The following is a 144,179-nucleotide window of genomic DNA, read 5'->3' on the forward strand; positions in this document are numbered from 1 at the left end:
CCTTCTCCAATTTCATTATCTCCTATATGATGTTTATAATGTACATTTTTATTTCCTGCGTGCAGTACCTTACACTTTTCTCTATTAAATGTCATTTGCCATGTGTCTGCCCAGCTCTGAATCTTGTCTAGATCATTTTGAATGACCTTTGCTGCTGCAACAGTGTTTGCCACTCCTCCTACTTTTGTGTCGTCTGCAAATTTAACAAGTTTGCTTACTATACCAGAATCTAAATCGCTAATGTAGATAAGGAATAGCAGAGGACCTAATACTGATCCCTGTGGTACACCGCTGGTTACCACACTCCATTCTGAGGTTTTTCCTCTAATCAGTACTTTCTGTTTTCTACATGTTAACCACTCTCTAATCCATGTACATGAGTTTCCTTGAATCCCAACTGTGTTCCGTTTGAGAATTAACTTTTAGCTTTCTGGAAATCTAAATAAAGCATGTCATATGTTTTGCAATTATCCATTATCGATATTGCATCCTCAAAAAAATCAAGCAAGTTAGTTAGACAAGATCTCCCTTTCCTAAAACCATGTTGACTGTCTCCCAGGACCCTGTTACCATATAGGTAATTTTCCATTTTGGATCTTATTATAGTTTCCATAAGTTTGCATATAATAGAAGTCAGGCTTACTGGTCTGTAGTTACCTGGTTCAGTTTTGTTTCCCTTTTTGTGGATCGGTATTACGTTTGCAATTTTCCAGTCTGTCGGTACCACCCCTGTGTCAAGAGACTGCTGCATGATCTTGGTTAGCGGTTTGTAAATTACTTCTTTCATTTCTTTGAGTACTACTGGGAGGATCTCATCTGGCCCAGGGGATTTGTTTATTTTAAGAGCTCCTAGTCCCTTTAACACTTCTGCCTCAGTTATGCTAAAGTTATTTAAAACTGGATAGGAACTGGATGACATGTGGAGCATGTTGTCAGTATCTTCCTTTGTAAAAACTTGTGAAAAGTAATCATTGAATATATTTGCTATTTTTTTTTTTTCTTCATCTACGATTTTGCCATTTGTATCTCTTAAACATTTAATCTCCTCTTTGAATGTTCGCTTGCTGTTGTAATATTGGAAAAACATTTTGGAATTGGTTTTAGCTCCCTTAGCAATGTTCATTTCTATTTCTCTCTTGGCCTTTCTAACTTCCTTTTTGACTTGCGTTTGCAGTTCTGTGTACTCTTTCTGCGTACTTTCTTTTTGGTCCTTTTTTAATGCTCTGTAAAGTGCCTTTTTTCGCTGAATATTTTTTTTAATTGATCTATTAAACCATTTTGGCAATTTAGTTTTACATTTAGATTTGTCTACTTTAGGGATATAATTGTTTTGCGCCTCTAGTACTACATTTTTGAAGAACAACCATCCTTCTTCTGTGGGTGTTTTCTCTATTTTACTCCAATCTACTTCTGTTAGTCTCTGTTTCATACCTTCATAGTTTGCTTTTCTAAAATTGTAAACCTTAGCTTTAGTCATTACTTTTGGGGATTTAAAAAACACTTCAAATGAGACCATGTTGTGGTCTGAGTTTGCCAGTGGTTCTCTGACCTCTGTTTTAGTTATTCTATCTTCGTTATTTGAAAAGACTAAATCAAGGCATGCCTCCCCTCTAGTCGGTGCCTTGACAAATTGTGTTAGGAAGCAGTCATTTGTCATTTCCACCATTTCTATTTCATCCTTCGTGCTACCCATCGGGTTTTCCCATTTTATTTGGGGGAAGTTGAAATCCCCCATTAGTATGGCTTCTCCTTTGCTACATGCATTTCTAATGTCATTGTATAACAGATTATTTTGCTCACCGTCTGAATCTGGCGGTCTATAGCATGCTCCTATTATTATGCCCTTTGAATTTTTGTCCGTTATTCTGACCCATATTGATTCGGTTTTATTTTCTTTGTCCAGGTTTAACACCTGGGCTTCAAGACTGTTTCTTATGTATAGCGCTACCCCTCCTCCTCTTCTGTCCTGCCTGTCTTTCCTATACAGTGTATACCCACAAATATTATATTCGTCCCCATCACTCTCAGACAACCACGTTTCTGTAACACCTATCACATCATAGTTACCTGTTAGTGCAGTAGCTTCAAGTTCTAGAATTTTGTTTCTGATACTTCTAGCATTTAGATAAATACATTTAATGGTTGTCTTACCTGAGTTGTTGTTCTTGTTTTGATGCGGTCTCCCTTCTGTTTTTTTGTTGATTTCTCCCCCCTTCCTTTCTAGTTTAAATGCTTCTGAACCTGCTCGAGCATCTTTTCTCCGAGTAGACTGGTTCCCTTGTTATTTAAATGCAGTCCATCCCATCTATACACATAGTCCTTGTTGTAGAATGTGGTCCAATGATCAAGATAGGTGAAGCCTTCCCGTGTGCACCACGTCTTCAGCCATGCGTTTTGATTAATTATTTCCAGCTGTCCATATGGTCCTTTGCAAGGTGCCGGTAGTATACCAGAAAATACCACAGTTTTGGTTTTCTCTTTTAATTTCCTTCCTAGCTCTCTGAATTTGTTTTGCAGGGATTTTGGTCTGTCTCTTCCAATGTTGTTTGTACCAATGTGGACGACTACTATCGGGTCATCTCCTGTTTGTTCTAGGAGCCTGTCCACGTTCTCAGTGATGTGCTTGACTGAGGCTCCCGGAAGGCAGCACACTGTTGTAGTAAGGGGGTCCAAACTGCGAATTGAACTTGCTGTGTTTCTCAATATGGAGTCCCCAACAATCATGACCTCCCTTCTTTTTGCTGTCTGGTCACCACTGTCAATGGGATCCTGGATGTTGTTCCTTTCATTCTCTTGTTGTTGGTTCTGCTCATCAAAATTCTGAAGTGACTCAAATTTGTTGGTTGTTTTGATTTCTGGTGGTTGTGTTTGACAAAGTTTCTTTTTTTCCCTGCTTCTGCCTACCTGAACCCAGCTGTTCTGACCTTCTATCTCCCTGGTGGCTTTCAGTCTGTTAGGGGTGATGCAGACTTCCATGAATTGTGGGTGTGCCAGTTCCTCAAGATCCTGTTGCTGTCTCACTTCTTCCAGCTCCATTTCTAGCATACTTACTAGTTTATGCAAATCCTGGATCGCGCAGCACTTTACGCACACTTGGTTTAGCTCCGCTGGGTTTTCTCGGATTTCCCACATCAAGCAGGTGTCACAGATTACTGGCTTGAAGACCATGTTGAGGGTTTTTTTTTTTTTTTTTTTTTTTTTTAAAGTTTTCATTTTTTCTTCAGCCGTCAACCTGCTTTCAAACTGCTTCTAAACTGCTCTGTACTTTTCCACGCCTGTACTTCTCCCACTCGCTGTCGCTGGGAAGATTGCCTTGTTTAACTGCGTTGTTCTGCTATGCTGTTGGCTCCTCCCCTTGCCTGTGTCTCAGAACGGCGCTGAATTTGAATCAGCTGCTCCGAGTTTCAGCTTGTTTGTTATCAGAAAAACACACGCGGCTGTTTGACTTTGAGCTGCTGCTGTGTTTCCCCAATGTCCTCTGTTTTCTGATTAAAGCAATTCAAGATGCAATTTCTCCTTTCTGCTTCTAAACTGCTCTGTACTTTTCCAAGCCTGTACTTCTCCCACTCGCTGTCGCTTCCACTCGCTGTCGCTGGGAAAGCAAAGAAACTAGCATGAAGACAAAGGAGCTTTCCAAACAACTCATGGATAAAGTTGTGGAAAGGCACAGATATGGGGAGGGGTAGAAAAAGATTTCATAGGCATTGGATATCCCCGGGAGCAAAGTCGAGTCGATCAATAAGAAGTAGAAGGTATATGGAACCACCCAGAATCTGTTTAGAGCAGGCCGTCCTCCCAAACTGAGCAGCCAGGTAAGAAGGGCATTCGTCAGAGAAGCCGCCAAGAGACCAATGACAACTCTGAAAGACAATAGCTGAGGTACTCCACAAATCTGGCCCATATGGAAGAGTGGCAAGAAGGAAGCAATATCTGAAAAAAAAAAACATGTAAAATTTGCAAAAAGGCATGTGGGAGAGTTTGAAAAGATGTGGCAAAAGATTATGCAGTCCGATGAAACAAAAATGGAAGTATATGGCCTAAATGCAAAGCGTTATGTCTGGCACAAACCCAAAACAGCACACCACCCAGGTAACACCATCCCTACTGTGAAGCATGGTGGTGGCAGCATCATGTTATGGGGATGCTTTTCATCGGCAGGGACTGGGAAGCTTGTCAGGGTAGAGGGCAAAATGGATGGAGTTAAATACTGGCAAAGCCTTGAGGAAAACCTGCTTCAGTCTGCAAAAGACCTACGACTCGGATGGAGATTCACCTTTCAGCAGGACAATAACCCCAAGCACACAGCCAAAGCGACACTGGAGTGGCTTAAAAACAAGAAAGTGAATATTATAGAATGGCCCAGTCAAAGCCTGGACTTGTGCAAACCTGGTAGAGACTTACCCCAAAAGACTCACAGCTGTAATTGCTGCCAAAGTTGGTTCTACCAAGTATTGACTCGGCGGTGAATACTTATCTAACCAAGACATTTCAGTTTTTTTTTAAATTATTTTTCATTAACTGTTGTTTCACAATAAAAATTCTCTTGCCTCTTCAAAGTGTTGAGTAGGTGGTGTAAATCAAAGGGAAAAAAAAATCCCATTTAAATGCATTAAGATTTGAGGTTGTAACACAACAAACTGTAAAAACGTCCAAGCGGGGGGTGAACACTTCCAATAGGCTCTGTATAATATCTTGTTTAAGGAATGCTGCAAGGTAGGAGTGAGACGATATACAATACGTATGTCGATAAAAACTCATCTCTGCTTGACAGACTTGAAAATACTTCAAATTTATAAAACAGTTGAAAATCGATTATATGTATTTACCATTAAGTAGTATAGCACTTGTTTGAGTTTAAAGACAAAGAAGTATGTCAGCTAGAGTTTCTGGGATATCAGATTTAACTTAATTAACCAAATCTCCTTACCACATTTCTGAGAAAGGAAAAAAAAATACTAAGCAATGTGTCTGATAACTATTAAAGTACAAACTTTGTTCATGTGTTTCTTTTTTTTTCTTTTTGTAAATGTAGTTGTCGCCAATTGTTTATACCTCGGTTTTCTCCCCAATTTGGAATGCTCAATTATTATTTTTATCCCGGTTCACCACTAAAACTCCCGTGCCAACTTGTGAAATGGTGGCAGACACACATGTCCTCCGAAACTTGTCCTGCCAAGCCATTGTTTTTCACGCTGCAGGTGTACTGTGAAGCCACCAGACCCATAGTGTCGGAGGCCAACACAAATCTGAGTGGCTTCTACAGCAGACCCTCAGGCTCCCTATTGGCCACAGGAGTCGTTGGTGCGCAGTGAACCGAGGATTACCCTGCCGACTTGAACCCTCCCCAACTGGGTGGCGCTCGGCCAATTGATCCGAACCAGTGATCCCCAGGCTATAGGGCTATATTTCTTTAGGAAGATCTAAATATCAAGTCTTTCAGCATTATGTTGTGATGTTATTTTTTTTTTTTTAAATGTACATTAGCATTTTTCATTGCATTATACTTAACTTTAACTCAATAGATTATTTATTATTATTATTATTATTATTATTATTATTATTATTATTATTATTATTATTATTATTATTCATTGTAATACAAATACAAATACATTGTATCACAAAGTATTTGTATTTGTCAAGTTAAGGTTGAGTATATGGTGCCTTTAACAAGTCTACACCCCCTTGAACTTTTTTCACATTTTGTTGTGTCAGTGCCTCAGAGTTTCATGCATTTAAATGAGGATTTCTTCCACTTATCTACACACCATACTCCACAGTGTTAAGGGGAAAAATGTGAGAAAAAAAATAATATTAAAAATACAAAACTGAAAGATCATATTTGGATAAGTCTCCACCCCCCTGAATTAATACTTGGTGGAAGCACCTTTGGCAGCAATTACAGCTGTAAGTCTGTTGGGATAGGTCTCTACCAACTTTGCACACCTAGATTTGACAATATTTGACCATTCTTCTTTACAAAACTGTTCAAGTTCTGACAAGATCCTTGGGAAGCGTTGATGGACAGCAATCTTCAAGTCATGCCACAAATTTTTGATTGGATTTAGGTCAGGGCTCTGACTAAGCCACTTAAGGACATTTATCTTTTATTTCCTTAGCCATTCCAATGTATCTTTGACTGTGTGCTTTGGGTCATTGACATGCTGAAAGGTGAAGCTGAAAGGTGTCCTAGTTTCATCTTTCTTGCAGAGGGCAGCAGGTTTTCCTCAAGGACTTCTCTGTACTTTGCTCCATTCATTTTCCCTTCTATCATGACAAGTGCCCCAGTCCTTGCTGGTGAGAAACATCCCCATAACATGATGCTGCCAGCATCATGCTTCACAGTAGGGATGGTGTTCTTTGGGTGATGCGATGTGTTGGGTTTGCGCCAAACATAAGATTTTGCATTTAGACCAAAAAGTTCCATTTTAGTTTCGTCAGACCACAAAACTTTTTGCCACATGGCTACAGAATCTCCTGAGTGTTTTTTTGCATACTTCAAAGGGGATTCAAAGTGGGCTTTCTTGAGTAATGGCTTCCTTCTTGCCACCCTACCATACAGCCCAGATTTGTAGAGTGCTTAGGATATTCTTGTCACATGCACACTTTGACCAGGAGACAGCTTTGTTCAGCAACATCAAGGGTAGAATGGTCAGCGGCATTTGTCAGCTGTGCTGTGACAGGCAAACAGAAGACAGAGAGCAAGTGCATGGCTTGGGGTTTAAATAGGGGTTTAGCAGATGTTATTGGTAGGAAAAACATAGGGGGGGAGGAACCCTCGCTCATTCCCCTCGAATCTCACACAAGGTAACAAATCGATCAGTATGTATTTCTCATTTATATCAAAAGATAGAACATCAATTGACCCTAAAGACACAGCACAGCATCATTTATACATTTGCCAGATTGGAGAATGTTTCAGTAGATAATGTATTCCATTAGCAGCCAAATATTCATTTTACCAATTGATTTAAAGGCACAGAAGCTTATTTTATTACAGTAATTATAACTAAAAATACACAGTAAAACCTACCACTCATGGGAGTAAGCAAAAGTGGTCGCTTGTAAGATGCGATCTCTCTTCATAGGTCTGTATAATGGTCACTTTTACGATGTACAAAAAGGCTACTATTGTTACTGAAGTTTCATGTACAATTTTAATCGTATGTTTCAAAAGGCATCCCACTACACTATCTTAGTTGTTTTTTTTTTGTTTTTTTTTTTTAATTATAGTTACATACAGTATACAGTATTGCATTTAAAACCTCTTGGCAAATTTATTAACATTTATGAGGAAATTCAGTTCTAATGCAAGTGCTTATTTTCTAGCCTGTGAAGTTATACAATCATTATCAAAAGTTCAATTTCTGGTTCCGGTTCATGTTGCATATGAAGTTAGGTAGAACAAAATCAGCAAGGACTGTTTCTCTTTAAAATGCTACAGCAGACCCTAACATCAATGTAACAGCAGAATTGCAAGATACATAATCAAAGGAAATATTTAGACTGTGAGTCTAGTTTACAATGCCATAGTCCATGCAGGAAAGAAAGATAAAATACATCTGTTCAATAAATAAGGACACTAGAATGGCAGCCTAAAAGAATGTGCATAATGTTATAAAGCAGCTGTACACAATATTAGAATAATTATTTGCATGGAACTTGTTTTGAATTACATCATGACTATTACTATTGAATTATATGAGAGGCAGGGACTTGATATACAGTCTAACTGAAAATGTGTGATTTTTTCCCAATATTGTTCATACAGTTCCTCACTGCATCAGTGAACTGTTCATTTGTTTAAAATTATTATTATTATACATTTGAACAACCAACCAACTTCTCTGGGGTAAAAAAAAAAAATAGCCATTGATAAGACTCCCAATTGTGCATTATAGAAATTATGTTTGAAAACAAATGGGCCTTTTCTAATTACTGTGTGATGTGCTATACACACTGTTACTATACATAAATTGAATGTACATCCCCATGCATTCTAAATCCTGGTTAAATAATAAAGATTTCAATTGAATTATTAAAGATAAACCAAATAAGATATTTTCTATAAAACATTATACAACTAGACTCACACAGTAGCGAATGCTAAAGGATGTCACAAATCTAGAGGCTGTTTACAAAGAAGTCAAAACCTTTCTTTGACCTGACTTATATCTTCCTAAACATTTAAAGCTGTAAATGTGACATGTTTCCAAACCCCAATTACACAGTAATATACATTAGAAAAAATTACTCCAAGTTACACATGGTATTATTAAAGTATCAAAACCAAAGCTGACATTAACAACACTATTTACATGTGTTTGCTATTTTTAGGTAAGGAAACTTTTAAGCATGTAATTCTAGGATTAAATGCTGTGCTTTTGTTTTTCGCTAAACACAAGCGCAGTTTCCATGAAGGGTGAAATAAGGCATGGATAGCCATCATAATATCAAAAAAGCAAAAAAAAGCAAAAACCATCAGCCTTTTAAGAGGGACACTATGGCTGAAAATGTGAGTAAGAAATGTACTAAAATATTCCTTGTAGGAGGTGAACAAAACAAAGTCAGTGCACAGTTCTTTACAAACATGGTTAAAGTAGCTTAAATAAAAAGAAATGTCACGTCCGTCAAAGTTTCTCATACTCTCTTTATTCCCATATACACAATAGACAGGGCTAATGGATTAATAAGAATTTTCTTCATCTGCAAACATGGTGTTTAAAACCATACACTTGACCTTGAAGCATGTGAAAGTCTCTTTGTATACAAGTGTGGTCCTCCCTACAAACACATCGTCACAACCCTCACATTATCCCCCTGCTCAGCATTCCAGCAGCAACCTCACTGTAAACAAGACAGAAGCAGATTAATAGGCTTTGTGACCAACAGCCATCACAGAAGACTAGTGTTCCCGTGGAAAGGTCTATGTAATCATTCAAGAAATCTTTCTCTCCCCCTCAAAAACAAGAACCGTGGCCATTGATATGGGTCACTAAGTATAATGCAACGAATCCCATACCAGACTAATTTGAGCTAGAAAAAAAAAAAGAAAAAGAAAAAATCCTAAATCAGTGAAAATGAACATTGGGGTCATTTAAATTAAGAAAAAAAGGCTTTTATAAAGGCTGACTGCTGCTTCTCTAGATTTTTTTACAATAGATACAAAAATTAAAATAACACACACACACACACGTATATATATATATATATATATATATATATATATATATATATATATATATATATACGGCTCAAACTGAACGCGAGCATGCAGCAATTTACTGTGGGTGCCATTATCAACTGCTGCAATGCCCATCAAAATGGTTGTCTATTCACGGTCATTATGACCTCAGCGAGCTTTTAGCTTCAGCAACGAGAGAGGCGGCTGTATTAGGAAGTGTTTGGGTATAAAAACAATAACATGATTACTGTGGCTTGCGTGGTCAAGTCGCATCAATTCCATACCCAACACTTGTGTCAATATCTATGAACTCTCTATGACGTCGGTATGTAAAGGAAACAAAAAGCTGGGATATAACAAAAAAACAAAAAATCCGAGATCCGTGTTTACTGTGTCCCACGCAGAACAAAATGGAATATCAACAGATAAGGTATATATTCACAAATAAAATACAAACAAACCCACACGTTTAGTGTTCTTTAACAATTAATTTATGACAGTGCCATAAGGAGCTGAAGTTTCAAGAAGTGTTTCAACCAGTGATACATTTAAAGTGGAACAACTTTTTGACACAGTAGATTTAGTTTATTTCAGATGATGTATAGGAACTAACCCTTAAGTGTGGTTATATCATGTCAACCCATCCCCCATCATGCCTTAATACTGTTATTATATGATTATAAAACGATTACTTTCTAAATGAACACAGTAAATTTAAAAACATCTTTCCAACAACAATAAATATCATGACGCACAAGAAAATAGTTCCAGTGAAGGCATTTGTGTAAAACTGTTTTTTTTTTAAATTATTATTTTAATAAATTATGTGTTTATTTATAAATATAAATGATTAAAATGTGTATTAAGTAAACAATTTCTGTATATAAATTAAATGTGTCTATTACATGCTGATTTACTAGTTCATTAATGAACATACATATTTAAACTCAAATTGCATAAATAAATCTGATAAAACTGTAACCTTATTGACTGCTGCACAGCCACAAGGAGCTCTGTTACAGGTGAAAGCAGCAGTGTCAGTGTGAGGAGGATGCTCTTTGTGCCTCTGCTGGGGTTATTTGAGGATAGTGTGTGGTTTTGTCTTTTCCACTTTGTCTTAATTTTTTAATCACTGCTACAAATACGTTGTTAGCATTCTTATATGTTGCATCTTTCACTAAATGTACTTTTCTGCTGTACAAGTGGTTTATTCAAAAAGGGTTCTGCTTTTATATGCTGTTCTGCTCTCAATGGGCCCGATATTCGAAAGGTTTGCACACCGCACAGATGGGTATGCGCACTACAAATGGCCATTGTGCCGAAATTGTGCCAAGTTGCCATATTCGAAACATCCTTTTGCACTTCACAATCCATTCTGCACAATCTATTCTGTGTGCATCACGCAATATGGGGGGAGTGGCCGACAATATGCGTGATCCTGGTATATTCAAAGGTATGCGCCAAGCACAAAACCAGGTTTGTGACGTGCAGAATAAGGATTGTAAAAGGATATTGTATTAGGATACTATCGGAATACTAGCCCTTCTAGACACCTTATTCAGAAAAACTGTTTTTTTCTAGACACACGAGTCATCATTTTATAATCTCTAATATATAAGACGACGACTTGTGTGCCCAACAAATACTTGGCAAAAACTGTGCACAAATATATTAGTACTTGTATGACCCCAAACTGGTTGCCGACTATGCAATATCTACCAGTATATATATATATATATATATATATATATATATATATATATATATATATATATATATATATATATATACATACAGTACTGTGCAAAAGTTTTAGGCAGGTGTGAAAAAATGCTGTAAAGTAAGAATGCTTTCAAAAATAGACATGTTAATAGTTTATATTTATCAATTAACTAAATGCAAAGTGAGTGAACAAAAGAAAAATCTAAATCAAATCCATATTTGGTGTGACCACCCTTTGCCTTCAAAACAGCATCAATTCTTCTAGGTACACTTGCACAAAGTCAGGGATTTTGTAGGCATATAGTCAGGTGTATGATTAAACAATTATACCAAACAGGTGCTAATGATCATCAATTCAAATTGAAACACAATCATTAACTTGAACAAAAACAGCTGTGTAGGAGGAATAAAACTGGGTGAGGAACAGCCAAACTCCGCTAACAAGGTGAGGTTGCTGAAGACAGCTTACTGTCAAAAGTCATACACCATGGCAAGACTGAGCACAGCAACAAGACACAAGGTAGTTATAATGCATCAGCAAGGTATCTCCCAGGCAGAAATTTCAAGGCAGACAGGGGTTTCCAGATGTGCTGTCCAAGCTCTTTTGAAGAAGCACAAAGAAACGGGCAATGTTGAGGACCGTAGATGCAGTGGTCGGCCAAGGAAACTTACTGCAGCAGATGAAAGACACATCATGCTTACTTTCCTTCGCAATCGGAAGATGTCCAGCAGTGCCATTAGCTCAGAATTGGCAGAAAACAGTGGGACCCTGGTACACCCATCTACTGTCTGGAGAAGTCTGGTCAGAAGTGGCCTTCATGGAAGGCTTGCGGCCAAAAAGCCATACCTCCGACGTGGAAACAAGGCCAAGCGACTCAACTATGCATGAAAACACAGGAACTGGGGTGCAGAAAAATGGCAGAAGGTGCTCTGGACTGATGAGTCAAAATTTGATATATTTGGCTGTAGCAGAAAGCAGTTTGTTCATCGAAGGGCTGGAGAGCAGTACATGAATGAGTGTCTGCAGGCAACAGTGAAGCATGGTGGAGGTTCCTTGCAAGTTTGGGGCTGCATTTCTGCAAATGAGTTGGGGATTTGGTCAGAATTAATGGTCTCCTCAATGCTGAGAAGTACAGGCAGATACTTATGCATCATGCAATACCATCAGAGAGGCATCTGATTGGCCCCAAATTTATTCTGCAGCATGACAACGACTCCAAACATATAGCGAAAGTCATTAAGAACTATCTTCAGCGTAAAGAACGACAAGGAGTCCTGGAAGTGATGGTGTGGCCCAACAGAGCCCTGATCTCAACATCATCGAGCCTGTCTCTGATTACATGAAGAGAGAGAAGCAACTGAGGCTGCCTAAATCCACAGAAAAACTGTGATTAGTTCTCCAAGATGTTTGGGCCAACCTACCTGCCCAGTTACTTCAAAAACTCTGTGCAAGTGTACCTAGAAGAATTGATGCTGTTTTGTAGGCAAAGGGTGGTCACACCAAATATGGATTTGATTTAGATTTTTCTTCTGTTCACTCACTTTGCATTTAGTTAATTGATAAATTATTAACATTAACATGTCGATTTTTGAAAGCATTCTTACTTTATAGCTTTTTTTCACACCTGCCTAAAAATTTTGCACAGTACTGTATATTATCCTTTATTTAACTAGGTACACATTGAGATTAAAACTTCTTTTACGAGTGAGACCTAGACCTATCAGCAAGTCAAACAGATGACAAGAAGAAATTCACAATAAAATACAGTTAAGACACAGGCAAATCACATTTAAAACAATAATCAAAATATACAAAAGTAGTCAACTATTTAAAACAATTACAACTCTCAGACACGAAATCATGCAGTTTACTCTTAAAAAGCAATAAAGATATCTGGGTCTGCAGCTTTAGTTTGGACTGGAACACATTCCAGGACTATGGGGCATAACAAGCAAAAGATCCTTTTCCAGCTTCAGTACGCACATTTGGGATTTTAAAATGCAAAAAAGAATGGTTAGTATGGTAAACTATAAGGTATTCATTTAAATAAGTATATGAATATAATTTACATTGAATAGCCTTATATACCAGAATATACCAGTGCTTCAACCTGCATGAAGCCAAAAGCCAAATTTGAAGTCTGCATGATATAGCAGCCTACCAAATCGTATATATATCACCATAGTCAATTTGCGGCAAAAGCATACAAGCAATAAGCCGCTTTTTTGTTTCCATTATATATATATATATATATATATATATATATATATATCTATATATATAAATTATGGGCATAAATTTGATGGTAAACAAACCTATTATATATAGTCAATCTTGCGGCAAAAGCATACACATGCCGCTTTTTTACAATCAATGCAATATAATTATATATATTTCCAGTCATATGCATAATATATGACGTTGTCGCTATGCACCTATCTTGATTGGCGAACTCCGTTACATTTATGTTCAAAGTCATTCGAAAGGTGCATTTATTGGATACCAATGTAAGGATCAGCAAACGTGCATGGTGATTTACGATTAGGTGAACCCGATCACACATGGCCGTGGTGCTATCATGTTCACATCAGTATTGAGTATTAAATCTTGTATTTGTAATGTACATCAATGCTACATGATGTTGGCTATAGCGATATAGTCCAGTTTACCTAAAGTTGATGGTGATGCAAACCTATATACTGCATCACCATAGTCAATTTGCGGCAAAAACATACAAGCAATAAGCCTCTTTTTTGTTTCCATTACATATACCTAGCATAACATGTTCACATCATAATGACGTTTATACCCTATTCCAATGTTCAAACTCGTCCTTCGAAAGTGCATTAAGGTGGTAATGTAAGGATACGTGCATGGTGATTTACGGGTGTAAAACCATCAGTTGTGTTTAGCAGCCGTAAAGTCTGATTTTACGTGCTGCTAAAAATTACGCATATTCAAAGAAAGGTGTTCCTCTGGTGCACTTTGCCATCATTAATCCATTAAAATTATATTGAAATGCATTCAAACCCCCTGAAGTATAGGGGTCTACCTTTTTCTTGGAGCCAGTTTTGTTGGCTATTCACAGCACATTTAGGCCCTGTCCACATTAACATTTTATAACCCAGTTAAGGGTTTAAAAGTGCTTAACTCGATTTGCATCCACATTAAACATGGTTCATAACTGAGTTCGACAACCGAGTTTGGAACCTACTCAGGAGGTAGGCTTGAACTCCATTGTCGGCATAACTAGGTTAGATAAACTGGTTTAACTGTAATCTAGACGTGAACTGTGATCGAGTCTGGTTACACAGTATCCTCCAATATCCTTTAGTGCTTTGCGGTAGTACGTTACTATAATTCCCCTGGTTACATGAGACACCAGGAAGTAAACAAATATCGCTAATCAAAAAATTTACATATTAGCAAGTTAAAGGTCTTTATTTCAACTTTAAAATTAAAGAACGCCTTATCCGGCCCAGATTGTCCCTTTTTGCAAATACCCATCTAATTTATTTGCTATGGCGTGCACATTTTTTCCCCCATATGAATTATTCCCCTTTTGATTACTTAGGGACATTGTCGTAGCTCCTGTTTTGCTCCCGTGATCAATGAAAATAAACAACATTTACAGGGGAAAAAAGAAAGAGCGTGTATACATTATAGAGATTTCTAGGGTTCAGGTAAATTGGTTTTGAACTCGGTTGTCGAATTTTTTGCTCTAATGTAGTTTAGCCTTATAAGCTTTTATTGTTTTTTTTTTCATTTCAGTCAAGTTCAAGTTGATTCAGTCTTGGTTCTGTTATTTTACTGTGCCTTGTTTCTTTAAATACATTTCAATTACTGGTATTTTATCGGTTTCAGGAAATTAATCTTCATGCCATTCTTCAACAGTTTCATTAAAAAGATCATCATTTGATTCTGGGTCTGACTTTTTTCAGTTAGTGGTAACTTACACATATTAAATGTTATACAATTAGGACAGATAAGTGGCAGAGGAATTTGAATCAAAGGTGATGTGTCTGTTGAAGGTTGTGTGGGATTCATATACGGCTGATAAAACGCAGCTAACCAATCAGAGCAGGATTTTACCAAGCAGTTTTATAATTCAAATGACAGGCAGCAAAGCTTGGAATGTTCTGAACTCTGCAGTTCATTTTAATTAACAATCTATTTTTAATATGTATTTTCAGAAAAAAAAAAATAAATAAATAAATAAAAATAAATAATAATAATACCTGTAAAACAGAATATTTTAAAAATCATTAAAATCGGTAACCACCTGATAGGTACTGTATAATGTCAAAATTGCTACATAATTGTATTACAATTGGGGCTAAACAAAAATAGGACACAGTCTTATTCAGGGAACTACAAAAGATAATGTATGGTCATGAAGTGAGAAACTTTCTGGCTTCCTTATGGATAGTAACATTGTGTCACATCCAAGAACTCTTATCTCTTCCCCAAATGTTAAGTTTGTCAACCAATTGCCCAGCCTGTACATTAATAAAATAATGAGTAGATTTTAAAAATGAGAATCCGCTCCAGAATAGTTTAAAAAAAAAAAGAAAAATCCTGTTATTAACTTTTCCATTTCATTACCCATGGTGGGTTGGTGTCACTGCCACTGCGGTGTCTCCTCTGCACCCAGGCCTTGCTCTAGGCCAGTGGTAATCAACTCTGGTCCTCGAGATCGATTCCAGTCCTGGTCTTTAGATGAACCAGGTCCTAAATTAGTTCATTGCCACTTAGCAGCTTCAATTAATTACATTAGAACCTGCTAGAAGTAAAGACCTGGGCTAGATTACATCTCGAGGGCCACAGTTGAGTATCACTGCTTTAGGGAGTAGGCCGGTCTACTTCTGTTCTGTAGGTCAATCATCACACAAGATGTTTGCTCTTGCAATGCGGAGTCAACTGCCAGCAGGAGCTGTAAAGCCCGAAAAGTCACATGCCTAAAGAGGCGACTTTTTAAGCAACTACAGTAGAACTCGCCAATAAAACGTATCTGACGTACACCAGTACATAAATTAGGGGTGCAACAATTAAATCAATGATTATCGATTAATGATCATTTGTCCTTAAATTTCCTGAGCTTTGATTACATATTGGTGAATCGATGCATCAAATTAGAACCAAGTTTGAAGTCTCCTGTTGCCGGTTTGCATTAAAAACTTTGAATGTGTGAGTGGGCTTCTTTTAGTACTCATACAGTAGATTAGCATGTTGCTAGGATACACACTTTAGGCCTCTTGATTTCTAACTTTTTTTTTTTTTTTTTTTTTTTTTTTTTTTTTTTTAATTGTTAAATCTACCGATTTACCTTCTTTTGTTTCAAAACATGTTGTGTTTGTATTATATAGCAAGATTATATAAAAAGAAGTTGAATTTAGTAAATTAGTAAGGAATTGTGAGATTAATTAAAAATGTTTTGAACCATAATTCAGATAAAAATTATTTCTGTTGAAATATAGTATTTTTTTTTATTATGTTAAAGAATATGATGAAGACAGATGCATATTCTTTTTTCAGTTAAGTCCTTTGTATTTATTTATTTTTAACAATCAGATGTGTTCTAATTTGAATATAAATTGTGCCTTTTTGTTTAACTATTATGCACAACTGTGTTTTTAATTGTTGGTTCTTGTGTTAAATAAAATAAATCTATACGATAATTGAATATGAAATTAGGGTGCTGATTGCATCACTAATATAAAACGTACCTAAGCCATGGAACCAGGAATCCAAACAAGAGATTTGCTATAAAAGCACATCGTTTAATACGTACTCTGCCATTTCCTACTCCTCAGATATTATATACAAATTCCCCGATGCACACTATAGGCATTTATTACATACAATCAAACCACTCAGGAAAAAACCTTCCAAAAATGTTCTAATTTGTTTGAAAATTGCATAATAAACCATAAATACATTTGTTAAATATAGTTTTGTCCCTTTTTCTACAAAATTATGTTTTAATGCATTGAATATATATCTGTGTTGGGGTTTCTAAAAAATCGACCACTTTTCCCCATATTCATAGAAATAAAGGTGTTGTTGGACAGAACATACCTTGCTTACCAAGGTTTTTTGTTTTACACTGTTCTTGTCAGACACTTATAGAAAAATGAACTTAAGCTGTTCAGGGAGTATCTATTCATCTATATAAGACCAACTAATTTAAAATCAAAACTGATTTGGAATACTCCACCTAGATTCCCCCATTATACAAGTCATGTACAGTTATATAATGTACTTTTAAATCAATTGTACAACTTGTAGTACCTTAGATAAAAACATTAATGACAAGTGTTTTTGTTAGAAAAAGAACATTTATTATGTAGATGAATCCATCAAATTATATTAGACAGTATTTCAACCAAGTGTTATCCTTGATATGTTACTTTATTTTATATAAAGAAAGACATACAAAACATTGTTGTTACTAAAACCTTTACTGTAATAAACCAAATATTTACAATTTGTACAAATGTTTGACCGACAAATACAAAAACGTATCACAAGATGCAAAAAAAAAAAAAAACGGATCAAATTAATCTGAGAAACCCACTGTTCTACAATTAGACAGAATAGTTGCTGAAAGACTAGGAAACACAGACTCAGGCAACAGAAAGTGTTTAGCATTCACATTCTTCCAAATATCTAGAAAGAACAAGTCCTGATCTTAATTTCTTCAGATATTCTTTGAGACCTCCTCCTGTCCATTCCACTGACATGACGACCCCCCCCCCCCCCATCCCGTCCCCCCGTCCAATTGAGCAAACCTAAGTGATGTCTCTTGTATGTCTGTATGTCTCTTCGCTGTAATCACCAATCAATCACAGTGAGCAGTTTGCACTCCCAGAAAGCTACAGGGTCCTAATCTATCTGCAGGATCTTGGCTTTGGCCCAGTAAAGACGTATAAGGTACAAAAAAGCATTTGGTATTCAGTAGATGACTTCATAAACAGTGGCCTTCTTGTCCCCGGAGCCTGTGACAATGTATTTATCATCCACAGAGATATCGCAGCTAAGCACGGAGGACGATTCCTTGGACTGGAAAAAGAAATATAAAATTATTTGTGAACCTTTAAGAAGCCATTACTTAGTGTGATCTTTAAAAAAAAAAAAAAAAAAAAAAACACTCTGCCTCTATACTCATTTGAAGTCTCGCTTTGATCCTGTTGTTAATCTCATGATAATAGGTTCAACCCCTCCGGCAGACTACACAAGTCTAAAATAAGTACTGCAGGGCAGGTTGTCTGCCAGTATTAAGGTTGCAGGTTTAATCATACCTGGTTAGAAAAAAATGCCACTGGGGACCTACATTTCCATTCAGTCTGATGGCTCCTAATGAAAAGGAGACAGGCACTGTAGGCATATTAATCTTACCAGGAGAAAACCAGCTGAGCCCCAGTGCCACTACGGGACATGAATAGATAGCTAGACTCTAAATTAAAAGTAAATTGATATTTTACTGCTGAATTGTCTCGCCAATCCAAGCTTTACAGATGATTAATTCTGAAAGTGTCTATAATACTCACGACAGATTATTTTACTGCTAAAATAAGCAGACATTAACGTGCAACAATTAGCTTTAATTACAAAAAAAACAACAAAAAAGCGTGTTCTAATTGTTTGCATCAAGAAACACTTGTGAAAATAACTGTTTATTTCCATCTCTCCTCATCGCATCAACAGTTGCATGTTTAAAAAGCCTTCTGCCATCAGCACCACAAACAAACAATTATAATAGGTCTCCTCATTTGAAAACCTTCTCAAACATCTAAAATTACAAGTCATACATATATATATGTAATGCCTTTATTTTTATATAGAGCCTTTCATAGTGGACCACCATCACAAAGCACTTTACAGAGGTAGGCTGTGAACTGTGCATTATATGTCAAGTCTCTTACAATATGACATTGATTTAGCATCTCAACCACAGGATGGAGTACAAGGAGGTTAAGTGACTTGCTCAGAGTCACACAGTGGAGTGACTCAGTCAGTGGCAGAGGTGGGATTTGAACAAGTGACCTTCTGGTTACAAGCCCTGGACTTTAACCACTGGAGCACACTGCCTCATAGTCACTCACATATTACTTGCTTATGTTTCCAACATGTTATTTCCTAGATCTAAGGCTGCTTTGCATTTCATTATACCAGACAATGTCTCTGATAAATTCAAAGCCAACAAGTAAAACAACAAGTTGACAACTCAGTGAAATCTACCTCAAACCTCCTTGTGCGTCTCATGGTAAGTGCTTATTACGCAACTACATAAACATTGTTGAGGGTCTTTAAAACACATAGTGCAAAGAAATAGACCACATTGAACATGGTAGATAACATTTTAATGTGAATCATGTTACGATTCACGTTATAGTTTCTAGTTTTGAAACAGTAAATATGCATGTTGCGTAACTGGATAATATTTACTGTAAATATAAATACTAAAAAGATTCATATAAAAACGTAAATGTTTCACGTTATTGTAAATCATTTATAAATATATTTGAAATAGAAATCAAAATATCTGAATATTTATCAATATTCAAACACATTTGAAATATTTATATTTAGAATCATATCAAATTAAATTTGAAATATTTAAATTTACAAAATCAATATTTACCCCAGGTCTGCTAACTACAGCTTTTAAACAAACAGGCCTTCCAGATAGCTCAAATTATGAAAGTCTTACCTGGAATATGCTGGCTCCATATGGTGTCCTCCAAGCATTCAGCAGGTTATCTTTCCCAGTGCTCACAAACCATTTACCTATTGGAATAAAAAAGCAGAACAAACAAGCTAATCAAAATTACTCAGTCTTATAAAAATCAACAGAAATTTAAATCACTCGCAAACCCTCGCTTCTAAAAACAAACTGATGCCTGTTTAATTACAGTGGTTTGGCAAACACTGCTGTAAGAAATATATTAATTGGCTAGATGTTTCTGTACACGGCGCTCAAGTGCTCAGAGAGACTCTAAAAACATAATGCAGGAAATTGTGTCAGCTTGCCAATTCTTACCACAGTAAGCAAACTGCAATGATAGTACACAACTCTCGTGGAGGTGCAGTTGGTACTTGTCTGGTTTGTTCACGTGCAACACTTCAACGTTACTGCTCTCCATTCCCACAGCCAGCCATTCTCCAGTTGGGCAGTACCCAAGGGAAAAGATCTAAAAGGAGACAATGCATTAACCAATTCAGCCATGTAAAATCATGTAGCTAAAACTTCTCAAAACTTTCTAGCATAACAACTTAACATCATCCAAGTCGATACTGTGTTAAGACTTTTGAGATGATTTTCAAGATGCTAGAGGTTTATTTATTAATTTCTTTCTTTATTTATTTGTGTAGAATGGGCAGAGATGTTTTTCATATAATTCTGCCTAAGGTGAAGTTTAAGAGAAAACTAGCCCTTTAACAACATAGCTGAGCCAAAGAAACAGTTAAATCTATTCTTGTCAGTTGCAAATACTGTATTCTACTGTTTCTTGCAACATAAAATACATTGCTTAGTAAAATATTTAGGCTTTCCAAATGACAAAGTTACTTCATTTGTTTGTTATTATTCCATATGCAAAAGGCCAGCAGATTTAATCTGTCTTTCCAAAAAAAGAATCATCAATACTCTTCGAACAACAATTGTACTGCCCCCTACATTGTAAGATAAGGCAAGGTAAATTACGATTAAACTCTCTGTCACTCTGATCTCTAGCTTACCTGGGAAGTAAAGTCATGTTGCTGTAGCTGCCTTCCTTCTCGGAGGTCCCAGGACCTGACTGTGTTGTCCAAGCCTCCTGTCCACAGCTTGGTGCCATCATTCGAAATATCAATACAGCTGGCTCCATCCGTGTGGCCCTGGAACTGCCTGATAAAATAAATAAGCGCTGAATAAAAAGATTTCCTGTCCAAGCTGGAGCTGAACACAGTAATGTTGTTAGTTTTGGAATCTGTTTAAAACATGTCTTCTCTCCAATGTCTGGAGATGCATTTGAATAAACAAATTCTGCTAAAACATGAAGTGCGCTTACAATATGTTAACATTTCCCAGGTGTGAAGAAAGCAAATCAGGGTACAGTTGAAAAATCAATCAATGGAATTAATGTTAAACTATTAAATGACCATAGATCATTTACAGACAAGTATGATGACCATGAGATGGAGAATGTTACCTAAAAAAAAGTATACAATATCACTTACAACTTAAGAAGTTTTGGCTAAAAGTGAAAGGTACATTGCAAATAGGGATAAAACGACAGCATGTGATTTAGCATACGGCCTATAGGCTGTTCAGAGTCCATAAGTTTAAATTTTGCTTGACCTTCAGCTCAAACACTCTAACAAGAAATGTTGTCATTTACATCAGAGCTGCATCAGAGTTGTCATTTATATCTCTTTGACAACCCTAGTCTAAGTCTGTGACAGTGACCCTATTGCCCAGAGTAATTTCTCTGAAAAACAAACATTTTCACTGCCACACCCAAAGACAGGGAGAAGATTGCTTTTCAAACTAACAGCCACAAAAAAAGAGCTTCCCTGAAAAAACACCCTAAAAAAACTTTTTGGAATTTAAGATGCAGAATTGAAAATGAACGAGGACAGTATACATGGTTAAGATGTATTTACACATAGATGCACTCAGCGTTACAGATAAGATGTGTACCTGCTGTTTTTACACATTAAAAAAAATAAAAAATAAGCACTAAAATTTTAATTTAAATGCATAAAAATATGCATAGCAAATTTGCTGCACAGCTTGTCTGCCTCCACTAAAACTTCCACTACCAACTACATCTCCCAGAATACAATCTCTTCAGTTACTGGGAAACTACACAAGAAAAACCAACCCAACAACATTATCCAATCTCTGGCTAGCCTTGTTGTCTTTGCAGGCAGTCACAGTAAGGTTGAAGCATAAACAACACAGTCCAGCTACAAATCCAACTGGAACAAATTGTCAGAGGCAACCACTAAAAAAGGTGCCTATAAATATTAAACAAACTATTTTATAACTTATTAATGCATTTCCTTATTTATTTATCTGTATGGCTTAATACTGAAGTTAACATGTTCACTGCATTTACAAATATAATGTTAAAATATAAAGCAATGTAATTAATTTGCAGAGTCAGCATGATACCTCAAAAAATGCACTGAGCCAATGAAGATTGCAGAACACATGCGTGGTTGTACAGTAGTTCAAAGTAACATTGCAGATAAAATGGAAGGCTTTTTGTTAATGCCTACTCCATTACCATTAATGATTGTACAGTACTGAATTTAGATCGAGATTACTCATGACCTCAGGGTAATGTTGCATTTTACCCCCTGAAATACATTTTACTGTGTTAAAACTAGAGGGTAAGTTACTCCCAGAACCAAAATCTTACCTAGGAGAGCTGGATGCACTAATATATGTTTTGGAACACAAGTAGCTTTTAGTCCCCAATGTATGCCTATTTTTATTATTCCTAGCTACAGAAAGAGTTGCTGTACATATTGTTACTTGGTGCAAAAAGAGTTAAAACCTTATCTAACATGTCTCCAACAGCTGTTAGCTAGAATTCAATTATCTAGACTTGTGGCATAGAGGATCTCACCTGACTAGTGTCTGGTTGTGCAGGTCCCAGACTGCGATGTTGCCGTCACTGCAGCAGGAGAAGCAGACCTTGGAATCAGGACTGATGGCCAGAGCATAGCAGGCAGGAGCCGACGATGTCAACTCTGCCTTAATGCGTGGGGTGGGAGCCGCCAGGTCCCAGATGGATAACGTGCTGGCCTCCCCGCCGACAATCAGGGTACATCCATCGGGCAGCAATTTACAGGAGCGGATGTAGTTATCTCTGTTCTGTAACAGGTTGGTCGAAACAATCAAGAGAAATTTCCATAAATCTCATTATCAGATGCCAGTCTAGTGTAATTTATTAGAGTACCCTTTTTAGTTATAAAGCATGCTGCTTCCATGGTCCTTTACCAGCAATATTGGGAATAGAAAAAATGCTACTAGTTCAAGGGCACAGTTCCATTTTGGCAGTGAAATAATAAATCATACTGTTTAATTAGCCTTCTTAAATAAACACACTCTGCAAGCTATTTTATTTGCCCTTAACCTGCTCAGACTGGTCAATTGTAGCTAGCTATCAGGAACTGAGCTTTAAAAGAGCAGATACTTCAACCACAGCAATCAAATTCAAGAACAGCATTGTTAGTTAGCTATGTAACCCTCTCAGCACCCACTGCCATTTTTTCATATAAAAAAAGAAAAAAAAGTGGAGTAATGAAGCTGAATTAAATTGTGTAGTTGACATACTGGCATTCTTTAAAATGAACCTTCCATATATGTAAGGTATAAACCACGACGGGCTGTGCGGTTTCCATGATATATAACACGACTTTATAACACAGCTACCTGTCATTTGTGGGAAGAAAAATAAAATAATTAAAACGCATTTAAATTAAGACAAAACCATAAGCTTTTATTGTGTATACATCCACAGTGTAATGCAGGGTCACAAATTTAATTTGATTTAATTAATTGTTTGCTTATAAAAAATAAATTGCACATGTTAGTTTATTGTGAATTTCTGCATCGAAAGTGCCATCTCACTAGAAACTGGAGGACTGACCACAAGCTGTGATGATGGGCGGTTTTTCAAATGACACTAAGGAAGTAAGGAGAGCAGCTGCGATGGAGACTGAAGGCAGATCTTGAATTGAGTCTGTGATCTCGTTACATGCGAGGCACACGTATTCTGGTACGTTTTCATACTTTTGGATGTCAATATATGTTTTTGTTTGTTGTCGGATACTTGACGGGTCAAACCAGACTATAAAGTACCAATCAAACCGCAGTGTCAGGGGACAGTACCTCAGTTATCTGCAGATGCTTAAAATCCAGGCCGGTAATTCGGAGGAGTGTCTGGCCTTGTCTTTACCTGCTTTTCTACGAGTTTCCCTAACTGACAGCAATACATTATTGCTTGTTTTAACTCGCTGTCAGCAGAGATGTTAAAACTTTTACTGTTAAAATATGTGTTTAGTCCAGCTCAGCGTTATAAAACTGGAGGCTGAACACTGGTCCTCAGATGAACGTCTTGCACTGGCATAAAATTATCTTATGTTGCTGAGATATTTTGGACATATTTCCATAAAATGAATGTCCACATTTTTTTTTTCTTTAAGTACATTAACCAGCCAATGCTGTAGTTTTTCTTTTTTTTTTTTCAATCTTTGTTTACTTCTTCATTTAGCTGGTCCTCATCTACTGTTATGTGTCTACTCTTGCTGGTGCACTTATTTTATTTATTTTTTTCAGAAGGACTGCTGTCTTCACTCAAAGTTGGTGTTGTACCAGTTTTGTGCAGCCCAAATATATTAAAGGAAATACGTCAAATGCCACTTTTTTTTTGCTGTGGTTGTGTAACTAATTACAAATAAAAGGTAGTTTGTCATAGAATTTAAATTGTAGTGGTACATAGTGATTTATTCAGTGTGAAGATATGTGATATATATAACCGGTACGATATATATATATAGATATATATATTATTATATATATTCATATATATATATATATATATTATATCGTCAGTACAGTCCGACAATTGGTTAGTTTCCACCAATAAAAGGTGGTTATTTTTCCAACACAACAAAATTTTATATACATATAATAATATATAATTATCTTTTAATACTCATTTTTTCTGCAGTTTCAAACTGGAATGCATTGCCAGTTGGACTTAGATCAGAGACTTTCCACTGTCATTTTAAAATTACTTGAAGCAGCCCTGTGTATGTATGTGATGATGTGTGAACTTTTAAATGTGTTTTATGTGATCGTAATTTGGCCGCTGCATCTTGGATGCCTTTGTAAACAAGCTACTTATAGCTCATATGGCCTTTTTCCAATAAAAAAAAATATATATATATATATATATATATATATATATATATATATATATATATATATATATATATATATATATAATCACACACACACACACAGTGGTCTAAATGGGCACCGACACTTCAAAAAAATACCAAATGCACTTTGACAAATTATAGATTTAAAAAAAACAAACAAAACAGTAGGGCTAGTATTCGTTGTATTTGTAAACCAACTTATAAAAGTTCTATAACAGTTATGGTGTGGCACTTCCTATTAGAGTGTTACATGTAAGGTTCTTGCTTCCGTGGATGAAGGTGGTGTAAAAACCGGAACAGAATTAAAAACAAATGAACTCGGGCAATGTGAACCATCTTCTTCGAGGGAGGGAACAAATGATGACAGCGACACTCATTCATGTAAGTGATTCTTGCAGTGGACATTTTCTTAGTTACTGGAAGAAGGAACAGTGGTTGGAGAAAATAAAAGAACATGAGTTAGTAGTGGGAAAATGTTATATTGGCTGTCGAGCATGCAAATCTGCGAGTCTAGAGAGTGGATAGAGTGCAGAGTGTCTTGTTATGGTGACAGACAAAAAGAAACATCAGTTTACAAAACCAGCATAGCGCACTAAAGCAGCTTAGAGATATGCGAAGCAGCTAAAAAGGAACAAATTGAAAAAGCAACTGCCCGTCAAGAGTCTTCATATCAGGAAAACACATGCCGTGTATTTCGCACAGTATACACACTAGCAAAACTAAACAGACAGTTTACTGATTTGCCTGTGCTTCTAAATTTACAATCAGAAAACGGGTTAGATGTTGGACGAGTACTGCAGTCTGATCATTCTTGCGCCGACATCATGGATCACATCGCAAAATCTATGAGAAAAAAGTTAGTTGAATCAATTATCAGCGAGCATCTGAAAATTGGCCTCATAATTGACGAATCAACTACAGTATGCAAAGAATTTGCATGAAAGTTGTTTTTCCAAAATCCGTCGAGGCTAGTAGCATGTTTTTTGCCTTAGTCCAACTGGCTGATAATACTGCCAGTGCAATCCTAGATACACTTCTACAAGCTTTGTACGATAATGGATTTACTCATGTTGGGACAAAAATCAGGTGTAGCCACCCTATTACTAGAAATGTTTCCTGATATCATAGTGTGGCACTGCAGTAACCACCGGCTCGAATAAGCAGTTGCAGATGTCGTGGAAGAAGCAAGTGCAACACATGAGATGAAATCACTCTTTGACAAACTGTATAGTTTGTAATCAGCTTCACCAAAAAACCAAGCAGAACTTCAAGAATGTGCCAGAGCAATGAGTATACGATTAAATGCTGTTGGACGTATACTAGGCACACACTGGGTATCCTCTAGCGCTAGATCAGTATGTGCTGTATGGCAAAATTATGCAGCTTTAGTACAACATTTTGAAAATGTGTCGAAAGACACTAGCTGAGATTCCAAACAACGGACGACATACAGGGGAATCAAAGATCGTCTCAGTGACACGTCATTTGTCTTGAACATGGGTTTACTTTTTGATGCATTAGTGGAATTAGAGGAGCTTTCTTTGGCGCTACAGAAGCAATTTACTACACTCGTGCATGCTCACAAGTTAATTGAACAAATGTGTCTGGTTTTTTAATCAATATCGAAACGTCCTGGAGAACACTTTAATTTCTCAGGAAGCAGTTCGTAGTGGAGAGCTCAAAAGGAGTAGCTTTGCACAAAGGAGAATGACAACTATAGTCTACACTCAATTTATCAACTTTCAATCAAAACGGAACAGCGAATGCTCAAAACTTGCTCCAGACATCGCGCATAGGGTCAGTCCAAACAAGATGAAGATAAAACAAAGTATCAAGACCCCTTGAAACACATGGAAGTGCTTGATAAATCTAAGTTGCCAAGTGATCCAGACATTTGCTTCGGAGACAAGTCAATCAAGCACCGTTGTGCTTTTTTTAGGATTTCTCATGCCCAGGGAGCAGTAAGTGGATTTCGAGAATAATGTCAGTGACATGTCAGATGAGGAAGACAAAGTACCTGAGAGACTCAAACAGTTAGTGGATGTGTTAAAGACGCTAATAATATCCACTGCAGAATGTGAGCGGTTGTTCAGCGCAATGAATGACATTCTAATCAATATCAGAAACTCGTTGTCAGTGGAAAACACATCCATGTAGATTTTTTAAACACTGTTGGTCCCCCACTTGAACTTTTCAAAAAACAAAGCTATGTTCGTTTTTGGCTGGGAAAGGGTCGGCGTCATGCAGACTTCACCACTTGTTGCTCAAAGCAAACTGAAAAGCAGACAAGTAAGCATGCATACACACACACCTCCAAAAATTATTGGCACCCTTGATAAAGATGAGCAAAAAAGGCTGTATAAAATAAACACAGGTAATGAGCTATATGTTATGCTCAAAAATATGGGAAAACTATATTCTTATATACCAATACAATTGCTCAGAGAAAATGTTTATTTTTAGCAATATTTTTTTGTTCTCAAAAAGATCGCTGTGAAAATTGGCACCCCTAAAGATTCTTATAAATAAAATCAAACAAAATTAAATCTGCATTAACATTCTACTTTAAGTACATCTCAGTCTTAAGGAACTGTATTGTGGCCTTCCTGTTTCACTGGGGTATAAAAATGAGGTAACACGCATGTAAAATCCATTTGTCATCCATTACCACGGGGAAAGGCAAATAACACAAATGAAAAGAAACAAATGGTTGTTGACCTCCATAAATCAGGCAATGGGTACAAAAAAATAGCTAAAAACCTACATATACCACATACCACTATTAGGGCAAATCTCCAAATCTACAATTAGATGCCACCTCCATGCCAATAGCCTATTTGGAAGGGTTTCCAGAAAAATGCCTTTATTGAGAGCAACCAACAAATATAAGTGCCTGGAGTTTGCTAAACGGCATTGGCACTTGGATTGGAACCAGGTGCTATGATCAGATGAGACGAAAATAGAGCTCTTTGGCCACGCACACTAGCGGTGGGCTTGGCGTCGAAAGAAGGATGCGTATGCAGAAAACATCCTCATACCTACTGTAAAATATGGTGGTGGATTTACCATGTAGCGAGAAAAGTTTAATAAAATAAATACATACATAACTATGTATGTATAACGAGTTCAACCTAGTAACATATGTTTGGTTTCTCCAAAAGAATACATTAAAAATATGCATTGCATATTTTGTATTTACCATGTAGCGAGAAAAGTTTAATAAAATAAATACATACATAACTATGCATGTATAACGAGTTCAACCTAGTAACATATGTTTGGTTTCTCCAAAATATACATTAAAAATATGCAGTGCATAGATAAATAAATAAATAGTTGCCTAGTATAGTTGTCCAACAAAAGAAAACAGAAGCAGCTGCCCCTTCCTTATTTGCAAATAAAGTGTCTATCCACCCAGGCCATGCTGCCGATTCCTGGTTCAGTCTCCATGGAGTGACAGCTCCAGAACTGTATGTCCAATTCACTTACCAAGCAGTCCAACTGAGACACTGGGCTCTTGTTGCCTGGCTGGCTGATGTCCCAGACCTTCACACAGCCCTTGCCACCAGTATACACGTGTCTAGTGGGATTGCTGATGGTAACTGCGCACACCACCTCTCCGTGACTCAAAGTGTTGATCTGACGGGCGTGCCGAGGGATTCCCGGACCAATCAGAGCATCGGGAGGGAAGGGCACAGGCTGCATCTGGCCGTCAGCACTCACATGAAATGAGTATGCTCTGTGTGAATGGCAAGTCAGAAACATCAGCAACTATGGAATAGTTTTTTGTATATTGTACTTGTCTAGTGTGATTTGTTTGTTGTAAGTAACTAGTTAAGCAAGATATGTCATGTCCTTCCTGGCGTACACAAATGTAAACTTTCAATAAGAGTTTATAACGTGTGCATTACAAAGCAAAAAGGAGACTTCCATTTGCATCACGTGCAATTGTACATTTATAAACAAAAAGGCATTGGTTTCCTCCATCATTAATGAGATATTATTCCCATTACACAAACTATAAGCAAGCTATTGGAAAGAGCCCATAATTACAACTGCTCACCTTGCAGATCTTTATTAAAAACTCATAGTAAATCTCAGTCTACATAAATAAAAGCACCAAAAATAAAGCAAATGCTTGTTTTCAAAGTGAAGGTTACTTACGGTTTTCCGCCAGGGATGCCTGCCAGATTTGGAGGAATTCCTCGCACGTGAGGAAGTGGGTCGAACCCAACCTAATACCAAAACAAACAAATACTGTTCCATAAATCCTAAAGCACCTCAAGAAATAAACCATCTGTCTATGGCATTTTTTTAGCCTCTATATCTTTATCCCACCCACAACCCTTCAGTTACCAAACTATTTTGATTTATACAGACGGCAAGCAAAATGCCCACTTTACAAATCAAGTTGCAGACTAGAACACAATTACAGTACCACTCATCATGGCTCTACAATGCAGCTGTGCACTGACCGGGTTGCAGCAAGAGTTAAATACACAATGTAGATGTATGTTTTTCATTTCAGAACAATTTGAAAAGTAAACATAGATATAAGAGCAAATAAAGAAGGTGTTTAAAAAACAATGTCTAGATTGATTGTCTGCCCCAAGAAATCCATTTTTATGTTTATTTTTTTAATAAATACTCCCCAGAAGGACAAGGGTTAGTCAACCGTTTGGGTACGGAGTTATGAAAAGAAAGAGAACTGGAACCAGGGGAGCAGATGATCCCGATTACCTACTGAAATCCTTGTTGCCTACTACGACAATAACAAGGTAAAGAGACAAAAGCATTACAATGTATTCTTCATAGTAATGAGATCAATCATTCTTAATGTAAAAGTCCAATAAAAACCAACAGCTAAACCACAGCCTCCATGACAACAAAAATTTATTTCAGGCAAAGATAAAAAAAAAAAAAAAAAACCTGTGGGACTTGCTGTTTTAAAAGTATTTGATATGGCTTTGGACTCCAAAGTTATAAAGCTAAATACATGCCTAAGGGAAATCCAATAAAACAGAGCAGATCACCTTGGTCATTTTAAATAAGGTTTGTTTCATTTAGGACTTTTACAACTGCTTTTAAAAGAGACTTTTTTTCTTGCACTTGAGCAAGTGTGTGTATACATATACGGGAGGGGGGGGGGGGGGGGGGGGGGGGGGGTCAAAGTGATAATCTTCAAAATAATTAACTGTTATGGGCACGAAAAAGCTTAATTTTTGTACCCTACACGCAATGCAAACCGCACTTCTACAAATGCTTACTCAATATAAAAAGGATGCTATTAATCAAGATATAAATCCAGTATTTGACTGTTCAAAATATTCAAGAATTGTTCAAGCATTAAAGAATAAATCAAAAAGGAAGCAAAAAGTGTGTGGCTTATGTTGCTGGTAACCATAAATTACCTTTTTTATTCATCTAAATTAAGACAATTTAACAGAAAAGAGTTTAGCTGAAGGTCTACTGAGAGGTAAAACCAAAAGATGACTTTTGGTTTAGTGAGCATTTATTAACTATTTTCACTCCCCCTTACAAAAAATGCATGCTTTGCAAAAACTATAAAATTACCATGGGGGAGCGTCCATAGGCTACCACTGCTGCAGCAGCTGCAGCAGCACTCATCTGAGGTGACATGTTGTGGAGACTGGCGTAAGCAGCCCCTGGATTGGTCAGATCTCCATTCATCCCAGCATGGGGCACCATACCAAACTGGCCAGGATAGGGACCTGGGACTGCCAAGGGGGCCCTCAACCCTGCAGCTGAAGAGATACAAATCACTAAAACAATTCACATTACAGTTAAGAAAATGTATCTACAATGTTAATCTCAAGGGGGGCGCTCATCATTGCATTTATTTACTCATCAAGGCAAGCTGAAGTGCACAGGTCTACCTTTGTCTTCTGGCATCTACTTCAAAACATGGATGTAAGTGGGTATTAAGCTGGGACTTAATTAGATACACCTGTTTAAGTGGAACACCACCACTTCAAAATAAACAATGCATGTTGCTCTAAAAAGGGGCCTGAAAATAAAAGCACATGGAGAACTAAATTGCCCTGTCGCCCCAAGAGCCCTTTCACTGTATGGGGTACATTAGTGAGGAACGTGTACGAATGCTTACAAAAGGCCAAACAGGGATTCGTAAACAGACTATTTGACTAACTCAAAAAATAAAATTACAAGTTTCACAAGTAGTTTGACAAAGAAAAATAATAAGTATGACTGGGTGTAAAATACTTACCAGAATGATTCGCTAGTTGCTCCATGGATGGAGGTTTGGCTAGACTGGGCCGCAGACTGGGGGTGGCACTGGTGCTTGGAGTGGACACGTCCCGTCGAGGAGTTGGTGTAGTGGATTTTAACACAGGGGCACTGGCTTTTTCATGCTGATATCAGTAAACAAATTGAGAGTTCAATTTATTCCAAACCATATTACAGCCAAGAACTGAATCTCTGTCACCAACTACAGTCAATTTCCCCAAGGCCTTAGCATTTATTTATTTATTTTTATTTTTTTTAAACCACAAGCCTGGCTTCACTGACACTACTTACCATGCTCATCTCTTTGGACTTGAGGGAAGAGGAGCTGCTTGAGGACGCTGTTGATGCTGGACTGCTGGAAGCATCCTTCTTCAGCAGGCGAGTTTTGTCCAGACCGTTCTCCCTTGGCGAGTGAACAGGAGTACCACGTGGTGAAGCAGGGTCCTGGAAGGGTAACGGCACTTACTGTATTACAAACACAGCCTAAAGAAGTAGCTTCCATCACTGGTGTCGGCCTGAATCTAAGATCAGCTTGATCTCAGAGAAGACGTTACATTTGCCAGGAGGCTAATCGCCATGAGGGTTTCAATCATTTATTTAATAAATGTGTATTTCTTTTCCAACAAGGGATATTTCAATTGACTTAGCCATTGCTAAACTCAAATCAGCACTAAGTCATTAAACGACTCTAGGCATGAATCAGTGGGCATCATTTTACTTGAATTGGATTTACCTACGTTACAAAACTTTTTAAAGAGCTTTCTTTCTGGAAATATAGCATAACTGTTTTGAGGTGCCGTTTCAGACAAAAGTGTGTCAAATACGGTGCATAAAAGGTTATGTTACTGCACTGTAACGGGGTGATGGTCCGAGCTTACCCCCACCCTCAATCACATTATTTATTCAGGAAGGTCTTCAGAATGCAGGAAACAATCATTTGGTAGTGTTCACAGGTATAAATATTTATTTTGCACTTCAGTCAAATTACAAATGACAACTGATTCTCAGAGAATAACATGTTGTACATATGACTGACATTTTCATAGACAAGAAAATAGCATTTTTTATAATTACGTCATATTTGTCAATGTCACCGTTTTCTTCAAGAGACCTTCAGAAAAAGTGAAATTTACTTCAACAGGTTTGATGCATTTTTTTTTTTTTTTTTTTTTTAACAGCGAAAATCAGTAAAATATGGCACGGCTCCATTGACTCAATAGAACATAGTTGATCAGATTCAGGTTCCAGATTATAGCATCTGTGATCAGGCTTTTATCCTCAGTTAGAGTATAGTCCAGTAGAGTCAAGATGTTGACCCATAGCTTTGTGACGTGCCTCGGCTGCTATTAGGTCACAGGTTCAAATTCCAGCTCAGAATGGCTGGAATACGAGGCATAGATGCAATAAGAATCCAGATCTCAGCACTGCATTCCATGGGCCACTTTCCTCTGGGATAGGGCAAGTTTCTGGTTTCAAAAAGGGTAGTGGTTGCTAATGCTGAAATATAGATCTCCTCTAGGACAGATTAAACTAATACTGACAAATGCTAATTTTACACAACACAATATCTACAGGGGTGTGCAATTTTTGAAAAAAAACAAAAAGACTTGGTTGTCCAAGGTACAAAATGTAGAGGACTCTACTTGCCTCCTCCCTTCACACAAAAAAATAGAATATAACTTGTAGGATTTTGGTTTTATTTAACATACACAAATAAATCAATTAGTGATTAACAGGGATGGATAGGGCAACATTCTTCCCTGCACATATATAGCGTTTTACTTCTAAATAATGTAAATATGGTAAATAGAAAACTAGGGGCCAGACCAAATCAAAGTTAGCACTTAGCGAGCAAGGATGCAAAACCATTCGCTGTAACAAAAACAAAAGAAAAATTCCAAGCAAAATCTCGCAGAACCAAAAACAAGCACTTTTTGCTCTTCAAAAAACAGCTATCGCCTGTCGACTACAAGTGGGTTGAGAAGGAGGCGTGGTTTGCCATCGTCCGACCAAATCTACTGAATTCCAGCTATAAATCACATCGCAAGACTTTCGCAGGACTGGATTTTATAGTCAACTTCGAACTTGTCGAAAGCTATCGCGTATTAAGCAAATACTAAAAAAACAAACAAAACAAAAACAAAACACACCTCTAAACATATATCTCTAAACAGATATTCGCAAGAAAAAAAAAGTGCATGCCTCAAGATGCGCCACTGACCTCATATCAAAACACTTGCACACAACACTGAATAATTTTAAATTAATAATTTATATCATCAAATATCAGGACAGGGTTTTTTCTGGCTCAAATAGAGGCTTAGGTGGTGACAAAACGCGGTCAGTCCGGCTTTGTTGTCGCAGCCAACTTAACACCCATGCCCCTTCCTAACATTCAGATTTGGCTTATATAGGTTCAGGGATGCCAGGTTGTGGCCTGGAGTAACATTATAAAACCTTTGGTAGGGCCCAGTTGAGAAATTTTGGGCTTTTTAAATCCTATTTTCTATAATTTTGCATGAGCTAATGACTAGGTGAACTGAAAAAGAATAACTGACTGGGAAATAAACATCAGATTTTTTAGACCTACCTCTGACAAAGATATCATGTCATGTTATTATGATAAATCACAAGACATGCAGGGCTCTACGTTTAGATTTTTAACTACTGGCCCCTCGGGCCACTGAGCAAGTGTTTTTACTGGCCCGGATGCAATTTTGTCTGGCCCAATATATTTATATAGATGCTTTTATTTTCAGTATGTTTCTAACTGTGTACAGTAACCAAAAAGAGCCCATGTCTCAAAAGAAAGTGGCTAAACGAAGCCAGCCTTTCAATAAATGTTACTTCAGCCACTTAACATGTATATAGCAAGTGTTCCTTGTTTTGAATTATTTACAGGTTATTGAATAAATAAAGTAACTTGACTTGGAATCATCTGATGTCAGTACGTAATGGCTAGTTGTAATTAGTAATGTTAAATAATTGTAATGTATTTTCTATTTTGGCCAGGTTACAATATTTAGATTGTTATAAATATTATTTGTTAGAATTAAACAGATGTAGAATATTTAGGTTGCTATATCATTGGTGTTATTTTATTCTGAACACACTACAGCAAAAATTATTATTTGGTGGTTTGCACAATATTATGCTACTGTTTTAATTGGAAAAGATACGCGCTGTGACGTTGCTACTCATTGAGTCGGTGTATTTTAATTCAGTAAACAAAAGAAAAAAAAATATGCATAAAAGGAAATAGGGTATAGAGCAAAGAACTCTCGTCTTGGACATTGTTTGAACACTTTGTGAACCCGACTAAACTTTACCGGCTTACACTGTTATGCTGTCTGCTTGTGCACAGGCATTTGCCTTTTACTCTTAGTAGCGTAAGGGCCCAGAGCTCGGGTAATCGAATACACAAAAAGGTTGCACCCTGTGTATTCAAATAGGAAACTAAACGGTACTTTCATATCTCAAAAGGTGGCAACCCTAGCCTGAGGTGATGGTACGAGCGTAGCTTGCAGACATTCTTTGCTATTTAAAAGTAGCGTTTCCTCCGAATCCACTCGACCACTCAGTGACAGCAGAGGCGGGAGTTCACTCGACTTGTCTCACTCTACTGCTGACCGCAGACTTAACAGAATGACGCGCGACTCTGGTCCGGGGGGAGGGACGGAGGATGACCGCATCACATGAAAATGCAATATTTGTTTCGCCCTTCTAAAAATAGGCTTGTATTGAGACGATTTAAATGCAATTTTCGGGAAGTTTTCTTGGGGGGCTCGAAATAACGCTTTGGCAGTCCGCCCAAGATTTTACATAGCAAAAAAAAAAACCATTGCAGTATATGTATTCTCCCTATTATCATAATATATGTAGTTTGAAAGCCGTGAAGTGAGAGTCCATCAAACATATAATAAATAACGAGCAATGGCACAAGAGGTACACAGCACAGACGTCACAGTAAACAAACTATGTGTAAAAACCTTCCATGACGTTTCTGAAAAACTGACTAATTACTGCAGCCCGGATCAATGCAAAAAGAATCCATGTTTTTTTTCAACCAGCTTATAATTTTCTGATGGCAGTAAAGATATTCGACCCACAAGAAGTGTGTAGTTTGGATCTGGAAGCCCTCCCATTATATTCTATTCCAGGATCTGATGCTGACTGTAAATCAGAAATGGACATATACCTACCATATGCAAAAGAAAACTGCAATAGAATGACTTTGAATGAATTTTGGATTAAAGTTGAAGAATTATTTCTCAATTTAACACGAAAGGCTAAAATTTGAATTTGTTAGTTATGAATTCTGTAGATGCTGAAAGAAGTGTTTCTTATGGCCTAGTTTTTGCAGAACGTCAACCTATGAAAGAAGGCAGGGTTAAAATGCAGGGACCTACAATTACAATAAGTCGTCGAATGTAATGGCACAAGAGGTACACTATTATCATAATATATGTTATGTTTGTTGTACCCTTAAACGAAACGCACACAAGACAACTTTAGCCTACTTTTTTGCCACAGTTCACGTTAAATGTTTAATAAAGCAATATCTATTATTTCTTTAATACATCTTTTCTACTCACGGAGAGGTTTGCTTGAAGCGGTGTCTCTTTCACTGATGGTAAAGCTTTTTAGATATATTTTCTTTTATTTGTATTAAGTTACATCTACGGACGGTACACTTTTTCTATGGGCAATTTCATGTCTCAAAGACACCACCTACATCTGTTCAAATTATTCATTTTATAAAAGGCACAGTGTTCCATTACATTGAACTTCGATCAAATGCAAGGCTAACAAACGTAAACAAACTAGAATACTAATACAGAACGTATGAATGTTTTAGCCACTTTAAAAGATATTAACAAGGGAGCACATTTTGGCCATACCGTGTCAGCATGCCAAGCGGCCCCCTCGAAACGTATAAATCTGTGTAGATAAAGTTACGTAATACCTATAAAGGTCATCTCAGAAGCATCAAGATGAAGTTTTTTTTTCTTTTATTTGCTTTGGGTTTGACAGAAGAAATAATAATAATAATAATAATAATAATAATAATAATAATAATAATAATAATAATATAATAATAATAATAATAATAATAAAAACTACACGACTGCACGTTAAAAAAAAAATCTGCAATCAACTTTTTTTTTTTTTTTTTTTTTTTTCACGGCACTGGATAATATTTAATTCGACGACTTACTGTAATTGTAGGTCCCTGCATTTTAACCCTGCCTTCTTTCATAGGTTGACGTTCTGCAAAAACTAGGCCATAAGAAACACTTCTTTCAGCATCTACAGAATTCATAACAACTAACAAATTTAAATTTTAGCCTTTCGTGTTAAATTGGGAAATAATTCTTCAGCTTTAATCCAAAATTCATTCAAAGTCATTCTATTCAGTTTTTTTTTGCATATGGTAGGTATGTGTCCATTTCTGATTTACAGTCAGCATCAAATCCTGGAATAGAATATAATGGGAGGGCTTCCAGATCCAAACTACACACTTCTTGTGGGTCGAATATCTTTACTGCCATCAGAAAGTTATAAGCTGGTTGAAAAAAAAAAACGTGGTTTCTTTTTGCATTGATCCGGGCTGCAGTAATTAGTCAGTTTTCCAGAAACGTCATGGAAGGTTTTTACACATAGTTTGTTTACTGTGACGTCTGTGCTGTGTACCTCTTGTGCCATTGCTCGGTATTTATTATATGTTTGATGGACTCTCACTTCGCGGCTTTCAAACCACTGAATCAGATCCACCAGTCCCTTTACATTGCGTTACAATTAGGGAGAGCTGAGATTTAAAAATTTGCACATCTTTAAGCAAATTTCTGGAGGTCCTTTAACACTGCAGTGTTTGGTGAATTGTGCATTTCCTTTTACAAGAAGCCTGCATAAAAAGGGATGTATTTGGAATGATAATCACCAGCAGAATACCAAGTGTCCCATCGTGTTATGCATGGCTCAGGTGGCAATTTTATGGGTAAAATACAGCCTTCTTGTTGGATTGCTTCTGTCAGATGGTCTTTAAAACATAGCTTCCTGCTTGGGCAATGTTAAACCATTTTTTTAATGGTTGCAACCAGCTTGTCTGCTTTCAGAAAATTATTTGCCCAGAGACTGCTGGCAAGGGCTATTGTGTGGGCATTACAAATCAAATATACTGAATTTGGCAGTAAACCTCGAAGAATGCCATTGTATGCCTTGATCATGTAACTGGCATTATCAGAGACAAATACAGTCACATTCTTAAAATTAACTTCAAATGTGTTAAACATTTCACAATGCCCTGTGCCACTGATAAGTAATTCAGAGTGCAGATTAATTGTATCGGCTGATATTACTTTCAGTTCGAAGGTATTCGATAGTTCTTGGAGAATAAACAAAATGTGCAAAACATACTGATCTTTTGCATTTATAGACTCACCAGCAACTACAGATACACTGTCAGAGATCTTTACCAGTTGTACAACTTTCATCTCGTGCAGCTATTCCCTTCTCAGTTGACCTGCTCTAGGAATTGCTCCCACATTTATTACGTTTGTTCAGAAATGTACGTAGTTTGGGATTATCCATTTTTTTCCAGGGGAATATTAGCACAAACAAATGCCTCTTTCAAATTGAAAATCACATCTCGTCAGCGTTCATAATTTTCGTTCCCCTTACGTTTCTTATTGGAGGATTGCACCTAAAAGCTGTCAATCTCAGCCTTTCGTTTTCTGTGTTTTTCTGATGATCAATGTCGGTCTATTGTTCGCTTAATGAACTGCTTTTTGATTGCAATGTCTTTGACTCCATGTTTAGGTGTCTCGATTTTTCTTTTAACGCATCCATTTATTCAATTACCATTTATACTCATCATAATTAGCTTTTACTTTTCTAATTAGTCAAAGCGTAATGTGTTGATTTCTTAATTGTGAATTCGATTACTATAACTGGAGTGGCTGTAGAGACATCTAGGGGATAGCAGTTGACCTACAATTGAAAAAAATAGGTTGCTTAAAATGCACGACCCTATGTATATGATATGTACCCATACTTATCCTGGCAACAGTGTTACGTTGGTTTTTGGATGTTTTATTAACCCCAATTTATTTATTTTTTTAATCAGCATTTTAATGTTCCTCATACGGAGTTTCTATGTTAAACATTTTTATTTTTTATAATCTTCATTCTTGTGCAATTACTATACAGCCTCGTGCACAACAGAGCTCTGGGCAGCACCATAAACCAGTCGGGTATGAGGATGATGGCATTGCATGGTGCAGACACAAGCCAGGGCGTGGTATGGATTTTTACAAAAATCATGAAAACAATGTGGCATACTTTCATAACAGTGACAAAATAATGCAGCACAATGCTGCAGATGTCGTAGAAACGAGGTAATTGCCAAGCGTGTGTGTGTTTTCTTTTAAACTCACGAAATATATAATATTTAATATTTTACACAATAAAAATAAAAAGCAGATAACTGTAATTATTATTAAACATTTGTATTATTATTACTACTAGTAGCAGTTGTATATAACAGCATTCATTCACTGATATTCAAAAAGAAACAGTAGTATAACACAGACTTATTTTTTTTTTTTTTTTTTTTCTGCCCTGGCTGTGTTCGTCTGCCTTGTTACTGCCCCTTCAACATGTCACAAATACCGGCTGGGGATTTGTCAACAGCTGTTTTCATGTTACTTTCGGCGGTCCCTTCTACTCCTGCGAAACTTCTCTCCACCCATTTCACGGATTGGAAATGGCTAGTTTTGGTTTCGTGATAAAGAAAATGCGATATGGGAACTAGCGATATTATCGCATAAACACTCTTTCGCAAGAGCGATCAGGGTTTGATTTGGTCCAGCCCTATGTTAGTAACACAAATCAAAAGAAAAAATAAATAAAAAAATACTACATTTACCAGGGAAAGTTTCTTGAAATGTTTCTAAATGTAAACGTCACATTTTTTTTTAAATTTATATTTTAAGTACACACATTATAGGCCGCTTATTTTAACTAAGCACTTTTTTTGGTAACTTTACCAGCTTGCTGCATTTTAAATGTCAGATTAATATATTAAGAAAGCACTGCCATTTATTTATTTGCTAATTTACAAAAAAATAAAAAAAATACTGGTAATACATTAAGCTGAAAAGATTAGTCTGTGTGTTAACAGAAGTTCTCAGGCAGCCATTTCTGGGTTTCTTTGTAACCAATAGGTGGTCAGCTTCTACCACAGCTAGCCAATCAGTAGTGATAGGGCTGGGATGCAAATACTTCCGAAATTCAGTTTTCAGAAACTTGCGTGGCTCTCTAGAAATATACCCGATTTTCTAGCAACAGAACGAACAAAGGAAAAATGAATAAATAAAAAAACTACTTGTCTGATGTCAAAGTATAATGGCACAACTTGTTGTCCCTCACGCAAATATACAAATTGCGTACCCCTGATTCAATTAAAAATATTTGTCCTGTAATATGCCTTTAACATTGATTTCTGACTACCCTAAAGATGGAGATGTCAGAAACACATTTATGAGGCAAGTTCTTTTAATAGAAAATAAATAAACAAAGAACTAACCTCATTAGAAACGTCAACTACTAAGTTGTCATCACTTTTGTCTCCATCACTGTCCTGTAAACAGAGATACTTCTTATGCAATAGCCAGTTAAAACAAAAATAGCTGGAAAAATGTATGGATTAGTTCAGCTACAAATCGCATTTTAGAAACCAAAAATACACAAATATTCTAGTCAGTGTTAATTAAAAACATTGCCCTAAAAATGAAAAGTTATCCTAACTACAGCAGCAAATCAACTCTATAACGCAGCTCTGTAAAATTCTAAATCATTTGCTTACGTAATGGCTTGAATCTTTATCTTCAACTTTTCTTTTCTTCAAGTCATTTGAAAATTCTGGTCCATTGCGACGTTTATCTGAGCTTCGCAGACTTTCGGGGACCATCAAGGAATTACTCTAGTAGAGACACAATTTAAAAGTCAGTGTTATTTAAAAACAATTTGTTCAGGGCTCCTTTATTAAAAAAAAAAAAAAAAAAAGAAATGTGAAAGGCTCTTTAGAAATGTGACACCTACATAGCTTTCCATTCCCATATAATTTAATCCATCAAGAGGCGCAGTCTTTTATTCCCCTATAATTCAGTCCATCAAAGAGGGGGTTTGTGTTATTCACTGTGAAGCCAAACTATTCAAACTCCAGGTCAGTCACTATCCACTTCTATTCAAAAATCAATATGCTTAGAAGAACAGATTCATCATCATCTCAGCTCAGAAGCAGTTTATGTATTGCAAACACATAGCTCACATTTCCAAACACAATATTTACTGTTAAATTATTGAGGAAATTAATAAGAGAAACAACAAACTAGCCTGGTTTCACAAAGAGATTATATGTCCTAATAATATTTTTGTACCAACAGTCAGTAATATAGCAGACCACTTCACAGGTCCCACATGGTTTCATAGGAAAATATACATTGTATATATTATACATAATAAAAAATCGACAGTGAAATGTGATTAAATAACTCTGCAAACAAAGCCGCTGATAAGCAAGCAAACAGAAATAAAAGGAAATCTGCAGCAATGTTCCACATGAAGACAAAGACAAACAGGGTGCGTTCTTAAAAAGATTTCACAAAATGACTCAACAAAATGATCACTGACCCTCGAAATACAAGCAATTTTTATGTTTCAGGTCACACGACAATTTAGCATGCCTTAGATTCCCATCATCGGCTAAAGCATTAAAACATGTTACAATGAGTTCTTTTAAGTGCAGGATTAGCATATCCAAGCGGGCAATTTGTTCAGTGATGTGTTAAATGCTGTGAACAATGCTGAATAAGTTGTGCAAAAACCTTCACACAAGGCTCTGCTAAACCCTCATTTGGAAGAGAAAATTGTTTAAAACAAAAAGGGAGAAAGCAGAGTACTGCCAGAACACAGTCCTGCTGCCATTTTGTTTATTAGTACTGAGCATTTACTGTATTTAAATAAATAAATATAAAGCCAATCTAAAGTGCAAAAATCATCCAGGTAAATAATGATTTAGGACCACGAGAGACAGACAACTGTTCTAAAAGCTCTATATGTATGTATAGCACATAAATAGAAATACATGCAATATTTAAGTCCTGAGGAGTGACAAACAGAACATGAATACCAACTAGTCTTGTCAGCTTCTGCCTACTTCTGGGACAGTAACAGTAAGTATACTAAGCTAGATTTCATTCATGGCTAGTCAAGCCCTAGGTTCCAGAGGTCTCACTTGCATAAACACAGACAAGACTCCCAATGAAATTGAATCTAACTCACAGCATGTATTTATTTATTATGACTAATTTTTTAAACTATCATTCTCATTATGAAAAGTCCACTATGAACAGTGCGGTACAGCTCCCTGGAACACAGACAGTAGTTCATGTGAAATATTTTATTTTAATGCTGTGAACTCCACCTTAACTCATGTCATTCATACCACGCTGACAGGCATGCATCCGTACAGTGCTACAAGATTAGCTGCATCTGGCAAAAGTTAGCTGTATCTGGCAAAGGTTATGTGATACCAAGAAAATGAAAGTACTATATTACTGAATTATTTGGATAGAATGCCATTGTACTACTTGCATCCTATAAAAGCCATTTGTGCATACTGAACCTATTTTTTGTTTGTTTTTTTCTTTAATTATTGCTATTTTACCTCTTCACACCCCAACCCTTACAGCTTATTCTTCAAGAACTGACAAACTGAATGCCAGACACCGAAAGGACTAAAGTGAATACATATTATAAAACAGAATGTTTGGATGCTGCACACGGAATGGATGAGGAGGGGTTTTAAATCGTGCATAAATAGTTTAATACATGGCAGAACTTATTTTTGTCTAAATACAGTTTGATTAATACATTTTCAAGACGCAACGTATTAAATTCGCAACAGAGCCCGAATATAGTTTTTTATTACTACTCCATTGTGCCATATTACTTGTTTTTCTCAATCATTTTCGCTAAAAGCAGAGTATGTGTGTCTATATATATATATATATATATATATATATATATATATATATATATATATATATATATATATATATGTACACACACACACACACACACACACACAGTACAGTGGAAAAGTATTTACCCGGTCTGATTTTCTGCATTTTTTTTTAGACACTGAATGTTATCAGATCTTCAACCAAAATTTAATATTAGATAAAAAGGGACCCCAAGTGAACAAATAACACAACATTTTGATACTTATTTCATTTATTTATTAAAGATAGTTGTGCAACACCCAATGCCCCCGTGTGAAAAAGTAATTGCCCCTTGAGACTCAATAACTGGTTACTCCACCTTTAGCAGCAATAACTGCAACCAAACGCTTCCTGTAGTTATTGATCAGTCTCTCATAGCGCCGTGGAGGAATTTTGGCCCACTCCTTCATGCAGAACTGCTTCAACTCAGTGACATTTGTGGGTTTTCGAGCATAAACTTCTCGTTTCATGTCCTGCCACAACATCTAAATGGAGTTTAGGTCTGGACATTGACTAGGCCATTCCAAAACTTTAAATTTCTTGTTCTTCAACCATTCTGATGTAAATTTGCTTGTGTGTTTCGGATCATTGTCTTGCTGCATGACCCAGCTGAGCTTCAGCTTCAGCTCACGGACGGATGGCCTGACATTCTCATATAGAATTCATGGTTCCTTCAAAGATGGCAAGTTGTCCAGGTCCTGATGCAGCAAAGCATCCCCCAAATCATGACACTGCCACCACCATGCTTGACCGTTGGTATGAGGTTCTTACTGTGGAATGCAGTGTTTGGTTTTCACCAGACATAACAGGGCCCAAGTTGGCCAAAAAGTTCCACTTTTGACTCATCTGTCCATAGAACATTGTTCCAGAACTCTTGAGGATCATCCAGGTGCTTTGTGGCAAACTTGAGACGGGCATTCATGTTCTTCTTAGTGAACAGTGGTTTCCACCTTGCTACTCAAAAACCCATTTTTGCTCAGTGTCTTTCTGATGGTGGAGTCATGAATACTGACCTTAGCCAAGGCGAGAGAGGCCTACAGATCCCTGGATGTTCTAGGGTTCTTTGTGACTTCCTGGACGATTTTACGCCTTGCTCTTGGAGAGATTTGGCAGGGCGGCCACTCCTGGGAAGACTCACTACTGTCCCAAACTTTCTCCATTTGGACAATATGGCTCTGACTATGGTTTGGTGGAGCCCCAGAGCCTTAGAAATGGCTTTGTAACCCTTTCCAGACTGATAGGCATCAACAACTTTTTTGGAGGTCGTCAGGAATTTCTTTTGATCGTGGCATGATGTGCCTCTACAACCTGTGAGCTCACAAATTCAGTCTGATTGTAAGGGCCAAAGTTTGTCAGATTTATATTGGGCAGGGCTGGCCCAAATCAGGCCTGATTGTTAACCAAAGTATTCAAACAGCTGACCTTAATTATCTCTTTAATTGGGTTGAATTAACTAGCAGGGCAATAACTTTTTCACACAAGAAGATTGCATGTTTGATAACCTTGCACATCAAAACAAATGAAAGAAGCACCAAACTTTGGTGTCATTGGTTTTCTCTCAGACTCCCTCTATATACTACTACAACCCACAAAAAGATCTGACCAAATTCAATGTAAAAAATGTGCAAAAATGCTGAAAATCCGACAGGGGGCAAACACTTTTTCATGGCACTAATATATTACACACACACACACACTACGTTTTTAGCCATTATTTAATCTTATTTTAGCTGTTTTGGCTAGTTATCCCCCGTCGCGGCCTAGCGCACTGCAAAGCCTACAACTAAATTTTGCCCTTCCCACGGGTCTGGCACATTCTCGGCTTCGTGTACTCTTGTTTTAACTAGCTTCAGGCATCAGTAGCTAGACAGGGCTACAATTAATTATTTTTATCCCAGCTGGGATAAAATAGTGTTCTGTTTTTATACTTCTTGTTGGAAATGTTGAAAACCTCCAGTTTAACCATGTTTGAAGAGCTATTTTTTCTCCAAAAATCATAATATACGCTAAAATTGTTTGCTTAGAAAAAAAAGTTTGTTTTTCTATGTATTATTGTGTTCGTTTTATAAGCGGGATAACACACTCCAGGGCTTGTGGGTTGTGTTGCATTAACATATGGCATTGTTAATTTGAAGGCACATGTTAATGCAACACAACCCACGCTCTGTCGTGTTATCCCTTACTTAATCCATTATGATAAAAATTTTACTAAGAACTTTAAATTGGTGACAATTTTAGTCGTCATTTTAATTTTATATATATAAAAGTAGGTATTTGGGCTGAATCCTGTGCATCTCGCATACATACATACATACATACATACATACATACAATTAGTGTGTGCGTCATTTATTATATATATATATAAGATATATATATATATATATATATATATATTAATAATATATATAAATATATATATAGATATATATAAATGTGTTTGGAAGCTTCATACTATACTGTAGGCAAGGTTAATGTAAGGCCATATCATGTTAGTCAACACACCAACGAGGTGGCATTTATCACACTCAGGCTCAAACAACAATGGAAATCAGCCATTAAAATGGGTCTTTTAAACTTAATTGGTGTGCTTTGCACATTCTCCCCCCGCTGTCGGTGTTCACAGTTCCTGACAATTACATCTGTAAATACCATCTTATTTATTACTTCCACTAAGGTCTGCAATAAAAAATCCTGTTCCCAGTTCCTCATGCTCCTTAGTCACACAAGGAGAAAAGCCAGGCCTTCCAATCCAGTGTTAACAACTTGCCAAAGTATACCCGTGAGATTTTATTTATAATATTATATATAATCTTTATCTATCCATCTATTTCTTTTCCCTGCAGACACTACTTCAATAGCTTGTGTTGATCAGGTTCAAGTGTTAACCTGAAGGTCTTTACCGCTCTCGAAAAACAGAAATCCCTCTCAATATCAGCTCAACTTGCAAATGGTTTAAAACCTTTACACTTACAAACGCCAAGAGATTGCCCACACTGTAGGACCAGGCAATTTAAAGGCTGGTATTTAAGCCCACGCCTGTGGGTACTGCAAAGCTCTTATAATCTTAATTCAAACATATATTGCACATACTCTTGTAAAACATTTACTTTAGCTGCTTACTAGGAAGTAGGACTTGAATACATTTTCTGTCTAAATCAATACATCTGAGATTGATTTTCACCAGCAAATAACCACCTCAAATGGTTGTATACAACACAAATAGGATGGACTGTATCAAATATTATCTACAAAAAAAATATGGATTACCCTCCTTGTGTGTATTCCTAAATATAATACCACAGACATATTACAACAAGTTAAAAACAATCAGTAGATACACAACAGAAGATACATAAATTAATGAGTTAATTGTGAGTGCAGGGTAAATTAAAAATTATTAAAATAATTAAATCTAGTAGGTTGCTAACTTTCTCGGTTTGATCCAATTAATGTATAATGTTGCTGAAGGTTAAAGGCTTTAAACTTCCTTAAATCTGGATTTGAAGAATGAAAGACTTAGATATCTCATAACTTCATGTCATTGCAGCCAGACTATGTGTAAAACAGGCAGTCTGGCTCTTGGGGCAACGCTCCTGCCAACAAAAATTAAAGGAAAAAGTAATCAGTGGCAAACGTGAAAGGGGAAAATAAATACCTAATAAATAAATAAATAAATAAAACAGCCAGTTATGAATGCAGAATGTGTGTGTGAACTGCACGCCCCTATGTGGATATAATGTCCATTATTTAGATACGTTTTCTCAGTTGCCATGGCAGGTGGCCCGGGGTAGCAATACTTTTCTCCAACTCATATGAGATAAAGGAAGCATGTCTGAGAAACAAGCCGGGAGGTCCTGACAGCTCATTTATCCTCAATAGCCCAACCCAGACATAATGCAGATTTTGCACCACTGAACTCGTACTGTTGACTTATTAACTTTCTATGCTGCACATTTAAACAATTAGATAATCATTAAGCTCTTGTAACAATGTGTTTGATTTGAAGCTGCACCTGGTGTAAATTGACACATTTGTGTATTTGATTCTTTAAATTAGCTTTTTGGAGAAAAAAGGCTCAATTTTAACTCAGTAGGTTGCTGTATGAGACCAACTGCTTTTACCCTCTGATCATCACCTTTGAAGGAAGTTTATTTTCCCACCCCAAGTGAAAAAGGTGGAGACAATATTTGTATTAACTCTAACGCCACAAGTGTGATTGCAGAAATGTTTACCTTGTGCACTGGAATTCTAGCCTTTCAAGTACAATACAAAGAGCTACCAGGTGAATATGTCAAGCAGCATTAGTGCCCATGTCACAAACCACACAAGCAGAATGTTTTAGGCAGAAAACGTTATTTTTCAGTTATTTGTTAGATGTGCCAACTGGATTTGATACACTACTGTGTTAGAGGAGTCCTTACTCTATACAGACTGCTAGGTGAGTCATGCTTACATGGACACCCCCCCCTCCCCTGTCCATAAGTGTAATCAATATTTGGTGGCTAAACATGTGCAAATCCACATCAACTGCCCTTTTGTAAAAGACATATGATAGGTGTGATACTACCATATCACCCTTTTTAGGACAAATGCCTGTAAGGCCCTGTGACACAATGGAGTTTAATGTGGCAGCATTTTTGAGAACATTTATATTTCTATAATCTCGCAATGTGCTGTGAAAACAGGTTGGAGAGCACACGATACATGAATACCTGACAGATGTTGACATTAAATCCTTAAGGCAAAAATGGGCATCAAATGTTTTGTAACGTGAAGCCGCCTTAAAAAAAAATACTGGCATCAGGACCAAACGGGTAGGGTTTGAAGGACTGTTTCATTTCTAATTAAATTCAGATAATTTAACCCAAAGCAAAGACTGAAAAGATTATTTGCACATGGATGATATGAAGTATAATAGCCTTTTCTGCAAGAACACATTAAAGGGGGGGGGGGGGGGGGGGGGGGGGGCTGATTGCTTGCCTACTATAACCTAATGTTATTTAAAATCACAAACCTAAAAACATCTGTACACTGCAGGTTTGCACAACACATCTTGTTTAGAATTACCCTACATTACAGTGCAAAACAACCAGATATTAAGCATTATACGTTCATTCTTCTGTTGTATATATCTTTACATATGTTGTCAATGGCCTGCAATCCACTAACAAGACCAACCGACCATATCCCAATACAGTATTTTCAAATACTCCCACCACCCGTTCAATTATAGTGACCTGCTTTAGATAGATGTGATGGGTACAGTAGGGGTAACTACAGGCAACAAATACTGCATCATTTCAAGTTACCTGCTAAACATACACTTATGTGGGAGTGATTAGTTAATTTAAGGCATTAGTAGTATATTTGCTGAAATAGATTATACATTACATTTTGACTATTTGTCTCTCTCTGAATAAGTAAACACTATGCACATATGTCGTGGTTATCTTTACTAGGATTAAGGATCTGACCAGACAGTTTGATAATGTAACTGTTTATTTACTGTCTGCAGCTAAAACAGTTGAGAAATTCAGAGTTAGCAGGAGAGCAAGTGTACTTACTGTGCTTGGTTCTTTCTCTGTTTCCGCAGTAACCAAGAAAAGCACAAACATGGTTGTTCAGTAACAAGGTGCAAGAAACAAACGAAAACAAAGAAAAAAGGAATTAGAAACACAAGCCAATTCAAGTTTTTAAGCAGATTTTATTAATAGAAATCATTGTACATTCCTAATACAGCAATTTCCTGAAAATGTTTACACTTACGGTTTAATAACAGTATAGTTACAGTTTATCATACCTATCTCCTTCCCCTTGGAAACAATAACTGAATAAAATGACTGTTCACTTAATTACTTTTTAAAAAAAAAAGTGCAATTGTTTGTCATTTCATTGCACAAAAAAATAGACTTTGCTGTTTAAATTAGCACAAAATTAGGTTCACATAACCTGCAAGTTTATAATGTAACAGATGTCTTTGCACCATAAACTCACATGTCATTATCTTTCCATTAGTACCATTTTCACATATTCTAAAGCCACAGCATGGAACAAAGAAACAAAGAAAGCATGCATGAGAAGGTAATTTTAACTACAAAATTACAAGTGATGCCCTGACCATTTCCAAAGACGATCCAATATTAGTCTTTATGAAATATTCACATTAGCCCTGAAATATCACTGATACCCATTATGTCTTATTTATTCTTTTAGCCAGGTTAAGTTCATTAATGAGAGCTGAGATTAAGCATACACAACTAGGATTTCACAAATGGTCACAGCTTTCCCTTCACATCTGGTTTATAGATTTGCTCAAGTTTAGTCAGCCTGCTGCACTTCCATTAAAAAAAAAAACAAAAACAAACAAAAAAAAACCCAATCACACACACACACACACACACACACAGCTTTCAAAAATCCAGACGCGTGCAATCTCTGCCTTTAGGAAACTTATTTCATCAGGGCTGCTGTGTCTTTTGAAAACCTGATCTGTGTTTTGGACAGAGAAAAGTAGACTCTCAGGTCCATGTAATATAAAGCAGTAACAAAAAAACAAAACAATTCTAGTGCAAACCATTGCTTGGAATCACCCCACCTTCACCCCACCCCTTTTCCTCCAAAAATATTTAAAAACTTGTAAAAAATATATTCCATGCTTTGTTTTTTCAACAGACTCACAGATTTTCAAGCAGGTGCGTAAGATTATATATATAAGTGAAGTCTAGAGGTTCAAACTGCAAAAGGTCCTAACCAAACTTGCCTGGCCTCTCACCTCTGTGGTGGTCTGAATCGTGGTGGTTTTTCTTGTCATCCTTAATTGGCAGGTGAGGGTGCCCACCAAGAGCGCTAGAAAGAGCCAGGAGGCCCGCGCTGCTGCCCAGATGGGGCAGTCCAGAAGGGTGCAATCCTGAAGGGTGGGGAGTGAGAGGCACTGGGGGGCCGTGGCCATGGGACAGATGCTGGGCCTGGAGTTGCTGCTGCTGCTGGTGGAACAAACATGGGCATAGTTTTAAAAAAAAAATAATAACTGGGGCTCTTGCATGCATAACAATCAAAATGAGGTCTATTATAGGTGTCAAATGAACAGCTGTAAAAAACACATGTTTTAGTATTCATTCATCTACATTTTAAAACATAAAACTGGTTCTGCACTAGGTTAAAGAAATCTCTGCTTGGAAGACAACCTGCTGCCTAAGGCCCAAAGTCATGAGGGGCCGAAACAAAACTACTTTCTTATAAACAGATAATGAATTTCACGCAAACTGGAAGAACTTCACTCACTGACATTCCAACTGAGGCATGTATCTCACTTATGTTCACACAAAAACAAACTGGCTGACCTAGAAATTACTCTCGCTCACTTGTGAGCGATGACACAAGTAAAATTCCAGGCTAGACAGTTTGACTTTGCTTGAATACAGCAAAGAATGTCTCTTTCGAGGGCAGCCCAGCATGAATATAAGAAAACAATGCAAGCGGCAAAGAGGGGCATTAGAAAGATTTTTACAAACCGAGTCCGTCCCTATCCCCGACCCTGGAGAACGGGTATTTTCTTTATTGGAGAGTGTCAAAAACCACCTCCGATCAACAGTAAAGCAAAAGAAAGACAACTGCCTTTGCTGTATTGGCAATTGAGAAAGTAGTAAGCAACTTTAAACTACATTTGAGTTAAGGTTACCAACCATCCATAAATTTAAGGCTAGTCAGTAAATAAAGGATTGTATAATTTTTGTTTTGCGACTTTCCAAATCAGCTTGAATGACATATACCTACACCTTACGTGATGGCAGTGAAATAAGTATCAAAGAAGAATGCCAATTAACAATACTGTGCTTAAATTAGTATACATTCTTCAACCAGGTAACTATGAAGGCCACCTGGGTAAAAAAAAGTGTTTAGTACACCTTCTAATCTGACTTTAGTAAGTGTTGTAATTCTAATTATTACACAAATCTTTTTGGCGAATCAGATCACTGAAAATTAAATGACAACCAATGAATTTAAAGAAAATAGTATGTCTAACAATTATCCGATTAAAAGCCTCCTACAGCTGCCATTCCTGCCCAATTCATGGTGGTATATGGACTTGGCATTGAGTAAAGTCTGGTGAAAGATGGATAGACCCAGCCCCTCTGAGCATCAATCACCAGTTTTAGAGCCTTAGAAATCGCTTTAATTCAGTGGTAATCTCACTGTAACTAATGGACATCATCCATCTTACAATGCTTTTACAACAGATTGTTACTGGAAATATGCTGGGCCGCCTAAAATTGAATTTACACAGTACCAAGAGACTTACTTGACGGGATCTGTCAGCTGATGAAAACTGGCACAAAAGTGCACTCTTGTCTACACCTAGCAGAGAGCCATGTTTTCCTACACTTGCCAAGTTTGCCATTAATATACTGGCTTTGCCACACAGTACTGCTGAATTAGAATTTGTTTTTTTTTTTCCTCTAAGTTGAAACTTCTAAAAACAGACTTAAGAAATTAACTGTCTACAGACATTCCGAAAAGAACTGACTACCAAGACTGCTGTTAAAAAACAGCACCAGCTTCAGCCCAAGGAAGCAAATGATCCACTCTGCAAATGTGTCCATGTGTGACCATAAGTAAATAAGACTTAATGAAATGTAAGTACACAAAACAAGCCTATTAAACAATGTATTTTATTGTTTCAATTTTTGTCAGTAAATAAGTTTCAGTAAAAAAAAAAAAAAAAAAAAAAAAAAAGACCACTATAAATCTGTCAGTAAAAACAAAAATGACAAGGTTGGCAACCCTGATTTGACTACATGACAATGTACAGGTATGTTTGTTTTATACAGATTTGTGTGGACTAGGGGACCTAGTACAGTTAGTGGACAAAAGTTTGAGCACCCTCCTATTTAGAAGTATCACTTTTTTTTTTTTTTTTAATTGGGTAACAAATCAACATATGGCATTCTTGTCCATATTCAAATGTTGCATATTTGTTCAGTAAAATCAAGAATGGCGATTATCAAGCTCCGTGGTGGGATTTGAAGTAGGCTTCAGGTTTTTCCAAATGTATTTTGAAATGTAATTGGCACACAGCCTTCAATTAAACTGTTTCTGTCAGATTCGGTCAGGTAGTTCAGTTCAGAGCAGTGCATGAAACTTTCATCATTATTAATACACTGGAATTCAGCACAACTGACAGTTTTGGATCAAAACTATACATAATCACTTAAATGAAAAGCACCTGTTGCAAATTGTAGAGCATAGATATTATTTTATTTATATATATATATATATATATATATATATATATATATATATATATATATTATAATATATATATATATACACACACATACACACACACACACACACATATATATAGATATATATATATATATATATATATATATATATATATATATATATATATATATATAAAAATAAAAAGACATAAATAAATACAACAAAAATAGGCTATTTGTTGTTATTTATACAATAAAAAGGTAGGTAGTTTGCCCTGTGGTGGGTTAATCTGGCCTCAGGGCCTGGTAGTATCAGATGTCACGTTTTAATAGGAAGACGCATGTTTACCATGACGAGTGTCTTTCAAAACTGCTCTTCTGAACCAATTATAGTGAAAAACAAGTGCATGATTTGTAATTGTGTATTTGCTACAACCACTTTTAGCAATATTTACTTCACTGACTAAGGATGAGCTTTAGACTTCCCAAAATCAAAATCATTTAACATGCAAACATCACCTTTTGCCAATTTTAGCTCAAAAGAAAATTGTGCTGAAGATCATTATGAAACTGAACTGATGTCTCTGTGAGAAAGTATTTTTAAAAAGGACAAAGAATTGTTGAAGTTCTAGATTTTACACAGAGAAAAAGAAGCCATTAAAATAGTTTTGGATACGTAATCACCTTCCTACAGTAACTCAGCTCCCTAACCTTTGTAAAACAAAAACAGAAGGACATACAACTGAAGAAAGCTGGTAGGGTTTTTTCAGTCCACTGGGCAAGCTCATTAGCCCTGGATTAAGAACTAGACACCTGCCATAAGAACTGTGCAGGCCGAGTAACAGGTCTGCTCCAACAACAATTACTATCATCGCTCAAAGAGCAAGAGCTGTGTCCAGCTTCAAGGCGGCAATGCATAAAGACCACACTGTTCAGTGCTGGCAATTACCACAGCCCTGATAAAAATAACTCCAAGAGGAAAGTGCCGCTTGTTAAAAAAAAAAAAAAAAAAAAAAAAAAAAGAAAAAAAAAACTGAAAACTACACTGTACAACTTGGCTAATTAGCCTTATTTAACTAGTTCAGCAACTTTACATAAATGCTAGCCTAGAATAACCAAGTAGTTTGTTACACTGGGGGGGGGGGGGGGGGGGGGGGGGGGGGGGGGGGGGGGGGGGGGGGGGGGGGGGTTGTTAATGCATCAGTTAGGATTGATATTTAAAAAAAAACAAACACACAACAAAAAAAAGTAGGGAAATGCAATGTTCTGGTTTTTAACCATAACTCTGCATTCCTCCCACCCCTTTACAAGCAGTGAAGGGGCAAGGCAACACAAGTAACCACAGACAGCCATCATCAGTTAAGATGAACATACAACTCTCTGCAGATAACACAAGAGACATCCATTTGCACTGCATAATGATGGAAATTTACAGAATGCATGAGTGTCCTATCTGCTAACATAGACCTAAAACACTGGAGAATACAGAACATACTTGTATTACAGCACAACATATACAGCCCAACTATGACGGTGAAACCATCCCTCCCATTAAACTGTATTCTATTGCTCATCCAATATGACACTCAATAACTCCTGGTTGATCTGTGTTGTAGGTGCTGCCCTCTCAAACTAACATGACACAGCACATTCCACCTCTCCCATGGTACTGAACATGCTCAGAACCAAAATTTCAAATCCCTATAATTCAGGAACATTTTAATGTTCTTTCACCAATCCAGAAAAAGGCACTATTTTGGGCCAGTCCCTTTCTACCCTAAAACTGTCCAAAGATACGGCCATGCCCTGCTTGAGTAATAAGGATTGCCTGGTTAGAACATAAAGTTTACAAAACGAGAGGAGGCCATTCGGCCCATCTTGCTTGTTTGGTTGTTAGTAGCTTATTGACCCCAGAATCTCATCAAGCAGCTTCTTGAAGGATCCCAGGGTGTCGGCTTCAACAACATTACAAGGGAGTTGTTTCCAAATCCTCACAATTCTCTGTAAAAAAGTGCCTCCTATTTTCTGTTCTGAATGTCCTTTTGTCTAATCTCCAATTGTGACCCCTGGTCCTTGTTTCTTTTTTCAGGTCGAAAAAGTCCCTTGGGTTACTATCGGCATGACTAAAGTCTGTGAGGAAGTTGCCTGGAGAATGAGATGTTCTGCTTTAACAATCAGCAGTCTAGTCCAGAGAAACCGTCTGTGAGGGACAGGCCATGTCCTGAAAGGCAGAGGGTCACCACACTGGCCCAGGACCATTACATCCAACTGATCCATCTGTAATTGTTTTCAGATTGCAGTGGCTACAGCATAAGACATTCCTGGAAGAAATAACTTTCGCATCAGCAGAATGACTGTAGCTCGCAGTCTGCATGAAAATGATTTGCATGCTCAGAGGCTGTTCAGGGGTAACATGTTGAGAGCGGAGAGATGAAAATTGTCATCTTCTGTGGGCTGGAAAACATCCGAGGTGGCAGCAGAGACAGTGGAGTATTTTATTCACTGATGAATGCCACTTTGCTCTTGACAGACCTGATAGAAGACAACATGTGTGGAGAAGTCGTGGTAAGAGTTATGCTGACTGTTGCTCTAGTCAAGCCAACCAGTGCGGCGGTGGAAGTGTGATGATGTGGGGAGGAATCTCCTTTAAAATAAGAATGCCTTTGGTGCAGATTGAGGCCAACCTTACTGCTCAGCGATACGTTGACAAAGGCCTTGAGGCAACAGTTTCCAATTCAATCCAAAGTGTCGATTTTCCAGCAGGACAATGCAAGACCACTCAGTGCTAGGATTACAGTTGCAGAATTTCAAGAAAACAATGTCAAGGTCTTGCCGTGGCAAGCTTTTTCTCCTGACCCGAGTCCAATAGAACATCTGTGGGAACAAATTGCCAGTGCCATCCACAGGAGACAACTGCGACCAGCCAACCTTCACCATCTGCACAGGAAGAGTGGCGGAACATCCCACAACAGGCTATCCAGTGGCTGATCAGGTCTATGCGTCAACATTGCCAGGGTTGTGTTATTGCTTTTGTGCATTATATATATAGATAGATAGATAGATAGATAGATAGATAGATATAGATATAGATATAGATATATATATATATATGAATACAGTGCCTATAGAAAGTATCCACCCCCTTGACATTTTTTCACATTTTGTTGTCAGTGCCTCAGGGTTTCATGCATTTAAATGAGGATTTTTTTCACCACAACATACTCCACACTGTTAAGGGGAATAGGTTTTAAAAATACAAAACTGAAAGATCATAATTGGATAAGTCTCCACCCCCTGAGTTATTAGTTGGTGGAAGCACCTTTGGCAGCAATTACAGCTGTGAGTCTGTTGGGATAGGTCTCTACCAATTTTACACACCTAGATTTGGCAATATTGGACCTTTCTTCTTTACAAAACTATTCAAGCTCTGTCAAGTTCCTTGTGGAGTGTTGGACAGCAATCTTCAAGTCATGTCACAAATTTTCGATTGAATTTAGGTCAGGGCTTTGACTGGGCCACTCAAGGACATTTACCTTTAAATTCCTTAGCCACTCCAGCATAGCTTTGGCTGTGTGCTTTGGGTCATTGTCATGCTGAAAGGTGAACTTCCATCCCAGTTTCATCTTTCTTGCAGAGGGCAGCAAGTTTTCCTCAAGGTCTTCTCTGTACTTTGCTCCATTCATTTTCCCTGCTATCCTGACAAGTGCCCCAGTCCCTGTTAATGAAAAACATTCTCATAACATGATGCTGCCACCACCATGTGTCACAGTAGGGATGGTGTTCTTTGGGTGATGCGCTGTGTTGGGTTTGCGCCAAACATTACGCTTTGCATTTAGGCCAAAAATTTCCATTTTAATTTAGTCAGACCACAAAACTTTTTGCCACATGGCTACAGAATCTCCCGAGTGTTTTTTTATTTATTTTTTTCCATACTTCAAAAACAGGATTCAAAGGTGGGCTTTCTTGACTAATGGCTTCCTTCTTGCCACCCTACCATACAGGCCAGATTTGTGGAGTGCTTGGGATATTGTTTTCACATGCATATTTTGACCAGTCTTGGCCATAAAAGCCTGTAGCTCTTGCAAAGTTGCCATTGGCCTCTTGGTAGCCTCTCTGATCAGTCTCCTTGCTCGGTCATCCAGTTTGTTGGGAAGGCCTGATCTAGGCAGGGTCTTGGTGGTGCCATACACTTTCCACTTCTTAATAATCATCTTGACCATGATCCAAGGGATATTCAAGGCCTTTGATATTTTTGTTTTTACACCCATCTCCTGATCTGTGCCTTTTAACAACTTTGTCCCAGAGTTCTTTTGAAAGCGTCTTGGTGCTCATGGTTGAGTCTTTGCTTAGAAATTCACCACCCAGCAGAGGGAACCTACAGGAACTGCTGAATTTATCCTGAAATCATGTGAATCACTACAATTTAACACAGATGGAGGCCACTTAATATGAAGGAGTTTGGTTTTTATATATATATATATATATATATATATATATATATATATATATATATATATATATATATATGTTGCCTTTTAGCCTGGAATTAAAATAGTGTTTTTTTTTTTTTCATTTATCTACACATCCTACCCCACAACTTCCAAGTGAAAAAAAAATATTCTAGAAAACTGCAGTTTTGAAGGTATGAGTCCTATGTACTGCAAATTGTACTAGCACGTATAGCTTTGTTAGGTATAGTATTAAAGCACGCTTACTGAATACAACACTGACCCAATATACTTTATTTTGCCATCATGCACCCAAGCATGTTGTTTTAAGCCTGTTTATAGACTTGCAAGAACAAACCAAATACTAAACTAATAAGAACAAACCCTTGAAACTTCACACAGTGCACAGAGAGAGAAGACAACATAACTTACTTTAATCTCTGGCAAATATCCTAATATTTTGTTTTCCCTCATCATTAGGGGTGTGAAGATTCATCGATTCACTGTGATATTTTTCTTGACGATACGATTATCGATCCAGTGACTCGATACCTCTGTATCGATACACTTTCTTTGTGTTTTTTTTTTTTTTTTTTTGTGTAAGTAAAATTGAATCTGCTAACATATCCATGAGCATACAATAATTTGGGTCTACACTGAAAATTAGAGAATATTATTTATTAGCACGTACTCTAGCAGCCTCCCCTACCAGTGTGTTAAGGGTGATTTTGTCAACAGCAGAGGCAGGTTATTAATGTTGATATGCTCATCGGGGTGATGGGGAAATTCGACCTGCTCTGGCCGTTTTAAAATCCAGTGTAGACTCGCCTTGTGTTCTTGATAAGTCATGCAGTGTATAAAATGTGTAAGGCTCAACCTTCAGGGCTCCAGACCTGGACTAAAATGGTTTCAAATGCAAAAAAAAAAAAAAAAAAAAAAAAAAAAAATTGTCAGTTTTTTAGGGGTTAGGCGCATTGGCGCCTGTGACACAACAAAGTAGCCTCACCCTATAAAAAGGAGTGTTTATATTTATGAATGCGCTATGACGCCCGTCTAAGGGGAAAAAAATGCCTATCACATGTTTTAATAAACTGAAGTGCGAGAAGGACGGTAACAACATTGAATACAAATGCTTGTAAGCGCAGATAGGTGCTGTATTAACATCAGCAGAATACGGTAACCCCAGTTTCATACGGAGACCAAACGTGTTTGAGTGTTGTGTATTTAGTATGTAAAATCGAAAATAGCAGAACCAACTCACAGCAATGTAAACTTGTTTTTACTGAAAAACAAAATTGTAACATGTAAATCATAAGAGCTGTCTGTTGCATGATAAGAAGCGCTGTGTTCAGAAGCGCTTACACTACCAAAATCTTCCGCAACACGTCCTGTTGGTCGCTGGTCGTGGAATATTTGTGCAAGTGTAAACGCACCTTCTGACAGTCTGTTGTATTGAGCATAGTAGTTCAATCATAACAACAACAACCACCACCACAGTTTTGAACTAATTTGCATGAACTACAAGATCCAGATCCCTGGTGTTATATTTACAGTTCAGTACCAAGACAGAAGTAGATAAGCAAGTATGACTATTAATAGGTTTTAAAAAAAAAAGTTAATGGTGAATGCAAAATTATTTTAAAACAAGTAAAATTACCTGTACTACTTACTATCATTTATCTTTGCAATTTTGACTTTACATACAGGGTGTCGTCTCCACTTTTTAAAAGGATTCGTTTTGAATAAACAATTAGCCAACCTACACTTACTAAATAGGTTGGACAGAAGGATTATAATAACACTAGTATAGCTCCACTATTAACATGCAAACAAATGGATTGGTAGGGTGTCAGCTGTACCAGTTCAAGCTCAAAACAAAATGATAATAGCAACTAATCTTTCATCGCCTATACGTTTACTGACAATATCCTTTATGAAATTTCTTTGGCGATCTTTCATGCTGCTAATGGTTCTCTAAACCGTCAAACACCTACTTCCCATCTTGGCTTAAACGCTAATGTGGTTTTAGTGCATGCACCCCTATAGTTCCTACCACTGGGTCAGGTCCCAAAACAATACAGACAGCTGCTGTCAAACTAGGCAAAGTTTACTTCGGCCACAGCTGCTGTTAGGAGGAGCAGACAAGCTCCCGCAGCCTCCTTACCCTGGGGAGACAGGTTGACACATTACATGTGCAATGAGGGGGAGCAAAGGTCTAGTAAATTGTCAACCCAATTTTACACTGCTTCAGTTTGTTAGGATGCATACAAACTCTTGCAAAATCAAGCATGTGCCAGGGCATGAAACCCATTGTACTCAAACATAATTACTGAATTCTTAAGACTGGAAATGACTAGTTAGAAAGAAAGGAAACAACGCTGCAAAATTAACAGAAATAAGGCGCCCTCAAGCAATTTAAATGTGTCTTGTTAGCTAGATTAAACAACGTATGTTACAGTAAATTACATATATACATACACATATATTATATATATATATATATATATATATATATATATATATATATATATATATATATATATATATATATATATATATATATATATATATATATATACACACACACACATACACACACACACACATTAAAAAATTATATACACATACACACACACTAATTGTATGCATGTATGTATGTATGTATGCGAGATGCACAGGATTCGTCCCAAATACCTATTTTGAGCCGGGTTTGGATTCGGCCGCATACTTAGGATTCATTAAACCGAATCCAAAATCAGCCCAGAGGCACATCCATTTTAATACAACCCGCCAATGTGTGCAGTTCTTCAAATAATTCTTCAAATAAAAGATATTGAACGTAATTCTGGTATTGAATGTAACTGTTGTATTTAATAACAAGAACACGTTTGATGGACTCGTCGCAGCTCTCAACTCCCTAAATTACTGGTGGCGCATGCACTAAACAGTCACACAGCTGCTGAATGCAAACATACCCCCGTATGCAACAGCACATTCACATCACACTTTTCATGGAGCAAAATTATGCAGTAAACCTGTAAAATATAGTAATGGTAAACCATTGTAGACTTTACTTTGTCTGTCAAACGTGTTCTAGAGATAATACAGAGATAAAAAAATAAATAAAATAATTGGTGTACAGAAATATATATTTTTTGTAACTTTACAACTGTCAGATGTGCAAGACATTGTTGAGGTAAATTAAAATTACATTATTGTAATGTGCCAATACAAGTTGAACCATTTGGGAACTGCTGTGTTTTATTAAAATAATTTGTAAACTATTTCGTAGCCTATTTGATAAGTGTTACACACATGGTGCATTTAAATCAACATGGGTTTTATTTTGCAGGGAGAGTCAGTCGTCATGGTAATTTTTCCTCACAGTTCAGATCAGGTGACACAGGTTGAAATGTCATTAAAGAAAATAGAGGATTATGGCAAAGATGCAGCTCTCCTTTCTTGTAAAGGTAAAGTAAACGGTTCTGTATTTTGACGTTTCTGTTGTTGGGGGGGGGGGGGGGGGGGTTTAGCTGTAAATTGTGTAAGTTTCAAACTGGAATCTTATTCAGGGATATACTTCCATCCAGTAATAAAAATACTATTAACTAAAAGGCTCCAAACTGTAGATTGTGCGCATCCCTTGTTCGTATCTGCCAGTCCGTTTTTCATTCAACAGTTTCCTTCAGTTTTCTCGACGATTCGGTACCCAGACAAATCTTGAGATGGATTCAGTATTCGGCCAAATCCCCAAAAAATTGGATTCGGTGCATCCCTATACATATTTCCAATGTCTTGACTTACTGTACCACTGCACAAATGCATTCTCCAGTATTGTTCATACATAATTCAAAAAGCCAAACTCAAAAAAATTAAACAGGGGTTTCTACAGATAGATTTATCTAATAAAACAAACTTCAAGGCCAAAGTTATTAAACATAAAAAATAAAAACACACCACAACAACTGAAACTATTGGAAGGACTTTACATTTCTTAATTGTTTTTCATGAGAATAGCTACATAGGTAACTGACTCAGGAAAAACCCTTTTACCAGCACCTGAACCCTACATTTATTCATGAAATTCAATAAAACCAAGTAGCAATACAAATCTGATAGACAAGGGGAATAAAAAGCCCACCCTCCCCCCCAAAAAAAAAGCCTGAATTGAAAGGGGCACACAAATGGGGCTGTATGTTTATGCAAGGTTAAGCTGCCAAAAACGTTAAGGCAGCATGAATAAAATTTAAGCCAAAAATCCACTGAAGCTGACCGATTCAGGGTGGAAAAAAAATAAGCTATTAAAAGAAAATGAAGGTCACCCTCCTAGTTTATTTCACTTAATTGACTACCAATAGCTTACCAAAGACAAACTGACAGCAGAGCTGCAGTTGAGAAACTGATGAAAAGGAAAGTTGAAGCCAAGGCCAATTCTTTTACCAGCACTAATTCCATATACACCACTCCCCTTCCCCAGATTAAATAAATAAATAAATAAATAAATAAATAAATAAATACCATCTCCAGCGGAGATGCAATTAAGCACAGATGGATTAACTGGTCCCTTTGTCCAAGCAAGTCACTGGTCTGTGCCAGCATTAATCTGTACAGCAGCATGTCTAATTTTCATTACAAAGTCTCTAAGCAAACTATAAAAAGACCAGCAGGGCATCTTTTCACAAGCAATTTACATAAATTGATAAATGAGTAATTTGAACTTGCTTAATGTCGTCAATAATGGAATATACATTTTTATGTGAAAAAATGATTTTAACTTTAACAACAGGTAAGCAGTAGGTTATTGGGTAGCGGATGCACAGTCCATTAAATTAATTTATAAGTTAATACATTGTGTGAAGGGTGTCTCTTATTGTATAACAGATGTCATCTCGCACAGTTTGGGCAAGAGAACCGTGAAGCTACACGAACGGTGCAAAATGATGACGTTTATACAATAAGAGACACACTTCACACAACATATTATCTTCATATAAATCATACACAAGGATTAGACACACATATCTTTAAAGTGAAAATAACTTATTTTCATTAAATATAACATTCAACCCCTCTCCTCGCCATTTTATTAATGGTTTGGTCCAGCATCGACCATACCTGATCTACAGTAGCTGACCTGTGCTGTATTTTCAGACTAGTTAAACGTGATGAAACTATTTATTATAAACAAACATACATCCTGTAAAGCTTGCACCACTAGTATTTAAGTGTGATGAAGTGTCGTTAGTAACTGAAGAGTTGAAACAGTCACTCCGATTTGGTGTAGGAAAGAGATTACTAGGCATCACTGTCGCAGCAGATGTCCTTTTTTTTTTTAGTGGAATTTGAAAAAGCCTTGGCTGTTCTGGGTGAAGTTTGGAAATGTACAGCTTAAAGTTTTTTACAGGACAATTTTTGAAATCTGGCTGCGAGTACACTTCTACAGTGGCTCTCAAAAGAATTCACCCCCCTTGGACTTTTCCACATTTTATTGTGTTACAACATGGAATCAAAATTGATTTAAAAAATGAGGAGTTTTTGCCACTGATCAACACATAAAAAAGTCCATAATGTCAAAGTGAAAAATAAAATCTACAAATTGTTCTAAAATTAATTACAAATATAAAACAGAAAATAGTTGATTGCATAAATATTCAACCCCTTTGCTATGACACACCTAAATAAGCTCTGGTGCAATCAATTGTCTTTAGAAGTCACATAATTAGTTGAATGGAGTCCACCTGTGTGCAATTAAGGTGTTTCACATGATTTCTGGTTAAATACACTTGTCTCTGGGAGGTCCCACAGTTGGTTAGTACATTTCCTAACAAAAACTACATCATGAAGATGAAGGAACAGTCAAAGCAAATCCGGAATAAGATCCTGAGCGCAATAAAGTCCATTATTAAGAAATGGAGAGAATATGGTACAACTGTGAATCTGTCTAGAACAGGCCGTCCTCAAAAACTGAGTATCTGGGCGAGAAGGGCACTAGTCAAGGAGGCCACCAAGAGGCCTATGGCAACTCTGAAGAAGTTAGTCTTCCACGGCTGAGCTGGGAGACCCTGTGCATACGACAATAGCCCGGGTGCTTCACAAAACTGGCCTTTACGGGAGAGTGGCAAAAAGAAAGCCATTGTTGGGTGAGTTTGCCAGAAGGCATGTGGGAGACTCTGAGACCAAGTGGAAGAAGATTCTATGGTCTGATGAGACCAAAATAGAGCTTTTTGGCCTCAACGCCAAGCGCTACGTTTGGCACAAACCTAACACCGCACATCATCCTCAGAACACCATCCCTACCGTGAAGCATGGTGGTGGCAGCATCATGCTATGGGGATGCTTCTCTGCATCAGGGCCTGAAAAGCTTGTAAAGATAGAACGCAAAATGGATGCAGCGAAGTACAGAGAAATCCTGGAGGAAGGAAGGAAGTCTGCAAGAGACCTGGGGCTTGGGAGAAGATTCATTTTCCAGTAGGACAATGACCCCAAACACAGCCAAAGCCACACGAGTGGCTTAAAAACAAAAAGGTCAATGTCCAGGAGTGGCCCAGTCAAAGCCCGGACCTCAATCCAATTCAGAATATGTGGAAAGAGTTGAAAATTGCTGTTCACCAGAGGTCCCCATCCAACTTGATGGAGCTTGAGCAATTTTGCAATTCTGCAATGCTAATGTTTAAGTGACATTCATGGCCAGTGCCATCAGTAAGCGCAACAAAGTTATTTTTACAGAGATTCGCTGTGCTTTTGTTTCCTCTTCTACAAAAGAAAAACTGTATCTCGAACCACACATTATAGAGCAAGTTAGCAGCTGTTTTTTTCACTCAAAGTTCTAGACAGATCCCGTTTCTTCAGATCTGTTCCTGAAATTAGCTTTTTATGATTTACATAATTTAAGCCACAACAAACTGCATGTTTAGCTTGTAGGTTTAGGTGTTTTTTCTTTTGGTCGCCACTCCCTCTAGTAAGCCAATATCCTCAGGTTTTAGTGTTAGAAAACAACGTACTTTGCTCTGTAGATGGTTTGGATATGATAAGTTGTCATATTTTCTCTGGAAGAGCTACTGCCCAGTTTATCCAAATTAAAGCAAAGGTCGAAGTTAATAACAGGTTTTTCCATTTTGCTATGTTTTTATTTAGAGCTTTATTTTTTAAAATACAGATAATTCTATACAATGGATGACATTTATACACAAGATAAGAAGTATAGGAATGTTTGGAAATGCTGCTCTGTGATTTGCCAATTTCTCACATGTGATTTATATTAAGACATACAAAAGGAAAAAAAAAAAACAAGTGACATCTAAAGTCAAAAAGTATTAAATGGTTAAAAAGAAGGGTGAAATCAGACAAAGTATCTTTCTTACAGTGAACGACTATAAAAATGTTCCCCTGCTTAAGCTTCCTACAAGGAAAACATTTTGTAATTTAACTGAAAGGCAACAGTATATTAGTACAAGATTAGATTCCCCCCCCCCCCCCCCCCCCCCGACTGTAAATGCTGCGACTTCTTGGCAGTGATAACGATTTTTTCACAATGGATACAGTACTGTTTTGTAACATGATAACTCATCAACATCAACCTTAAATGGCTTATTCATTCTTTTCAAAAGTGACTGGTCATCGTGCGAGTGTCTTGAGGCACACCGATTGGTTTATTAAATCTTTCCAGAACCGTCGTCATATCACAGACTCATTTCATATTCTGATTTCCACAAGTGCACCTCAATCGCTACAAAATGGCATGTACCCAAAACAGTGAAATGTACCCCTGTTTCTCTTGCTACACAAAGTTGGAAATTGTTCAAGCTCTTGAAAAAACCCTGAAAATGAGACAAGTCGCCAAACAATTGGCATTTCCACTTCTGGCGAGTTGCTTCACCATTTTATTAATTTATGTACATGTCTTGTATATTGCTGCTGCATTTTTTAACATGTGTAAGGGTGTTGTGTTAATTTAGTTTGACAGTTTATTAACATTAGTCTGTCTTACTTTAATACAGTTTTATTAACATACACTTGCTATTGCTTTTCTTTTACTTATTCAGTTAATGTAATATGTTGATGCACGTACATTATGAAAGCAATAAATATTTATTCATATTGTGTCTGGTGGCTAACTCCATCTTGAGAACATTTCAGCTATAAGAATACTTTGCTTGCTTTTATAAATAATTTTATTTAAAAAAAAAGTGAGAGAAATAGAAGTATTAGATTAATTTAGACAATACACAGAGATTACACTTCTACAGACAGAGAAAACATTTGCTGTAGTAGAAACGGAAATACTACCGAGCCTCCCAGCTAATGGTCTATTCATCAATTGTAACAAGTCTTTTTTTTTTTTTTTTTTTTTTTTTTTTTACTTGAGGAACCTATAAAGGCAGGTACACTGGCACCTGAGTTCTTACCCACAAACCCCAGCAATAAGAAATGGAAAACAGAGTAACAAGTATGATTTTTTTCAGTTAATGGGGCCTTAATAACGAGTCCTAATTGAAGTTGGAAACAAACTAAATTACCTGTACTGCTTCCTATCATTTGCCTTCTTAATTTCTACTTTACATACATAAATAGTTTGGACAGAAGGACTAATAAAACTAGTACGGCTCCATTATTAACATGCAAACTAATGCATTGCAGGGCATCAGCTGAACCAGTTTAAGCTCAAAACAAATGGTAATAGCAACTAATCTTCAAAACATGTGTATGTTTGCTGACAACATTCTAATTTTATTAAATTTCTTAGGAGAGCTTTCATGCTGCCGATAGCTCTCCAGACTATCAAACATCTACTTCTCATATTGAATTAAATGCTACTGTGGTTTTAGTGCATGCACCCCTATTATTCCTACCACTGGGTAAGGTCCCCGAACAATACTGAATGCTGCTACTAAACTGGGCATGGTCAACTTTGGCTACAGCTGCTGCTAGGAAGGGCACCTGAGTTTTTACCCACAAACCCCAGCAATAGGAAAGAGAAAGTTGTACACACTGTAGGAGGTAGACCTGGAAGGCCACGTACCCCGATGACGGCGTTCAGTTCTGCCATGGTTACTTGCTTGGCTCGCTCCACTGCTTGTGCAACTTGTTGTTGGTGCTAAAACAAATAAAAAACAGATTAGATAATTTGCATGCATAGTAAGTTTACATATCCCAATGGAAAATTTCTAAATTTCTAGAAATTTCTCAAACAAATTATAGGAAAAATTGTAGCAAAAGTTTTGCTTTTGGGGAAAAAAAGTTTCAAGAAATAGATGTCTACAAGTATTCATAAGTATTCATACCCCAACAAGGAAAATGAAATTAATAGCTAGTTGAGGCACCTTTAGCAATAACCTCTTTTAAACGATTAGGATATTTGTCAATGAGCTTTTGGCAGGATTCTTGACCATTCTTCAAATGCAAAATTGTTCCAGTTCATTCAAATTCCAAGGACTTCTCTTGTCACAGCCTTCAATTCATAGCAAAGATTCTCAAATCGGATTTAGATTGGGACTTTGACTAGGCCATTACACAACCTTGATTTTATTCTTGTTTAACCATTCTGAAGTACATTTTCATGTGTACTTTGGATTGTTGTCATGCTGGAATATCCAATTGCGCTTTAAACCAAGTTTTGTAAAAGAGGGTTTCAGATGATTGACCAATATCTTGTGGTATGCTAGGGTATGCATTTTACCATGTAGTGGAACTAAATGTCATGTGCTTTTAGAGGAAAAACAGCCCCATAGAAAGATATTACCACCTTGACAGTAAGTATGGTGTTCTTTTCTTTATACACGTACTATCAGCATGACCAAATAGCTCAATTTTTGTTTCATCACTCTGCAAAACCTCTGACCAGAACTTGTATCCACCATTCAAATGCCACTTTGCAAACTAAGCGATTGTCCTTGCAACATTTTCTTGAATGGCTTTTTCCTTGGCCTGCGACCATTGAAACCTTCGCCATGCAATACTCTATCATTGGTTGAAATGGAAACCCCAGTCCCTCTTGCAACCAGTTCACTTTGAATATCTTTGGCAGTCAATCTCGGATTGTTATTAATCTTCCTCACGTTTCTTCTACTTCTTGGTGAAACAGTATTCTTTCTTCCAAACCGAGGGAGCATTGTGACAGTATCATGAGTCGTGTACTTCTTAATAATAGAAACAATACTTGAAATTGGGATACCCAAATGCTTGAAAATCTTCTTGTATCCTTTTCTAGCTTTATGACAACAAATAATTCTCCCCAAGGTCTTCAGATAGCTCTATACTTCAACCCCCCCCCCCACCCCCCAATATTGACTTATTGGTAACGACAGCAATTGTCCTATGCCTAACCCTTTTATATTCTAAGAATATTCAACTACAATCCAGCATTTTGTAGAATTAGGTTCTGCATTATCATATCGAAATTTCTAGCTCCTCGTAAACAATACCATCATAGCATCAAAGGGTTATAAATACTTTTCAAGTAGCATTTTTGTAATTTGCAAAAAAAAAAAAAAGAAAGAAATTTCCTCATCTACAAAAGCAAAAAAACTTTTGCTACAAAATATTTCTCCTATAATTAATTGTTTGAGAAATTCCAATGGTGTATGTAAAACATTTGACTACAACTGTGTAATTTATATATAGTTATATAACACACACAAGATGATTTCTCATTTGGCATCTGTTTAGTATTTGGTTTGTTCTTACAATTAGCATCTACTAGACGTGCACAATTCTCTACGCAAAATAAAAGGAAACCCCCCCATAACACTATCATGATGTATAAGAAAACTCCTTAGGCAGGAAGATAAACTAAAGAAGCTAAATGAAATGACAAATGTTTAATTAAAACTCACTGATGAATGCCAGTTAGATGCCTTTTTTTTTTTTTTTTTACTGCTTTGTAGGTCAAATATACCTCCCAGTCCTGTTACACTAATCAGCAGGGGTCAATTGCAACGAACTTGGGAATTAAGAAAAAAAGGTCTCCACACACCAGACGCGATGCAATTTTCAAATTGGCGACGAGACACTTTCACAGAGACATGACCAGACACATCAAAAGCGACACAGAGGCGATGCAACAGGTTTGAAAACTGCCATTTAGTTTTGCACTCATTTTAATATCCATCCACAATATAGTATTTAACTAGCGTTCGTTAGCATTACAAATAGGATATAAGGTGTAATTACAAGCATTGTGACAGAATATATGGAAGTTGTATTTATTTATTTATTTATTTGTTCTAAATATAGGCCTAGGCTATAATTTGAATAAGAATGAAACTACTTTGGCAAACACTGACTTCAAATCATTTAATTTAATATTTGAAATAGTTCAGTTCCATAAATGTTGGCAAAATATTTTGAGATTCTTCAAATTTGTTTTAGGAGTTACTACAATACCACAACTTTAGTATAAAGACAATGCCGGACTAAGTTAGGATAGTGTTTTAGTATCCTCTAGGAGTAGAACCATAGTAATGTTGGGTTTGCTGCAATTGAGAACATGTTTAGTACACAGCTGGGGGCTATCTGGAGCTGCTTAGGTAATTGCAATTAGTATTAAGTTCCATACTAGTTTAGTACCATCCTCTGTACCAACCACGGGATCATCCGTTAGTACATTCATTTCATTTTGCTGCAATTGACCCCAGGAGCCTTGTATTGCGGCAATGGCATCAGATGCTCCCCACTCATGTGACGTAATACAAATCCTGATCCACCCCCCCACTACTATAATAAATTAAAAAAGGCACTATTACACATTAACAGGTGAGCAGATTTACTTACTTCTTGAGACAGAAACGGGATGACCTGTGCACAAATAGTATTCAGCCTCTTCGCAATTTCTGTCTGTCAAGAAAAAGAAAATAGTCAGTCAACAAAACAAAGCATAAAGATGTGTTATGTTAAGTAAACCATTTATTATCCCAATCAAAAGATGCTTACATGTTTGTTTTAAAAAAAATAAATAAATAAAGACACACTGAGGCATCGATTCACTGAAATTCAGAAGAGTGACACCACCCAAGAAAGTAAAGTCTAGTTATCTGTAGTCAGTGGTGCCCAGGATTACAAGCTAAATGATATTTTCCCTTTTAAAAAAAGTTATACTGTACTCCAATACTCAAAACAGCAATTTAAGGTTTGATAATGTAGGGGGTACTTTACAACTTCCATCCTCCCCGGGCATGTTAATCACAATTATAACAGTATACTTCTTTTTACTTGTGCTAACTGTAAGACACATGCAATAAACCTCTTAAAGACCTACATTAATACTTCTCAAACATTAGTTCATTAGCTACAGTGCTCAACTTTAACGGATACAGATATAAAATGCATAGAATGGTCACAGTTGTAACCAGCAGCACATGCACAGAGCTTTAAACAGATTACAGTATGTGGGTTCTCAGTATCCAGCTTTTGTGGTTCGCTGATCAAGCATAGAGTTAGGTACTTAAAAGACAGCAGATGCAATGTTCAGTGCATGTCAGATTTATGGAGCAGCACCAAAGCCACCTTCTTAATTCTGCTTCCATTACTTTACTTGACCCATGAACATCAATTCGCCTCCTCCTCCATAACATAAGGTGCACCGGTTGCCATGAACTGACGAAAGATGTATTTTTCTATTTCGCGTTGCTTATTAAAAATCTCTTAAGAGTTACTCTCCACAAGTATCTGCATTGATTCTCCATCTGTGTGAACAGCCATGGTGCACCGATTGATGGACTTCAAGTGTACTGCATTTAAAACAAGGGGGGGGGGGGGGGGGGGGGGGGGGGGCGGTGAAAGATAAACTTGCGTTGAAAGAAGCTTGGCAGGGCCTGGCTACACTAATTGAGCTTTCTATTTAGCTCTCTGGCAAGGCAGATTGCGGGCTGAACCTCCAGGAGAAAGCTCTTGCATCTGCCTGGCAGCTCTTACCAGAGCATCTCAAGTGCCCTTAATTGTTTATGTTCCTAATGCAGAGCCTCTTGAATGTTTGCATTCATTTTTAATAGCAGGCTTAAAAGCAGGGCCTATCAAAGACTGACAAAGCAATTTCATTTATCAGTTCTTGCTACAGCAATGGCCTTTTGATTTATTTGCAAATGACAAGCTTGGCAGGCCCCCGACTTAAGTGCTTTCCTCCTTTCTGAAGCATCATTAAAATTAACACAAAGAAATTCTGCTGCGTTTTGCATGATTAAGTAGTACATGTGATGCTTTCTACCTTTATTTTTATTATTGCTTTGTTGGCTGCAATATGTTTCCAATTAAAAACTAAACACTTTAATGAACCAACATTATATATCACATTTGATGTTATGTATAGTTCGTGCATAATTCATCCATATCTTACATCTTCGACAGCCTAGTAACTTAAAAGTATAAAACAAAATCTGCCTCAGTTTTATACAGATAGCTTGGGCTACAGAAGTCATACAAAACTGAGTAAGGGAAAAAAAAAAAGTTAGTACATGGGGTCCAGATTACCCAAAGAAAGGGTTACTAGAACTTGCATATAAAAATGTAGCAATTAAATAAATGGCCACAACACCGTAAGCATATACAGAAAAGCATGGTTGGGTGACAGAAAAAAGAATAGAAAACAGTATTCTTCTCTGGATTAAAAAAGACAAACTTCCTACCATAAATATTATAGAATAATAAGACTTACATTAATTCAACACAACATGAGCAAAGGGAGTGGGGGGGTTATTAAAATAAATATAAAACTTATTTCCTTTATTAAAAAAGGGAAGGATGTGTCACTGAAACTTTATAGCAGTAGCACTTCATACACGTCAAGCTTACATTCCATTCACCTAAGTGCCACTGTCAAATGTTCCTATTCCCATGCACATTAAGATTATATTTCATTGCTTAAAATGTAATTTGTTCCAACTTGTCTCCATGGCAACGCTAGCTAACCCTGCAAAGTATTTGGGTAACTGGATATCTTATCTTTCAGTAGCTCTCAAAAATCAAATGATTCTTCTAGAATAGTAGCAGCCAATCAAAATTTACTGGCCTCTCAAGTAATAGCTGTTGAAAAGTAGGCACATACATCTCAGCTTTACAGCCACATTAACTTGTAGGTGACATCACTAGAAAAAATCATCCTTTCCAAATGTATTTCAGATATTCACTGGTTATGGCAAATTCTTAAAATAATAATAAAAAAATCCTTTGGTACAGCTGGCACAAATGGTTGACTGCCACCCCCCTGCCACCCAAAAAAATGTCAGATATATCGAGCAACATGGACTGAAAGCAGCAGCAATTCAGCAGGCAGTGTAAACAATCCTCCTGCGGCTGCGAATTGTGCTGAACCTCAGCCAACTGGCAAGAGCAAAGCAGTCATCAAAGACACTGGGACTCAGTCCTTCACATCTTTAGCATGTCAGGACCCTCCTTCAAAATCAACAGGATCTTGCTGGGCTTCCAACTACTGATGTGCTCATCTTACAGTATATTAAAGTGCAAGCAGAACAAAGCCCCACAACAAGCCATTATTCTACAATAACCAATTCTACCCAATGAAAAATTGCAGACCTTTCACTTTAATTCAACTTGATCACAGAGAACACATATGGGTGAAACTGTTCGCGACGATCATTACAAACACACATTTAGGAGTTTTCCAAACTTTGGAAACTATGCCACAACCTCTGTACAGTATATGAGGATTGTTCCAGCTATGATAACCACAACAGAATTGAAACCAAATGCAGTTATAAAAAAGGTAGTTATTGATTCATTAGCACTGTGACGGACGTTACTCAGAACACAGATTGTTGTAACAGTCAATTGAAAGCTAGAATTCTGTGAATTGGCTGCTTGTAAAATTATCAAAATCAGATTTATTACCTCTGAATGAAAATTAAAAAAATTCTACAGCAAAAAAAAAAAAACACCACATAAATGTTTTTAAAAGCTGACATTTACTCTTGGCCAAAAAGATGGGGTTAGCAACTGCCTCTCCACATAAATAGCACACACACACCAACCACATAAAGTAGAGCACTTCTGGCAGAAAAAAAAAACACATTTGCCCACTGGACTAACTAGCCTCTGTTTGGTTGGCTCGATGTCTGCTGCTGGAATATAAATTCCATTTATGCTGTCTGTCACTTGTTAAGCACACTCAGCAAATGCAATGGCACTGTTCGCCATAGCTTGCTTTGCCAAAACTGCAGTCCATACTGCAGTAAACACAGCCCCCAACCCCATCAACTGCAGCCTTTCCATGACTACTTGCAAAGACGTTCCAGCCCAGGTGTTCAGCTGCACTCATCCTTGATTAATGTTGTTTACACAATTTTATTTTTGCTTAAATTGATGCGGCACCACCGGAGGAAAAGGGTCCTGGTGTGCATTTCTGGAGATCTTTAATAATCGCAGTAAAACATCGAGACTGCATATTTGTTGTGTAGAAGGTAAATTACTGATGGAAGAATATGCAATGGTGGTACAGGGACCCATCCATGCAACAGCTATGTACAGTCACCTGCTTATGACAGACGTATGCACTCTGAATTTCATTCTGGTACCTAGCGGTATCATTTTCTGCAAAGTCCACCTGTACAACAGCAGAGCAGCCATTTGTTTTTGCTGTTCAAAGTGCTTACTCATTACATCTTTGGTAAATTAATGAACAAGGAAACATGGCAAGGACTCCAAGATCTCAGGTAAGGTCAGCCAAAGTTCCACTCTTAACAACCTTTGACATTCTGGAATGGCCACTAGTTTCTTCCTGGATTGGTTGCCATGCATGTTTCACACTCTAATGAAAATGTACTGTCCAGTATCTGGAAAGTCTTGCAGATATCACACCAAACTTACACTTCATACTCCCGTCACAAACAATGTTCTCAATCAATGCTGATGACTGAACATTTTGGGTGATGGTTTGCAACATGAGATTTATATTTTCATGATAATGACAGACACGTGTCGTGGGGAGCTCTGATATTGAAGCACATATTTAGGTTGAATCTCCTGGAATGTTTTCACTGTCCCAGCCACATTTTTTTTTCTCTATATTTTAACACTCATTTGGGTTTGCCTTACTCTCTGCCTAGGCTCCTTGCAATTGGTTTCATTCTTCACTTGTCAATAGCCACAATATTCTCAGGTACCTTCGGTGAATCAGGTTCTGCTAAATGCAGAGTACAGAAGGAAGCCAAGTACATAGCTATGTAAAACAACTGATGTTCGGTGAAAATGTATTACATTTACTAAAATAAAAATGCTTTTAAAAAGACCAAATTACATTGGACTTATTTATGTTTTTATTTTTTAAAGATTCTATTGATTTTTTTTTTTTTTTTTTTTTGTATTACTATGCAGCTGCTATAACATTGTTACCTTTATTAAAAATGTGCACGGATTAATCTACCGATTAATCAACGAATGGCCATAAATTAACCGATCAAAATGTTTTCAATTGAGAGCTCCAATTATAACACTTTCCATCTCCTATCCAAGGAAGACTTTGTTATGAAGTTAAATTATCAGTTGTAAAAATAAAAAGTGCCTTGGAACAACTGTTACTAAAATAAAGACAAACTTGAATATAATGTCAGCAATAGTACAAAAATAAAAACATGGATGACTTCAGATTACTAAACAGTAGAATAGTCTTTGTGAGAAGCTCATGAGCCATGGTTTCAAATGCCCTCTCATTATCCCGATCCTGCTTTTATTGCTTTATGGCCCTCGGGGAGAAGAACTTTTGGATTGACTGCACAGTTGAGCTACAGCTACATGAACAGCATCTAAGGAGCAGGAAGTCTGTCTATGCACCTCCACCACCTTCAACAGCTCTCAGTAATCCATAGGGGCTTTCATGTGCCACACAGAAACAAAAGCTATATTTAGTTCAAGACAATTTCTACACAGCCATCATCAATACCCTGCAGCAGCAGACAGAGAGAGAGAGAGAGAGAGAGAGAGAGAGAGAGAGACAGACAAACAACATTCCTTTATAATTCAAAAATCCATACCATCATTACCCTTGCGAACTGCTAAACAAGCAGTATTGGCAATTCACTTGTACTCTGCAATATATTTACTGCAAATCCCCATGGTTCTGTTCCTAATGCCATTTTCTATTGTGTCTGGTCTTGTCAATACACTGAATGGCCATCTTTCAGATAAAGCTAGAACAAGTGACTGTTTACCCAAGGCACCGATAGGATATAAAAGTAGCCTAAACTTTGACAGCTAAGAATCCAGGGTTCCTGCCTTTATTAAGCCCTATTTAATTAACACTGTTTTCACTTCATAAAACACCAAATCTGTCAGCCACTGCTGCAAGATACAGTAACTTGCATTACACTAACAACTAAATTTCAGGTGAACTAAACCTAGTTAGTTTAAAATGTTCTACTCAATGTATCATGCAATATATTGGAAGATCAATTTACTTTAGACACCCATTTAGCAATACAAAAGTAAAATAATTTATATAAAAAAAATTGAAAAACCCACACACATTTGCAAAAAAAAAAAAAAAAAAAAAAAAAAAACTTTTGGGAATGGCTAAGGACTGACATGTTTGGACCTGCCCAAGAACCTCTGACCCCAAATTAGAGGACCTCTGTATGGTTTAAAAAAAAGCAAGGTTGATCTAATACTATATTTGCGTCAGCTACTTGATTAAAAAATATTAAGATTATTTTTCAGGTATTATCATTCAGTCAATTTTTTGTCAGATTATCGTACTTTAAGGCAATATAGTACATAATAGCTATACAGATTGAAAAAAATAAAGCCTACTCCTTTTGTTGTGATGTTGTAAGAATATGTATCCAGGTGCCTGTCAGATATTGGGGGGTTCATGTATAGAGTCTTTATGTCTAAGAATAAAGTCATGATGGGATATCAGCTGAACCTTATCAGCCAATATACAAATGCTTAAGTGCAGAGAGGTGATGTATATTAACACCAGCAGAATACAGTAACCCCAGTTTCATGCAACAGTTGTAAAAAAAACAAATAAATAAAAAAAACCTTAAAATGAGCAGTTGATTCAACAACAATGAAAAACAAATACACAAGGTTTGTGTGTTGCACACATGCATTAACAAAATGCCCTGAAAACTTAAGAAAATTGTTTTAATGTACAGCTTTAACGTATATTGTTTACCACCAGGAGTTTAGGATGATTTAATCGTGCAGCAGATCAAAGTTAGATGATCTGATAATATCTCTTCAGCCAAAGACGCAAGCATGGTAAATTAAGATGTTACCATAATAAAAAACAGTAACATAGCATGAGTTTTATACTAAAGCATGGTCAGCTGTTGCAGGGAAAACAAAGTTTATTTCTCAAACGGACCAGAAAACTGAAAACAGAACGTATATAAATATTTGGGACTGTAATTAGGAAGTGCACTGCTGAGATTATATAAGAATTATAAATTAAATGTACTGCAGCTTACTTGACCCTACGCACCACATCACACTACCTGCTACCTTGCAAGTGCCACATACCTTAAAACTAATTGAAAACCCTGAAAACATATAAACATTAGGACCACATACGTATTAACTATATGCAATCATACTGAACCCCAGAGCTACATTCATTATTATAAACATGCTGCTTTTTTTTTTTTACTTCTAACCCTCCTTTTTCTTCAAGACAAAAAAAAATCCCAACAACTAACTGTCGAGATATTTTGATACCTTAAAAAGAATTAGAGTCTAGTAGCAAGTTTTCAAAATGACGTTAGATCTCTGCTATTAATGTACCTATTGTATAATCATGTATGGAGAAAAATCTCAGGTCACCTATAGCATCCTTTTGCAATTCAATTGTATCCAATGAAAAAAGGGAGATCAAAATCTTCAATATCAGGGCCTGCAATTACTCTGTGCAACCTGAAGTGCCCCGAGGACTGGTGCCAAGGACCCTACAAAAAGATATAAATGTAATAATTGTGCAGATCCACAGATAAAATGAACTGCTTTATAATTATTATGAACAACTTTTGTTAAGAAACGAAGTTGGTGGTGCGGAGTACACAATGTCTTTTCAACTATATATTAAGTTACTTGTGCTAACTCTTGACACAAAGTAGTAACATGAATGATATTTTTGAGGTGTTGGGCAAAATAAAGACCTATATTCATTTTCTTAACCAACCGCCAGTAAAAGCAATAAAAAAAAAGTACTTAACGAATGGAGTGGTGATACTGCTGGATCATATCATGTTTGGTTGGAGTTCAGTGATCAAACTGCAACTAAAAGCATTCGTTTTGAATGATGCACTGAAAAGCTTTTACGATTAGATTACATAACTAATCAGTATCCAAGATTTGTATCTCCTTGTCCTTCAAAACCCTATATTACTAGAGCCTATAATTTGCTTTGAACCCTTTGATCTGTATAATACACTAAAGCAAGCCAGATTTATCCAACCCATTCTAATCTCCTGCCTCCCCTTTAATCACAATGCAGACTTGTTCTATATGACTGGTACCAACAATTAAATATATTATGTAGTTATCCATAACCAATTTACAGTATAGTGCATCAGTATTGCTTTTTTGCTGGTAAACCCCCCCCAAAAAAATTCTGAGATTAATTGTACTGTTTAAACCCTCTTCATATTAAATATTTAATCCCTGGTAAAAGTCCTCCTTGAATAAGATAAGATCAAAACACTATTTAATTTGTCTTCAAATGAAATCTAATAGATACAGGAATAAAATGTGATGACGGCCTATTTTATGTACTTATTGTAAGGCAGGTTCAATTGTATTAAAATATATAATAGTCTGTTTATAAAATAAGTATTTTTAAACACCACAAGACAATCATGTAATATCCTACATAGCAGAGAATTCATTTCTCAGAAATACACAGCTGACCTCTAAAATAATCAGTATGGCTCCAGAAAGATGAGGTTGTGGGGTAAACTATTACAATGGCCTTAGGGCAACAATCAATAAATGACGGTGTAAAAGACAGATCTGCAAAATAATGGCTGTCCACACAGCTGTCACAGAAAAGGGCAAAATGTTCAGGTGTAGCAGTTTATAGGTGTAGCAATTTATAGGTGCAGCAGTTTATAGGGCCTATCAGTGGGTTTTAGCAGCAGAGACTCTTTGGCTACTTGCCACAGACCAAAAGCTAATCTTACACCTAAACAATCCAGGCTTTAGACACAGGAAGCTTTATCTCCTGAATTATTCCAGGCAGCACAGACAGCAGTCACAACTGATAAAAATAAAAGGGCATTGCTGTAATGCCCGATGACAGCAACTCTTCTGTGTAGCAAGTCTATTAATGTCTGATGGTCTCATAAGCTTTGCGCAAGTAATACAAACACAGGGTAGTCCAATAAGGTCATTAATTAACTAATTAAATACCAGGAAACAACATCTTGAGCTGTGGAATTGTTAGGCCTTGCTTAAGACATTACCTGTATTTCTAGACATCCATAACATGCCACAAGAAGACACAAGGCTGAGATATGAAAACAAAATGCAGCCAAATAGCAATCTGTGATCCAACTGATCTGGTTCACAGATTAAACAAAACTTGACAACCCGTCTTTTTATGGTCAATGACTACTACTAAAAATTGTACTTCAATGTTCCTTGAATTGAAACAGATTCAAGTTGAAAATTTTAGAATGAATGATCGGTAGATTCGAGAGTAATTTCTGAATCATTTCATGAGTGCTGGGGCTGGTAACTCGACTCATCATGTCACGCAGTGTGTTTGATACTGTGAATCAAATGAAATCGATTCAAACAGAATTCTGAACTGATTCCTAGGATTCACCCTAATGAACCGTTCAAAAAGAACAAATTGTTAATGAATGCATAAACATAAAACAAAATGCAATTGTTTAACACTTACAATTGCAATATGTGACAACTATATTCATACTGTTGAAACAATTGATAACACACGTGACACCACTTTCATTTACATAATAGATATCATTAGATGAGTGAGAAAAGCCTTTTTTGTGAATTACTGGCACTTCAGAGCCTTTGCACATGTGCATTGTTACTTTGAAGTCATAATACCACTAATGTGAGGTCATATGTCTGGGACACAAGGGGATGAAACCAGTAAAAACTAGTGGGTGTGAGACAACCACAGAGACGCAGACGTGATATACCATACAGGGCATCGTGGTAACTGAAGTTCTGCGCTGGAGATGACCTTATAAACCGAAAGGAATAGAAAAAAACCTGCATGATAAAAATAGTGGAAAAAAAATAACCAAAACCGCGAAAGACAACATTTACCAGCTGGATGCTTTCAAAACATGCCAAATTTGGCTGGAAAACCGCCAATCTGGCAGCACTGATCAAGGGGGATTAGCCTAAAAGTCACATGCATTACTTAAATGTTACCTTAAGTTCAATGTATAAATAAAACATGAATTTGTATAATTTGTTTTAGAAAAATCTATATCTTAATTGGCGTTCTGCTACTTTAAGATGTAGGACTACACCACTGTATGCAAAGTTGGTTGTACTGCCAGCACATTTTACTTCAGCCATGCATAAACAAACCACAATGTTTGAAGCTATACAGCCATCCTTTTTAGATTTGTTTATTAGGAAATTATTCCACACATGTGACTTTGCTTTGCAAAATTTAGGCAAAATCTCTGTGTGCTTCTGCCTTATTTTCTTTAGTGTTAGCACTGCTCGCTTCACAAGTTGTCAGAGGGAGTGATTATCTTGCGAGATAATAGCCGACATTTTCCAGTAGACGTTTCCCTGAATCAGTTCCACCAAGAATACCTGTATTGTTGTTCAAATACTGGTTATTTTATTCCCTGATGAATATAGCTATATACCGGTAAATCTGTATTATCATGCACCCCTAGTGTTTACATTATCTTTTTTTATTTTATTTATTATTATTTGGGTTCCAGGGGCCAGGTTCCTTTTAGCCAAAGGTTCATAATAATGAAGGGCATTATAGCGAGGGTGTACTGTAGTTCTGAATTCTCTCTCACCTTCTAGATGGTGATCTGTATGGGAAAGCATGCTTTTTGAATATGATACCACAATGAATGAGCAGAATGCCTGAATAAAAGCTTTCAGGAACAGCTCTGCAAACCCACAGGAGGCCTTCACACGGAGTGAGCACTGAATCGGCCCAGGAGACAAGCTTGCCATGGAGGGGAGGGGAAAAAAAAAAAAAAAAAGTTTCACAGCAGAGTGTTTTCCTAGTAACAAAGACATTGTCAAAATGACATTTTCTTCACAGTGAATGCTAGCATTTGCTTATAAGCCATAAAAAAAAATCATTTCAGCCTGCAAGGAGCCTAGCTAATGCCCAGTTTACCCCCAGAGAGAATTCCTGTCAAATGTAATGAGAGCTGCAAAGGCCCTCTCTAACATAATGAGCACTTAGGACCCACTGGTGATCAGTCAGCGAAAAGGCATCCATCTGAGCCTGGCTACACCCTTGGGCTGAGACGTCACCAGTTAATAAGAATTATGATTACTTCATGCTGCACGCCTCCACAGGATCCGCGACACTGTCTGTTATTGCCTCAAAGACTGGACTGCATTTATGCAGGTTGCGGAGCTGCTAGAATGTATTATAGTACATATCAGAGTTTTCTTTGATCTATTGCAATTAATCTATATAGAGAACTGAAGATGGTGGGTAGCATTCCCCCTAGAACACATTAACACAAAATTTAAGAATGTTTACGTTATCCAAATCCTATTGCTGAAGTGCTTACATGCATGTTATGTTTTCCCTCAATTGAACACTTTCAGTTATTAGGTCAAAGAGCTCAAAAATCACCTAAAAACATACATACATTTACCTACAGGAGCTCTTACTATACAAATTCAAGAGGATAATATTTACAATACTCTTCCAGTTTCCAATAAAAAAAAAACTATTTATTTACAGGATTGGAAACTACAGAATGTTTCCACTGAACTAAAATTACCTACATTTAAAAATAGCACTTGAATTAAGACACTTTCCACACCGTTACAGGTGTAATGTCTCTTAAAAAACACATTAAGTTACCTTATCTTTATGTTTTGCTATCTAGCTCTAGCAGATGTAGAAATAAAGTAAGAAGCTGTTACATTTTCTGCCTTGTCCTTCGCCAGTCAGCCATGCTCTTTAATTTAATGAAACAAGAGTTCTCGGAGGAGATTCAAATGCATCAAGAACTGCATTGTACATTTGAAACTGGGCACCTCATCTAATGATAATCATTTTTAAAAAACTCATTGTTTCCAGGATCTTGATGAGAAAGTAAATGTCAACATACCCTGTCATAAGTCTATTTGGTACAAGATGACTACTCAATTTAAGATCACGGTTTAGCAATCCCAAACCACTGCTTATTCACCTCCATTCAAACCTTGCATGGTAAATACAGAAATCTGAACTTCACCCCGAGAACTGTCTTTCACTGTCCTGTTTTGTAATTTACTCCTACCATACAAAGACACACTACAGATTATCCAACAGTGGCACTGCAAGAGACCATGCTTTGGAGTGTCATCATGGAGACAGCACTGTTCCAGCCCCTTTTTGTTATTGTAATTCTCAACTGGAATATAAGAAATAAATACAATATACATGGATACAGTAAAGTTTTGAAATGTTAACATCAGTACATGTCCACATAGAATTTCCCTAATTTTCTTTCAGCTTCTGACTAGACCTTCAGCTATCAAGTGTTGGGGTTAAACTTACCTGCTTATGCATTTCAATGTTGAGCCCGTAAGACATTTCATAGTACTGTGAATAAATAATGGTGAAATTTGTCAGTTGGTATTGTTGCCTCAAACAAACACTCAAGCATTACAGAAAACAAAATTTGTGCAAAAAGATAACTTACCATAACATAGTGCCTCTGCATTTCTGTTTTTTCACTGGCAAGTTTCTCACACTCCAGCTTCAGACTAACAGAAAAAAAAGATATAAGCTCTTTAAAATACAAACACTGCTGTGTGAGATAGGAAGACAATAACCTTTACTGTTTCAGCATTACACGTACAGGCATATATAAAAGCCCTAATCAGTTACACCAAGTACTTATTTCTGCTGAACATGTATATTGTCTTACATTGATTCATTAAGGAAAACATGCTGTATCTGTTAAACTTCTAAAAGTTTTATTAAAAAGCGTGGGAGATGCATGTTACTGCATTGATCACCATGCATCACCCATTCGAGCATTGAGTAGAAACAGTTTCAGGTCAACTGGGACTTCGCAAAGGGTATAATGTGTAAGCATTTCTCATATTGAATTACATTCTTTCCAAACTTGGCAACATCTGTATTTTGACTATTGCTACAAACGATTTGTCACTGCCCAACCACTAAGGGATTAAGCAAAAATATACAACTATAAACTAACACCATTATTTTTATATATATATTATTATATATATATATATATATATAGATATATATATAGAGATATATATATATATATATATATATATATATCCAAAATATTATACTATTTGCTACCACTGGTTTTTAAATATAACAAAAGCTTATTTAAACTGGTTCCAAACGCTACCACTGGTTTCCTATCTTAACCAGTGTACCTACCGCAGACAACAACGAAATATCCTGAATGTAAGTAACACGAATTGTCGTATTTTACTTTTATTTTATTTTTATTTCATTTTTAACATGTAGCAGACAACAGATATGTAAATTACAACTGCACACACCTGTGATACTGAGCTTGTAGAAACTGAAATTCTTCTTTTATCCGATCCAAGGACTCGGGGATAGTAAATTTAAAGGGATGTCCCGCTGGCTGATGCGGCGTCTGTCAAAGGTGGGTAGAAAATTAAGAGAAAGAAAATTGGGAGGGGAGGGGGGAGGAGACGCACATCATTTGAGTTACACGAGAAACCACTGTACATAAATCCCTTGATATGCTTACACACACAGCTACATAAGATTACACAATTAAATAAAAATGTGTATTCTGCGTTATTACGAGGAAAAAATATGCGCGCTGCTTGTTCATTAAAAACGTAGATCATTGAAACAAATAAAACAGTGCTCAACGTATCACACGCATGTAAAATTAAAAGGTAAACTATGTGTAATGTGCTATAGTATTAGAAGAGATGATTTTTTTTTTTATTTTTTTTTTAACGAAACAAATTAAACAGCATCACAAGACTAATAGTGAAATACATCGCCTAGTTGCATGAACCTCACTAATAGTCTTTTTTTTTTTTTTTTTTTTAAAGTCATGGTTCAGGAAAAAAAAAAAGTAAATATTGGGAAGGAAACCGTGAAGCAGAGGGAGGAGTTCCCCGTATTCCTTTGTGTGGTTGTACACTTACGGGATGTCTGCTTTGAGGAAACATCTTCTTCGACCACGTATCTCCTCCTGCGAAGCTCGGTTCTCGGTTGTTTATATTTCAACCAGGTTCACGTGAAATTGAGAAGAACACAAGGGAAACTCAGAACTGTGACAAGACCATCCTGGATTGCAAAAAGAGGAGACACCGGAAAAAAAATCCCACTCGAGTCCTTCCAGCACACACATAAATATATCCTTTGCAGAACAAAACAAGCGTTATTTAATCGTTGCAGCTCCAAGTTGTATATTGTCGGGCCTTCCTTGGTTTTAAAGACTGTCCAGTGATAGTAGTAAAACAGATGACTACAAAAATTCACAAAGTATGCACTACAATGGAAGCAGTCCACCTTTAACTCTCTTTTGAATGCAATTTTCGCCGCACTGACGGCTCTCACCAGGGTAATCCAGTTAGTGGGATAAAAAAAAAAAAAAAAAAAAGCCACACCGAAATGCCTTTTGTATAAGTCCACAGCAATACCGACTTAAAATCTAGTGTCAATGAGCCCTAGCCACAATGCGGGTTAAATTAAAATGTTTATATAAATACAAGGAAACAAATACCCCCGATAGTATTATTAAAACAAACAAACGAAAGTACTCCGTGGTTATATCCAAGACAGAAAAAGGTTACAAAATGTTTAAAGAAAAAAAAAAAGCAAAATACATTTAATCTTAGTAAGAATAACAACACAGTTCACCCTACCCAGCACTATCCCACTACTTACAGTAACACGCGGTTTCACACTCACAGTACTAACCAGATATAGGACTGCCCCTGAAAACTAACTGGATCCAATCAAAATTGCGCATCCACGTGGGGTTATGACGTTTTTTTATAGTATCTATCCAATTGAATTGTTAGACAAGAATCCATGGTTGTCGATTACACTCAGCAACAGAGTGTGCTGACCAATAGAAACGTCGGTAATGCTGCGATTGGAGTGGAAGAGTGAGAAGGTCTGGCTGTGAGAGAGTGACAATCCTCAAATGTCAATCAAAGTAACGTGGGGCGCTTGCTCTTCTTAAAGAGACAGGCGATTAATAATACAGCTTTACCTATTTTCGAAATTGCAGACGTTAAATTTGTGTTTACACTTTAAGAATATACTATGTGATTTTTGTCATTATGTGAATTTTCTTGTTACATGAGGGATGCCTGTATCTCAAGAAAATTAAATTATTCAGTCTTCTCAGATAATAATAATAATATCTTTATTTTTATATATCACCTTTCATAGTGGACCACCATCACAAAGCACTTTACAGAGGTAGGCTGTGAACTGTGCATTATATGCAGTGTCACTTGCAATAGGACATTGATTTAACATCTCATCCGCAGGATGGAGCACAAGGAGGTTAAGTCACTTGCTCAGGGTCACACAGTGAGTCACTCAGTGGCGTGGGATCTGAACCGGTGACTTTCTGGACAAGCCCCCTGGACTTTAATCACTGGACCACACTTCCACGCCGTATGTTTAAAGAATATTACAAATAACATATATAGCATAAACAATTGAAAATAAACCCTACAAGAGAAAATGTAAATACTTTGCTATATGACTCCCTTCCTAAAGTTATGATTTCTGAATCATAATAGGAAACTAAGAAATCTGCTTGTTTTGTACCAAATCTACCATTGCTTTTATATAAGAAGGATAGGTGAATCTCAAATCCCCACACAATTATGCAAACAATTAATTATAAATAGTGCTGGGACGAACACAGGATTTTCATGTTCGGATATTCGCTAATAATTTAAATATTCGTTTGGATATTCCTTTGTTTTCAAAAAATAATAAATGGCATTATATTGCTGAGTGCAGGCAGAGACAATACAGCAGCAGGGGCAAGGGGCGTTGCCCCTGTGTGTGTGTGTTTTTAGTTTACAGCAATATGTTAAAATATGTAACATGTTAAAGTATAAAAATACCCCAGGAGTAAAGAATACGTTGTGCCTTTTTCTGTCCCACGCTTTCTAAGCAGCACAATGTGTTTTTGGCCCAGATGGCCTTTTGAACACAATGCATGCCCACACATAATCCATTTTGTTTATTTTTGCTGACTAAAACTTTTAAATAGATGCTCAAGACCCAGATAACCAGCAAGTATTGGGTTTGAATGGACATTGGTTGCGGTTGGTGAGTCAGTGATGGTTCATTGTTATTGGGCTGATGAGCTAAATGACACTGGGACGTGGTTGGCAGTATGGTGTTGGTCTAACAGTGTTTTATGTCATTGAACCAGGGTTGGCTTTCAACGCTGTTTCAGTGTTATTAGGCCAACGTCAGGCTAATGAGCAAAATTACACTGGACTGATGTTGCTGGACTTTGGTCGGTCCAATTTAACCAGTGATGATGAACCAACAGTAGCCCAGCTGATTTTGGTTATATGGGAGAGCTGCTGTGTTGATCTTGTTGTGGTTTTATATATATATATATATATATATATATATATATATATATATATATATATATATATATATATATATATATATACATACATACATACACACACACACACACACACACACACACACACACACACACACACACACCCCTCGTTATATCGCCCCTCGCTATACTACGGATTCGGATATATCGCGATCCTAGAGTTGGCTCCCCATTTTTACTGTCTAACTGCGTATGCCTTATCTGCAATATACATAGACAATTTCACTTAGAATTACTGTTCATTTTATTTTGTACTGTACAAGCAAAAATATTCACAACAATTAAAAGAAAAGCATCAATATAATACTGTTATAATATACACAGACATTGCACAATAACACAAAGCAAATTAAATATCTACTTGCTGAAGAGGTTTCTATTTTAGCCAACAAGGCGTTCACGTGTGGCAGCAATATACTAGCAAAAGTCACAAGGTAGTGACGTCAGCTCCCTAACAACAAGCCTGTTGGGAGTGGATTCTTTCAATGCAGCGGGTTTGGGCATTTAAGAAAGGACAGGAAGACTCATGAAATTAACTGTTAACCTTTAGGTGTAATTTGGTGGATGCTGTAGAGGGTGCTCCGTCACGGAGCTTCCACATTTTATAGCTGTATTCTGCTTCTCTAGCCTCCCTGGCAGCATTCAGCAGGGGCGGGATTAGCAACGCAAACTACTTCCGGAGGTGGGGGGGGGGGGTTCACTTGGCAATCTCTTTATTTGTTATTTATGCACTCAGCACTGCTTCAACCCCCTGTGTGTGTTTGTTTTTGTTTTATAGCAAACGCGTAAACCCCGTCATTCATGTTTCAACTTAACATCTTCGCTTAATATTTAAAACCTCGCTCCTTTCTGTGTTGGTCATTTCACTGCACAGCGCTGCCAAGATATTATCAACTATTTTGCTCAGGTGATTCTTCCCATCATTCAGCTTCTCTATTCAGCTGCAGAAGCTCCAACATTAATCTTTCCTGCTCCATCGAGTCACCAGCCCGGCTACAGCGCCGTTCAAAGCATAGCTTCATTACTCAAATTGGTCTGCGTTTTCATCAGAAAGACTGGCTCCAGCAACACTGCTGTACTACAACACTGTTTCACCGGCGCATCACACACCATGGTTACCACGGCTACGTTTCATCGAGTTCTACTGCAAGTGGTAAGTTGCCAAGGCGGCCAGGCAGATTCGACTGGCACTCTGAGCCTGTGCCTCAGTACTACAATCTTCTGGCTCCTCATGCTGCGCTTTTGCAACATGAGAACGAGTTGAAATTGTCCAGTTGTGACATCTAAATACTGCAGGCTCCTGTTGTAGAACTATGTTAACTTATTTATATACATCACTAACTGTTCTAAAGCAAATGTTTTATACACAAACAAGGATTTTAATTGCAATAACGAAATATACTCTGCTTCACTGAAGCCAAAAGTTTCAATTTCAATCTAACCTCTAGATGGCAGCTTAACACCATAAACTATACATAATTTAAGCCTGTTTGCTATCGTTGAGAAGCCCGCAGACTCCAAACTTTCTATCAATTCCTGCAGTTCTTCGTCACTCCGAGGTATTCTCCGTCCCCTCTTGCCTCAACCTTTTTGCTACATATAACTTGAATTCTTCAAATCTAGACCTCTCCACTTGAGGACCTGGTCACGAAGCCAAGCTTATCAGCTTTCTGAGATGTTAAGAATCCACCAGCACATTAATTACCAGCTTCCCTGCTTCAGGCCATTCCTGCAACCTTCCTGTTCCCATATTTGTGCTTCCTCATTTGCCCCAACTTCATCAAGGCACTTAATACAACTTTCAATGTCCATTTCATTTAATTTGAGTTACCAGTCACATTCTGAAACTATGTCCTACGATTTTCAACATTTCAGTCAAAGCTTCCTCCTACACTGTAAACAGACAATACATTCATAGACTGCTCCTGATCAAATCAATAGGTTTTACAGCAGCCCCAGAGCAACGCATTGTCATCCTCTGAGGTTCTGCAACGGCATCAGATCTATGCATTCTTCATCTCTGCCCAAAGGCAGCCCCATCTCTGACATCAACCAATAAACGCCTTAACTCTCAAATACCAATTTCCACCGCATTCAGCAGCTCTCTGCTCTCTACAGCAAGTCACTGCACACTACTGACAGCATTCCATCATTTACAACCTCAGATCTCTTCCTGTTCAGCAGATCTCGCCTCTACTGTTAACAACTCCTCACTACAGCAAATCTGGCTCCCTCTTCAGATCTGCTCACTATTGCAGCATGTGAAAGTTGCTTTAGTTTACTGTTTAAATATACAACTGCCCTCTTCCAGAGCTTCCAGCTTTCCTTTAGCAATTTAGTCATATGTCCGCTCATCCTCTCAGATACTACAAGCATTAGTACATGTTGAGAGACGTGGTACGAGACTGGAAATCTGTCTTGATTATGAGTTTAGGAGTTCCACTATTAGGAGAATGACTGGAGTTGTGAAACCCAAATCTCTGAATGTGAGTTCACCTTTTCCATTCCAAGCAGACATGATGGCAGCAAACTGCTGATCGATTCCATATTTGCTAACTCATAGGATCAGTTACGCCTTCAGTCCAGTCCTTCATATCCCGCTCCCTTCCATATCTGAGGTTCGCCTGTCGATTCGAGGCATGGAGAAGAGCCTCTCTCCTTCCTCCATTTGAAGACAGTCCATTTCTTTGGACATTCTTCTTCTCCTCATCTCCACTCTTTGCCGCGGTTGCTTCACTCCTTTCGATGACATCGTTATGGAAGCACTATGTTTAGCTGCTTTTTTTTGGATTCCTTCGCTGCTCAGAGTTCTCTGTGCTAACATCCGCAAGTTTCCCAGCCTTAGGATTGCGGTGCTCTGACCTCGCCCAAATTCTTGGGGGACATTACATTCTCTTTATCAGATCTTCCAAAACAGATCAGCTTTGTAAGGGTCAGTACGTTCAATTCTCAAAAAATGACTCTTCTCTCTGTCCTAGTTCTGAGCTAACCAAATACCTCGCCTCCAGGATTTCCTGTCTTCCTACAGATCCTCTTTTTCTTGACTCCTCAAGAACAATCATTACGAGACATTGGTTTTTCTCTCACCTCAACCCCCTCCTGACTCTGACTGGGCTATCCTCAAGTCTCTACTCCTCTCACTTATTCCGGATCGGAGCAGCCACTTCTGTAGCACGAGCAGGAGTCAATCAGCACCTGATAAAAAAAAAAAAACATGGGGCGCTGGTCCTCTTCAGCAGTCGAGTTGTACATCAGATCCTCCCCTTCAGACACTGCAGCAGCTCAAAAGTCCTTTGTTAGTATGCCCGAAGTGGGGGCGCCCTCTCCGCCAGGTCCATTAGAGGTATCCTCCCAATAGCCCGTCATACTAACCTCTCCCTGTATTTTCTCTTCTTTACAGCTTTCTCTTATCTGTGAGTGCAGTTCAGCTGTCTCTTCCCTATCTTCAAGGTGCAGTGCTGCAGGGAGCCGGGGGTCCTTCTTTTGGGGGAAAGTGAGTTTCACTCCTCAGACCGACCGGGTTTGCCTCCGGCCCAAGTTACTGCCATCCCCGGAGGTTCCTTGCTGGCTAGCGGGGACCCCCTGCCACAACTATCCTGTCGCAGCTCATGCGCTAGCCTCACCAAGGCCACAACCTTGCTATCCCATCTCTCTAGTTTCTTTTCAGGTCCGAGTACCTTTCTGCCCCTTCTGGCTGGCCAAGTCCCCACCTGCCATGCCGGGCTCCGTCAAGGGGGTGGGAGTTTCTCTATTTTCGTCTCTCCAACACAGACCTGAGACACTTTATCCTAACTCTCCACGCCGCCCAGCTGCCAGCCACGATGCCTGAGGATGCTGCATTGAGTAGTGACAGATCTATCCCTTTGTCTTTTATGTCTCTCATCGAGAGTGTTTTTTATGTTTGTCTTCTCATTCTTCTTGTTCGACCAGCAGAGACGCCGCCTGGCTAACGACCTGGACTGAGAGCTTTGTCTTTATTCATTCTGTCTCTCATTCTCAATAGCCGCTCAGCGCTGCGTATGCGGCCTGACCGGATGAGACGTGAGAGTTCAAAGTGTTTTACAACGTACATCTTGTCCAGCTATTTTCTTCTCAAGTTGTCCAATTTTATGTCTCTAATTCCTTGTTACAAAAGCACCCCCATTCCTCAAATCATATAAACCCTTTTATACTACTCTACTCAAGCCCTTGTAAGCGACCAGTGAAGTGAAGACTGAAGTTGATGAGAAGCAATTATCCTCCGCAGTACGAATTAAAGCGGTGTGCTGCTTTTTGTATGAAAAATGAGGAAAAGCAGGTTGTGTAGAGGATTTATACTGGACCTTGATGCACCCGATAAAACGAGGGAGTGGTTGTACAGTATTTATTTGTTAGTTTATTTGTTTTTCTATGGGTCTCCCACTATATCGTGGCCCTCGATATATATATATATATATATATATATATATATATATATATATATATATATATATATATATATATAAAGGTGTTTTAATCAATTAAAGATTAATCAATTAATCATACCTGGCTTTTGTTCGATTAAAAAATATTGATCGATTAATCTAGTCTACCTAAGTAATGCATAAAGAAGTGCATAAGAAAAACTAGAAAAATGGCGGAGCATACATCAAAAGATGGTGGCAAGCATGCTACAGGAAGATATAGCAAACACTTTACCATAGAAGCCAAGGAAGGAAAAAAGGCTGCAACTTGCAAGATTTGCTCTTCCGTGCTTTCCTTTCACCGCAGTACTATGAGTCCCTCATATCATCTGAGTCGCAAGTAAGTTTATTTTTCTTTTATACATAGGGCCGTTTCTAGCCTTTTGGGGGCCCTAAGCAGGATAAAGTGTGGAGACTGTTCATACAAACTGCAAAGCAATATTAAGTCTCTTGGATGATGATGATGTTAATGTTAAAATTTGATGACCCATATTATTTCAAAATTAAAACTAATTGTCTCCCAGCAAAACCACAGCAACCTACAATGACCATATTCACACTGTCAGAAATGTGTGATTTTAAAAGGACAAGAATATAACATCAATATTAATAAGTAGATGGGTTCATACCTTGATTGACTTGCATTTGGTTCACTACTACTTAAGTTGTGCTTTGATCGAGTTTAGTACACAGTTTCTCGCGCAATTTTAATATTCTTTTGTCAATATAAATTGATGATAGGAAGCAGTGCAGTACTTCAGGCAGGAGAAACCGGTCGCAGAGGTCCTGGTGCTACCTAGCTCACAGCCGTATGTCTGACACATGCTGACACCGCGGAGGGCACACATCTTCCTAACCAATGACTCTTTGCATCAGAAAACCATACATATGAAAAACAGGAGACGTAACATATATGCATAGACATTTGAAATGAGACATTACTTCATTTTAGTGAAACATGGAGGGCTAGGGAATAAGCCAGAAAAAAAAAAAAAATTCTACAAGAGAAGCAACATCGTTCATGCTATTGAAGGTGTCCAGCTTTCATATGTAGCACAGCTTCAAGCTGTGCTTTAAGTTTCTAGTAGTTTAACCTCAGTGTCCAAGATGTAAACACTGAGCTCCATTTCAAGCTATTTTTTCTTTCTTTGAGTACTCAAGAGCCAGTAGCCGAATGCCACTTGTCCCTTTAATATGCCAGACCTTCTAAGCATTCTTTCACTTAAGGGTCATGTGGCAGAGCAAAGCTCTGCTCTTTAGAAATTGGCAGGGATGGGGTTAACTTCCCCTACCTGCCTGGGTTTATTATGTTCAGGTGGCTGGGGTTGATTAGTTGATTAGGTTGATTAACGATCAATCAGCGCCCAGCCACCTGATATAAAAGGAGGCCTCTGCTTCTCATTTGGGGGAGAGGGAGCTGAGGAAGCAGGTTGGTGTTTGTTTTGTGGTTTTTGAATTTTCTAAATCCAGTGAAGGCATTGCCCAGCCTGGAAACTTTATTTTTGTGAGTTTTATTTTTGCTTTATTTGTGTTTGAGTATCTGTTATTTTGCCCTTGTGCACTTTATTTTTGTTTATTTATAATAAAACAGTTATTTTTTTGAACTGCAGTCTGTCTCTGGGCCTCTATCCACTCGCCAGCCTGCCACAGGTCAGCAGAAAGTTTACCTGCTGCTGCTGCATATGTCTTTATTTAGAGACCCCTTTCCATTTGAGACCATTTGGGTTTTACTAAGTAGTGTTCTAATCCTTGGCATGCCTGACTCAGCAATAAGACCCCTCTGAGAGTATTCTTTTAAACAGCCCAGTAAAACGTCACTATAAATCAACACATCTTTCCTAAAAGCAGACTAAATATGAGATAATCTTGAACCACTTATGCTTTAATTGAGAAAACCTAATGAAACATTATACAAGTTTCCTCCCTATTGCCTATGAGCTCATTAGGGTTAGTCTCTTATGCAGCCCCATCCCTGAAAACAAGTATAAATGGCTGAACCATTATCTGAGTGGGAGAATCAATGTTGAGCAAAAAAAAAAAAAAAAAAAATGTTGCTTTGCCTTATGTTACAAAAACAAATGTTCAAATTAATTTTAAAACTGATTTTTTCATTGACATATATAATAAGATTTTAAGTGGCAAGTTGAGAGTAAGCCGTCAGATCAGCTTTGCTTGTATCTTGCAGGCGATACAAAGTGTACAAGAAGCCACTTGCTGAGACTTAGTGTGAGGGGTGCACACTTAATCATCATCATATAGCAACACCTCAGAGGTCCTCTCTTAAGCCTTACCATATACAGTACTACCCTCCACACTATACAATGTAAATTAAAAAAAAAAAAGAAAAACCCTTATTACACATGTGACAGAAACAAAATGATTCTTGGTGGTAAATCTCCCTCCCGACCTGTGAGGGCGCTAAGTAAAGGGAGTAGCCTGGACTGGTTGGCCTGACAATTCATTCCCAGGATTAAAAGTAAGTCAGTCATCTAGAAAGAGGGCGGAACTCTGGTACACTAACTCATCGACCCGGAAGGGAAACGATGTGGCAGCCGCGGATTGGAGGAGTGGTTGCAATCGTTTACCAAGAGGTCATGAGTGATGTTGCTAAGAGGGGACAGAGCAACGTGATCTTTTCCTTTGTTTATGGTTAAAGAACAACCCGGATGGACCAGTGTTTATATATCGAACAGTGAGTGTTTGTTTGTTTTGTCTCTAATTATTGCTTGTTATTAGTAGATGGCTAACACGTTCCAAAGCTGTCACCGGAGGCCTGCACTAATCCCGACATCTCTGCACTTGTATCACAATATATATTACATTTGCACCACAAGCACTACAGCACGCACCCAGGACTGGTGATCGTGTTTGTATATTGTGTGTGTAAATTGGCTGTGTTTATTATTTGGGACTGCAAACCCTTTATTTATAACAGTGTGTGGCAGAGTGGTTGCAGTGCATAGCTGTGGTGACGTCACGGACCAGGAAGAAGCAACACAAACAAAGAAGGAAGGTATGGGCAAACAGCGCTGCTGTGCTCGTACTTTAATTGAATGAAAAATAAAAGATTTAAACAAACAAAAAGACACAAAACAAAAGGGCATGTTGGCCAAACAAAAAAAAAACACTAACAAGTATCATGCTGGTTAATACACCAGCACGTCTAGCAATTGTTATAATAACAACAAATTAAAATATACATAAATAAATACCAAGGGGTGGGCACTTTGCTACATACGCCTCCCCATTGTGTGCAGCACACGTTGCCTCAATGGCCACCTCACCCATTAAAGTCCCAAAAGTCTTCCTCATGCTCCAGGGGTGAGGACCCCAGGTGAAGCATCACTGGTGACCCCAGGCGACGGCATCAGCGGACCCTCGGGATGCGACGGCAGCAGCGAACTCGAGAGAGAATGAATAATGACGAAATACAGGCAATCCTCGCACTTACGACACAATTGGTTCCTGAAAGTCACCTTGTAAGTCGAAGCGTCGTAAATCGAAGCACATACTCCCATAGGAAAAATGTTACAAATTGGGCTTATGATCCTGACTCTTCAGCCAGATAATATAGGTTTACAAAAATGACCCATTATATTGTACTCATGCAAATATTTATTTAACTCTTTACACTGCCTGGTGATTACACGCATATTACTCAGACACCTACATGGCTTATTTAAAAGTACAAACTGTGGGCCTTCCAGTGACGCATTCAGTGTGTGTATGTGGTACTCCTAGCAGGAAATACGATCACCTGAAGTTAAGCCCCTCATCATGTGACAGAGTTTACAGCTTAGGTTTTGTTTTGAGTCAATTGCTCATATCAGTCATTGTTAATGGCAAATACATAAAAAATGACAAACAAAAAAAAAAACAGTTACATGCATAAAAAAACAAAACAACAAAAAAAAAACCCTAGACTAAGTCAGGGCAACCACGACAGGTACTGCGGTTTGGACATTGAGCATGTGCACATGACACATGGCTCAGGTCTCACAGTGTCTTAAATGCCGTATCGATATCATAAAGTCGAAGCAGGGTAATAATGCAAAAGAGTTGTAAGTGCAGTGCATCATAAGTCGAAGCATTGTAAGTCGAGGATCACCTGTACAGACAAATCACTTTTACCGTAAATAAATAAAACAAATACATTTTTTTTTTTTTTTAATTTAGTCATAGGGAAAGGTTTTGCCTAAAAAATAACATTTAAGCAATAAACAATAAACAACTGAGTGGAACAACCACAACAACACGTCTTAACAAAAAAAAAGGGTGAACTAGAGAGAGAGCGAGAGACATGAATAAATCATATCCGGGTAAACAGGTTGTGGGGGCGGAGGGAGTGAGAGTGTTTAATGCTTCAGCGTATGAAATACTTCTTGAAGCATGGAGCAACGCACAGAGCTGGCGCCACCTCTTCGCTGTCACTTAATGTTGATGGTAAATTTTCTTCGCTTATGTCTTCACTGACACACTCGTTGACATCCGATTCAGTGGATGAATTGTATGCATTTTAATTTAAATCGGAATCCGAATTCAGTATTATTACTAATAGTTCTTTTTCTCTGAGCAATTTCGCCGGTTTACAAACACTGTTGACATTTTTGTGATTGGGTTTATTATGTGTAATTCAGTCAATATCTGGCAGAGGGTGCAAGAGACCAATAAAAGGTGTTACAGAAACTTGGAGTTTTGTAGGCTCAGTAATTCAAGTTGCAGAACATACTGATACGTTCATACTATCAAAGGGTTAAAGTCACCCGGCCTAGATTACAAAATAAATCACTTTCTGATTCGATTACCACTGTCTGTCTCTTCCTTGCACACCGCATCACTGCTACACCTTTACCCTGCGAACCACTTTGCCACAACACACCATTAATGTTTTCTTTCATTACATAAAGCATCATTTTGCAGCACCCTGCCTTTATTTGTGTACTAAAACAAATAATCTCAACAGTGAAGTAGGTCCTTGCTGTGCCTCCCTTTCTATATGAAAACATAACCCTCCACCCTCTGTTGCTAAATTTCCCCTAGCGGTTGTTCAAACTCAATGTAACAAGTGTGATAACTCCACTCCACCTTTTTAAGACACTGTTAATTCAATCAGACCACCTATTCAAATCAGGAAAGCATCTTTTCAGGACCAGGTTCAGTTGTGGGCTGTAATTCTTCATCCCAGACCCCCTGTAACAAATCTATGGAAAATTCAGATAACAGCTTGTGTAAACACCTCATTGTTGTCACAACTGGCACCTTCCCTGTTCCAAAACAAATACTAGACACCTCATGTGTAGCACACAGTTGTCTTTACATCCAAAGAATGATTTACAACTTTACAGGCAAAACATAACAGTAGGTAACTGTCTATTCAGTAGGGAATCACAGAGAAGTATTAATTAATCGAACCCTGTATAATCTATAATCTCCCAAACTCACCAGTATTTTGTCCCTATCTGACTTACATTACATGATAACAGCTCTCTGTACCAGCTAATTACATGCTTACCCTACTGTTACTTTTAACCTGCCTGACTATTCTTTATCCTTAATGCTTCTCAAAGTCATTATTGCTTTAGACAATCTTAAATTCCCAAACCAGATAATGGCAGCTCCAATATGCAGGGCCTGGCCTCTGGTGATCAAAAGACATACGAACTAATATTTCTTTACTTCAGAATCCAATGGTTCACTTTTTCTGCTTACTTTAATTAGTCTTTAGTATATCCTGTTTGCACTATTCTTGAGTGAGTGTTTGTTAAAGTAGGCTTAATAATTGTATGAAACACACAAGCAATGTATTTATTTATTTATTTATTTTATATAATCCTTTACAATTCAATATTATTAGCCCAAATACATAGTTCTAAATTGGCAACAAAAAGGGTAAAGCCAACATGGCCTTAACTTCAATAGATTTGTAGAGAGCACAAAGGCCATAAACATAGTCGGCCAAAGTGAAGGATGTTGTATAATTCTGCTTGGGATTCATACTTTGGGATGGGTCGATATACAGGTTTTTCGGTTTACCGCGGTTTAGGTACATTACGGTATTAATACCGTTTCTTTTATTCTAAACTGAAATTATCGTAATTCAGTTATATACTCCAGTTAAAGCATTTTTTCAACTGCAAACACGCTACTTCTAAATCAAGCGATGGTACTTGCAGCTTAGCAAAGTGTCTGAGGAAGATCTTTCTATGAATTGATACTGTATTTTGATAATGGTTTTGAAGGAAACTGTCAACGACTCAGAATACACGTTTCAATTGCTGCGTTCTGTTACCCAGAGCTTGCTGCGCCGGCTGCTCTTGGCTGCTGTCTTTCTGACGTCACACGCAGCTTTTAGAGAAACGCTTTCGCCCCCGCCAACAATGTGGCAGCAGTAGTTTTAGTGGTTATTTGCATTATGATTAGCAGGTCACTCATGGTCGTTGCATCGTCTCTTTGGTTCACAGCCGCAGGCAGCCTCATGCTATGCAGAATCTGCACAGATTTCTGTGGGTGTTGAGTGACGTCTACAGCGCATCTCTATGATTCTGTGCAGCATGGTGCAGAACTGCGGAAATCTGCGCTATAAGAACACGACTGATGTCTCAAACAAAACTAACACAGACCCGCGACTGCAGTAGGATAGCCTACTTATTATCAACGTAGTTTTGTTTAAACTGGATGTAACAGTATTCCAATTTTCTTAGGTAAGTGAAGAATTTATTTATTTATTTATTTATTAGCAAACTCCACATGTTTAATAATCATTGGAAGCTTACTTGTGCAATGTCGTAAATGTAAATTCAATAACACGTTTTAGTATTAAAATACTGTTTTTGCTCTACACATTTTATTTATCCGGTTGAAAAAAATAAACGACTCATCTCTGTTCTTAAATAATAACCTGTACGGGTATATGTTTGTGTTTTAAGCAAAAGACCGATCATGTCCCAATTCTATTTGCCATCAGCTAAACAAAGTATTTATTTATTTGTTTATTTATTTATTTATTTAATTAATTTTATACGTTAAAATGTTTTAACAAACTACAGCACCACGTCATTTTTTGCAAATAATAGATCTTAATACTGCTGTAGTGTAACAGTGAGAGTGTACAGCTTTAGTTTATTTATTTATTTTTATTATTATTCTGATTGTCTCTATAAAAAAGAAACGTACCAAGCTATTTGGCATAGTAAAATACTAAATACCAAATGTTTAAATCATTCCATGAACGGAAGTGTGATTTGTTGGTTATATTTTTGTGAATTACAGTAATTTAAGTGATTTAAATTAGTCTGGCTTTATTTAAGCCTTTATTTTATAACTTGCATGATGGACTGTATACCGTGATATTAAGGTTACCACGGTATTTTTTTAACGGTTATCATACCGTGCAAATTTCATACCATCCCATCCCTATTCATACTGTATATAGACTACAGAAAGAAACAGCACAGTTTAATACTAGAACTACTGGAGTTATAGCACACCTAGAACTACCATGAGTGGTCAATTTGACTGTTGTATTAAATACAAATATTGTAATGAAAGAACCAACAATCAGATATAAGTCATAGTTTTATTCAGACACGTCATATAAGACCAAAACACTAAATAAAATGAACAATTGAACAGAATTGGGTTTATATACAGACATATTATATAAAGCACAACTGCAAAAAAATAAAATGTCAAAAGAAATGTGTATATACAAGCATATTTACATTTATATGAAACTATACAACCAAAACAATGTAAATAAATGGGTTTACATAGACATAAAAGTGCAAATACACAACTGAAACTATGCAAATAAAAAAAAAAAATTTTAACAAAAAATGGGTTTTATATACAAATCACAACATGTTTGCACAATCCACAAATGTTGCACTTCTCAACAGCTCCACAAATGCAGTGCACTTTCCACACACTGCATTTGCGCATTGGACACAGCTATCAAGAATCTTCTTACCATTGCATTGACATCCTGGTCGCTACCTTCAGCTGTGGGTACCTGCTTTGCACTTTTCTGTTCAAAATGTTTCTGGCGAAGTTATTCAGCTAGCTACAATGTATAATTTGTCCTCGATATCTTCTTGCCCGTGCATTCCTTGTAAAGAATAAAAAAGTTGATGTCTGCAATATCCAACATACTGTAAACACATGGACAGGTCACCTGCGAGACCCAGGATTCACCGAGTATTTCTGTGCCATCAGGTCTAAAATGTCAACTCCATACTTCATTGTATTGTAAAACTCCAGTCTCCATTTTGTTTTTTCACCAGCCAGTCTCGATGGTAACTGACAGATGAAAGGAGTGAAGCATACTTACATTCATTCACAGCTTACACTTGTAAACTGTTACAGTGCAGTCAGAGTGCTTGTAGTGGAGTACAGCTCAGTTTGCACGTCTCCTTTGTTTGTTTACAGTTCCAACCAACCAGGCTTGATTATATCTTCAACTCTTTTGCCAATTGCAATGAGGTAAAAATAATTGTCGGTGGTAACATTTCTCCTTTTTCCTAAATAGAGTCTCATTAGACAAAATATCACTGTCATCCAACCTTTAGTTAGCCTGGCGACAGTCTCATCCTTGCCCATGAATATCCGTCGTCAGCCGTAACTTGATCCCAACATCAGGTTTGTTAGATATATCTTGAGTCCACCTGCAGCTTTCTTTTGTTGGAAAAAGCTGCTAATCCACTGTAATGTTCTCTCCCATTTGTAGCAGAGAATGCTGTTATCAGTGAAGCAGTTCCAAACTTTGTATTGCAGGGCAAATTTGTAATTTTGAAGACATATGCTTCTGGTCATCTTCAAATCGAAATGCAAAATAATTATAATTTCACAAAAGTGATTCTAAACCGTTGTCTCGGGGGGGGGGGGGGGGGGGGGGGGGGACCACTTACTGGACTAGAAGATGTCCAGTGACAGGCTGTTGGCACCACATGCTCCATGAACAATAGTGCAAATAATTGCTTCCAATTCTTCAAAGGGCATTGACCATGAGTCATCATTTTATTGTTGTGGGCTTCATCTTCAGTGCAGGAGTGTATGTGACGAAGCATACGCTCATCTATAAATAAGCAAAAAGTATTCAATACTCTCTCAGAGATGTTGTATTTTGTGGATGGAGTGGGTCCTGAAACCTCCTTCAAAACATTTTGTTGACCCCTTCCTGCAGCATGGAGACCAAGATTTATAATGTCCCAAACAATGCCATCACGACCAACCTTTTTTTTCTTTATAAAATTATTTTTGTTGGTTTTATAATAATGACAAGAGAGAATTTTTACCATCAATTACAGGAGTCAGCAAATAGTTATAAGAGAAAAGGGGAAGAGAGAAGGGAGAGAGGTAGAAGATTGCAAATCAGAGAAAGCATCAGCCAACCAAAACGGGAGCATCAAGAAAAATTTAGCTAAATTAAAGCGTCTAGCCAGGAGAGTTACAAATGCTACAGTGTCCGATTTTACTTTGGGAAAACAAACAGTGCTGGGTACCACGCCAAACAAAGCAGTAAATGGTATGGGGAAATTGTGCAGCTGCAAAATTTGTGAAATAGTATAAAAAGTAGAGGACCAATAAGAGTTTAGCTGGGGGCAGGACCAAAACATATGTAAAAGTGTAGCAGGGGCTTGTTTACATCTATCACATGTTGGGTCAGTTTCAGGGTAAATTTTGGGAAGTTTAAACTTAGTCAATGAATATGAAGGAACATTTTAAATTGTGTTAGCCCATGCCTAGCACAGATGGAAGAGGAGTGTATGCAGGACAGCATTGCCTCCCAGTCCTCATTTGCAATATCTTGGCCTAAATCTTGTTCCCAGAGTATTTAACATAGACAGTGACGGCATTGTAAGGCAAATTATTATTTTTTTTTATAAATTTGGGATATTAAGCTATAACAGGGAAGGTCTGTGCTGACTATCTGGTGGTTGCATGGTCCTGTAGGTAGTGGGCAGCAGCCTCGTAAAATCTGCCTGTCAGTGACAGCATTGACACGAAGAGGTGGGAAAGAGGGTATGTGGGCTTTCCCTCTCTCTGAGTGGCTGAAGGACGGGCTTTGGGGGATTGCTGCACCTATAAAATACTGCTCTGCGGTTCCCTCAGGTCTGCCCCTTTAAGACGAATGAGCCAGCTGGCGGAAGCTCTGCTGACGGACCAAGCACGGCCGGAGATCAACGAGCACAACAAACTAATTTTATAAATAAAAATAAAGAAAAGGCATTTTTAGTAGCGGGGAAACACTTGGGCAGAACCCAGAACAGTATCAGCAGGTTGAGGGAACTGGTGAGCGTAGGATGGAAGCCCGGGCCGTGCGGATAGTGACGGTTGGGGTAATGCTGCTGCGTGCAGCACCTTTATTTTGTAGTTTTATTACTGTGTTTTATTTTCCCTTTTTCTTTTGCCTTTTGTTTTCATTATTATTTTTGAGAACTTGCATGTGCACTGGACTGTGTACCAACCTTGGTAACTCTGTGGTCCTGTTTACTGTTGCCAGTACTCAGGCCACGGACAACAGAGCCATCTGCGGGCTAAAATGAATCATTGAAGAAGAAAAATAAAACTGGACACCTGTGCGTTTTTTTCTCCTGTGTCAGTGAATACCCACACCCTTCCACATAAAGCCATTAGAAATTGGAATCAAATTATGAATTGAGTCAGTTGAGGAATTTTGAGGTAATGTGGGAGAGTGGGGCATCCTGTTACATACAAAGTCTTGTGTGAAATGAATTTGAGGGAGGTCAAATTTATAAGAAAGCTGTTGAAATGATGCAAAAGTTCCCTCAATATACAAGTCTTTGATGGATTTAATATGGAAGCCTTTGTCTCTTAAGTAAGGAGGGAATAAACGGTTTGCATAAAGAGGGGACATTATTGAGAAGGCCTGCAAACTGAAGTGTCACCTAAACTGCATCCAGACCCTGAGGGTCGACCTCACCAGTGCATTGGTGGTGTAGTGTGAGGCTTGTAGAGGGATTGGAGAATATATCATGGCAGGTAAAGGAGTGCAGGAGACTGACTACATGTGTAGCCACGCTGGAGTAGTTTGCAGGGGGTGAATGTGCAGCCAGTGTAAAACATTACAGATATTAGCTGCTCAGTAATATAATTGAAAATTGGGCAAAGCCAGGCCTCATAATGGTTTCGGTCTCTATAAAAAGATTTTACAAATGCGTGGATTTATGGATAAAGACTGGAATGCACTGAGAGAGAATTTAGGAAGCGTATTCATTAACAGAATTGACACTACCAGTAAGTGATAATGGAAGTAAAGACCAGTGTTTAAAATCTTGTTCAGTTCATGCTAAAAGAGGAGTAACATTTGATTTAAAAAGATTAGTAAATTTATCTGTAACACAAATGCCCAAATAGGTAAAATGATCGTATGTAATCTTAAAGGGAAAGGTATTTAGTGAATACTGACAAGCAGCTGCATTAACTGGAAATAATTCACTCTTATTTAAATTTAGCTTGTAAGCAGAAAATTACACCAAATTGTTCTAAAATGAAAAGGCCATGGGGGAGAGAAGCAGCAGGGTCAGAGATATAAAGTAGGTCATCAGCATATAAAGAGAACCGCTGCTCTTGTCGTCCTCCAAATATCCCTGTTAGATGTTGACTACTTTGAAAAGCTATCGAAAGTGGCTTAAAAGCAACTGCAAAAAGGAGAGGAGAAAGATGACAGCCCTGCCTAGATCCATGCTGGAGTGGGAAACTGTGACAAAGTGAGAAAGAATTGGTGCTGTAAATCTCCCTCCCGACCGGAAAGGGACCCGGCTAAGATTGGTAGTATTCTTCCCGATGGACGGGTCGACTCGACGGTGAGCGGAAACCGGAAGTCGGACATCTTGGGGAAAGTGCATAATTTCAAGTACTCTTACCAACTCCATTGTGATTACATACTGGTCAAGAAGCTATTGGATAAACTATGGCAATAGGCTGGTTACAGGGAGGAGTTTGGTGGTACAAAGGGGATGCAGTTGCGTGAGTATGGCCACCTTGTACTGAATACATAACTCCTGTCTGTTTGTTTGTCTATTTGTGCCTTGTAAATGACGAGTAAGGCACCAGCACTCACTACAACCGCATTGTCATTAATTGTTATTGTTTTGTTTTTGGCCTGTAAGCCAGCCGTGTACCTACCGATAACATCGCTGGTCGAGGGCTGGCTTTTTTGTGTTTAATAAAAACACACGTTTTTGGGAGACTAATACTGTCTGGACATTCAATTTATGTACTCGCAGTTGTCACAAAGATTTAGAGTAAGTGTTATTTGTACAGACAGAGCCAAGAGGGTCGGAATATATCAATCTAACCAAGGAAATAATTGTCACCAAAGCCAAATCTGCGCAAGGTTTCAAAGAGATAGTCCCACTCAACACGATTGAAAGCTTTCCCTCCATCGATAGAGACAAGTACCTCTGGAAGGTGGGAGGTTGAAGGAATATATATAATGCCTATTTTTATAAATCCGGTTTGGTCAGGGGAGATAATAGAAGGCAAAACCGATTCCAGACATCGCGCCAAAATTTTAGCCGTGATCTTTACATCTGCGTTAAGGAGGGAAATAGGACGGTATGACCCACACTCAAGGGGGTCTTTATCTTTTTGCAAATATCAAGGATATGGATGCTTACAAAGAGTTTGGGGAAGGGATGATGATAGAAGTGATTCTGAAAACAATGAAATCAGCAGAGGGCTGAACTTTTGGGAACATTATTTATACAACTGTATAGGGAAACCATCAGGGTCGGGACACCTTTCACTCTGCATGGTCGTAATAGCCTCCTCTAGTGTAAAGGGCTCCTTCAACATGGTTTTAGGTTGGATGCCATGTTAGGAATATCAAGATTTTGAAAAAAAGACTCTATTAATGAGGTATCAGACCGGGATTCAGATATATAAAGGGAGGAGTAGAAATCTTTAAATTGGTTATTTATTTCCCCCTGGTCTACTGTTGGGATTACCGGTGTTCGGATCTGTGTAATTAAATTTGAAGATACTGATTGCTGGAGTTCCTGGGCTAGAATTTTACTAGCTTTGTCTCCATGCTCATATAAAGCATGCCATGAATTGTGCAACATCTCTTCTGCCTGATTGGTGGATAATAAATTAAATTCCGTCGGCAATGCAAATCTCTTTCCGTATAAAGCAGGAGAGGGTGAGTCTGCATAAAGGTTGTGTAATTGTAAAATAAGGGTTGTTAATTCTGACAATCTTTTTGTTCATTTTTTTTCTTTTCATGGGCATCATAGGATACAATCTGTTCTCGTAGGTAGGCTTTCAAAGCTTTCCACAGGGTGGAGGAGCTATCAGGTGTAGCGTTTGTACTAATGAAAAAATATATTTGTGAGGAAATTAATGTACAAAATTTTGGTCGGAAAGTAGCAGTCAATTAGAGCGTCCAAGAGGATAAGAGTCTGTCTTAAATGGAAATGCTAGTTCCATAATAAGAGGTGCATGGTCAGAGAGCACAATACTATCATAAGAACAGAAGTGATCTTATATATCAGTGATAGTAACAATCATCAAAACCCTGTTTGTAATAAGCAATGAGCTTGGCTGGTTATCAGACATCATTCAGATCTTCATTCTCCAGTAAAACATAGTCTGGTCAGGATCGGTAGTCATTTCTGGCAGAGATAATCCATTCCTACAGTTCAGCTGCTGCTGTGGAGGCTGCCAGCACCACCCGCTGTTCAAGGAAAGCCATTGCATCTGTAGGATTATCAAAAGTGTGCTGTACTCCGTTGACGGTAAGCCTGAGGTGTGCTGGGTACTCTGTCCCTGCTTCAGCTGTAGTGATCTAAGAGCCCTGTCTAGAACTGGGTTATCTTTTAAGTTAAGTATATTTTGCAGAAGTTGGGCAATGTATTCTGTGGGGCATGGTCCAGGCATTTTAACAATTTGTGAGTTAAATAAATGGAGTACAACAGTGAAAAAGCCTTAACTGAGACCAATAAAATAAAATTTGCTTAAGTTATACCTATTTAATTAAATTTTAGTGTGGCCTCATTAAGAGAGATGTATCTTTCTGTTTTGTGCTCTGCCCCCCAGTCCCCCGCAACCCCCCCAACCCAAAACCTACCGCTGGAGAGGTTGCCTCAGGTGCCGGCGCTACCGCTGGAGAAGCGGTTGGTACAGGTGCAGGGGATGCCGCAGGAGTCTTTTCCACGTCCTCTTCTGTGCCCCTTTGCGAGTCCGGTTCTGTGTCCAAGTTGTTCTCAATGGAGTGCTGGGGCATTTGGTCCTGACACATCGCTGGCACTGTCCTCACTTTTATTGCTGCTGGAATTTTCTCGTATGCAAAGTCGCTCTTCACCAGAGTCAGTGTCATTACTGTCAGTGGCAATAACTTTTTCGTCTCCAGATTCACAGTCAGATAAATTCCGTAGTAACTCTAAGCATTGCTCAGCAGTCTTATGTCTTTTACAAATCATTTTCACTTTATCTAGGAATAATTGTGGAAGACTGAATTCCTTTGGGCAACTTCTGACATATATAGTAGCCTGAGTGAATCTAAAATTAGAGCACATTACAGACAGAACATGCCTGAGTTACAAAAGGCGATAACTGCTCACATGACAGTTAAAGGGCGTGAGGGCCCTACACTAACCCATGCGGAGCATAGCTGGGAGCAGAGTGAGCCAATTGTATATGGAGCGGAGCAGGGTAGTTGCTGGAGCAGAACAGACTTTTCCAGCCTGCTCTTTCACAGCACTTAGAAGAACTGAGCACGATTTTACTTTTCTTAAATACATGTTCGGCCATGGAGTTTGCACCCAAAAATTTAAATCAGTTGACAAATACAGATGCTCAGTCACTTTACAGAATTTTCCATCATGCATGTGCATGGTAACTTTCCAGTTTCAAACCAAAATTAGACAAAGTTTTGCAGACTTTTTTATAAAAAAGAAAAAGAAGCATTTATATTCAATGTGATTAGCATTGCACTTTATAATTCACTATGGAGGGAAAAAATATAGAATTCTCCATTTTGTGGAGCTGCCATATAAAAATGTAAGAAACATCAGGTGTGTCCATCGGTTATTATATAGCCTATGTTGTTCTTATACAGTGCCACGGTTATGCCCTGATACAGCACTGTCGACACGGTTTATTTTTTCTGCACTCTTAAGTATAGTTCATACACCACAGTGTGGTCCATCAGCCCCGTTGAGACTCACTCATGTGCTCGTGGGTTGCTTTGAGCTCCATATGAGTAGGGGTCTAAATAAATCGCGATTTCGCGGAAATTGTGAAATTGGGGGGTCTCCGCGAAATTCACCTCTTTTAGGGGCCAATGCATACTGGACAAGTACGGAGAGAAAAAAAAAAAACATCATTTAAATTAACTACTGCACAACGCAAGCGACATAAACTATGCATCTTCCTTCTGTAGACACCCCTTTTTTATTCCTTCGCCACCCTGTGTGCATTGCACTTTAGCAAACAATAAACATCCACAAATAACATTTACAAAAAAAATTATCCAAAGCAGTTAGTGTTCTTTACTGTTCAAATAACAACAAAGTTTTAATCAGCCTATCAGTGCGTCTTTACTGCTTTTCTGTGACCTGTACTGGGGGTGGGACAAAGTTGGTGCTTCATTGTTTTCATTTAGGTTGCTAAAATCTAGTTTTCAGTATTGGAGATAAAATAGTAGAAATGGACAGCAAAAAAGTATATTTGGGCTGATGATCTTTTCAAGATATTTCCCAAAGAAACTGTACATGCAGATTGAGGTCATTGTTTTGCATATTTTAATGTGACTTTGGAGAAAATACGATCGATCGCTATTTAGCTTCAGAATCACACATTAAACAAAAGGCTACTACAGAGGCTGCTGAACAAAACGTAAAATAAACAGCTTTCAGAAACCCAACTGGAAAGTCAGCCCAGACAAAAAGTATTCCTGTCTGAAGTTAAATCAGTACTGAAATGATCTGGCACAGCCACCTCGCTTCAACCAGCTTCGCAGTTGGAATTTTAGACCCGAATAGCACGTTTTCTTTGTTTTGACTCATTACTAATATAATAAATTATTGGATGGGACAAATAACATGACAACAAACATGCTGCATATATTGCCTTTATTAAAGAATGCCAGATGCCCTTGGGTAGCCAAGTTTTGGGGCTGTTTCTAATCGATTTCCACATCTGTATAACTTTGCAAAGCTTTGCCTTACACTTCCAACTAATTCAGTGGATGCAGAACATGCAGTCTCATGTATAGGCAAGTCAGCTGCAGGGGTATGCTGCATGCCTGCATGTCTTTAACAAATGACAGCACTCTCTTTTACTAAGGAAGCAAATACCACTATTTTTAGGCTTTATAGTGCTCTGAAATATTGTCTACTTAGTTTTGTTTAATGTTTAAACAGGTCCGCGAAATGTCTGTGAAATCCTAATTTTATTCCGCAACCTATCCATGAAAAATAAGTACATTTACCGCGATTTAAGTTGACCCCTACATATTAGCTATTCAGATACAAACAAGCCCTGTAAAAGGCCAATTTGATATGAATCATATGCAAAGTTTAAAATATGTCAGTGCACCGTACACAACATCTTTGGAAACTGTTAAAAACCTGTTTTAATGCAAGATGATATTTCCTAACTTTTACTTCTACCAATATCAACAATAATGAGAAAGTGTCTTTGAAATGAATTAGATAACTTATCTGAGCACTTTATGTAGGTTTTTTTCTCTGCTGATCATAGCTGGGCATGCAGCTTGTTAAACTGTGTATGTCTTACACCATACAACAGAAATCACATGCAAGTGATAATAATTAAATCTCACTGTTGTTAATTATAATTTTAATTAACATTCAAACATCCGTGGGAACATAGAAACATAAAATGATGCAATTTGGATCAGACATAAAAAAAGGCTATAAGGCAACAAAAGGTGAAAATTTCTATAAGCACTGTATATGACGGCATAGCTATGTTGTTTTGTTACTGTTTTGACGGTAAAGCCAAATGTTTTGTTTTTGTACAGTTTGGTTGGGTCGATGGGAAGCCCCATCCACTATTTAGAAACTTTATGCAGAAGGTGGCCATCTCCCAAATTAATTAAATTATTTATTTGTTGCTAATCAGGAGATGGTCACCTGCATAAGAGCCAGCAGCTCTCTGCACTCCGGGTGGATGTTCTAGAGGAGAGAACGGGAGCAAGAGAGAAAACAAAACAAAAATACAGATACAATATAGGAGCAGTGAAGGCAATTGCCCAGCCTGACCTATATGGTAGTATTGTGTTCATGATTATTTTTTGTTTACCTGTTTTATTTTTGCTCTGTGAGCAGAGAGTGTTTTTCTTTTGTTAAATCTTTTATTTTATTTTCGTTGCTTAAATAAACGGCACTGCAGCGTCTTTTTGCCCTGCAGTATCTTGACTGTTTCTTTCTGCATCTGGCCTAACGTCACCACACGGCTACCCTATCACAGGAAGAAACAGGATGGACAAAGCCTGGACGTTCAACCAAAGGACCTTGACTTGTAACCACAGTCGCACAAACAAGACTAAAATAGGATAAGGAAATAAAACGTCTGTGTTGTATCATACAATGAGAAGCTTGTAAGCACTTCACACAAAACTTACAGATTAGCAGAAAAGCAGAATAACCAGCACAAATTAAAAATAATGCAACCCCCAGGGGAAACAGATGGGTATGCAGATTAAAGCCCTTAACACAGCTATAAAAAAAAGGCCTCTGGATGCAATGTGGTCTTCAAAGGATAGGCAAGTTCTTGTTATACGACAATTAGCAGCCCCCATGGGAGTGGTTCAGGGCTAAGATAGCAGACTGGTTATAACCATTATTTGGTACAAGGCAAGTTTGGTTTTGGATGTTAAAGTTCAGTGAGAGCAGAACCGCACATAAATAGGTGCTGTCTCAATGATTGGACAGAGAAGGGAGAGCAGCGGGGGTGTATCACATGTCTTGAACATGTGTAATTCAATACATGTTGGAATTCATGTATCATTAGAGCACTTAGAATACTCATATGTGCTTGTGAGCAGTGTCTCTTGCATAATGTAATAAAAATCATAACTATCAAAGGACTTCAAGTTTCTTTTTTACCATCTACTTTATTTTTACTTGTGTTACTTTACAACATAAGCTTTATATTCCTTTTCAAATTCAGCTGTCATAAAAGACCAAAATTAACTGAAAGCAAGCTTCTGTGCACCTCTCTTCGTCTGTGTGTGTGGGCCTGTCCGCCCGCATGCAGTTTTTGTAAAATGTCCCAAATAAACATCGTGGGGCACCCCCCAATTCCGCTCTCCCCCCACATACCACCCCTCACTCAATTCTTCTGGGGGCCCTACTAAGTATATAGATTAAGTATAATCCGGCCCTGGTTGAATACATCGCCAAAACAGACCTGATTGAAATACAAATAATCAAATAGAATACTGTACTGTATAAGTAAAAGGCAATTGTTTTGCATGTAGAGGTCAATTTGACCAGTCTGGTAGTTGTAAATATGAGGATATTATCTCTCTCTTATTTTTGTAACTCCATGTCTCATACTTTGTCAGAACAATGAGTACATATAAAAATCATAAACACACAGCCCCATATCTACCAGACAGGCAGAGTAAATTAAATTTAAAAACCGCCAACTGTCAAATTGACTACCTTTTTTTTTTTTTTTTTTTTGTCAACCAGCAGACTATAGATTCGAGCCTGCGAGGACATGGCTCACTGCGCTGAAGCTAGGCATTGGCTTTTATCACTAATCCATGGGAAAGTTTTTATTCAATTTTAATAGCTGTGGCAGAGCAAAGCTCTGCTCTTTAGAAATTGGCAGGGATGGGGTTAACTTCCCCTACCTGCCTGGGTTTATTATGTTCAGGTGGCTGGGGTTGATTAGTTGATTAGGTTGATTAACGATCAATCAGCGCCCAGCCACCTGATATAAAAGGAGGCCTCTGCTTCTCATTTGAGAGAGGGAGCTGAGGAAGCAGGTTGGTTTTTTTGGTTGTGTAGAAAACTTGAATCCAGTGAAGGCATTGCCCAGCCTGGAAACTGTTATTTTTGTAAGTTTTGCTTTTTATCTTTTTGGTGTTTAAATTGCTTTGTTTTGGCCCTTGTGCCCTTTCATTTTGTGTTTATAATAAAATAGTTATTTTTTTGAACTGCAGTCTGTCTCTGGGCCTCTATCCACTCGCCAGCCTGCCACAATAGCATATATTCTACTCAGTTTAGCAAACTAAACTTAGAAATCTTGTTCCTGTGTATAACATACAAAATGCTGAGGTGCTGTGCTGTATTTATGGAAAAGCAAAAACGTATCTTAATCATAAGATGCACAAATAATAATAAACACTGTAATACAATATAGAATAGTATATCCTACTGTTCTGGTTTTGTTGTAAAAATAAGGACATTACTTTTTTTTTTTTTTTTTTTTTTGAGAGGCATTATTACGCACAGTAGAAATCCACAGGTTTGAAAGGGCATTATTCGTTGATTGTTTGTTGTTTTTTTTTTTGTTTTTTTCCCACTGATGTGACTTAAAGACACAAATTACGTAATCATGTTATTGTTTGGATCCAAACACTTCCTAATACAGGCATCTCTAGTTGCTCTAGCTGAAAGAGCACTGTGGCCATAATGGCAAAGAATAGACATACATTGAGGGGCATTTCTGCAATTGAGAATCCCCCCATCCTGCCTTATTGACTGAATACGGCTTTATATTGGATTGGATTGGAATGTTAAACATGAAAAATTGTATCAAGAGACCATTGTATTTCTAGGATATTTTCTTAACGATCACATTGTTAGCCTAATTAAATGGATGTGTAAATAGTTTTATTTGTACAAAGCATAGCAAACCAACAATGCTGGAAGCTGTTTTTATAAATTGTGTATGTTTTCTATTGCAATTTTTATTTATTTATTTTGAGTGTATTTGGGGGTCATTTGTCTCTGTTTTAAATAAGATATACCAGGATAGCAACAGTCATTTGCAATTCAAATATGAGAAATGTTTAAACTACTCTGGCTAAACAAATAATTTACATTTTGAGAATCCGGTAGACGGAAAGCTTAAAAACTTTATCCCCTCACAGGTTTTGCATGATTCACATGGTTAACAATGTACCAATAATTGTGATGGAATAAAAAATAGTTTAAAAATACAAACATTAATTAAGACCACAAACCTAAACAAGAAATGTGAACTTATATAACTAAAGAATGGTTTGTGGATGCTATTTCTTTCCAAGCATTTCAACCACAGCTGACAGTATTTACAAAGTACTTGATGGTCTAAAAACTTAAGTTTGATGCTGTGTTGGGGTTTCAATAGCTTAACGGGTCAAAGATTAATTAAATGATTGATAACCATCTCTTATAATCTTGGCATGATTGTTAATTTCTTTGGTTAAAAGAAAGTGCGTACCTGACCTTCTGTTACATGTTCAAGTGTTGCCCAAGGGCATCCTTTACCTCAAAATCCACAGCACAACAAAGCACAGTAGACAAAATAGATTAAATACTAGGATACACAAATAAAATTAAAAAACATGTTTAAACAATTTTACTGTTTTTTTTTTTTTATTATTATTATTACTAACATTTTCTACCATCAACAGAGTGGGAATAACAAGCAAATACTGTATCACTTCCCTCTTAAGGACCAGCATACACTGTGCTAAATATAGCATAACACTTGTGCAATATTTCAGAATCCTATATCCAACCTAGACTGTTCTTCAAGACTCAACTTGTTAGAAGATTTTACTAAAAGCATTGCTAAATTAGAAGTTGTGTTGTATGATTTTCTATGCTTGTGTAATGGATTCAGTACCATCCCCATTACATGGTCGCTATAAAATGAACTATTGTTTAAAATGAAATAGCTTGTACACTATGTGAGAAAAAGAAAATGTAAAACTTTCCTGTTGAATGGTTTGGGTTAAAAGCTGTAGATCAGGTAAAAGACAAAAATATCTCGTTGCTGGTCTTTGATATGCATTGTCGTAAATGTTATTTCAGTCGAGAGGTGCACATCTCCTGTGAAATGCATTTCCTAGTTACCCAAGCTATTACATCTTCTGAATCGCTTACTCTAATTTACTAACTTTGGAAGACACCTTTAATAAGGGGAAAGAATGGAATTGGGGTTACTGAGGAAATTGATTTCTTAACTTACTGTTTGTATGCTGAACCGCCCATTAGTACCCGCAGCCGTTCGCACGTTACGCACTCAAGCCCAAATTTATAAAGGGGAAAAACTGACCACAAAAAGCAATGTAATGTGCGCGTTCAGTACGGCTGCACTCATCGTCAAAATAACAATCTATAAGACTAATTAGGTAAAGCAGGCGATTCCGCAATCAACCAATTTAAATACCCCTCACCGCAACTAGCGATGGAGAATTACACACCTCTCACAATAAATAGCAGGGTTGGGTCAACCCTGCGTGTGTAGGCCACACATTCCAAAAGAAAATGAATTGCAAACAAAGACCTCAGCCTGGTACTAGCTATGGTGATGAGGATGCTCAGAAGCGAAAACTGAAATTTACCAATATGGAATAAGAGATTTTGGTACAAGCAGTACTTGTAATGCAAGCTCGAAATACATCACCACGACAAATTAATAAAATATGGAATGCGCGGTGACTTCTTAATAAACAAATATACCACCTCAGAGTTTGTAGTATGTTGCTTATACATTATGACACATCATCCGGTTACTGTGCTTCGCATATTTGTTCAACTTCTTGTTTCTAATATAATAATTAAAGGGAAATAGACTTTTCAAATGTCAGAAACAATAAGTTTTATTTACTTACGTCCATGGCAGGCAAATGGGTGGATAATCCTTCCATTGTTGTATAGCAATATGTTCAGCAACAGTACAGCTGTATACGAACAGTCTTCATTTTAACTATGACTTATATCTTCTTGAAGTCTTATGCAGTTACAACTCTCCTATTTCTTCCGTTTGTCAGTATTTCTTACTCTATATATGACTTTAAAGCATATCTCTATGGTATATATAATAAAAAAAACTGTACTTGCTGTAGCTACAAACTAACTGCTTCATCTGTCCCTCTGTTCTTTTTTTAACGTTTTCTTTCCAATTCGAATTTAACAATACTGCCTGAACCAGTATTGTTAAATACCAGAATGCCATATTACAAAAAATACATTCTGTGGACATTACTAAAATAACGATGGAGGATGAGCCCTCATTGTATATGAGACTTTCTTTTGTGCGCTTCGGAAAATCATTCCATCTTTTCTTAATCTCCTCCACCATTCTTATAATAAAGCTTACACTCTAAGAAGTAAAGGCTCTCGTTAGAACTGTGGGGAGTCCGTTTTAGGTACTTCTAAGAACATTTTTTACATGGATTCTGTAGTCTCTATTTGCAGACTTTATGCTTTGTCATGTAAGCTTTGACAAAACGTGTATTGCAAATTGGAGTTTGCAAAACAATATGGTACTGGTATTATAAACCGTAATTTATAAACTGACTTGATCAGAAGAGTTAAAAAAATTAGCTCTTTGCAAAATGTTATTAAATGTTTCTTTCTCCTTGAAAACGATGTCTCCTTCTGGCTTCAGACAAGTATCCCACATCACCTTGCCATATAGCCTACTGTCTGACTGCTGCAAATTAACGCCTGCTTTTCAGAGCTACTATTTAATAGACCTAATTTGCAAAATCCCTTCCAAATTTTAGCGGTTTCCTTCAGAAACGCCCCAGAATTACATATGAATATGCAGAATTACATATGCATCAAGGGCTAAAGTGCACAGAGACATTGCCCCCGCAAATCATGCCTTAATTGCGTGTTTATGCCATTGTGTATGTTTTATAAATCCCATCCAAGAATTCAGAACCCTCAGCGCCTGTTTTACGGTCGTAAAACATGTGAAATCCTTTTATAAATCTGGGCCTCAGTGGCGGCGTTAGGGACACTCAACACATGCAATTGCATGGGTCTCTCCAAGGCAGCGAGGGGGGCCCCAGCCAACCGTGATTCCCTGCCTTTGCAGAAGCAGTTTTTCAAAGATCGCTGGAAGCGCGATATTTCTGAGCCACCCTGTGTTCTCAAGCACTACCATTTAGTCCTGCTGCAGATTGCAACACATATTGTAAACAAGACTTAACTAATTCTTTGGCTAAATAAAAGCACATAACACTGCTGATTATCTAGATACCCTTGATTAAAGTAACCTTATAAAACTGAATTATTTTAAAACACATTTTCATTTTTTTACATGGAAATGCTGTTCAGAAACATCAAGCGTTCACGTCCAGCGATCGTTGACAACAATTCAGCTGTGTCGGTGTGGAATCAAGGGTACAGAATTCTATAATGTACAGGAATCTACCATATGTAACACTTGAACTTGTATGCCAAAACATTGGCGATTTCTCTGCTTTTTTGGGGAAAAGGGCATTTTATTTAATGAGTCGAGTCAAACCCCACCAGGTAAAAAAAACAACAACAAAAAAAAACAACATTATTGATGATTTTGCATTAAGTAAACTTTAACATATTTGACTACACAACAATGTACAGGTATGTTTGTTTTTTACTATTTATTTCCATGGACTATATTGGAGCTACCGTTAGTGAACAAAAGTTTCAGCACCCTATATAGTACCTTTTTCAAATTCATATGGTGTTCCTTGTTTGTTTGAATGGTTGCCTTTTTATTCACTGAATCAGGAAACATCATTATCAAGTTTTTTCCGGTTTTATTCTAAAATGTATTTAACACATCCCGTACAGTTTAATATTCTGTCAGATTCATTCATTCGTTCATAATAAACCTGAGAAGTATACCTGTTGTAAACGGGTGGAGCTAGGGTTGCCACCTGTCCAGGTCCAGGTTTGACCCAGAGTCCGGGGATTGGCAGGAATTAACAAGTCCAGACGCCCTAGTGTCCAGTTTTTAAGTGAAACACTTAAGTAGCACAAACCTTCCTATAATATTTTCATTGACATACATTAGTTGCTTAAACGATTTCCACTATCATATTAGGAATGTACTGTTTAGTACTGATCTGTACATTCTACTTTGCCCCCGACATTTGAATAATGCTGAGGGCAACAAACATATCCAAGTGATGTAAACAATCCAAATGAGGGGGTTGCAGTCATGTGACCCCAACAGCCTACATAGTGGCGGTCAAAACAGCCATGGCGGATAAATCAAAAGCGGCATATTCCACAGCAAAATGTAATGTATTTGCAACCACAGAGCATACTTCTTACCTTCCTAGTTCATACTACGGTATTTTCTCTCTCACTTCAATGAGACAGGTCACAGATTGCTTCATGCTTTCTTTGTCCGAATGGCTGATTTGTCTGTTTAATACCATCAAATTTAATTTATCCACGGTAGAATCACGCTTTCGAGCATTTTTGAGAGTGCTCCTACCTAATTCTCACGTCAGTTTAGTGACTAGAGCTGGTTTTGACCCCTCTTCCTGAGAATGGTAAGCGGCCATTAATCTCTTTCATTGCACAAGACTTTGTGTAGTTTTCAGATACCGTGTGGAGAGCTGTTCTAGTGCTGTAAGAAGACCCCGCGGGCTCACGGCATCGTCCTCTATGCCGACTTAATCGGCCACAGCGACCACAAAAACAAAAACAAAACAGCTCAGGCCTAGCGCCTCTCTCAAGCCTCTGGCTCACCTAGCGCGGCTGCGCTTGCCCTCGGGGACCGCACCGACTGAATTGGCTGCATACCCCAGCATCGACCACGGTTTTTCCAAACGACCCTCAGGCTTGGAAAAACAGCGCCCACCCGGCCCCGATTGACTTGGCACCGGCGTGACTATCTTCAGCGCAGTCTACAGCCCGGCACTGACCGCTCGGCACCGACCACTCGGCACCGACCGCTCGGCACCGACAGCATTGCTCTAAGATGCCTTCCCCGGCCCCAATTGACTCGGCGCCAGTGTGACCATCTTCAGCGCCGTCTATAGCCCAGCACCGACCTCAGCACCTATTGACTCGGCACCGACCGCTCAGTACCGACAGCGCTGTCCTCAAGCCGACCCCGGCACTGATTGACTCAGCACCAGCGTAACCACTTTTGGCGGCGTCTACAGCCTGGCACCGACCTCAGCACCAATAGACGCAGTACCGACCACGCGGCATCGACAGTATGTTCTCGGCACCGAAGCCTATATACTTGGTGTTTATTATCAACTCAGCTTCATCCGCACTCTCTGGGCAGCGGCACAAATTGGTGCATCCTTGACGCTAACACAGATTCCTGTTATTCAGTGCCATTTTATTATGCTTGGCTTTGGCTCGTTGCTCGGCACAGCCTGTGCCATGTCAACGCACTCCACTGGATCCTCCGCTGGCTTCCAGCAATACGACCAGTGCACAGCAAAGCTCTCCAAGCAGGATGAGAATTCGACCTGCTCCAGGTGCCTAGGGTAAGACCACGTGGCCAGGGCGCTGGCGTGTGAGCTGGACTGCTCTCCCTGCCTCAAGTTCTCAAGAAGAACTAAGCGCAGGACAGCAGCCCTCTCCCCAGCAAAGTCTCTCTCTACCCAGAGCAAGGGAGAATGAGATTGGTGGTTCAGGGCCCCATCCAAAGGTCCTCAAGAACCCCGCCTGCCACGGTGATCAGGGACACTCCTGGATCACCATCACCCTCTCCGTCACCGGTGCAAAGGTGCAGATATCCATTCGTAGAGGTGAGATGGTCGCCGCCTAGACAACACCGCTCAAAGGGACGTTCCCTAGAAGGTACCGCTCTCCTTCCCCATGGAGGCACAGGCGGTCTCTGTCGGTCACCACAGAAACGCCATAGCTCGGCTGAGCGGCAGTTCCGGGAGCTGGCAGAGATGGTGAGGGCTCAGCAGACCATGCTGGAGACCCTACTAAAATCTCAGGGCAGCTTGCCCCATACCACTGGGCAGCCCCAGCCATCCCAGTCCTGATCTCCATCTCCGGCACACAGACCTCTGAGCCCAGGTGAGCTGTCGTTCACAGCCTCAAGGTCGGACATGTCCGAACCCGCCACATCAGTTACGCAGGCCACAGCGGGGGGCTGTATACCACCCCTTCCGCATGTATCACAGAGGGAGGAGTTTCGGGCCTTGATGCAGCAGCGTGGATATTCAATGGCCAGCAGAGCAGGAGGAAAAGGGGAACCGCATCATAAAACAGAAGGGGCATCCAACAACTTCCCCAGTTTCACTTTCCCCATCATCGGGGACACAGTCACAGTATTGGTGCTGAGGTCCACCCTTACCAAAGGAGACAAAGACCCTACCTGCCCTTCCAAACCGTGCAGAACAACAGACGCCATGCTAAAAAGGCATAGGCGTCCACGGCACTGTCAGCTAGAGCGGCCAGTGCTATAGCCATACTGGTCTTGTACCAGACGCAGCTGGCTGAGAGGCTGCAGGAGAGGGCAATGGAGAAGGACACAGGGGAGCTATTGGTGGCAACAAGGGGCGATGACCAACCTAATGGGGGAGTTAGGTCGTTCATCAGGCAGGTCTCTAGCGGCGCTGGTAGCTGCGCGTAGACACCTCTGGCTAACACAGACCAAGGTCATTGAGACAGAGAAGGCAGTACTACTAGATGCCCCCATTACACAGGGGCAGACATTTGGAGCGACCATTGATGTGAGCCTTGAAAGGTCCCACAGGGCCATGGAGGCCACTCAAGGTGGCATTCACAGCCTGCTGGGGCAACAGGGCCTGAAAGCCGTTTGCACTCCAAAACAGTCAAGCAGGCTGAGGCAGAGCTGGCGGCAAGGGACCAGGGGTAACCAGTTCTCTGGATGGAAATCGAGGCCGGAGAAACTTTCAGACCTCCCCTGCACATGTCAGAGAAGGACCGTAGACAGCACACGCTATGCCCAGTTTGGGTTCTGTGCTGTTACCTGGATAGGACGGCATCCTGGAGACAGTCCAACTAGCTGTTTGCTATGTTATCATCCCTTCTCATGCTGATAACGACTGCATGTAAAGTGTTTCAGCCAATCAGAGTGCTGCATTTGTTATTTCTTGAGTTTCACAACACCTACACTGTCACATTATAAAACTGCAATCAAATTGCATCACTATTTCCCTTTCTAAAAATTATTAAACACAGTGCACTGCCATTGAAACAGAACAGCAACCACATTGACAGCCAAATAGTCCACAACAACAATAAAAGTTACAAATAAACCTATTTGAAATAAAGATTTAAAGTAGGGGGAAAAACTAGCTCACAAATCTTTTATGCTAGCTCAATTTCTAATCATTTTACTCTCACAATCACTTCAACTAATCATTACTCATCCCCTAAGCATGGCATTTAAACATAAAAGGGCAGCAGAATTCAAGCCATGCAGTAGTACTGTACTAACATTCAATGCCGACAAAGTATTTGCCAGAAACAGATGCTTCGGCAATTTACTGATTTTTATCCCTCTGGCATTCTGGATCATCAGCAGAGACTTTTGTTCGTTTTCAAGGCTTTAACCAAACGTATCTGATTCTGTTTGCTCATTACTACCACTAAATAAACAGTACGATTCTACAAGCTTACAATGTCTGCTTCGCTTCAACCGATCGCACAAGATACACGCGAGTCCACTCGTATGAAGATGCAATTTTGCAAACCAAAGGTACGCACAGTGCATAACGTGTATGACTGCAGGCGCCAATGCCCTACCTCATAAGCCTAAAAGTTAATCAACTGTTCTATCAGTAGTATATAAAATCACAGAAATACATTCACAGAATGTATTTTCCTGGCAAATGAACTAAAGCCAAGATCTCTTGCCACAACTCTGCACTGACCAGCAGACCACATCGCACTCTCTTGTAAATGTTAGCACAACAAAACAAACATAAGTAAGCTTTCTTTGGATACATCTGTAAAATATTTACATAGACTAAAACAAGATGCAAGCCTATGCAACTAAGTTTCCATAATACTAGTAAAAGACTCAAATTCCAAAGTTCCAAACACTGGAGCATGTGCTGTAGTTATATGAAGACCTATAACAACTGAGTGGTATATTTGTCATGCTGAGGAACAATTAGGTTAGGATAAACTGACATGTTTATTAGATCAAACATGCTTACACATTTGCCTGCACATCTGATTTTGCACGTCTGCTTCTGCGCTGTACAAACAATGCCAAGCAACAAATGTTTCCATTACAAATAAGAAATGCATGTTCTGACTTTTTGTGATGGCCCATAAATCCTGTATCCTTTGTTCATGAATAAATAAGCTTAGTGTAGGGTCTTCTGAGTGTCTGTACAACATAAGTCTTCAATAACATTTGGGATGGTTAAGGATTCCAAAACCAATATTATTGAGACAAGAAAAAAAAACAACATGCATAATTGTATTAGATTGCAACATAAATGAAAAAGTAGATTTATTGGGGCGTGGAGGGGGGGGGGGGGGGGGGGGGGGGGGGGGGGGGGGGGGGGGGGGGGGGGGGGGGGGTTACACGATAATCAAAAGTAGTACTGCTGCGGAAGGAAAATCAGTAGTGTGTTGGTCAGCAGTAAAACCTCAAGTAAAATCATACACCACGAATCTCTGGTGGTTTCTCGTGATAACGTAAAATTAAAGACAGCAGGAAACCAGCAAAATTAAATTGGAACCATTTGAACATTTGGGCTTCATGGAAAAGACACATTGGCAGACCTAGAAATGTTTTGGGTTTTTTTATCAACATTTTTTTTGTTGAGGAACACATCAAAGGGACCTCCACATGTTTTCATTCAGCCCTAACTAGAAAATCACATCCAGATGCTAAATAGGCATTCTGTTGGTTTTTCTGTGCTGATTAGACAGGTTGGTGCTGTTTGTTTACAAGTGTAGCCGTATCATTAACTAATGCAAAGAAATGCTCTCATTGAGTTGCTAATTAAGATTTTTGGAAACCCTCCATGCTCAGGAACAGTTTATCTAGTTGCCAATAAAACTTGCGGTGCTTGAGATTTATTTTCCCTGCCCTGTCTGGGAAAAATAAAATTGGCGTTCCCATTTCCTAAATCTCCTCCTTTGCCCACAGGAATTGCAGTTTGATCCCAGTTAACTGAAGAATAGAGACATTAGGAGCTCAGACCACACACACAAAATACTGAGCCCTCATGCCCCCTTAATCTACTGCCATCACATTTTGGTAAAAGTAAGTTTCTTATTTTCCCACCATCTTAATGACTAAAGCCAACAAAGGTTGAGCCATAAAATACTTTCTGTGGGCAGGTCATTTTACCAAATCGGAAGGTACACAAAAAGCCCCAAGTGAAATGAAACCAATTGGTGCTTGTAACAAGGGTGTGCTATTAATGTGTGGGCATCCACTGGGAGAACGAGAGAGACACAGAGAACCTGTGATTGCAAATGGCATTCAGGCACACACACACTGCTGCACATACAAATTTAATGAGGTAGAGAGGGATAGAGGGAAGTCCAACCTCCCAGCTCTGTCATTTAAGTACACACTTTGTTTTTACAAAATGTAGCCAAATGTTATTTACAATCTAAACAGATCCATATTTTATTTATAATCCCAAAACAAAATGCATTCGGTCAATTGCAGAGTACCAAATTGAGTCCACTTGATGGGGTACATTTTCAAAGGTTATTACATTTTTGTCAGATGTCGAAAATTACACTTTTTCTTAAACAGGCTGTCACAAAGACGGCTGTAGTGGGTGACGTCATACCAGAAGCAGGAAGAGACAGACACTGCAGGTACGGTCCAAAACCGGTTTATTGTAAAATAAAAGATTGAACAAAAGGGAAAACACTGACTAAACAAACAAAAACGGCGCATTGGCCAAAGTACATAGACAGGCAAACACAAAGTCGATGAACCCAACAAGTATCATGCGAGTCCTCTCGCACAAGTAGCATTTGTTATTTTTTAAATCTCTCCACACCCGTTCTCCACTTCCGAACACACGACCCTATATATACTATTGTGCCTGGATTCAATGATTAATTAATTATTCACTTGAATCCCAGCACATGAACTAATTTGTGCAAGCCCAGTGCTCACATACTATTAAATACTTGAAATGCACATGAAGTGTTTTAAAACAAGCGTGCTACACAGAGCCATTTATATCCCTTGCACCAATACCTGTACACCAACATTAACAAACCACATGCAACATAGAACACGAAAATACACACAGGGGCGGGGCACACTGCCACACAAGCTTATTACAGTCACGATTTTCAAACAGTCACTGTTGTAAATCAATTTTTCTAGATGGGCTATTTGACCACACATGTCTAAAACCCTCCATAAGATTACAATTGGATTTAGACACTCATAAATCAATGTGATTTGCAGAGTTACAGACTTTAGTCTGCCTTCCGTCTAGGCAGATTATTTAAGTATTATAATGTATGCAAATAAACAAGTGATGCATTTGTCTAAATTTAGATGTTTAGACATCTGCACCTGTTGTTGATTTGAGAACACAGATATATACACAGTTTTAGTCAAAAGTTTACAGCCGAATGGAAATGTGTAATTTCTAGAAATTTCTTGAAAATGTACAATGTTAGGAAAAATCTTTTGTAGCAAAAGTTTTGCTTTTGTGGATGAGGAAAAAATGCTAATTCAATACAAATAATTCAATAAGTGTTCATACCCTTTGATGCTATGATAATATTTTCTGCAAGGAGCTAGAAATTTCAATATGATAGTGCAGAACCTAATTCTAGAAAAGTCTAGAAAATGCTGGATTGTAGGTGAACAGTCTTAGAGATTATAAAAGTGTTAGGCATAGGATGATTGTTGTCATTACCAATATGTCAATATTGGGGAAAAAGTAAAGAGCTATCTGAAGACCTTAGGCCAAAAATTAATTATTGTCATAAAGCAGGAGAAGGATACAAGATTTCCAAACATTTGAGTATTCACCAAGAACAAGTAGAAGAATTGTGAGGAAGGTTAATAACAATCCGAGATTGACTGCCAAAGATATTCAAAGTGAATTGGCTACAAGTGGGACTGGGGTTTCGAGGTCAGGTGAAGGTCATAATGGTCGCAGGCCAAGGAAGAAAGACAATCTTAGGAAAACTTTACAAGGACAGTCGCTTAAAGTTTGCAAAACAGCATTGGTAAAAGGTTGATGAAACAAAAATCGAGCTATTTGGTCACGCTGATAGTTGTTACATTTGAGTCTGAAGAGGCATAGAAAGAAATAAGCACCATACCTACTGTCAAGCATGGAGGTGGGGCTGTTTTTCCTCTAATGGCACAGGAAATTTAGTAAAATGGATTCTGAGCATACCAAAAGATATTGGCCAATCATCTGAAACCCTCTGCTAAAAGAACTTGGTTTGAAGCACAACTGGACGTTCCAACATGACAAAAATCCAAAGCACACATCAAAATCTACTTCAAAAGAATAAAATCAATGTCCTGGAATGATCTAGTCAGTCTGGATCTAAATTGGATTCAGAATCTCTGCTATGAGTTCAAGGTGGCTGTGCACAAGAGAAGTCCTTGAAATTTTAATGAACTGGAACAATTTTGCATTAAAAAATAAATAAATAAATAAATAAATAATCACTAGTCATGCCAACAGTTCATTGACAAATATCCTAATCCTATCCTAAAAGTCATGCCAACAGTTCATTGACAAATATCCTAATCAACTTAAAAGAGGTTATTATTGCTAAAGGTGCCTCAACTAGCTATTAATTTAATGTTTCTTGTCAGGTTATACATTTTCACTGGGGTATGTAAACTTTTGACTACATGTGTGTAATATATATATATATATATATATATATATATATATATATATATATATATATATATATATATATATATATAGCTCTGGAAAAAATTAAGAGACCACTGCAAAATTATCAGTTTCTCTGGTTTTACTATTTATAGGTATGTGTTTGGGTAAAATGAACATTTTTGTTTTATTCTATAAACTACTGACAACATTTCTCCCAAATTCCAAATAAAAATATTGTCATTTAGAGCATTTATTTGCAGGAAATGACAACTGGTCAAAATAACAAAAAAGATGCAGTGTTGTCAGACCTCGAATAATGCAAAGAAAATAAGTTCATATTCATTTTTAAACAACACAATACTAATGTTTTAACTTAGGAAGAGTTCAGAAATCAATATTTGGTGGAATAACCCTGATTTTCAAGCACAGCTTTCATGCGTCTTGGCATGCTCTCCACCAGTCTTTCACATTGATGTTGGGTGACTTTATGCCACTCCTGGCGCAAAAATTCAAGCAGCTCGGCTTTGTTTGATGGCTTGTGACCATCCATCTTCCTCTTGATCACATTCCAGAGGTTTTCAATGGGGTTCAGGTCTGGAGATTGGGCTGGCCATGACAGGGTCTTGATCTGGTGGTCCTCCATCCACACCTTGATTGACCTGGCTGTGTGGCATGGAGCATTGTCCTGCTGGAAAAACCAATCCTCAGAGTTGGGGAAACATTGTCAGAGCAGAAGGAAGCAAGTTTTCTTCCAGGACAACCTTGTACTTGGCTTGATTCATGCGTCCTTCACAAAGACAAATCTGCCCAATTCCAGCCTTGCTGAAGCACCCCCAGATCATCACCGATCCTCCACCACATTTCACAGTGGGTGCGAGACACTGTGGCTTGTAGGCCTCTCCAGGTCTCCGTCTAACCATTAGATGACCAGGTGTTGGGCAAAGCTGAAAATTGGACTCATCAGAGAAGATGACCTTACTCCAGTCCTCTACGGTCCAATCCTTATGGTCTTTTGCAAACCTCAGCCTGGCTCTTCTTTGCTTCTCATTGATGAAGGGCTTTTTTCTAGCTTTGCACGACTTCAGCCCTGCCCCTAGGAGCCTGTTTCGAACCGTCCTCGCCGTGCACTTCACCCCAGCTGCCGTTTGCCATTCTTTTTGTAGGTCACTTGATGTCATCCTACGGTTGCTGAGTGACATTCGAATGAGTTGGCGGTCATCCCGGTCAGTGGAGAGTCGTTTTTGCCCTCTGCCGGTCTGTAGCTTTGTTGTCCCCAATGTGTGCTGCTTGACCTTGTTCTTATGAACCGCCGTCTTTGAAATTTTAAGGATGGAAGCAACCCGACGCTCACTGTATCCCTCTGCCAGTAAAGCCAGAATTGAACCCTTCTTTTCCTCACTCAAAACTTTCCTTTTCAACTCTTTGGGCATGGTCAATAGTTATTTTTTTATTCCAATTACTTTTGAGGTACTACTAGCACTGTTTTGCCATCCAGCTGGTCCTATTGCAAGAGGATAGTGATGACCACAGGAGTGGTTTTTATACTTTTCCTCATTAAATAAGATTTGGTTCAGGTGATCCCCTAATCAGTACCTCATTCAGTAGAATGAGGTGTGCCTGTGTTGGAATTCAACAGACACTGGAATAGAATGGCTGCCATACTGTAGAGATGCTGTATATATATATATATATATATATATATATATATATATATATATATATATATATATATATAGATATAATATTATATATATCTATAGATATATATATACTGTGACACGCAGTCTGTTGTGATTCTGTGCACTTAATAAGAAAACGTATAGAAAAGGTATGTGGGAGAACCAACTAAGTAGACTCCTGATGAAGAACAGGCAGGACAACAGAAATACAAACAATGATAGGTGTTATTTTTTATTTCTTTCCTGCAGTGAAAAATAAATCCTGGACTACAAAAACCTATACTAGAGTTTAAGGGTTAAACCCAACTTAAAGTTCATCAAATAATAATGATAACACCCAAAGGTTTCGTATTTTATAAAGTCCCGAACTGTTGCAGAGCTCCACCCACCATCCACTTGAATCTCCTGGGTGGAATGGCAAGATGAGTATTTAAAACACTGTTTCGGAATTTTAATGAGCTCTGTGTTTCGGCTGTTCTACTGTTTTTCTTCTTTCCTTTCCAGGTTTCCAATGATGACCAGTAGAGGTCGCTGCTGAACTGCCCCTCCCAGGTAAGTATCTGTAACTCCAAGGCTTGAAACCGACAGCACAGCTCCAGTGCTGCCACTTCTGGATCTCTGCGGTAGTACAAGAGCACTGGCTCCACACTGCCCCTCCTGGAACCCCATGGAACAAGCGGTCGCTTTGTGCTTGCAGTAATTTCAACAGTAAACAGTCCCCAACCCAACTCTGGGTAAAATAAAAATCTTTTGCAAATTACTGGTTTCATTGTGTTGTCTTCTTTCTGTACTAAACCAGAGTTTTGTAGTCTGCACCATGTTGCTGGAGAATTGTTACTAAAGTCCAGCTCTAAGGATTCAGTGTTGTCCCCCCAAGAGTTATTTGATGCAAAGTGTATTTCCTCAGTATTGTTAGTACAAACTTGTGCTGAAGCAAGTCTGCAGCCTGATCCTATTATTTACAGTCCCATTTCTCTCAACAGTTCTGAGAGTAGTTATCAAGGTGATTTAAAAGGTACAACACAAAACTGTCCCCCACACAATTGTAGTTCCTCTAAAATAATATCACCTACGGCAATGTGTTTCATATTTCACATTTATGCCCCTTCATGGCGTTCCTATTGTACACAGTGCTTGTGTAAACTGCAAAATAACAAATCCACTTGCTGGTATAAACACACACACAGGCACTTTTAAATGGCAAAGCATTTTGGGTGCATTTACTCGCATTGAGGGGTAAAGGCGACTTACTGTGTTACTTTTGTTTGGTTTGGAACTTTGCATCATTGTCCAATCTGATTCAAGCAGGCTACAGCGTTCCGCTTGTTTTCTGTTCCATCTGAGTTGTTGCTTACAACTTGGCTCCAACACAGCAGGAATCATGTACCTCAAGCTACCATTTTCAAAGCTGTGTCAATCTTCGTACACACTCCTGAATTTGCAGTTCTGCCTTATAACTTTCCACACACCCCCTCACTAGTTCCACCAGCCGATTTAAATATACCCATACTGCATCGACTAATTTCACTAGTGCTTGTGGGTCTTGTAATTTTCTTTGCCTTTAAACATGTGCTGCATTTCTACTGTTTCTTGGCATACTTTGATAGAACATTACCCTGCGCAATGTTAACAGTGCATCTATGTTTATAGTGACAAGGTGGGAGTTGACAAGTTGGAAGACAGTTATATATATATATATATCTTATATATATATATATATATATATATATAAAGCTCTCAGTTTGCACCAATGAAAGAAATTGCCCTAACGAGGACACAATTACCTTACCATTGGCCTCCACCTGTGAACCATTCATGCTGCTGTCACATTTTCTGGATAAAAACCCCACTGTTGAAGGATCATTGGTAAGGCTGTGAATCTGAAGGAAAATGAAGACCAAAGAGCATTCTACAGAAGTTAGAGATAAAGTAATACAAATGCATAGATTAGGGAAAGGGTACAAAATAATATCCAAGTGTTTGGATATCCCAGTCAGCACAGTTGGATCAATAATCAGGAAGCTGCATCACACCGCCCAGGCACTGCAAAGAAAAGGCCGTCCCTCAAAACTCAGCGCTCAAACAAGAAGGAGACTTGTGAGAGACGCAACAGAGAGGCCAACAATCACTTTGAAGGAGCTACAGAGTTCAGTGGCTGGGAGTGGAGTAATGGTGCACCAGTCAACCATAACAAGAGCTCTGCATAACACTGGCCTGTATGGGAGGGTGGCAAGAAAGAAGCCGTTACTCAAAAAGTACCATCTGAAAGCATGTCCGGAGTTTGCCAGAAAGCATGAGAGCGATCCAGCTGTGATGTGGGAAAAGGTTTTGTGGTCAGATGAGACCAAGATAGAGCTTTTTGGCCAAAACTCAAAGCGCTATGTGTGGCACATGTGTGTCCTTGTTAGGGCAATTTCTTTCATCGGTGCAAACTGGGAGCTTCCACAGCACGGGTTGAATACTTATGCAAGCAAGATATTTCAGTTTTTTATTTTTCTTAAAAACATTAACCAACATAAAACCAATGTCACCTTACAGTAATTGATTTTGAGTTTAAGTGTTTTAAAATAAAATATCAAACAGAACGAAATTTCAGTGTACCATTTGTAATTCAGTAATATGAGAGAATTGGTCAGGGGTCTGAATACTTTTGCAAGGCACTGTATATAAAACACAAGCATGTCCTTCTTGTATTGTCACAGCGATGCGAGTTGTTGGTACACCAATGTAATGTCCAGGCTGGAATTCTTTTTCAAAAACACAAAATAGTAAGTCCACCCATCTACCAACAATGGTGTCAGGGGGAATATGGCAGGTTTTCAATCCTTAAACAACAACAAGCAATCCGCTCCACAGTATTCTTGTGCACAGCAATGTGCTTTCCCTCTCCCAGTGTGGTGCAGTACTGTACTTGCTTGTTGTGGTGCTGTGTTGTGCATGCTGCGCAGTTCAGTGCAGTGCTTTGTCCCGTGCTGTGAGGTTGGTGCTCGGTTGTTGATGCTGGGTTTTTGGCAGCAGCTCCCTGGCTCCTAATCCTCTGCAAATAGAACAAAACAAAACAAAGAGGCAGCGCTCCGGCTTAGATATTTAGTGTAAGGGGGCTGTGCTCACGTAGCTGTGTCTCCTTTGTATTACCAAACTCCTAAGTGCAATCAGCCCAGCGCCATGGCTACCTAATCACGACGTGCGCCACAGCTGATTACAATGGAGTTGTTCAGAGTACTTGCAGCTACGCGCTTCCACCAAAATGGCCAACTTCCAGTTTCCTCCTACCGTCGAGTCCGTCCATCTATGGAGAAACCTTACACAGCGACCTTTCTGGCCGGGAGGGAGACTTACAGCTCAAATTCCTTCTCTCTCTCTGTCATATGCACACAATGGCAAACAACAATAAGACTGGGAACTCTGCCAGTGTACCCAAAAACCATCGAAAAGCCAAAAACCAAACTTCACACAGGAAAAAAATGATGTTTTAGTTGATGAATTAAAATGTACAAATCATGCTGGACAGGCACAGATATTTCAGACCATGGCTGGGAGTGGTAAATGCGGTTTCTCAGACAAAGCAAACTACCAAAGAAAAAAGAGATGGAGAGATATTTGGTGAAATGCTAAATACAAAGCTGCTTAAATAGCAACAGCTACCAAAAAAACTGGCAGTGGACCAGCTCACACTGTGACTTTGACTCCCCACCCCTGTGCATATTATGTTTTGCACTTTGTATTTGTTGTATTATTATTTTAGTATGTATTTTGTTTGGCAGGATGAGCGAGGTGCCGCCCCCCATTATTTGTTATTGTTTGTAATTAGACATGTACCGAATTCAAGTTTTTGGGATTCGGCCTTACACCGAATCCATCTCAAAACATTTGGCCAAATACCAAACCTACAAAAACTGTCATGAAAACTGAAGTAAACTGTTACATCTACTAACAAGGGATGCACACAATCTAGTTTTGAGCCTTTTGGTTAATAGTATTTTTTTATTACTGAATGGAAATATATCCCTGAGTAAGATATCAGTTTGAAACTTACACAATTTACCACTAGCCTCCTCCACCCACAACAGAAATGTAAATAAATGTAAAACTGTTTACCTTTACAAGAAAGGAGACCTGCATTTTTGCCGTAAGCCACTATTATCTTTAATGACGTTTAAACCTATGTCGCCTGATCTGAGAGTAGTGTTGCCAACAGGCTCCAGAATCTCGGGACACTTTAAGGAAAGTCAGGTTTTTTAACTCACCTTTCTAAACTTCAGTGTATTCAGTAAAGTGAGTGTGAACTGTGCAAACTGTCGCTAAATTAATGTAATTGTTTTACTTAATTGTTACCAAAAGCACACATCTGCCTGCTGGATCATTTCCATCAATCAGACCTATAATGCTGCAGCTGATTGGCTTTTTGAGTCTCTGACTGGAGGGACTACGTGAAGCAAGAAATATTAAACAAATAGAAACTACCAGCTATCATAAGGTTCAATGAAAGTGTGCAGGTGAATGCAAAGCTATTCATAAATGGTGTTGTACTATTTTGATAGATATTATTCACTGTATAAGAAAAATTCAAGCAATAGTATTAATCATCATTACGAGGCTCTGCCGATAGAATCGTCACCACAATTAAATAATGAAATACATTTACTAATCTGCTCAAGCAATTCAAACTCACTTTACATGTTGAATACACTGCAGTTTAGAAAGGGGAGTTACAAAACCTGACTTTCCTTAAAGTGTCCAGAGATTCTGGAGTCTGTTGACAACCCTATCTGAGAGCACCCAGTGAAGTTAGGTTGATACTGAATATTGGCTATTCAGGTGGATATTCGATATTCATGCAAAACACTAATATTTCACCCAGTGAAAGATGTTATGCTAAGGAGTAATTTAAGCCATGTCTTGTTGATTTGCGAGTTAGCAATCTCTAGTTATGAACATGACAAATACGCATTCATATTCACTTTATATTGTACAGTAGGTTACATCATATAATAGTTCATAACTCCTACATAAAAACTCGCAAATGACCATTATTTCCAACCTGGTCTCACTAGAAATGCGTTGACTCAGTATCGCAATTTTTCTTCCAGTTTGTGTTCCTGGGAGCACGCATTCCTGCCGTTACCACAATGCCTCACGGCTGTTCTTACCACGGAATCTTCTGATTTAATACGAAATGAAACGAAAATCATCCATATCCCCCGCCACTTCTGATTTGGGGAATTGCTAGGTAGCTATATTTTAATTTTCTCATTCACATTCTTTTCTAACCCAGTCTCACCAGGGCAACATTAAAGCTTAATGTTTCTGCATTTCTGGGGAAAAAACGTTTTCACTGTCAACCACTGCTTTGCAGCAGCTTTTGTCAAAACTCTCTTTTTATATTTATTATCTGTGAACATTAGTGTATGGATAATTTTGTTTGCTTTTAACCAATTAAATTGTTACAAAAAAAAATACTATTCTTTAATCCATTCATTTTAATTCCATACATGGTCTTGTTTTAGTAGTGCTAACATATACCCTGCCTTTTTTCTTTATATATTTACCCAAAACCTTGCTTAATATAATTTTAGGAAATTACATGTCAGCACTGCACTTGCATCCAGAGCGTGTCTGCCGATGAAAATAAAAATACAGCTAAAAACAAAAACAGTATTCGGTTCAACGGAGACAGTCAATAGCTTAAACACATTTAAGCTAAGTGCTCAGTGTCTATCTGTTCAATTTGAAATTGAATGTGCCGCCCCTGCTTGCTCTGTGGTGCTCAGTCAATAGGCAGGAACGGGACGTTGAAAAGAATTGTGGGAAATGCCGTTTTAAAACCTTGAAGTACACCTTGCTTCTATGACTCGATTCCACATATCCCACAATTATTTTTAACCAAAGATTTATTGTCACAATACTTTATATAGTATTATAACTATAACACGTTTTATTATATTATATAATTCATACAATTTCAGCAAAAAAAAAAAAAAAAAAAACTATAAATGTAGACCTTTCTTTTTCTTCTTTAATTCATAAAGTTTTTATGAAACACCAGGATATTATTTCAACATTTGGAATACCTGTGCCAATATTCTGAATGTTTCCACAAGTTCGGTCATATGTCTATGCTGTTAAAATGTACTGCAGCATTGAGTGTCAAAATTGACAAAAGATAGGCCTGTATATCCCTATTTTTAAAACCTCTTGAGAATGCGTGACTGATCAGCTACTGATTATATAATTAGCTGACAGTCACACAGACTTATTATACTCATGCAGACTATGGCCGAGGGGTTAATAAGATAATGAATAGCCAGTTAATCACTCAGCCATAATATAAAAGACCCTCAGCTTTGGCTGCACGGTGTAGGGTGTTCAGAGAGTATAAATGAGACGTGGGTAAAGCTACAAAGAGAAGAAACTACAATTGCTATTCGAGCTGGATTTTGACCAGCACGGTACTTGCTTGTTTATTGTCTGTTTGTTTTGGCCATTGTGCCATTTGTTTTGTTAACTCTTTAGTTAATATTAAATCAGGGCATTTCATACCCTGCAATACTGTCTGTGTCCATCTTCTCCCTAGACTGGTGTCACCGCTCAAGCAATCCTGCCACACTCCCCTTGAAGAAAAAGCCCTTGGTACTATTCCTCGTATCAATTTGAAAGGAGTTGCAGGTGTAGATATAGTTGCCCAAGCAGAAACTCACTGGGGGAAGTTAAATGACCCGATTAGTCAATGTATGTTTCTTTTCCTAATTTTTGTCCCTATTTAATATAAAATAAACAGGATTTTACTGATGCTGCTATTATACTGCATTACTGTACTAATTTCACCTTATTATGTCAGGAACCACTGTTCTAAAAACTACAGCCATGGGGCCGGAATTGGATCCTTGTCACGTTTCTGAAGTATCCCCTCCATCAGACAGTACCCTTATACAAAGACACCCTTCACCTGGAGCTGGTGTTAAAGAAGAACACACTGATTTAAAAACTAAATTATCCACTAATTTAGTCTAGACAGCATAGAAAATACATTTGACTCTTACTTTGTGAGCAAAAGCATCAAACTCAGATTTTGTCAAACATAAATGATAACTTTTCACACTTTTTCACACCAGCATTAAGAGAACTAAACATGGAACGATGTACTCTAAATTCAAAATACTTGAGACTGCAATTCAAACCACTGAGACATTTGTCCTGCTGAAGGGAAGAAAGGAACTGTGCAAACCAATATAGCAAGAAAAAGGAAACCCTCTAGTGAAAAGGGTAAAACAAGCAAATCACAAAAGTAGCTAGATGCTGTCTAAGAAAACGTAATTAAATTAAGAATACATTTTTTTTATTAGTACATTTATGTTTACTAGTAATGTTTTCCCCACCCCAAAAAAAAAAACAAACAAAAAAAAAAAAAAAAAAAACAAACTGGATTTGGTTTGAAATTATGTTTTGTTTTGTTCTGGGCTAATGAGAGAAAGCAATGTTCAGTTAATGTAAATATTTTTCATTGAAAAAGAAGTAAGGCTATGTTTACATATATATATATATTATACATATATATATATATATATATATATATATATATATATATATATATATATATATATATATATATACACACACACACACACACACACACACACACACACACACACACAGTGGCTTGCGAAAGTATTGACCCCCCTTGGCATTTTTCCTATTTTGTTGCCTTACAACCTGGAATTAAAATTGATTTTTATTTGGATTTCATGTAATGGACATACACAAAATAGTCCAAATTGGTGAAGTGAAATGAAAAAAATAACTTGTTTCAAAAAATTCTAAAAAATAAATAACGGAAAAGTGGTGCGTGCATATGTATTCACCCCCTTTGCTATTAAGCCTCTAAATAAGATCTGGTGCAACCAATTACCTTCAGAAGTCACATAATTAGTTAAATAAAGTCCACCTGTGTGCAATCTAAGTGTCACATGATCTGTCACATGATCTCAGTATATATACACCTGTTCTGAAAGGCCCCAGAGTCTGCAACACCACTAAGCAAGGGGCACCACCAAGCAAGCGGCACCATGAAGACCAAGGAGCTCTCCAAACAGGTCAGGGACAAAGTTGTGGAGAAGTACAGATCAGGGTTGGGTTATAAAAAAATATCAGAAACTTTGAACATCCCACGGAGCACCATTAAAGCCATTATTAAAAAATGGAAAGAATATGGCACCACAACAAACCTGGCAAGAGAGGGCCGCCCACCAAAACTCACGGACCAGGCAAGGAGGGCATTAATCAGAGAGGCAACAAAGAGACCAAAGATAACCCTGAAGGAGCTGCAAAGCTCCACAGCGGAGATTGGAGTATCTGTCCATAGGACCACTTTAAGCCGTACACTCCACAGAGCTGGGCTTTACAGAAGAGTGGCCAGAAAAAAGCCATTGCTTAAAGAAAAAAATAAGCAAACACGTTTGGTGTTCGCCAAAACGCATGTGGGAGACTTCCCAAACATATGTAAGAAGGTACTTTGGTCAGATGAGACTAAAATTGAGCTTTTTGGCCATCAAGGAAAACGCTATGTCTGGCGCAAACCCAACACCTCTCATCACCCCGAGAACATCATCCCCACAGTGAAGCATGGTGGTGGCAGCATCATGCTGTGGGGATGTTTTTCATCGGCAGGGACTGGGAAACTGGTCAGAATTGAAGGAATGATGGATGGCGCTAAATACAGGGAAATTCTTGAGGGAAACCTGTTTCAGTCTTCCAGAGATTTGAGACTGGGACAGAGGTTCACCTTCCGGCAGGACAATGACCCTAAGCATACTGCTAAAGCAACACTCGAGTGGTTTAAGGGGAAACATTTAAATGTCTTGGAATGGCCTAGTCAAAGCCCAGACCTCAATCCAATTGAGAATCTGTGGTATGACTTAAAGATTGCTGTACACCAGCGGAACCCATCCAACTTGAAGGAGCTGGAGCAGTTTTGCTTTGAAGAATGGGCAAAAATCACAGTGGCTAGATGTGCCAAGCTTATAGATACATACCCCAAGAGACTTGCAGCTGTAATTGCTGCAAAAGGTGGCTCTAAAAAGTATTGACTTTGGGGGGGTGAATACTTATGCACGCTCAAGTTTTCTGTTTTTTTGTCTTATTTCTTGTTTGTTTTACAATAAAAAATATTTTGCATCTTCAAAGTGGTAGGCATGTTGTGTAAATCAAATGATACAAACCCCCAAAAAATCCATTTTAATTCCAGGTTTTAAGGCAACAAAATAGTCAAAAATAGCAACAAAAAATGCCAAGGGGGGTCAATACTTTCGCAAGCCACTGTGTGTGTGTGTGTATATATATATATATATATATATATATATATATATATATATATATATATATATATATATATATATATATTTTATTTATATAAAAAAATTCATCATAAATTTTAATCATATCATTTAAAAAAACAAATTGTTTATGCTGGCATACATGTAAATAATGCCAAATATATAACATGTAAAACAATAACCCAATGGTGGTATTAATAGAGACTGCAGGTACATATTTTTTTGTTTGTCTGTTTTTTTATTTTTTTTATTTGCTTGTTGTGACAGGCTGGCGAGTGGATAGAGGCCCAGATACAGACTGCAGTTCAAAAAAATAATATTTTTATTACAAAAATACAAAAAAGGGGCACAAGGGCCAAAACAAAGGGATTTAAACACAAATAGAAAGACACAAAAAGCAAAACTTACAAAAATAAAGGTTTCCAGGCTGGGCGATGCCTTCACTGGATGAGAAAATTCACAAAAACAAAAACACCAACACCTCCTTTTATGTCAGGTGGCTGGGTGCTGATTGATCGTTAATTACTCTAATTAACTAATCAACCCCAGCCACCTGAACACAATAAACCCAGGCAAGTAGGGGAATTTAACCCCATAATTGCCAATTTCTTGTGTTTTGCACTTCAGGGCCACCACAGTTTAGCCATATTTTTGTTGATTGAGACACACCATGAGCTAGATTGCAGCAGGGGTGGAGAAACATTTGTGCTAATCAACATTTAGGCCGACGGCTCAATCCAGAGAAGATTGGATGGAAGCGTCCGTAACAAGCTGCTTCTGGGTCATTGATACACGCATTGTTAATTTGCATCTGTCACTCAGGTCAACCCTGCTTTATCAAAAGGAGTGTGAAATCGCATAGCCAACCCACATGACGCCAGGTCCGGACCAAGGTAGGTTCTGACCTGGGTAGAGCATATGCCAGTGTGAAAGGGGCTTTACTTGCAGTTGTTGGACAACTAAATAAATCAGACCTAAATCAATTGATACATTGATATACCCTTTTGACAGAAATACCATGACCCTTGGTTGTAAATCTCCCTCCCGATCTGTGAGGGCGCTAAGCTGCGAGAACAGAGTTCCTTGGACAGGCTGGCCTGAGAGTTCTTTCCCAGGGTTCAAGGGAAGTCGACCATCCATGAAGGGGGCGAGACTCCGTTGCAATAACACATTGACCCAGAAGGGAAACGGCGTGGCTGCCTCAGATTGGAGAGGCGGTTGCACTTGTTTACCAAGGAGTCACGTGTGACAGCATAAAAGGGGATGAAAAATCGTAATCTGTTCCTTCGCATTGGTTTGTTTGGATAGAATCGAGAAGGACTGTGAGAGACCTCAGTGCTGTTCCGGGGTTTAGTGCTGTCCCTCAGAGACAGCTCCAGAATCGTGTTAGCTGTCTAGTGTAGTGTTACAAACAAGATGATTACACACACAGACAAACAAACAAAAAACACTCATGACATACACAATAATAATAATAATAATAATAATAATAATAATAATAATAATAATAATAATAATAATAATGAAAACAATAATCAAACATAAAATATACACAAGGGGTTGGGCACCCTGTCATAGTATGTCATATACAATCATGAGAAAAAGACATTGCAAAATCTGAAGTAGCAAAGATGCAACAGTTAATAACAGATATCAGGCTTAAAGACCATGGAAAGCAAAAAAGTACAGGTGAGTCTTGAGAGTTGATTTAAAGTGAATGACGGTGGGAGCATCACACACCAAAACTGGCAGAGTTCCAGAGAGTCGGAGCCATGAAACTAAATGAACATTCTCCAAGTGTGGTGCACTTATGCCTGGGGATAACAAGCAAGCCAGTCAGAGGACCTCAGCTTGCGGGTAGGGATATAGTGGGTCAGCAGGTTGAAGATGGACTCAGGAGCTGTGTGATGAAGGGTATTGTAGGTGAGCAGGAAAATTTTGAAAATAATCCTGAAATGGACAAGACGGGATGGGACAGGGGGCGGGTGATGTGTTCACATTTTTTACATCTGGTAAGGATCCTGGCGGCTTCATTATGAACTAGCTGCAGTCAGTTGTTAGTGTGTGCCGGAAGACCACCAGAATTGCAGTAGTAAGGAGAAAAATGCATGACAGAGTACCTCCGCATTCAGGAGGGAATGATAGGGACGGACTTTGGAGATGTTTCTAAGATGTGGACCTAAAAGTAGAGGTTGCTGTCAAGACGTACACCAAGGCTTCATACTGTGGGGGAAGAAAGCAGCAGACAGTTTCCGAGGTTCAGGGCAGCTATATTGAGATTCTTAAACTGAGTTCTAGATCCTACTAGAAGGGGTTCAGATTTACTAGTGTTGATCTGATAAAACTGATCCAGGCCTCAATGTCTTGAATACAAGCTGAGAGCTGGACCATGGCAGAGGGACACCGAGGGACTGTAAAGGATAGGACTAACTTAGTATGCTTGCTTGTTCTAAGCATTTACTGCTTAAAATGTTTTGCAGAGACAGTGCATTTTTCCTCTGCAATCTGAAAATATTAATCCGTACATTTCTTATGTCCGTCACATTCGGGCAGTCAGATCCTTGAGAATAAAGTCTTGCACAATTATATATATATATATATATATATATATATATATATATATATATATATATATATATATATATATATATCTGACACTGAATTTCACATATCGGATGAGTAAAGACTTAAATGGTGTCGATTTGCAGTCACCTAGAACGTAGTTGATCTTTACATCCTAACGAATTAAATTTTTTATATATGTATATATCTAATATAATATATATAATATAATATATTAGTATATATATATATATATCTATATATATATATATATATTATATTGTATTAACATAATATATAAAAGCCATAATAGTAGTAGTAGTATTTCATGTTAGATTTGGAAATGTCACATTTTTCAATTTGTCAGTCTTTTGTTATGTATATGGAAAATTACAAAGCGGCATGTAATTTAATATATTAACATAACATTCGACTTTATGAAGCAAAATGTGTTAATTCTATACTATAGAATCTAAAGGGTGTTGCAAAACTTTTGGCGGTAGCTGTAAGTTATTGCCCATTATCAGTGTAACTTTTTGCTCTTTTCCAATCAGTTAAACCAATTACTGGGATCATCTGCTTGGTACACTGCAATCAGGATTAAGTTATACAGATTTGCAGGATTTTCTAGTCTGCAGTTTAGTCCAGTTGATGTGGACTAAATCATTGGTACTCTGCAATTGACCCATTATTCCAAGGTGTAAGCCTCAGCTCTACCACAGTGTTGAACTAAAAAATAAATACTACAAACACACAACTGTTTTTTGTAACACAGTACACAATAAAAAAACAAACCCTCTTCAGTTGGTTTATGATTTTTTTTTTTTTTTTATTTAATCACCATTTATAATGTTTAAGCTTGTAAATGTATCTTAGCTGTCCCAACCAAAGAGCTTGATGGTAAGCCATGTTGCTTTTGTATACTGTAGGTCCTAGTTACTGGTTAACTTGATGCATTTTGTTCTAGTCTAAACTATTTATTATTGCTATAAAAACAAAACATATTAGGCCAAGTTTGATTGTGTTCATTATAAACATTCTTTGTCTGATTCCTAGGCAAGATACAGATCAGTTCAAGTCTATAAAAGCTACTGAACTGTAAAAATACCCTAGCTGCGTTTTTTTACAGCTGCTTTTTCTGGTTTGCCTAGTGTGCTTTAAATAAACTTAACAGTTGCAATAAGAGACTTGCTTATGAAACACACCTGTCAGGTTTGAAAGTCCTCATTATTCCATTTACCTTTCTTATGTTATGTTGCTACAGCTATGGCCAAAAGTTTTGCATCATTTTAGGACTGAAACATAATAAAACAAACCAAAAGAAAAAACGATATGAACATAATTTAGATTTTTTTTAAACATAATTTTTCAATTTGTGTCAGTTTTTCATTAAGTATATGGAAAACTACAAAGCAGTACGTAATTTATTATGTTAACATGACATTATTCAGATAGTTTCATTCAACTTTATGAATCAAAATTTGTTAATTATACAGGGTGATGCAAAATTTCACCTAATGCTTCCTAATTTAATCAGCACTCATAAAACTGGAAACAGAAAGAATAAGTGTTAGTCTATATGGATTTTTTCACATGTTGTAACCCTGTAGCAAGGATCCAAGTTTCAGCATATTCAATTCCAAGAAGATGATTGATCTTGAAACTTTATCAGTTTGGGTTTTAAAGAATTAAAGATTCAGCATCAATAATATGCCAATGTAATACATTCATGCCCTCATCGCTCTATCTCAACTTCATTTTCAACTGGTCCTGGTTTTTGTGCTGCAATGAAAGTAATGGTTAAGGATAACTGTATTTTTAAATTTTAAATAATTCCCCCCCTAATACTTCATAATAAATGTAGTTACTTTCTCTCTCTAAGGCCATAATGTCCTTTTGGTAATGTGGTGACCAGAACTGAACACAGCATTCTAAGTATAGTACAACCTCATAATAGCCTTGTAACAGGGCAAATAGCCCTGTACAGGAGAAGGGGGCAGGGCAAAGCCCAGCTCCTATAAAGTATATTTGTTTTGTATTATTATTATTATTATTATTATTATTATTATTATTATTATTATTATTATTATTATATTATTATTATTATTATTAAGTAAACGTGACGACATAACTGTGCGTTTTTGTTTTGTTTTTGATTTTCATTTAAATGTGTTCTGGCAGAGGCAAGGTCGGCAGCTCATCCTCTGTCAGTAGTAATTAAAAACTTTGTACAGAAGATGGATATCTCCCGAATTAAGTGATTAATTTGTTGCTACTTGGGAGCTGGTCACCTGTATAAATACCTGCAGCTCTCTGCACTCTGGGTGGGTTGTTCAGAGGAGAAAACGGAGCAAGAGAAAGAGAGGAGAAAGAAACAAGAAAGAAACAAAACGAAACAGAAAGTAAAGTAAAAATAATTTAGGAACAGCGAAGGTGATTCGCCCAGTCTGACCTGGATCATTTGTTTGGTGTTTTGTGTTCATGATTTTTGTATTTGTGCTCTGTGAGCAGTGTTTTTGTTTAAATATTTATTTTACTTTTGTTATTTAAATAAACGGCGCCTGCCGCATATTTTGCCCTGCAGTACTGCCTGTGTGTTTTCTTCCTGCATGTGGTCTGACGTCACCAAATGGCTACCCTTGTCACAAACCTCCTTTGATTTGCGCTCTGCACTGCTGACTTTATATACCTGTGATGGGGTGCACCCTGTCCCTGTATATCATTTCCTGTTTATTTTCTTGTGTCTGTTCTTGTTCTATACCATCAATTTGGTATTTGGATCCTATTTTTTTTTTTTTTTTAATTTGCCAAGTTTCTGCCCACTTCTGTATGAGGTCTAAATCCTTTTGGATTCCCTAGGTGACTGAAAGTACACGGCCACTCCCTCAAACATTTGACAAGCTTACTACTAATGACCCTATCTGAGACACTGATATGGTACTCGTGTTGTATAAAATGTTGCTTGCGCGGAAATTGCATAGTTCTGAGATGTTTGTAGCTACTTATCTGGGATTACCTCTTGGACCACAGGTTGGAAACATCTGATAGCCTGATGATTTCTTGCATGGTAATCTTTTTGTTTTGCTTTAGCAGATCTCTTATTGTGCTGTATAGGAACCTGTGTGGTGGAACAAATAATGAAAGATGTAATGCTTGTTATACTAAGCATAATGATGGAGAGCCTAAATGTTGTAAAACTAAAGCTAAGAATTGCTGACATTAGAAGGTGACAGATGCTGTTGAGAAGTTGAAGTGCTGTTTAACACATTTCTTGAGATGCTGTGTACTTCAATTTCCCAATCATAAAGACATTTCAAGTGATCTAAATCAGTGGTTCTTTGGAATTGTGTTAGCCAGTGTCTCCTTGCCAATGATGTCTTTGAATTAAAACAATTGGAAAATACTTGCTCTCAAGTTTAGTCATCAATGTACAAAGATCTCTCTCTCTCTCTCTCTCTCTCTCTCTCTCTCTCTCTCTCACTCTCTCTCTCTCTCTCTCTCTCTCTGCTATGTAGAAATAAACTCATGATCATGTGGCTCATTGGAGACAACTACATTTATAAAAATAAAAAAAAAACGTTTATAATCAGACTACAGATAAAACAAAACAATTGAGCTGTTTATTTTATTTTTATTTTTTATGACCACATGTTGTTTCCTAATGCAGCATATTTCCCAAGTAAGCAAGTTCACTAACTACAGTTTAAACATTTAAATGACTAAACAGACACAATTATTTTCACTTTAGCACACCCCTTTTAGCTGAGTGAGACTGATCTATGGTAGATGCACTTTGAGGAATCTTCCCTCTCTGTAATTATAACTTTAATCTTCTACAAAGCAGGTATAAACAATTCATATACTCACTGCAAAATAGATGAGTCAGTTAAAATACTAGTTTGCACAGGGAAATATTATGTGGTTTTCTGATCAACCATGGGTGAAACTTATGTGGCGACTTAAAAGGAGACATTTCAATTACAGTCGCCACCACTTAGAATGGCCACATTTGTGTTAAGGTGATTCACCTGCAGTAAGTGGTGGATGGTATAAACACCCACACAACAACCTGACATTCAAAATGTCCCCCTGTCACTAGTACAGTAAACAAAACCACCAAGCATGTATGCAGTTAAAAAACCTTTATTAAGACACTCACTACATTAATAAAAAAAAAAAAAAATTCAAGTATGCACAGCAAACTTTCAGTGTTTTCCAAAAAATCCTAATTTAGCTCTATATCCAGATGCTGCTTCATATCACGCCACAGTGTTACAAGCGCAGCACGCACGCTTTCATCATCAGTGTCTGTTCCAGCAGAGCGTTCTGGTCACTAATGTATGGAAGGCCATATGGGGCAAAAAAGCATACCTAGTACACGTATTCATTTGGACCAATCAGGTACATAAAATTCTACGTGCTCTAAATAAATGTAAATTAATTACACATTTTCCATGTAGTGGCTGGTCATTTTACAGTACAGTGGAATGTTGCCTATCTGACCGTCACATAACCGCCCTGATCACTTAACCACCTCGCTAAATAAATCAATAAATATTAATATTAGGCTACGAGAGTAATGGTATTGGCAGCATGTGTAGCGTCCGCAATGGAAACAGAAAGAAAGCTTTATAGCAATCAGCCTTTTGCGCGTTCCCAAAGAGAGGCAGGCTGTGTGCGTGTGTCAGTCAGCTGTGTGTAGCAGTGACTTTTCAGTACACCAGTTCAGAAAGCTTTATGTTTTACTCTTTTTTTGTGCAATGTGTTTATATGATGGAGCGCACGGTTGCAGAAATTGGCAGCATGTTGTTGTAGCTTTTAAATGCATTTGAATTAAATTAGGGATTCACTGAATCCAGGATTCGGTTTTGGTTTCGGCCCGCATATTTACTTTTTGAGCAGGGTTCGGATTCGGCCGAATCCTATATCTGCCCAGAAGCATATCCATTTTAATTTATCCCTCCAGTGTGTGTGGTTCTTCTTTAAATAAAACACGAATCCGGTATTGAAGGTAACTTTTGTATTTAATAACAAGAACACGTTTGATGAACTCTGTGGCAGCTCTCAACTCCTTAAATCACTGGTGGCATACGCACTAAACAGACAAGCAGCTGCTGAATGCAAACATACCCCTGTATGCAACAACACATTCACATCACACTTTTCATGGAGTAAAGTTATGCAGTAAACCTGTAATATATAGTAATGGCAAACTGTTGTAGACTTTTGTGCTTTGTTGCTTTGCCTGAGACGTATTCTAGAGATCATACTGAGAGAAAAACAAAATCAAAGATCGGTGTGCAGAAATATATATTTTTGTGACTTTACAACTGTCAGATGTACAAGACGTTGTTGAACAATATGCTTTATTAAGTACAATTTTATGTTACTGTAATGTGCCAATACAAGTTGGACCATTTGGGAACTGCTGTGTTTTATTAAAATAATTTGTAAACTAATTCGTAGCCTATTTGATATGTGTTTCACACACAGTGCATTTAAATCAATGTGTGTTTTATTTTGCAGGGAGATTCAGGTCACTCATCTCGGTAATTTGTTCCTCATAGCTCTCAGATAGGGTTGTCAACAGGCTGCAGAATCTCGGGACACTTTAAGGCAGGTCAGGTTTTTTTTTTTTTTTTAACTCGCCCTCTAAACTGCAATGTATTCAACATGTAAAGTGAGTGTGAATTGCTTGAGCAGATTAGTAAATGTATTTAACTGTGGACAGCCTCATAACAACGATTAATTGTATTGAATGATTTTTTTTTTTTTTTATACAATAAACAATTTCTGTCAAAATAGTGCAACACCATTATTATAGATAACTTTACACTCATTGGCACTCTTTCATTTAACCTTGTGGCAGCAGGTAAAGTTTCTATTTGTTTAAAAGTGGGGTGCAATGATTTTTCATTTTTTTCAGAATTCAATTATATAGTACTGTTGATAGGTCAATAAAAGTATATGTATAGTTTTAATGTATAGGTTTTAATACACTAAGTGTATTAAAAAAAAAAGCTCTCAAGTTGACACCTCTATGAAAAGTCCAGCTCACTCGAAGCTGCGGCTAATTTATGCGTGATGTCACACCAGGACAAGCTCGCCATCCCGCCCGCTGCTTTCCTCCATTACCACTCACCAAAACATAATGCACCCTGGGGAGAGATACCATGGTAAATAGGTGTGTAATATATGATTGCTCCAACACAGCAGGGTCATTGGCATCTCGCCACGAGTGTCCTAAAGTACAATGCCGGCAATGGGTGAAATTTGTGAGGAGGACCAGGGATTGGGATGCTAAGCTCAACAGTAGCTGCAGCTGCATCTGCAGCACCCACTTTACCAAAGACAGCTTTATTAATTTGATGATGCTTGAGATCAGGTTAAATTAAATAATGATGCAGTACCATCTATTTATCTGGATGGTTCCTGCAGGACAAAAAAAAAAGTAAAATCACCGGGACTCGAGCAGCTGCCAGGAAAAGAGAGGTGCAGAGGGGAATGATGAAAATATGTATAAAGTGACACGATTATATAGACAACAACCACCCATGTACATTATTAATAAATAATGTGATAAAATGATCACGTTATGTCACATTCTCGTATGCATTCCTGTGAAGTCTCTCGATTTCATCAGGACACTCTCGCATAAGATCTTCTGCCTCCGGATTATTTAGATTGTCAATCTTAACATAAACTTCAACAACAACTTTATTTATTTATTATTATTTTCCCCATCCAACCTGTGAAATTGTCTAGGCTACTGTATGATGTTGATGTAGCTATATCAGATTCTAATTGGCTACAAGTTAAGAATAAAGTATTATTTACTGTATACGTAAGAAGAATTATATTGATTTGTTCAGAGAAAGTTCTGCAATAAGTCTGAAAAAGGAAACCTCGGGTTACTATTATGTAAAGTCTGGTGTTACATCAAGTAAATCCTATCACTATTGAATATCTTATTATAAAAATGTTCAGAATACTTTAGAGTCTATGTCTTTTTACTGTGAAACTGAACAATAAACGATCAATTTTTTGCAATCTACCTCCTTGTTGGTTTCTATACTTCCTATCAGTCATTGATGTTCTGCCCAGTTAAATACCCGTGCGGGACATAATTAGAGGTCCATCACCTTGAGGGTGGCGTAGTCGAAACATACAATTGATCATTTAACCTCTTGTTTGATTAAATAACTAAATTCTAGTAACACACTGCAGCATGGATGTATGCATTCAACAATCAAGTGATATTCTTCAAAATAAATTCACCGTCTGAATAAGGATGCTTGGCACAAGCTTTTCACTAAAAGCAGGCGTGAAAATAATGGCAATAATCAATAACTTGAAACTCTGTCATGTGCTACTCTACCATTAACAGACTACAACAAACCACGGAAGAGAGAGAAGTGCAAATATAAACAAGCTTTTTTTTACATTGTGAAGCCAATGTAAATGAATCACAAGACCAACATTTCTAATCTGTTTGATTTAAGATGCTAAAACATCCGACCGAATAACATCGCTTTCACTTCTGTCCTCCATCTACTGCATTTGTTTACAACAGTGAATGTGTCACAGGTAGGGTGACAGCACTAACCAGTATACTAAAAGAACTTAAATATTAGTAGCCAACTACGCCACATGGGTTTCAGAAGGGCAAGGGCCTTTGAGGCCAAGTGATCTTTAAATTATCCCTACAAAGGTTTTTTTCGATCCCTGGGGTTCTGCACACACAACAATGGCATCAAGGTTAAAATTAATAAAACAGTTTATTAATTCTCTACAGGGTTAGGTTCACTTTAAAAATACACACACGGAAGCTCCCACTAAAACAAACAAAACAGTATAAAAGTACTACTTGGAGCTACCCTCCCACAGGTAGAAACACTTGATTAATAATCACAGCAAATCCAACAAAGGAGACAAAGTGCAATAATAATTTGTAGTTAGTAGTCCAGAATCCTGCAAAGGAATGGAAAAGATCAAAGAGTCCAAAAAGGGGGGGGGGGGAGTTATGCTTCTGGTGTCTTTTCAGGTTCTCAGTACCGAATCGCCCCAACCGAGCCTGCTGCGTCCGTCCCGATAAGTAGTCCACCACCACCGCATAATACTATGTCACTATCTCTCTCCTTCCTCCTCCCACGTGGCAGCCCTGTCCCTCCAGCCCACAAATATCAGAGGGCAGCATAAAGAGGGAACACATAAAAAGAAAAGGAGCCACACACAAAAAGAAAATATAGGTGCTACCACAATATAGCCCATGGTGTGGCCTCCAAATAGTTTCCGCACTTGTAACCAACCAATAAAAATTATGTTAAAAACAACCTTTTTTCATAAAACCATCAGTCTCTTCCTTCTTTGTATAATAATAGTTATGCACCAGGTAGAGTCAAAGAAGATGCAGTATACAGACTAAGAGGGAGGTAATACAGCCAAAAAAAAAAAAAACAAAGAAACAAAAAAGAAGCAATTGTTGCAAAAGATAAACAAAACACAGTCCCAAGCCAACCACAAGAGAACAAAGCCCCGAAACAAATGGCTGTATTACCTGTGCTCCAATAAAGTCCCAATATCCAAAAGAATGATCCAAAAGTTTACAAAGCTCCAGTTCATATTCCACACCACCAGTCTTAGATCCTTCTTCTTCCAAATACCATTTACTCCGAGAACCATCCTTCCATGCTTCCAAGGCTCTTCACGGTGCTTCCTTTTCCTATTTCTCTAGCCACCCCCTTTATACAACCCCTTCCCCTTGCTCACCCAATCACCAGTCATGCAGTATGCTTAAGGTGGGACCTACTCAACAGTGCTGGTGAAAATGCAATGGGGTAACACAGATAGTGCAGTCAAAAATAAAAGTAAAGGTTTCAGTGCAGCAGATTCAACAAAACAGTTCACAGTGCACACAATGAGAAACAAAAAGTAAAACACTAACACCACGCCCCCCCCCCCCCCCCCCCCCCATATCATTTGTCATCCCTGACAAAACTAAAGCTGTCAGTTAATCCCTATTACGTGCACGGGCTACCGCTCTAGTGGCTCTCTGGGACCTCCTCAACTAGTCCACTGGCTTAATCTTGAGTTCGGGCTCCATTTCCAACTCAGGCCCTGGCTTCCCTTCTAACTCTTCCTCTAGTAGGGGCATTCCCGAAAAATTGTCCTCTGGTTCTATTTCTCTGGGTACCTTGGGCACTTGTTGGGGCACAGGCACTGGCAACTGTATAGGCATAAAGTAAGGTATCATATCTAGTACTTCTCTCGGTTCTGTACTGGTTGGGGTTGAGGAATCTCTTTGGGGGCTGTTGATAGGGTCAGCAAGATTGTTCCTACGAATGGTCTTCTCTGGGCAGTCCTGGTGTTCGGGTCGTATCCAGTATATGGGACTTCCGGGACCTAAGGGCGCAACAATCACAAAGGGGTTAGGACCCCAAAGGGGTGTGAACTTATCCCTTGCCCACCGCCAAAAGTTCCTAACTATGTCCCGTTCCCCAGGCAGTAAGGGTGCATTTTTTGGTCCGCCGGTCATACTGCTCTCCATCTCGTCGCTGTTGCCTCTGTGCATTCTCTCTTACCACTCTATAAGCTTCTTCCAATATTCGATGGTGGGACTGCACCCACCCTGGCAAATTTTGTTGGCCCCCCGTTGGTACTGTCCCTGTCACCATATCCCTTGGGAGGTGGGAGTGTCGTCCATACATCATGTAAAACAGGGTCAGTCCAGTGCGTTCGTGTATGGTGTTGTTATAGGCATGGACATCTACCCAGAACTCCTGCTCGTCCTCACAAAGAGGTCAACAAGGACAGAATCGTCTGGTTCAGCCTCTCGCATGCCCCATTCCCTTGTGGATGATAGATCATTGTGCTGATGTGACATCATGCAAGCGTGCTTTTCGGGGTAGAGGTCTTGAAGGTTTTTAAAAACAGTCTAACCACAAATTTGCCCTTTTTTCAACTTTATAAGTAACAAATGTGAATAAAACTTTCAGAACATGTGTAGAAAGTTCAGCTGCACTCAGTAATTTGTTTTTTATGTCATTGCATCACACCTTTAATGTTTCTTGCTTCACACAGTCCTGCACAGTTATAGACTCAGAAAGCCAATCAGCTGTTGTATAAGTCTGATTGATGGAAACGATTCTCACAGGCATGTGTGTGCTTTTGGTAACAACTAAGTAAAACAATTCAATTCATTTAGCAACAGTTCGCACAATTCACACTCACTTTACTGAATACATTGCAGTTTAGAGAGGTGAGCTACAAACACTAGAACCACTGGATTTCAAACTACCTAGAACCACCACATGGGTCACTTTGACCCATACATTTTTAAACTGTTTCATTATGAAAATGAAATACATACTATTCGATAAAACTGAAAAGCTTTATTCATGAACATCATATCTAACATTTGCATTGCAGAAACACTATATTTAAATTGACCATAAAAGGCTTTATTTTTAAAACGAGCATATATACAGCATGACTACAAACAGTGAAAAATTATAACAAACTACACATTTCAAAAGAAATGGGTATGTGCATGTACCCGTCTACAGAATTAAATGATTATATGTACACACAAAACTATAAAACCAAAATCAGTGTTTCTAATACTACATAAAAAGAAAATACAACACTACTTCCGATATGACAACTGCATTGTACTCTATGGAGGAGCGTATGCATCTGCCAGCTGACTGTACCTGCATCCAGGAGCTGTGTTGTAAACACAGACGCAGTTCCATTGAACACTATTGTGTAAAC

The 144,179-nt window shown here is 38.0% G+C and overlaps 1 protein-coding gene across 4 annotated transcripts; it reads right to left on the reverse strand.

The window, feature by feature from the left end:
* Nucleotides 1–17,346: 17,346 nt before the first annotated feature.
* Nucleotides 17,347–81,917, reverse strand: LOC121299229 (transducin-like enhancer protein 1). Of its 4 annotated transcripts, none has more exons than XM_041226908.1 (20): nucleotides 81,168–81,917; nucleotides 80,538–80,638; nucleotides 79,691–79,754; nucleotides 79,546–79,590; nucleotides 67,629–67,691; nucleotides 64,879–64,953; nucleotides 48,960–49,167; nucleotides 47,752–47,768; nucleotides 39,985–40,101; nucleotides 39,706–39,759; nucleotides 31,410–31,562; nucleotides 31,099–31,243; nucleotides 30,426–30,616; nucleotides 29,016–29,086; nucleotides 28,341–28,590; nucleotides 22,529–22,776; nucleotides 20,649–20,796; nucleotides 19,951–20,101; nucleotides 19,621–19,697; nucleotides 17,347–17,969 (listed from the first exon to the last, which is right to left on the reverse strand). In XM_041226908.1, the coding sequence occupies exons 1-20, from the start codon at nucleotides 81,189–81,191 to the stop codon at nucleotides 17,862–17,864; spliced, it is 2,310 nt and encodes a 769-aa protein (XP_041082842.1). In that variant the 5' UTR covers nucleotides 81,192–81,917; the 3' UTR covers nucleotides 17,347–17,861. The 4 variants fall into 4 exon arrangements, with proteins under 4 accessions (XP_041082842.1, XP_041082834.1, XP_041082825.1 ...); XM_041226900.1 differs by having other exon boundaries at nucleotides 48,960–49,170; XM_041226891.1 differs by having other exon boundaries at nucleotides 64,849–64,953.
* Between the last annotated feature and the right edge of the window lie 62,262 nt (nucleotides 81,918–144,179).

This window comes from Polyodon spathula, chromosome 2 (assembly GCF_017654505.1).
Source record: "Polyodon spathula isolate WHYD16114869_AA chromosome 2, ASM1765450v1, whole genome shotgun sequence".
NCBI lineage: Eukaryota > Metazoa > Chordata > Actinopteri > Acipenseriformes > Polyodontidae > Polyodon > Polyodon spathula.

Excerpts from the sequence above, each read along its gene's own strand:
- LOC121299229 (XM_041226883.1), bottom strand. The coding sequence starts at position 81,191 with ATGTTTCCTCAAAGCAGACATCCC. Across the intron at positions 49,171-64,848 it reads TTCCAGGTCTACCTCCTACA|CAGCAGCAGCAACTCCAGGC; the intron begins GTGTGTACAACT and ends TTGTTCCACCAG. Across the intron at positions 39,760-39,984 it reads ATAAAGATTCAAGCCATTAC|GACAGTGATGGAGACAAAAG; the intron begins GTAAGCAAATGA and ends CTCTGTTTACAG.